The 139,644-nt window shown below is 38.5% G+C and overlaps 1 protein-coding gene and 1 pseudogene across 4 annotated transcripts; both read right to left on the bottom strand.

The window, feature by feature from the left end:
- Positions 1 to 52,545: 52,545 nt before the first annotated feature.
- On the bottom strand, positions 52,546 to 99,215 carry Tsc22d2 (TSC22 domain family member 2). Of its 4 annotated transcripts, XR_013109837.1 has the most exons (5): positions 97,297 to 99,215; positions 87,361 to 87,432; positions 78,402 to 78,560; positions 57,133 to 57,184; positions 56,450 to 56,493 (listed from the first exon to the last, which is right to left on the bottom strand). XR_013109837.1 is itself a non-coding variant. In XM_034500332.2 (4 exons), exons 1-4 carry the CDS (start codon positions 99,213 to 99,215, stop codon positions 56,233 to 56,235), a joined length of 2,304 nt encoding a protein of 767 aa, XP_034356223.1. In that variant the 3' UTR covers positions 52,546 to 56,232. The 4 variants fall into 4 exon arrangements, 2 of the variants coding, with proteins under 2 accessions (XP_034356223.1, XP_034356225.1); XM_034500332.2 differs by lacking the exon at positions 78,402 to 78,560 and having other exon boundaries at positions 52,546 to 56,493; XR_013109838.1 differs by lacking the exon at positions 87,361 to 87,432.
- Positions 99,216 to 99,726: 511 nt separating this feature from the next.
- On the bottom strand, positions 99,727 to 115,565 carry LOC117707317 (small ribosomal subunit protein uS15-like; annotated as a pseudogene).
- Between the last annotated feature and the right edge of the window lie 24,079 nt (positions 115,566 to 139,644).

Here is a 139,644-nt window from a genome sequence, read left to right as displayed (position 1 = left end):
CAGTTCTGAAGCCACTCTGAGTTACAAAGAGTTAACACTTGCATCTCAAACAAAACAAACAAAGTTATCTTGGCAACAATACTTTAACTCCAGACATCACTTGGATCTTACAGGAGTTGGTGTTCCATTTTTTGCTTCAGAGCTCAAAGTTACCAAATTGCAATTTAGCTTTCACTTTTACTTTTTAAAAAATACAATAAATTGCTCCTAATGCTGCTGTATCATTTGCCGGGGGCCAGCTTGTTATGTAATCTGTCTTACGTGTTCTGCCTGCTGTTCTGTGCTTTAAAAAATTAATCTAAGTAATAAGACTTGTCATTACTTCTAAGCTCCTAAGAAGCTTATGACTAATTTTAATATATGTACCTGTGGCTCAACATGGTGGCACATGTCTTTAATCCCAGCAGCTGGGAGGTAGAGGTAGGCAGATCTCTGTGAGATCAAGGTCAGACTGGTCTACTTAAAGTTTCAGATCAGCAAAGTAGTCAAGACAGCACACCTTCAGGACAGAAGTGATTACCAAAGCCACTAAGGCAGACATTCTTGGCTACATCATAGAAACAGCATCTCTCAAATTAAAATAATTAAGCCTGTTTTGTCTCCCCCCCCCAGGGGGGTAATGTATAGATGTGTGTAAATGTGCACACATGAGTAAGTATGTACATATGCATATATAAGATTTTTTCTTTAAATCATAAATATAACTTCTTTTTGACTATACATTTGAATTAACTTATTTCAGTGATCACTCTACATTCTCTGTGTTTCGAAGCCTTAGTTTTTATTTAAAATGGAATTACTTTATTCAAAAGAAGAGGTGTTTTAGGAATTTATACCACTTTAACTCCAATTTCTGTTTTATTTTGTCAGAGAAGCCTCCTCCTGTAGCAGATGGGACCAAATACAGAGACCTATAGCCAAACAATAGGCAGAGAGAGAGAGAAAGAGAGAGAGAGAGAGAGAGAGAGAGAGAGAGAGAGAGAGAGAGAGAGAGAGAGAAGCGCTCAGAACACTCAGCCCTAAGTGGGGATGTCTCCATAAAATGCCTCCTCTCAGGGCTCAGGGAACCCTGAGGAAGAGGAGGTAGAAAGAGTGTTAAGAGTCAGAGGAGATGGAGGACATCAAGAAAACGAAGCCCTTTACATCAACAGGACAGACACACATACGAACTCACAGAGACTGAGCCAGCACAAGCCCTGTGCGGATCTATACAAGATGGGGTCCTAGAGCTGACAGGAGAGGTGGACACATGCCCCATCCCTAACTCAGGAGCAACCTTCAATTGATAACCACTTGCAAATAAAAATTAAGTTTTCTTCAAGGGAGTCTCCCTGGGGGAAACAACTACTCTAAAGGGTAGGCTGCGTGCACTCAGTAGATTCTCAACAGAAAACAAACTCAGTGACATCTATGGAGGTACGGTGTCTCATAATGTCATGTCAGGGCTCTTTTTATCTTATTTTTAAAAATATACACACATATACACACAAACACACACATACACACACATATATATCTCAGTGATATATATGAGTAATATATATATATATATATATATATATATATATATATACATACATATATCTTTTTCCTTCTAATTTGTTTGTTTTGTTTTACCATTTATATTATTTTATGTTACTATCCCTTAGAAGCCTGCTTGTTTTCTAATGAAAGATAGAAAGAGAGGGGATCCAGATGGGGGAGAAGTGGGGGTGAACTGGGAGGAGTAGAGGGAGGGGAACTGTAATCAGGATGTTTTTTTTTTTTTTTTTTTTTTTTTTTTTTTTGGTTTTTCGAGACAGGGTTTCTCTGTGTAGTCCTGGCTGTCCTGGAACTCACTTTGTAGACCAGGCTGGCCTCGAACTCAGAAATCCGCCTGTCTCTGCCTCCCAAGTGCTGGGACTAAAGGCATGTGCCACCACTGCCCGGCCCATCAGGATGTATTATATGAGAAAAAAAAAAATCAAGAATTTCATATGATAAAACTTAAAGGTGGTCTATAGCATGGCTAAAAGTTATTAACATTTTTAAGGTTAAAAACTCAATACAATGTTATCAAGCCTATTTAACACAAGCCTTCTTCTCTGCCCCACCACCATTCCATATAGGGGTTCTCTGTGTAGCCCTGGGTGTTCAAGAACTCCCTTGAACACAGAGGTCTACCTGCCTCTACCCAGTGCTGGCATTAAAGGCATGCACCTCCCCCCCCAACCCCCCAACCCCCAGCCAATGTAGTTTTCTTAAAATGTGGATTTGCTCTACAGCACTGTCTTAAACATTAAGCTCTCTCAAGATAAAACTGCTACTCATGATTCTCCATTAGACAAAGACTCCAACTGCTGGATGGCTACCACCTTCATAGTAGAAGGTATTTAATTTAAAGGGTTATTTCTGGGCCTTGAGCGATAGCTCAGTGGTTAAAAGCCACTCATTGTTCTCAGGAGGACCTGGGTTTCATTCCCAATACCCACATGGTAGCTCACAACGATCTGTAACTACAGTTCCAGGGAATATGATGCCATGTTCTGAAGTCTATGGGCACCAGGCAAGCACACAGTGCAGAAACATACATGCTAGCAAAACACTCATATGCATAAAATAATAAACGTAAACGAAGGTCTTTAAAGTTATCTGTCCCTAAGACATTATAGTTTGGTACTCTATTTTAAACCAGCTCCTCCAATTCAAATCAGAGCACCTGTTTCTTCTGTCTGCTACCTCTGCTTCCGCAGGCTTGATTATTTTAATTTGAGAGATGCTGTTTCTATGATGTAACCAAGAATGTCTGCCTTAGTGGCTTTGGTAATCACTTCTGTCCTGAAGGTGTGCTGTCTTGACTACTTTGACACATGGCACGCCCACACACAAACACACACACAAACACACACACAAACACACACACACACACACACACACACACACACACACTTTTAATTTTAAAAAGAAGCTTTACAGCTCTACTAAAATCTGGTTTTGCTCGCCAATGCCTTCCCCAGTCTTCCCTAACCCCCTTAAATATGAAAAATGTTCCTTAAGAGAGCCAGTGCTCTGGGCACTACTTCCTGTAATGGCGCCTGTGCTGTTCCTAGCTCTTCCGTTCACCCTTGACTCCTTCTTATCAACAAATTTTGAAATTCTTCATGTCTATGTAGCAAAATAGTGGGAATTCGTCCATGTAGCAAAGTAGCGGGAGGATTTTTAGGTAGAGGTGAAAAGCCTAGCGAGCTTGGTGATAGCTGGTTACCAAAAAAAAAAAAAAAAAAAAAAGAATTTCAGTTCAATTTTAAACTTACTATAAGAATATAAAATCTAAATGTAAATTTAAATTATAGCCAAAAGAGGGACAGCGCTTTAGGGATGGAAAAAAACTTTAATAATGAATAAATACTTATTTAATTTAACCATTGTAGGCCTAAAAGCAGCCATCAGTAAAGAAAGTATTCAAGCTCAATATTAAAAACAACTAATCTGACTATTTGTAATAAATTCCTATATTATAAATTAGGTTAATCTATTATTTTATTGATGAAATACTGTTAATATGAGTAACAAGAATAACAATTCTCCAAGCACAAGTGTAAAACATCTCGGATAACCATTGTTAGTTATAGGATTATAGATAATAAACCTCCAATTAAACTACCTAATATTATATCCATTAACCCAACATAGGAGTGCTTTAAGGAAAGATTAAAAAGAATAAAAGGAACTCCGCAAACAAGAACCCCTGTCTCCTGACATACGTGTGATTACTCCTTTAATAGCTGTTTTGATTGCAATAGCTGTAGTACCTCTCTAATTTGCCTTCTGACTCAATAAACCAGATGACTGTTCAACATGCTATACAGACTCTTGATATATGAATCTGGGTACCAGCCTCTGACTCAGGCACCAGCACCTGACCATGCACTACAAGATGAAAGACCTCACCGGATTCCTAGTCTCCATAAACGAAGAAGAAAAAGCCAGAGGCTGGAATTCCGTGACTGTCACTCCATGGGCCACCTCTTACACATCTTCCCTTCTTCTATAAAATCAATCCTGTTTCTTCTATATAAACAAAAAGGCTGGAATGTTAAATTACAGAACCACAAAAACCACGTTTTCTCTCCCACTTAAGTGTCAGACTACACTCTCCTGCGGTCTGTTACTTAGGACAAAGAACTAACAGACACCTCATGAGACTTAGGCCTTGTCCTGGGTGGTTTCTGTTATCTTGAAACTAGCTAGAATCATCAGAGAAGAAGAAAAGTTAATTGAAAAAATGCCTTGGTAAGATTGGCCTGTAAGGCAAATCTTTGGGTTATTATCACTGTAGGCAGGTGGTCCTGGGGTATATAAGAGAAAGAAAGGGAGGAAGGAAGGAAGGAAGGAAGGAAGGAAGGAAGGAAGGAAGGAAGGAAGGAAGGAAGGAAGCTGGCTAAGGAAGCCAGTAAGCAGCACTCCTCTATGGCTTCTACTTCAGTCTCAGCCTCCAGGTCCTTGCCTTGACTTTCTGCCCTGACTTCCATCTATGACAAGAGTCTGATCTGAGAATTGTAAGATGAAAGAAACCATTTTCCCCCAAGTTTATCACAGCAGGAGAACCCCAGCTAAGATAGCCTTGATGGGGGAAAGCAAGCCCAGCTTCCCCATCCTGTTGCCCAGGTTCAGGGCAGCTTTGAAGCCTGGTCCCACCTAGTACCTACCTCCGGGCATGTAGGTTAATCCACAGAACTTGCCCAATGTCCTCCTTTGGAAACCTGTAGGAATCTGAAATCCCTGTGTTCTGGAGATTGAAGGTTCTTTTCTTCAGGACTCTTATCATGTTGCATGTGTCTTCTAACAGCAGCTTCTGCCTGGGATTTGGAAGAACCCCAAGATCTGAAGGGAAGGTTTTCTCTCTTTAAGGCTCTTCATGCTGGCTGCAGTGTGGGTTTTCTCCCTCTTCAAAGCTTGATCATGGCTCTCATGCTGGGTAATCTCCAGTCATCTACTTTCCATGAACTTGTTGGTTTTCTATTTCATTTTATAATGTGACATTGTTGGTAAGGTAACATTGTTTTAACAACAGGATATTGTACATTGAGTTCTAAAATATTTTTAATTAAAAACATCTTCAGGGGCTGGAGAGATGGCTCAGTAGTTAGGAGCACTTGTTGTTCCTACAGAGGATCCAGTTTTGGTTCCTAGAGCCCCCCAGCCCCCATGATGATTTGTAATCATCCATAATTCTGGTTCCAGGAGATCTAATACCTTCTGACTTCTGCAGTCACTAGGCATGTACATGACGGCACACATACATACACACAAGCAAAGCATTCATACACATGAAAATATTTAAAAAATTAATTATGTGTAAAACAATGAGTTCAACTTTTAACACCATCAAATAGCAGGATAAGTACATGGATGCTATATTGATAGATATATGAAAGACAGACAGACATATAGACAAAAGATATATGGTTGCTAAATTAGGATGCAAACACCCCTTTGTCTTCTGATGACAGTGTGAGATGCTCTTACACTTTCACAGAAACATGTGTAACATAAACAATACTTCTTGTACTTTCACAGAAACGTAAATGACACATACCCCCCCCACACACACACATTTTCAAATAGCTAGTATAAATGTATATTTTCCTATGTAGCACTATGTTTTGGTACTGAGGACAGACATACAGCCTGACACTGACCATATCGTAGATCCAGCCCTGGCTCATGCTCTGTAATTTTCACGAGTGCCTCAGGTGTCTGTAGAACCTCCTCCAAGGGATGCTGAAATTCTTTCGATTTACTCTGGAATTTGCAGTATGTGGATTGTAATGTACTCTCTTTCTATACAGATATGGAAGTTTCAGAAATTAAGTATGTAATGATTTAAATGTACTAGTCATAGCAAAATTACATGAAAGAGTTTCTTTTAAAAAAAAAATTAAGTTGAATGTGATGGCATATGTCCTCAATCCCAGCACTCAGGAGGTAGAGGCAAGTGGATCTCTGTGAGTTTGAGGCCAACCTGGTCTACATAGTGAGTTTTAGGGCAACCAAGACTACATAAAGAGACCCTGTCTCAAAAAAAAAAAAAAACAAAAACAAAAACAAAAAAAAAAAAAAAAAAAAAAAAAAAAAAATAAACAAAGAGATTTTTAAAAAAGGGACTGGATTGTTGGAGTGGCAGTTAAAAAATTTTTTTTAGTTGTTGCAGAGGACTAAAGTTCTATTCCCAGCTCCCACATGGCAGCTCACAATTTCCTGTAATTCCAGGTCCCAGGGATTCATATACTAACACACACACACACACACACACACACACACACACACACACCCCATTTCTTAAAAAAATTAAATGAGCAAGAGCTCATCGAAATACATTTAGCATTTTAAAAGGTTTATTTACAGTATGTAAATACATTTAGCATTTTAACAGGTTTATTTACAGTATGTGTTTGAGTGTTTTGCCTGCATGTATGTACACACATATGTATCATGTGTGTGCCTGGTGGGTGCCCTCTTAGGGAGCTGGGTCACCTGAAACAAATGGTTGTAAGCTACCATGTGGGTTCTGAGAAGAACACTATGGGTGTCTTTCTCTTTTATGGGTCCTGGGAACTTGGGTTACTGGTCTTGATGACAAGTAACCTTTATCTGTTGAACTATATTGTCAGTTCTAGCCAACCGTTTTTCAGAATAACCACTCCACCTACATTTATTTTCTTTCCTTGTACATTTGCCAAACACATTTCATATAAATAAAGTAATTTACTATGTGCCTTCTTATGACTGGCTTCATCCATGTTGTAGCATGTGCTCTCTTTGCGGCTAAACAGTATTCCATTGTGTGTATTTGCTATATTTTATGGTTCTGATTATTGATTTGGGCCGGGCCTAATGTCATACACCTTTAATCCCAGCATTCAGGAGACAGAGCCAAGTAGATCGCTGTAAAGTGTAGGGCTAGCCTGGTCTACATAGAGTTCCAAGATGACCAGGACTGGATAAAGAGACCTTGTCTAAAATAAAGAAAAAAAATTGAGTTGTTTTCACCTTTGATAATGATGAAAATGAATAGTTGTGTGTGAACAGTTGTGCACAAACTCTTGTGTGAGCCTACATTTTTATTTCTCTCAGCTATATACCTTTAAGGAGTAGGACATTTACTGGTTAGACAGGACAACTGGATTAACTTTCTAGGACTGCCAGCCAGCAGAGTAAAGTGGTCTTCCTGTCTCCCTGCTAGTACTGTAGGAGTGCCTCAGTCTCTCTGCAGCCTTGTCAGTACTGGATTTGGCTGAACTGTCCCAGTAGCATGAGGTGGCATTTCATCGTGATTCTGGTTTGCATTTGATGCATAATGGTTCTCATGCACACATTGTCCATTTGTTTATCTTTTTTCATTATATATCTATGCAGAGTCCTGCCCTGCTGTTGTTTTTTAAGATTTATTTTTATTTTATGTATGTGGGTACCCTGTAGCTGTCTTCAGATACATCAGAAGAGGGCATCGAATCCCATTACAGATGGTTGTGAGCCACCATGTGGTTGCTGGGAATTGAACTCAGGACCTCTGGAAGAGCAGTCAGTGTTCTTAAGCACAGAGCCATCTCTCCAGCCCCTGTTTTTTGTCGATTACAAAAAAAAATGGGTGGGTCTTCCGCAGTAGTCTCTGCTGAGGTTACCGGCAGGTACCACAGCATCCCAGGCTTACTTGGGTTTTTGGTGGCGTATAGAAAAATCTTTTGCCAAATTCTAAAACATGATGACACACCCTTATTTTTCTTCTGTGGGTTTTATAATTTGAGTTATCATATTGAAATATAGATGTATCTTGAGTGTTTTCAGTGTATGGCTCTAGGACAGAATCTGCTTTTCTTCTGTGCATCAATATCTAGTTTATCCAGTGCAGTTTGTTAAATGATATTTACCTCACACTGAATTGTCTTGGCAATCTTGCCAAACATCAATTGACCACCTATACGTTGGTTTGTTTCTAGATTTACATATCTAATCATTGATCTGTATGTCTGGGCTTATGTTAGTCCATGGTGTCCTGATTGCTATGCTTTGTGGTAGGTTTTGAAATCAGGAAGTATACATAAGTCATGCAACTCTGTTCTCTTTTTCAAGGTTGGTTTAGCTATTTTGGCTCTCTTGAGTTTCCCTGTGAATTTTCAGAACAACTTGTCGCCTTCTATCAGGAAGTTAAGTAGTACAGACACTCTGTGACTTCTGTATATCAATACCGGCTGTGTTGCAATCTTTGCAACATTGTTTCCCAATCTACAACCAAGGCCTTTCTTTTCGTTAATTGAGGTATTCTTTCAACAATGCAGTTTTCCTGAGTCTATGTTTTGCACTTTGATGAAATTTGTTTCTAAGCACTTTATTCTCTTGAACTTTAATTGTAAGTAGTTTTCTTGATCTTGATCTTGGTTTCTGTCTGCTCCGTACTAGTGTACAGCACTGGTATCATTGCTCGTCTCCTGCATCTGTCCGCAGGGTCATAGTGTGCAGATAAACACAGTGTGTTGTCTCCATACTACAGCCTCACTGATTGCTTTATTTGTTTGTTTTAGTAGATTCTTTTTCACATCTAAGATTATGTCATTTACAAACAACCATAACCTGACTTCTTTCACTCCCAATTTGAGTAGCTTTTATTTCATTTCCCTGTCTATTTTCTCCGACCTGTGCAATGTTGGATACTAGTGGCAGCATCAGGCGCCTGTGCCAAGTTCCTCTTCTACATGAGATAAGGCGTCTGCTAGCTGCTTCTCTTCTCTAGCCACCTGAGGACTACCCACTCCCCACCCCTGAGTCCCTAGCAACCACTAATCTACTTTTTCTTTTGCTCATTTTGGCCTTTTCATAGAAACAGAATGATACAATGTGTTGCCTTTTGTGCCCGACCCCTTTTCTTGGAAGAATTATTTCAAGCTTCATTTATTTTACAGCTAGAATCAGCACTGTTTCTTGTTTTTCTACTGTCAGCTGATGCACATTGGGGTTGTTTCTGCTTCAGGCTGTCATGAATAATGGTGCTGCAAGCATTCCAGTACAAGTTTATGTTGAGTGTATGTGCTTCCTTATCCTGAGTGTGCGCCTTGCAGGGGGACTAAAGGGTTATAGAGATGTCAGCAAGTGTTTCTTTCATTCTCTCTTTATGGAATAGATGGGGAGGCAGAGAGATACGGATGTGAGTGCATCACTACTCATTTTAGAGACAAATGGTAGACTTACACATATACTCTTTTTTTAATTTGCTTTTTACCTAAAATACATCCAGATAAAAAAACAAAAACAAAGCATGCATATTCTAGTACTAGCCCACACTGACCACACCAATAGACCACAGATCATCCTCTGGTGGTTTTGTAGCTACATGATCAGGTTATTCCATTTACTAGCTATGAATATTTCAGTGACATTTGAGTGGCATGTATTACAATAAAATTGTAAAAAGTCATCTACATATAAGTCATCTACATATTATAGCTCCACATATATGTACATGTGTTGATATGTATACATGTATACATATGTGTATATATGTGCATGCATATATACTTATGTATGTACATACACTCACGCACATACACACACATATACAGGTCTCACTATGTAGCCCTGAATGACCTGGATCATGATATGTAGACCAGGCTGACCTTGAATTCACAGAGAACAGCCTATCTCTGCCTCCAGAGTGCTGGAATGAAAAGTATACATAGCCATGCCTTTGAGTACATTTCTGCTTCAAATGTTTTCAGGCTCTGGTATATCCAAGTTCCTAGATACCTTTCTGTCAGGTCCAATGTGTGTGCTATTTTTGATTGTCAACCTAACTACATCTGGAATTAACTAAACCCCCCAAATGTAGTGGCACCCCTGTGAAAGATTTCTGCTTAATTCTAAGCGGAAGGATCTGCATCTAATCTAGATCTTTGAGGTAGGAAGACACACTGTTAACTCAGATCTTTGGAGTCGAAAAAAACCCACCTCTAATCTGGGCTACACCTCCTGCATATACTGAAGACTGGCTGAGAAATCCAGCCTCCTGGACTGAACAACTACTGAATGCTAGGACCTTCCATTCAAAGCGGCTGTTGTTATACTAGCTGAATCACAGCCTGTAAATCCTTCTAATAAATCATATTAAATATATATATATATATATACATATATATATATATATGTATATATAAGTACCTATATGAATATATATTCATTCTATAAGTTCTGTTGCTCTAGAGAACTCTGACTAATACACCCAAATTCCAAAATACAGAATAGACAAATGGATAACTGTGGTGACTATTAATACACCAAAGAACCTGTCCTCCAGCCTCCCTCAATATCACAGATACCTGTTCCACATTTCAAAGGCCAGCCTAGCCCTTCTCACCCAAAAGTCCCTCCAGCTCACAAGCTGTTCTCCCCACAGCTACTCAAAACCCTACTGTTTACAATCTGTGCTCTCTCCTTTACCCCTCCCCCTCTCCTTCCCTCAACCTTCTCTTTCCTGCTCCTGCCCCCCCCCCCCCCCGTCTGCGTGGCTTCTTTCTGCTTCTCTTGTTGGCCATGATCAGTCTAGTTCTTCTCTGCTCTGGACTATTCCAGATGCCTCTAGCTCTTCTCTTTCTCATATCTACAGTAAACACCTTCTCCTTAACTCCACTGTTGAGAAGTCATGTTGTCAGTTCATATACACTTTCCCTATATAACATCCATTCCAACCTCTAGCAATTCTTTTTTTACATATATTTTGTTATTATCATTGTTGCTATAATTATGTATTATGGATACATAATTTTAGAAGCATATCCTCAAAGATAAATACTCAAATATATTTATTGAAAGTAGATATTTGAACATATATTCATATGTATTGAAAAATATACAAAAAAAGAAAAATATGTATTCACCTTGTTTTGGATACACTTTGTTAAATATCTTTTTTTTTCTTTATGATCAGTTTTTTTACATCTTTACATTTTAAAAATTCTAGTTGATTTACATATAAATAGTAATGCAATATAGTTGGATTTATTTCTTCTAACATTTTTATTTTTGTATTTATCACAACTTTTAACTACTACTATTGTTACTCTGCTTATCTTAGCTTATTCCCATTGGAATGACTAGGATTTAGAACTTCTAGATTTGGTTTGCTTATTGGTTTTGATTTGTTTCTTGCCATGCTAGGACTTGAGCCCAGGACTTTGCACATGCTAGGCAAGTTTCCTACCACTGGGTAATCCCCATTCTGGTTTGTTTAAGAGTAGATACATCTCAGCAGCATGCCATTTTCTGGATAGCTTCTAGTTCAGGAACTGGAGATCATATTTTTATCACATCTACTTCCTTCCCCATCTGCAGTTGAGGGATAATTTGGGGAAAGCCTAATATATTTTAATTTGTAGAAATAACTATGAAGGTTTTTTTTTTTTGGTTGATTTTAGAGCAGAATTTATGAAAATTTTTTGTTCTTTAAAAGTAGTCTTACAATGGTGGCACATATCTTAATCCCATCCCTTTGGAGGCAGAGGCAGAGGCAGAGGCAGAGGCAGAGGCAGAGGCAGAGGCAGAGGCAGAGGCAGAGGCAGAGGCAGAGGCAGAGGCAGAGGCAGAGGCAGAGGCAGAGGCAGAGGCAGAGGCAGAGGCAGAGGCAGAGGCAGAGGCAGAGGCAGAGGCAGAGAGGCAGGAGAGGCACAGGCAGAGGAGGCAGAGGCAGAGAGGCAGAGGCATCTCTGTGAAATTTAAGGCCAGCTTGTTCTTCCTAAGGAGCTCCTGACACGAGGGGTATGTAGAGAAACCCAGTCTCAGACCACCACTCCAACAAATGAAATAGTTTTATAGTTTTATAATACTATTCTTTCTTTTTTTCTTTTTTCTTTCTTTTTTTTTTTTTTTTTTTTTTCCCGAGACAGGGTTTCTCTGTATAGCCTTGGCTGTCCTGGAACTCACTCTGTAGACCAGGCTGTCCTGGAACTCAGAGACACCTTTAATCCCTGCCTCTGTGCTGGGATTAAAGGCGTGTGCCACCACTGCCCAGTTATACTATTCCTTTTTTAATGTAAGATTTTTATTACTCCTTGGGAATTGTATACATGTGTACTTTGTCATGTCCTTCCACTCCTTTCCCAAGTCCTCCCAGGTCTAACTCCATCCCCTTCGAAGAAGACTTGTATATTAGAATATGTGTTGCTTTATTGGAAAATACTAAGAGGGGACAGTCAAGGCACGAGGCTCCTATTGGTACTATTTTACCTATCATTTAATAAATTTGAAACTGTTTCCAAATAAAAAGCTTTAAGAAGACATTTGTATTACTTGATTCAAAACATAATCTCCTAGCTGGGCACTGGGCCACATGTCTTCAAAACCAGAACATGGGAGTCAGAATTTGCATTACAAATTCTAGGCCAACCTGGTCTACATAGTGAATTCTAATGCCTCCAGAGCTACACAGTGAGACCTTGTCTCAGTTGAAACAAACAAAATTAAAAGATAATCTCTTGTGTGTTTATCCTGTTTCTCAAAAAGTGAATAACTACATTAATATTTATAATAATGGTACATTGCCACCCTGTGTTCAATTTCTGCAACTACTAATCTTACAGAGCCATCTGTTAATTACATCTGGAAATATCAGCAGCAGAAGGAGACACAGATGAGAATATTCTGAGGAGCGCCCACCCTTTGGACTTATTCTCAGGGAAAGACACAGAAAAGAATTTCAGGATAAACCAGTGTACTGGCTGCCTTCGTGAGTCAACCAGACACAAAGTAGTCATCAGAGAGGAGGGAGCCTCAGCTGAGAAAATGCTTTTATGAGATCCAGCTGTAAGGCATTTTCTCAATTAGTAATCAATGGGAAGAGCCCAGCCCATTGTGGGTGGCGCCATTCCTAGGCTGGTGGTCCTATGTTCTATAGAAAGTAAGCTGAGCAAGCCATGAAGAGCAAGCCAATAAGCAGCACCCTTCCATGGCCTCTAGATTCCAGACCTGCTTGAGTTCCTGTTCTGACTTCCTTTGATGATTGTGATGGTTTGGACGTGCTTGGCCCAGGGTTAGGAGGTGTAGCCTTGTTGGAGTAGGTGTGTTACTATGGGTGTGGACTTTAATACCCTTGTCCTAGCTGCCTGGAAGTCAGTATTCTGCTAGCAGCCTTCAGATGAAGATGTAGAACTCTCAGCTCCTCCTGCACCATGCCTTCCTGAAAGCTCTCTCTTTGATGAATGGGCTGAACCTCTGAACCTGTAAGCCAGCCCCTGTAAACAATTAAATGTTGTCCTTGTAAGAGTTGCCTTGGTCATGGTATCCGTTCACAGCAGTAAAACCCTAACTAAGACAATGATAACCTGCAATATGGAAGTATAAACCAAGTAAACCCTTTCCTCCCAACTTGCTTTTTGGTCATGATGTTTTGTTGCACCGATAGAAATCCTGACTAAGACAGCCAGAGTAAAGCAAAGTCCAGCAGTTTATTAAGTAAAAATCAGGGACAGTGTGTATTCCAAATTTAAATATGGAAGTACACACATGTACATATATGGAAGGGGAGGGGAAAGGGAAAAGGAGGGGAAGGGAGAGTTAACTGACTTGTGAAACAGACAACCACACCAGGGCAGGTGCAGACTTCTCAAGAAAATCAGTCTTTGGTGTTGTTGCTATGGTTATATACACAGTGACTCTGGCTCTCTCAGCTCCAGTCCTCAAAGGAGGGAATTTCCACCAATACTAAACGATTAAGAAAAGTACAAGTAAAAATTGAAAATTAAATAAAAATACAAGAACCCATTTACTTATTTTTCTTATCTTACATAATTTATTTTTGTAAATGAACTTCTAACACCTTAGAAGGTTTTGGTTTTCGTTAGGCCACAGAGCCCCTAAGTGCCTTTCTATAACTCCCAAAAATAAAGCCAGACTCCTACATCTCTCCTCTCCTCTGTCCCCTTTCTCCTTTCCTCTTTTCCTCTTTCCCTCTCTCTTTCCTTTCTTCCTCCCCTTCATCTCCCCCTCCGAACTCTCCCTGTTCCTGCCTCCCCACCCTAAGAGCTGATAAGACAGCGTGCAGTGCAATAGCTTTGCAGCCTGGCCTGGCTAGCTCTTGTGGTTTGAAGCTTTATCCACCCCCTGAAACTCAGAAGAGTCAGAAGTGCATTTCCTTCCCTGTACTTAAAGGGAAGTCTCTTTCCCTTCAGTGCCCCACCATGCTGCCTTCAGTAGAAGGGACAACCCTTTCTATTTCTCCAATCTCCCTAATGTTCTCTCCCACCAAGGCCTGGCCCCTGAGGCCCGGGAGACCCTCCTAACAAAGATTGTTCTGAAGGGTAATAGCCAGTCATCTCTTTGTTTTAAGTTGTAACATTTTATGAAGTGCATTGTTTAGATTTAGGTGTGAGGGGGAAGCACTCATACACTTCAACTTAAGACCAGGGAGTCTTCTTGTCCTCGGAAGGCAGAATTTAGTTGTTGCTTGAGATTTATTAATTAAGCAAAAAGAAGCAAAGATTATATCTTAGATAATGATAATGATTTTATCAGTTGTATTATTTCAGGCCTCTCAGCCAGTAGAAAATGCAGACTAGATCCAAGGGGAGAGTTGTCTTTTGCACCCACACACGCCCCCCTTCATTTCTCCTGTCTCTTTATAGTGCCTCAGAAATGGCTTTATTGATTTTTTTGAAGTTACAATATAAGATTATGAGAAGAAAGCATGCTATGTCAAAATTAGTTAAAAATAACTATAAAACAGTAAATGCTGAAAGCAGGCTTGCACACTGTGTATGAAATACATTTTCACCTTCCTTCAATTTCATAAAAATCTTAAAAAGCTGTGGAAGTAGCTGGACCATAGAGAAACAGCTGTCATCAACACCAGATAAGTCAAACTTTGACTTTTTCCTTTTTCTCTAAAATGACTGTGTGTAAGTGTCTGTGTATGTTTATGTGTGTGTTTATGTGTGTGTATGTGTGTGTTTATGTGTGTATGTGTACTTATGTGTATGTGTGTGTTTATGTGTGTATGTGTGTTTATGTGTGTGTTTATGTGTGTGTATATGTATGTATATGTGTGTTTGTGTTTATGTGTGTATATGTATGTGTATGTTTATGTGTGTATATATGTGTGTATATATGTGTGTGTGTTTGTGTTTATGTGTGTTGGTACATATGTGTGTGCTTTAGCCAGTCAACTCCATGACAACAAAAAAAGAAAGTTGGGCTTAACATTTGGCTTAAGATAATTAATCATCAAAAATTTAAAAGACATAATAATTAGAAGCAAATGTCTGGAAGCAATGTCTTTAATATATTTCACTCATTCTGATAATCGTTTAGTGTCCCCACAGATTATAGACATGACCCAAATTGTACAACAATCCTCGAAAAAGTAGAGTGAAAAATGTTGAGTTCATTGGTGACTTACTCAGTCATCTCTAATCCAGTCAGTTCTGGGGTTTGGAATCATCTCCAGGAACAAATGCAACCTGCATCTGTTTGCCCAGATGTTTGGTACTGACCTTAAGCAGGCCAGCTTTGTAAGCAATACAATACTGTATAGAATTATATGAGTGTTGTTTACGAGTCATCTCAAGTTTTAAGCTAAGTCCATTTCCAGTACGTTTTGAATATTTCAAAATATTGTTACTCCTAGTTTTCCATTTCTCAACAAGGAATCATCTGGGATTGACCTTCACACACTAAGAGTGGGCAACTACAATACACCTCTCACCAACAGACAGGCCATCCAACAAAAACAAAACAGCAATGCTGGGGTTAACAGTATAAACCAAATGGACTTAACAGATACTTACAGAACATTGTACCCAAACACAAAATGTTATGCCTGCTGCTCTGCACCTCATGAAACTTTCCCCCAAACCAACCACATATTCAGAACAAAGAAAATCTTAACAGATACAAGAAAATTGAAATAATACTCCACATCCTGTCAGACCCTGGCAGTTTAAAGCTAGATACCAACAACAACAGAAACCTTACAAACTCATGGAAATTGAACAACTCTCTATAGAATGAAAAGTGAGTCAAGACACAAACTAAGGGAAAAAAATTAGACTGTCTAGAATTGAACAAAAATGAACACACACATATCCAACTCATGGGACACAATGAAAGTGACCCGAAGAGGCAAGTTCATAGCACGAAGTGCCTACATAGTGTTTTCCACCGGAGAGACCTCACGCTAGCTGCTTAACATGCAGCACACCTGAAAAGGTCTAGAACAAAAAGAGGAAATCACACCCAGAAGGAGTAGATGGCAAAAAATAATCAAATCTAGGGCTGAAATTGATAAAATAGAAACAAACAAAAATAATACAAAGAATCAATGAAATAAGGAGTTGGTTCTTTGAGAAAAATCAATAGTGATATGCCACAAGTAGACACATCCACATGATTTATTACTATTCATCAATAATTAACCTTATTTATTTTATTTCAATTAGAAATTTCTGCACAAACTTTTCCAGCAGCCCCATCACCAAAAGTTCTAATAACACAAAAAACCCTTGAGAATTAAAATGAATGAAAATCTATTTGCCTCTTTCATTGCTCCAACAGTAATAGGCCTTCCTATTGTCATAACTATTATTACATTCCCATCAGTTCTATTCCCATCATCAGAACGCCTAATTAGCAACCGTCTCCATTCACTTCAACTTTGACTGATTAAACTTATTATTAAGCAAATAATGCTAATCGACACACCAAAGAATGGACTTGAGCTTTCATACTTGTGTCCTTAATTATATTTATTGGGTCGGCAAACTTACTAGAACTTCTACCACACACATTTACCCCTGCCACCCAACTATCTAGAAATGTAAGCATAGCCATTCCATTATGAGTCGGAGTTCTGATTCTAGGTTTTCTACATAAATTAAAAAGCTCACTAGCCCATTTCCTCCCACAAGGAACCCCTATTTCCCTAATCCCTATACTAATTATTATTGAAACAATCAGTCTCTTTATTCAACCTATAGCACTGGCAGTCCGACTAACAGCTAATATCACCGCAGGCCATCTACTAATACACCTAATGAGGGGCTACCTTAGTACTAACATATATCAGCCCACCAACCGCCACCATTACATTTGTTATCTTACATCTGCTCACCATTCTAGAACTCGCTATTCTAGAACTCACCATAGCTTTAATTCAAGCATACATACTTACTCTTTTAGTCAGCCTGTATCTACATGATAACACATAATGACCCACCAAGCCCATGCATATCACATAGTAAACCCAAGCCCATGACCATTAACAGGGGCCTTTTCAGCTCTTTTACTAACATCTGGCTTAGTAATATGATTTCACTATAATTCAACCACTCTTTTAACCCTTATCCAAATTAACTAAAAGGCAGAGAGAGAGAGAAAGAGAAAATCCAAATTAACAAAATTAGAAAAGGGGAACACAATAGACATGGAGGAAATCCAGAGAATCCAAAGGCCACACTTTGAAAATCTATACTCTACCAAACTGGAAAATCTAAAAGAATGGATTATTTTCTAGAGAGGTACCACTTACCAAACCTAAATCAAAATCAGATAACCATTTTTATGCGGACCATAATGCCCCCCAAAATAAAACAGTCATTAGAAGACTCCAAACAACAACAGAAAAGCCCAGGACCGGCTTTAGCATCAAATTCTATTAGACTTTAAAAGAAGAGTTAGTACCAACGCTCAATTATTCTACAAAACAGAGTTAGAAGGAATATTGCCCAGTTCATTTTATGAGGCCATAGTTATCCTGATACCCATTCTTCAGAAAGATTCAACAAAGAGAATTACAGACAAGTTACCCTTGTGAACATAGATGCAAAAATACTCAATAAAACACTTGCAAACCAAATTCCAGAACATATGAAAAAGACCATCCACCATGATCAAGTAGGCTTTATCCCAGAAATATAGGGATGGTTCAAAACACAAAAATCAATACATGTAATCTACCATGTAAACAAACTCAAACACAAAAACCATGTGGTGATATCAGATACAGAAAAGGCCATTGCCAAAATCCAACACCCCTTCATGATAAAAGTCCTGGAGAGAGTAGATATACACTGGACATACCTCAATATAACAAAGGCAGTTTACAGAAAGCCCCTGTTCAGTATCAACTTAAATGGAGAGAAACTCAAAGCAATTCCACTAAAATCAGAAAGAAGACAAGGTTGTTCACCAATTCAATATAGCACTCGAATTCTTAGCTAGAGCAATAAGACAACCTAAGAAGATTAAGGGGATACAAATCAGAAAGGAAGAAATCAAAGTATCTTTATTTGCAGATGATATAATAGTATCATAAATGACCTCAAAAATTCTACCAGGAAACTCATACAACTGATAAAGCCATTCAGCAAAGTAAATGGATGCAAAATTAACTCACAAAAATTAGTAGCTTTCCTAAGTATAAAAAGAAATCAGGGAAACAACACCTTTCACAATAGGATTAAATAATATAAAATATCTTGGGGGTACTGCTAACCGTGGAAACGTAAAGTCTTTGAAGAAGCAAACAAAAGAAAATATCAGAAGATCTAAAGATCTCTCATGTTCAGAAATTGGTGTGATTAACAGAAAAAAATGGCCACCCTACCAAAAGCAGTCTATAGATTTAATAAAATCCCAATCAAAATGCCAATACAATTCTTCCCAGATCTTGAAAGGACAATTCCTGGATTCACATGGAAACACACACGAAAAATTCAGGATAGCTAAAACAATCCTGAACAATAAAAGAAACGTTGGAAGTATCACCATTTTTTTTTTTTTTTCGAGACAGGGTTTCTCTGTATAGCCTTGGCTGTCCTGGAACTCACTCTGTAGACCAGGCTGGCCTCAAAGTATCACCATTTCTTATATCAAGTTGTACTACAAAAGTATAGTAATAAAAAACAGCCAGCATGATATTGGCGTAAAATCAGACATTTTGATCAATGGAATCAAATTGAAGACTCAGATATAAACCAATCTACTCATTGACACCTGATTTTTGATAAAGAAGCCAGAAATGTACACTGGATAAAAGACTAATGTTCAACTAATGTTATTGGTCACACTGGAGGTCTGCATGGAGGAGAATGCAAATAGACACATACTTACCACGCTGTACAAAACTCAGCTCTAAATGGACCAAAGACCAACATAAAACTAGGTACACTCAACTTCACAGAAGAGAAAGCAGGGAAGGCTTGTACTCAATGGCACAGTAAACTACTTTCTGAACAGAACACCATTAGCACAGGCACTGAGACCAATAATAAATGGGACCTTATAAAACTGAGAAGCTTCTATATAGCAAAAGACACAACCACCTAGAAACAGTAGTAGCCTACAAAATGGGAAAAGATTTTTATCACCTACACACCCAATACAGGACCAATATTCAAAACAGATAAAGAGCTCACAAAACTAGATATAAAAAATAATCCAAGTAAAAATGAGGTGTAGGTCTAAACAGAGAATTCTCAGTAGAGGAAACTCAAATGGCTGAGATCACTTAAAGTAATATTTGGCATCCTTAAGTCTCAGCAAACTGAAAATCAAAACCACTTTGGGATTCCATCTTATACCTGTCAGAATGGCTAAGATCAACAACACAAGTAACAGCTCATTCTGGCAAAGATGTGGAATAACAGGAACACTCATCCATTGTTGGTGGGAGTGCAAACTCATAGCACCCCTAAGGAAGTAAGTGTGGTGGTGTCTAAGAGATGAAAATTGTCTACCTTTCCATCCAGCTATACCACTCGTGGGCATACACCTAAAGGATGCTCCATCCTACAGCGAGGACTCTTAGGGAATGATGTTCATTGCTGCTCTACTCATAATAGGCCAGAATTGAAAACAATCTAAATGTCCCTCAAGAGAAGAATGGATAAAGAAAATATGGTACATTTACACAATGGAGTATTACTCAGCTGTTGAAAAAAAATAACATCATGAAATTAACAGCAAATGGATGGAACTAGGAAAGAAGTCATCCCGAGTGAGGTAACACAGACCCAGAAAGATAAATATGGCATATATTCACTTATATGTGGATATTAGCCACTAAGCAGATGATAACACGCTACAATGTGTAGAGTCAGAGAGGTAAGTATAGAGGAAGGCACTAAGAGGAGACACATGGATCTCCCTGGGAGAGGAATTAGAATAGATTTTATGGGTGGACTGGGACTGGGGAGGAAGTAGTCTGAAACAGGAGGATGAAGTGGGAGGGCACAGAGGGCTGAGAAAGGGAATGTGGGGAGAAGCAGCTGGAACTAAAGGGCATTTGAGGGGTGATATGGGACACCTTATACAGCTGAAACTTCCTAAAATACATGAAAGCAATCCTAATGAAGTCTCTAAAATATGAGGGAGACCAAGTCCCAACTGGCCATCTCTTCTCACCCAATGATGCCTCCAGTACAGTGACATCCAATTGAGTTGTAGGCCGGAAAAGTTTCATAGAAATCCCCAAACAACCCAGGTTGTTGCCAAGACAACAGATTGCTCTTCACAAACTGACAACAAGGCCCCATTGCTGAAGAAAGAACCTACACAACTCACTGAACACGGAGAAGTCAAGCTGGTGCCTGCATGGAGCCTTCGTCCCTGTGTTCTAGTGTCTTTGGTACAGGAAGGTACTCTGCACACTACCAAAAGAGAAACATAAACACCAACTCAGCCTTTGATCTACAATGCTGTCCTGCCTGCAAAATATGCTAGGACAATGGTGGCACAGGGAGTGACCAACCAATGTCTGATTTGACTTAAGACCACTAGAGAGATGGAACTCATACTTGGCACTGCTTGGGTGACCAAAAACCAGAGACTAGATAGCCTAGACTAGGGTAACACCAAATACTACTGGTGCTAAAAAAAAGTTGTCATAAAAGACTCCTACTAATAGTCTACTATACTCATAGGTCAGTGCCTTACTCAGCCATCATAAGAAAAGCTTCCTTCTGAAGTAGATGGATAAAATAGAGACCCACAGCCAGACATTTATGCAGAGAAAAAAAAAGACAGAGACACAGAGAGAGTCAAACAGACTGAATGCTCTCCCTTGGAATTCTCAGCTCTAAATGGATGTCTCCATCAAATCTCTTCCCTCAGAGCTCAGGGAACCCCACAGAAGAGGAGACAGAAAGAGTGTAGGAGACAAAGGGGGATGAAAGACACCAAGAGAAAAAGTTCCTCTATAAGCTGAGGAAAGCTCATATGAACTCACAGAGATTAAAGCACCATGCACAGAGCCTACCTACATGGATCTGCACAAGATCGTGGACATATATACTTTGGCTTTCAGCTTAGTGTTTTTGTATGTCTTCTGGGTATATGAATGAGAGGGTCTCTGATTCTTGAGACCTTTCTTGGGTTCTTTTCCTTTTGTTTGTTTTGTTAAATTTTGATATGTAAAACTCTGCCTCATCTTATGATATGACATGATATGATATGACATGACATTATCCCATAGAATACTGGTTTTTTTTTTCTAATGAAAGACAGAAAGGAACTGGACAGAAAGTGGAAGTGAGGGGAGGAGGAGAGAAATGAGAGGAGTATGGTAAGGGAAAAGAATCTATTTTCAACAAGAGGGGGAAACAAATTTACACAGATTTTTAAAAATAATAAATTTCAACTGGGATCCAAAAAATTTTTAATTTATTTATATCATATGTGTATGCATGAGCACCTAGTGTCTGTATGTGTTACACGAAAATGGCTGGTGGCTTCAGAGACCAGAATATGGCATTGGGTTCCCCAGAACTGAACTCACAAATGGTTGTGAGCATCCATGTAGGTTTTGGAAATTGAACCTAGGTCTTCTGCAAGAACTGCAAGTGCTCTTAACCACTAGCCACACTTTCTTATATTCAGGGTGAGACACCAGCCCAAGGAATGGAACTGCCCATAACTAGGCTGGATCTTTCTACCTTGGTCAACCCAGTCTACAACCTCTCTAGACAAGCCAAGAAGCTTGTGTCTAGGTGATTCCAGACCCTGTCAAGTTGACAGCCAACGGTAATTAATTACTACAAGACCTAGCGACGTTTTCCATCCTGACCCAGTTCATCCAAGGGAGCTGTGCTCCCAGCGACCTGCAAAGGCTCTTATTTAAGGAACCATATTTAGAAACCTTACAAAGGGATTCCAGGGAATCCTTGGGTAATTGGTACACATTTGTACGTCATGTCTGAGTAGGTTTCATGCCTTGACTTTTTCCTGCCTCATGGCAGCCTCTGGAATAAGTCTTTGACTTTGTGTTGTCTTTAAAGGATAAACCTTTTCTTCATGTCAGGCCTGCTACTTTCCCCTTATATTTCAAAGTCTAGAACTCACAAGCCAAACAGCTCAAGAACTATTGAAAGCATAAGAACACTGGAGTTTCTACTTGAAGGTCCTAGGTTTGCTACTGATTTTAAAGTCATTTTCATTTTCATGTGGGGATTTTTCAGCTGGGCCTTGTCCATAGCTGGTTTTGCGCTTGTTGTTTCATCATGGCTGAAACCTCTCGATTCTCTTGTTTCTACCTCCCAAATGCTGGGGTCTCGGGCTCGAGCGTCTAGTGACAGGTAGAATTCTAAAACAAATGTCTTGTTGGGGTTGTCCTGCTTGCCTCCTGTGCTGGGGCTACTCACAGCCATCTGTTCATGCCCTGCGTTTGTTTTCTACATTTTTAACCCATGGTCAAGTTTGTTTCTTTTATGGCTCAACAGTTCCATCCCCATTTGATGTTTCAACAAGACTTTTTAATCTGTACCACCACCAGAAGCCCCACTTCTCAAGCCCCTTGGTCCAAAAAACAACAGGCCATTTCCACAAACCACACTGAAGTGTGTCTCTCCTCTCGTGGCACTCCATGGAACATACTCCAGGGAACACATGAAAGTGGCCATATCATCCCTTCTCAGCTCAGAGGAGCTATCGGAGAAGAGACCTCCAGCCTCTCACCCAAGACCGGGTTGTTTCTCTTTCTGGAGGAAGTGTGCAGCAAAAGTTGTGATTCAGACACCAGAAAGAAAACAGGTCCTAAATGCAAGTCTAGTTCAGGGGCATCACCAGACATAACAACAACAACAACAACAATGACGACGACAAATGGCTCTGTTTCTTCAAATTATGAACCAGTACAACAGCAGAAATAGCCCATCATCTCATATCAAACAGAGTTGCCCCAGTGGTAGACATGCCAGGAAATTGAATGCAAAGAAAGTTGCTCTAAATTTCTAAACAAGTCTCCTTTGAAAGACAGACCTCCGACAGCCCATCTCCACACACAAGTGGGTCTCACAGTATTTTCACACCTGCTATGCATCTTGTAGCATACTAAATAAATTGTCTTCCTTCTTCTCTGGTTTAAAAGGTGATTTCTTTCACTGACTTTAGTCTTATTGCCCTAACATCAAATTCCTAAGTTCCAACCCATCCTTCAAATGGTCTTGGCTTCTTGCTATTTCTTTCATAGTTCAACTTCCTCCTTTTAATAAAATGACTAACTGCTTTAAAAAACTAAACAAACAGTCAAAAAACAAAGAACAACAGCAACAAACTTAATGACTACCTAAATACTGTAATCTGCCTTAATTTCTCAGGTGCCCTCCTCCTATGTGCAACCAATGCCCATCACTGTCTTCCAACACCTATGCCACTGCCTTTATTGCTCCCAGTATTCAAGTTGTCCTGACAACCAACCCCTCCATGATACTGCACTCATTTGGACTAGACATCATGATGAACATGGGTACCAAATAAGTGGGCTGAGATTGGATGCTTGTGCTTATTATAACACAATGGTGCTGGCATATCATAAGGTGAATAAGCCTTCATGGGGGTCATCTCCTGGGCAGTGACTGACAGGTTCATTAAATCTTAAGGGATAAGACAACAGTCTGTAATGCTCTAATCTTCGGGACAGGTAAGTGTCAGAGGTAGAAGTCAGGCTTTACTCTTTTCACCAGAGGATGTAGCTTTCCCTTAATGGGCCTCATATCAGCAAAATCCTGATATGTCCATCTTTTTCTCCAGTACTTTAAGTTCTAAGAAAGGACATTTGCAAGTCTCTCTTTCCAGTGTCACCAGGAAAATAGGAGACATTGCCTTAGAATTACTTCACTGAAGGCCCACTGTTGGGCTGGGAAGATGGTTCATGGGTTAAGAACCTATTCTGCTCTTGTAAATAACCAGGCTTCCTCCTATCTCTTCCTCCCATGTTTGGTGACTCACAAGGGCCTATAACTCCAGATCCAAGGAATCTGATGTCCTCATTGGGCAAATGCACATGTCCCCACACAGACCAGTATGCATACATATAATTCAAAATAGAAACAAATCTTCAACCTTCTAGCATTATGTAAAAGCACATCATAATATCTATCTTTCAGAGAGGAAAGGGGCAGGGTATGACATCCCAGGTCTTTCACTTTATACACTTGGATAGCAGAGGCAGGTATATATCTGTGAGTTTGAAGTTGTCCTGCTCCACATTGTGAGTTACAGGACAGTCAGGGCTATGTAGAGTGACTCCGTTTTTTTAAAAAAAATATATCATGCTGCCTGTTACAGTGCTGTAACAATGTCTCAGCTGCAGTCTTTATGCAATAATTGGCTACACTGAGCTCTGATTGCTTTGATAATTTGTTCATCTGTTTTGAGATGTTGGATAATATCTTAAAATTTATTCAGGTGAATTTCTTTGGATGTAATAATCCAGGATTTCTCAAACTTCACAAAGCATACACAATGTCTGGGAATTTTGTTAAAAGTGCAAACTGTGATTCAGTAGGTCTGGGAGAGGCTTGGAGCGCTACATTGTAGTATGTTCCCAGGTGCTGCCGCTGCTGTTTATTGTAAAGCAGCTGGGAGTAGGAGGATGACAGGCAATCCTTTCTATGTGTCTCTGTAACAAAATGTAACTATTTTCTGTACTCTGCCTCCCCATCTTTCCTTATTGGGTCTCTAAAGTACTTTTTTATCCCTTCACAAAACAGCAAGATTGGATGAGTTTATAAACACCCGACTTCCATGTCGACCTTGTGCCGAGCCCTCTTTCATTATGCACTGTTAGTTGTATTGGTGCTGAATGACATGGTAACAAAAATTAAAGACGTTCTGAAGGCTACTAGGTAACAGACCCAATAGAAACAGTACATATAACTCAACAAAAGTAGACAGAGTACAGCCAGCCATTACCAAGTTCCTGAACGCACCATCAGTGAGAGCTGCTGCATGGCCAGTGGTAACTATGGGATGACAACAACTTGTCATTCATTCTGATTTCCTTGCAATGCTAAAATATGAAAGAAAGAAAAAAAAAGAATGGTAAAACATAGTATACATAAGAGATCAAGAACAATGAAAGGGGTAGGGAAGACGATGGAGACAGTTTTCTCAACACCCTGCACATCTTAAATCACTCAATTGTAGATAAAAATGTTGTGCTCTGAGAAGGCAGTAGAGCAGAGCTTTCCCAGATTCTGTCTTCATATAGTTTACAAATCAGCCAGGAGACTGACACTGAGGAGGTGGCACCAATCCTGTTATCTATGGTGTCTACATTTGTAGGCTTGTTAGGTAATAGTGTGCACTGGTTGCCATAACCAACTGTGGCTTACCATCAGCAGAGCATATGCTCATGGTTCCAAATAGGGCCCAGAAAGTCCTGTTTCTTGTAAGGCTTTTTCTTAGCTCACAAATGGCTGCCTCCTGGTTGTACCATACTGACAGGGGAGGAAGAAAGATGGGGAAAGGGGTGTTTTTTGATGTGCTTCCATCTTCGTATTAAGAGGAAGAGACCTCGTACTATGATCTTATCTACTTCTTAGAAATAAGACAAATGTTGGAGTGACAATTTTGGAATTTTGATATTCCTTAAACACAGAAATATAATAATGTTTTCATTTGAATCCCAGGTGTGGGGATATTGGGGCTGGTTCAGACTGTCCACAGCAGCTGACTATGATATGCCTCAAGCTCTAGCAGGGGCCTGGCTTTGCCAGCTGCAGCTAGTTTCTGTGATTGCATGAGGTTTGAAATTCTGGGAACTTTTCAGAGGGTATATGAATGCTAGAGCCTCAATAAGCAGAGTTGGTGGCTGTTTAGGGTGTGTTGGTTGCAGTTTGTTAGTAGCTGTGGTTGAAGAAGAAACAAAAAGAAAGGAATTAGATTCAGGTCTCTCTCTCTCTCTCTCTCTCTCTCTCTCTCTCTCTCTCTCTCTCTCTCTCCCTCCCTCCCTCCCTCCCGCCCTCCTTCCCTCCCTCCTTTTTCTCCTATCTAGTGACAGTGGGTGAAAGTGGAAGGGATAAAGTGTGGGCAAAAGGAGAAGAACCTGCAAAGCAATGAAGACCAGCTATAGGACCTCTGTAATCTCAGAACTCAGAAAGCAGAGACAGATGAATCTGTAAGTTTGAGGCTGATCTGGTCTACATAGCAAGTTCTAGTCCAGTCAGGAATAAGAAGTGAGACTCTGGGGAGAGAGATGGGGGAGATTTGTAGGAAGGACTTAGCATTCAATTTCACTATGATAACATATGGTGGCCTTCCATGGTGGCTCTGGGGCACTGTTTCATTGTTCATGTGCATTTTAAATAGCAGCAGAAATTTTGATAGTATATATTTTCAGTTTCAAGTTGTGAGCGTACATTAAAAGCTATGAACGCTTTTGAAAAGACCTTCCGATGTGCTAAACGACAATGATAGCGCTGGAGAATTTCATACCACGGTGGAAAGTCATCTCAGAACTAAAGGTAAAAGTGAAGACATCTTTTCCGTTCTTAGCTTCCGTACAAGAACAAAAAGAGAAAGGGAAGGTACCGAATACCCTTTTTCTATTCATACTAGTTAACATTTTTTTTTTCCAGTTTGGAAACACTAACCTAAGAGTTTATTAGACATCACAGTACACACCTATGATCCAGGCACTTGGGCCATTTCTAGTCCAGCAGAAGGACTGTTGAGAGCTCGTGAGGCCAGCGAGCCTCCAGAGCAAGACCCGGGTGCAACCCCGCAGCCCTCCCCAACAACAACAAAAACATTGATCTCAAGAGGAACTGAAATGAGGGCTGTGTTCTGATTTGTAACCACCAGGTGGAGACCACACAAAACGAAAGCATTTCCTGCGTTTTGTGTGTGGTGCTGAATTTGAACACCTTAATCGACCTACGGACTTCCTGTAAGTGTCCTCATAGCGCTGACCTCATAGGACAAAATACTTCATAGATTTCAGACCACCTACAATTCAAGGAAGAGAATCATAACATGATCGAGTCAGTGACCTTAAAACTAAAACTAAGCTGGAGGTAACCCACTGCTGTAATCCCTGGGCTTGGGAAGCTGAGTCAGGAGTAGTGATGAGGGTTGATACATACCACGCGCAGGGCGGTGCAGAATCTGTTTCAAAAAGTAAATAAAACCCAACCAAACAACAACAACAACACCCTCTAAAATTAAAATCGAGATACATGTATACTTTGAGCCTAACAAAGTAAGAATCTTTCCATGTTACATTACCATCACTTAGGTGTATGTATATAAAATGAAGCAGACAGGGGTAGCAACAGTGGGAAGAGGGGAGGAAAAAAGTGGTGGAGGATGAAAAGGAAGAAAGAAAAATGGGGCGGGGCAGGGAAAGGAAGGAGGGGGAACTTCTATTTCCACCAAAATTGAAGGATTTCTTTTTTTTCTCATCGGGGTAAGCTGCTTTTTTGTAACTTTAGCCTAGCTGTCTTTTGAAGTGAGATACTCAGTATTCACAGTCAGGTAACCTTCCTTGATTTATTTCTTTAAGGGGGGGGGGTCTTCTTACACAATATGTGGAGCTTATAATAATGAAGTAGCCATATAATCACTCTTAACATTATTACCAGGTATGCTTATTGTCCGTGTGAGGATGCTGGCGTCTCGTGCCGTTGTGTCTAAAGAGCCTTGTGAAGATGCTCTACTGATCATTTCTCTCCACAGAACAGAGAGAATTTCTCCTGCGGGAATCACCAGATAACAGCAGATTCTTCTCTTTACTTCTTAAGGGATCTAAAAGTTCAGTCTCGTTGGCTCATCAAGTGACTGTGTCTGAAGCTCATTTCTCTGTCAGGAATTGGATACCATGAAATTAGCAGCTGGATCTCAGTAATACGTCAAACATCTCTCATTGTTTACATGACCCCTTCCTGTCATCGTAAGTGGAAGTAACTGAGGTATTCCGAGCAACCTGTAGGAAAGCCCCATCTTGTAGGGACTGTGAATTGCTGCCATAGTTGAAATGTCTATGAGCTTGTGTCATATGAAAGTTGGTAGCTTTTTTTGACAGAAATCGTGAGTTTAAAAAGTGCAGAATAACAAGAAGAGGACTACCCACCTACTTACTTTTGAAAAGCACTGAAACAAAACTGTCTTACACACAGTCACTTAGGCAACTGTGGACCACTCCCTCAATCTAAATGTCCAAGTCTCTTAGATACAGCATACATGCTGAGTGTGCCTGTACAGTGATTCTTCAGGGAGCTGGAAGAAATACTAGGAACCTTACTTACATTTTCTATCTGAAATGTTGGGAACTGTACATGGGGCCTGCAAGGAGTGCTCTTAGCCTTTGAGTCACCTTTCTAGCCCCCCAAACAGATTTTTTAAGGGTAAGAAAAATTACTGACTTTCACTAGTGTTTGATACATTACTGACAGAATACGTTTATAATTTATCAGTGTACAGGTGACCCAACTGAAAATCCTTTACTCTTACGGCATATGATGACTGATACACTTAGTTTCCATGCATAGGACAATGCTGTGAACCAGGGACATGCCATTGCTCAGCAGATTTCTAGAACTCACCCACACAACTGAATTTTTCTCCTTCCTTCCTTCCATCCTTCTGTCCTTCCTTCCTTTTGTGGAACTGAGTATAAAATGTGGCTTCACATATGCTAGGTAAAACACGCCCCAGACCTACACACTTAGCTTGCAGAACTGAAATTCTGCAGCACTGATCTGAGGCTCAGTTATTCCCCGTTTGCCCTGATAATTGCCATTTGACTTTGAGATTGGCTTCCTTCCATCCTCCACTTCAGTGGAGTCATGACACATCTTCTTCTTTGGCTGACTTCTTTCTCAGTATGATCTCCTCTAGTTTATTTTATGCTGTCACGTAGGTCAGAAGACACCTTTTTGTTTAAGGCTAAATAAATTTTTCTTCACACATTTGTGGATTGCTGATGAATATTTTGTTTTCATATTGTGAAACACAGAAATAATATTGCACTAAGGATGGGATTTCTGAAATTTCTATGAGATCTTGATTTATTTTGGATTTGTACATGACAGTAAGGTTTATGGTTCATATAATAATTCTATTTTTAATTTTTAAAAATTTATTTACTATGTATATAGTGTTCTGACTATATGTATGCCTGTATACCAGAAGAGGGTACACTAGATCTCATTACAGATGGTTATAAGCCACCATGTGGTTGCTGGGAATTGAACTCAGGACCCCTAGAAGAGCAGTCAGTGCTCTTAACCTCTGAGCCATCTCCCCAGTCCCTCTATTTTTAATTTTTGAGGCATTGCCTTTTTGATTTTATCACAAAGGTTTTATCAATAGTCTCAATAGGTAATATATAAGAGCCCAAAATTTTTGAATCCTTGCCAATATTTAGTATCTTAAAAGTAATAATTTTATTTTAAATTGTGTATAACTGGGTGTGGCTTTGTGCAAACGATGCAGTTGCATGCAGGCACCAGAAGAGGGCGATAAATCCCTTGAAGTTGAAGTTAACAGGCTAAGGGCACCTTTGATTTGAGCACTGGGAACCAGACTGGTCCCCTGCAAGAGCAGTACACAATGTTAACTGCTGAGCCAACTGTCTAGTCCCCTCCAAGTGAATGACACTTTATTTTGACTTGAATTTCCAGTCATCTAAGGTGGTGGTTCTCAAGCTGTGAGTCTCAATACCATTGTGGGTAGAATGGCCCTTTTCAGGGAGTGGCTTAGCAGACATCCCACATATCAGATATTTACATGACAACTTGTAGCACTAACAAAATTACAATTATAAAGTAGCAACAAAATAATTTTGTGTTTGGGGGTGGTCACCACAACACGAGGAAGTGAATTAAAGGGTCTTAGAATTAGGAAGGTTGAGAACCATTGCCTAACGTTTAGTGAAGATGAGCCATCTGTATATCTTCTCTGGAGAAATACCTTTTCAGGTCCTTTGCCTACTTATAGAAATCGTGGTGCCATTCCATAATTTTTCAGAAAAATAGGGAATCCATACATTTCTGTGTTATATATGTAGCCAATTCTTCTAAATACTCTCAGATTTTAGGTATTTAACCTCATGTTTTCAAAATGTATTAAAACACTTAAAATATTTTGGCTGAATATATATGTTTATGTAATATACATACACACACACATATATATATATATATATATATATATATATATATATATCCATAAGGTAGGTATACACTTGCTTAGAAGAAGCAACTAAGAAATGGTAACAGAAAATGTGTAGATTTAACTTATAACTTACAGTAGTTATTTTTGTTAAAATGTATACTTTTATTGTCTTTGGAGTGCTAATTGCAATTCTGTATCTTCAGCATGACCCATCCACAAAGTATTCAAGTTAGAAGATAGATCTTTGCCATTTATTAATATTTCTACTGTGTCTGTCCACTTTCATCTGCCTCAGAGTCCATCCTAACATTGCTGAGAAATTGTAGCCAGCCTCTCATTTTTTTCATTTCTTTGCCTTTTGAATAAGTTGTTATTTCACAGAACCAAATGATGTCACACCACTCCTTGTTAAGTCCTTCAGCCATTACCTTCTGCCAACAGAATCAATTTGGAACTGTTTGGCTTCTTCAAAATCTTTGATAGGAAAGGAGAAGAAGAGAACACTGAAAGTTCCACAGTCTTCCTCAGTGCAGAGTATATTTACTTTACATAAAACTATTAATGTGGCCGGGCAGTGGTGGCGCACGCCTTTAATCCCAGCACTTGGGAGGCAGAGGCAGGCGGATTTCTGAGTTCGAGGCCAGCCTGGTCTACAGAGTGAGTTCCAGGATAGCCAGGGCTACACAGAGAAACACTGTCTCAAAAAACCACACACACACAAAAACCTATTAATGTGGCATAAAATCGCATCCATACAAACCATGTTCTATAGTCACGTATCGCTTTGCCTCATGGCTGCTATCTTGTTTGGGGAGAAAAATTTAAGTATGTTAGTTTTTCAGACTTGTTACATGTTGTCTTCTACATAACAGCACTCTAGAGAAAACTTCCATATATTTATGACTATAAGACCATGGTAAGCAAGGACAGAAGAACATGATAAGCCTATAGGCATTTTAGGGTCTTTATACATTCCTGACTTAAGAGTTCCAAAAATCATTAATTGTATTTGTTTTTAAAGCTCCCGGGTTGATTTTTTTCCTCTAGAAAGCAAAAGCACAACCATTTAAAAAATTATTTATTTACATTCCAGTTGTTGCCTCCTTCCTAATCCCCTCACAGTTCCTCCTCCCATTCCTCCTCCCCTTACCTCCGAGAGGATGCTCTTCCCCACCAGGCCTCCCACTTCTCTGGGGCCTCAAGTCTCTTGAGGATCTTCTCCCACTGAGGCCTGACCAGGGACACCTCTGCTATATACATGCCAGGAGCCTCGGATTGTAACGTGTATGCTCCTGGTTGATAGCTCAGTCTCTGAGAGCTCCCTGGGATCCAGGTTAGTTGAGACTGCTGGTCTTCCTATGGGGTCACCCTCCCCTTCTGCTTCTTCAATCCTTTACCTAATTCAACCACAGGGGTCCCCGACTTCTGTCCAATGGTTGTGTGTAAGTATCTGCATCTGTCTTAGTCAGTTGCTGATAGGGCCTCTAAGAGGACAGCCATACCAGGCTCCCCTCTGTAAGCACATCATAGTGTCAGTAATAGTGTCAGGCCTTGGTGCCTCCTCATGACATGGATCCCAAGTTGGGCTGGTAGTTGGACAGCCTTTCCTCAGTCTCCATTTTTGTCCCTGCAGTTCTTTTAGACAGTAATAATTCCGGGTCAGAAATTTTGACTGTGGGTTAGTAACCCCATCCCTCCACTTGAGGGATCTACTGGAAGTAGGCTCTTTGAGTTCCCTCTCCCCACTGTTGGGCATTTTGGCTAAGGTCACCCCATTGAGTCCTGAGAGTCTCTCACCTCCTAGGTCTTTAATACTTTCTAATACTTTCTAACCCTAACCCCCCTTCACCTTCCACCCCCCCAAGGCTGCTAATTTCCATTTATTTTCCTGGCCCTCTGGGCTTCTCTCCTGCCCACCCCCCCCCATACCTCCCCTTCCCTTCTCCCACCCATGTCTCACTCTCCCTCTGCCTCCCATGATTATTTTCTTCCCCCTTCTAAGTGGGATTGAAGCCTCCTCACCTGTGCCTTTCTGCTTGTTACACTTCTTACAGTCTGTGGGTGGTATCCTAGGTATTCTGTACTTTTTGGCTAATATCCACTTATCAGTGAGTATATACCATGCATGTCCTTTTGGGTCTGAGTTACCTCACTCAGGATGGTATTTTCTAGTTCTGTCCATTTGCCTGCAATTCGTGATGTTCTCGTTTTTCATAGCTGAATAGTATTCCATTGTGTAAAATGAACCACATTTTCTGTATCCATTCTTCAGTTGAGGGACATCTAGGTTGTTTCCAGCTTCTGGCTATCACAAATAAGGCTGCTATGAACATAGTGGAACATGTACCTCTGTGGCATGGTGGGGCATCTTTTGGGTATATGCCCATGAGTGATATAGCTGGGTCTTCAGGTAGATCTATTTCTAATTTTCTGAGGAACTTCAGATTGATTTCCAGAGTGGTTGTACCAGTTTGGAATCCCGCCAGCAATGGAGGAGTGTTCTTCTTTCTCCATATTCTCGCCAACATGTGCTGTCACCTGAGTTTTTGATCTTAGCCATTCTGATTGGTATGAGGTGGAATCTCAGAGTTGTTTTGGTTTGCATTTCTCTGATGACTAAGGATGCTGAACATTTCTTTAGGTGCTTCTTGGCCATTAGAGATTCTTCTGTTGTGAATTATATGTTTAGCTTTATACCCCATTTTAAAAATTGGTTTTTTTTTTTTTGGGGGGGGGTGAGGTTAACTTCTTAAGTTTTTTATATATTTTGAATATTAGTCCTCTACTGGATGTAGGTTTAGCGAAGACTTTTTCCCATCTGTAGGCTGCTGATTTATCCTATCAATGGTGTCTTTTGCCTTACAGAAGCTTTTCAGTTTCATGAAGTCTCATTTATCAATTGTTGATCTTAGAGCCTGTGCCAATGAGTTTGAGGCTCTTTCCCACTTTCTCTTCTATTAGATTCAGTGTATCTGGTTTTATGTTGAGGTCCTTGATCTACTTGGACTTAAGATTTGTGCAACGTGACAAATATGGATCTATTTTCACTCTTCTACATACAGACCTCCAGTTAGAGCAGCACCATTTGCTGAAGATGCTTTCTGTTTTTCCACTGGATGTTCTTGGCTTCTTTGTCAAAGATCAAGTGTCCATAGGTGTGTGGGTTTACTTCTTCAATTCTATTCCAATGATTGACCTTTCTGTCTCTGTACCAATACCATGTGGTTTGTTTGTTTGTTTTTGTTTTTTTATCACTATGGCTTTGTAGAAAGGCTTGAGGTCAGGGATGGTGATTCCCCCAGAAGATCTTTTATTTTTGAGAATTGTTTTGGCTATCATGGTTTTTTTTTTTTTTTTTATTTTTCCATATGAAGTTGAGAATTGCTCTTTCTGAGTCTGTGAATAATTGTATTGGAATTTTGATGGGGATTGCATTGAATCTGTAGATTGCTTTTGTTAAGATGGCTATTTTTCACTATGCTAATCCTACCAATTCGTGAGCATGGGAGATCTTTCCATCTTCTGAGGCCTTCTTCAATTTCTTTTTTTCAGGGATTTGAAGTTCTTATACAGATCTTTCACTTAATTGTTAAGAGTTACATCAAGATATTTTATACTATTTGTGGCTATTGTGAAAAGTGTTGTTTCCCTAATTTCTTTCTCAGACTGTTTACCATTTGTATAAAGGAAGGCTACTGATTTGTTTGAGTTAATTTTATATCCTACCACTTTGCTGAAATTGTTTATCAGCTGTGGGAGTTAGTTCTCTGGTGGAATTTTGGAGGTTGCTTATGTAATATCTGTAATATCATCTGGAAATAGTGATACTTTAACTTTTTTCGTTCCAATTTTTAACCCCTTGACCTCCTTGTTGTCCTTTGTTGTCCAATTGTTCTAGCTAGAACTTCAACTACTATATTGGACAGAGAGGGAGAAAGTGGGCAACCTTGTCCTTGATTTTAGTAGATTTGCTTCTAGTATCTCTCCATGTAATTTGATGTTGGCTGTTGGTTTGTTATATATTACTTTTATTATGTTTAGTTATGTGCCATGAATTCCTGATCTCTCCAAGACTTTTAACATGAAAGGGTGTCGTATTTTGTCAAAGGCTTTTTCAGCATCTAATGAAATGATCATGTAACTTTTTTGCTTGAGTTTGTTTATGTAGTGGATTACATTGATGGATTTTCCTATATTTGAACCATCCCTGCATTACTGGGATGAAGCTTACTTGATCATGGTGAATGATGGTTTTGATGTGTTCTTGGCTTCAGTTTTCAAGAATTTTATGTACTGTTTTTGTACCAATATTCATAAAGTGAAACTGGCCTGAAGTTTTCTTTTTTTGTTGTGTCTTTGTGTGGTTTAGATGTCAGAGTAACTGTAGCTTCATAGAATGAATTAAGTAATATTCCTTCTGTTTCTATTTTGTGGGATAGTTTAAGGAGTATTGGTATTTACTCTTCTTTGGAGGTCGGGTAGAATTCTGCACTAGAACCATCTGGCCCTGGGCTTTCTTTGGTTGAGAGGTTTTTAATGACTGTTTCTATTTCCTTAGGGGTTATGGGACTGTGTAGATAGTTTACCTGATCTTGATTTAACTTTGGTATGTGGTATATGTCTAGAAAATCATCCATTTCATCTAGATTTTCCAGTTTTGTAGAGTATAGGCTTTTGTAGTAGGTTCTGGTGATTTTTAAAATTTTCTTAGTTTCTGTTGTTATGTCTCTTTTTTCATTTCTGATTTTGTTAATTTGGATACTATCTCTGTGCTCTTTAATTAGTTTGGCTAAGGGTTTATCTATTTTGTTGATTTTCTCAAAGAACCAGCTTTTGGTTTTGTTAATTCTTTGTATCATTCCCTTTGTTTCTAACTTGTTGATTTCAGCCCTGAGTTTGATTATTTCCTGCCTTCTACTCCTCTTGGGTGTGTTTGCTTCTTTCTGTTCTAGAGCTTTCAGGTGTGCTGTTAAGTTGCTCATATGAGATCTCTCCAGTTTCTTTATGAAGGCACATGATACTATGAATTTTCCTTTTAACACTGCTTTCATTGTGTCTCATAAGTTTGGGTCTGATGAATTTCACTTGAATTCTATAAATTCTTTGATTTCTTTCTTCATTTCTTCTCTGACCAAGTTATGATTCAGCAGAGAGTTGTTAGGTTTCCATGAGTATGTGGGCTTTCTGTTGTATTTGTTGTTATTGAAGTCTAGCCTTAGTCTGTGGTGATCTGATAGAATGCACGGAATTATTTCAATCTTCTTGTATCTGGTGAGACCTGTTTTGTGTCTTGTCAACATCTAGTGTGTTGGGGTCCCAAAGGCATTAACAGGACACAGGGGGCACACAGCTAAATCAGCCAATACACAGTTTATTCAAAGGTTCAGCTTCTTTTAAAGGCAAAGCAGGATAAAGATTTCCCATAGTTTTCAGTTTACAGTTTCTATTTCCCTAGCAATAGCTTATCTTGGTTCGAAGTGATCCAAACCTCCTAGTAGACTGAGAAATCCGTCAGCAGTCCACATCTTAGATGTGCTGCTTCTTATAATTAAAGTTACTTTCTCATGAGCAAAGGATCATGAAGGCCCCTTCCTCAGGTTTTCAGCTTACTTGGCAGAACACCAGGATTCTCTGCGTGAGAAAGCATGCCTCCTCATTATCTTAGTATGCTAAGATTCACAGGAGTCCTTCGTTGCCCAGGAGAGCAGTCTCCTCATGCCATTTCTCTACAGTGTCTGAGTATATATGGTCAAGTTTGGAGAAGGTTCCATGAGGTGATGAGAAGAAGGTATATTTTTTTGTTTTGGGGTGAAATGTTCTGTAGAGATCTGATAAATCCATTTGGTTCATAACTTCTGTTAGTTTCACTGTGTCTCTGTTTAGTTTCTGTTTCAATAACCTGGCCATCCGTGAGACTGGGGTGTTGATATCTCTCACTATTATTGTGTGAGGTTCAGTGTATGTTTTGAGCTTTAGTAATGTTTCTTTTATAGATGTTCAGAATTGAGACTTCCTCTAGGTGGATTTTTTTTCCCTTTGATTTATATGAAGTGTCCTTCCCCATCTCATTTGATAACTTTTGGTTGAAAGTCTGTTTTATTGGATATTAGAATGACAATGGGACCATTTGCTTGGAATATTTTTTTCCAGCCTTTTACTCTAAAGTAGTATCTGACTTTGTCCCTGAGGTGTGTTCCTTATATGCTCCAAAATGCTGGGTCCTGTTTACATATCTAGTCTGGTAGCCTATGTCTTTTTATTGGGGGAATTGAGTTCACTGATGTCGAGAGATATTAAAGACAGACATTGTTAGATACTTTTATTTTTGTATGGAGATGGCATTGTGTGTGTGTGTGTGATTCTCTTCTTTTGGGTTTGTTGTGAAATGTCTAATTTCTTGTGTTTTCTAGGGTGCAGTTGCCTCTTTGTATTGCAGATTTCCTGCCAGTATCCTCTGTAGAGCTGTGTTAGTAAAAAGAGATTGTTTAAGTTTGGTTTTGTCATGAAATGTCTTGGTTTCTCCATCTATGGTGATTGAGAGTTTCGTTGGGTATAGTGTCCTGGGCTGGCATTTGTGTTTTCTTAGGGTCTGGATGACAACTGTCCAGGATCTTCTGGCTTTTAGAGTCTATGTTGAAAAGTCTGGTGTAATTCTGATAGGTCTGCCTTCATATGTTACTTTCTCCCTTACAGCTTTTAATATTTTTTCTTTGTTCTATGCACTTAGTGTTTTTCTTGTCCAATCAAATTGGTGTTTTGTAGGCTTCTTGTACATTTATGGCTATCTCTTTCTTTAGGTTAGGGACATTTTCTTCTCTGATTTTGTTGAAGATGTTTTCTGGCCCTTTGAGCTGGGATTTTTCTATTCCTGTTATCCTTTGGTTTGATCTTTTCATTGTGTCCTGAATTTCTTGGATGTTTTGGGTTAGGAGCTTTTTACACTTTGCATTTTCTTTGACAGTTGTGTCAATATTTTCCATGGTATCTTCTGCACCTGAGATTCTCTCTTCTATCTCTTGCATTCTGTTGGTGATGCTTGCATCTGTTGCTCCTGATCTCTTTCCTCAGTTGTCCGTGCCCAGGGTCACCTCCATTTGAGTTTTCTTTATTGTTTCTATTTCCATTTTTAGGTCTTGGACCATTTTGTTCAATTCTTTCACCTGCTTGATTGTATTTTCCTGAATTTCTTTAAGAGATTTTTTTTTTCTTTAAGGGCTTCTAACTATTTGCCTGTATTTCTTTAATAGAGTTATTTATACTCTTTTAAAGGCCTTCATGAGATGGGATTTTAGGTCATTATCTTGTTTTTCAGGTGTGTTAGGGTATCCAGGGCTTGCTATGATAGGACAACTGGGTTTTGATGGTGCTGAATTACATTGGGTTCTGTCACGTATGATCTTGCATTTGCCTCTGATCATCTGATTATCTTTGGTGTTAACTGGCCTGGGTCTCTCTGATTAGAGCCAGTCTCTGCGCTGTCTCTGGTTACAGAGCTCCTGGGAGGCACACAGGCTGTAGGGTATGGGAGGGTATCAGGCCAGATGAGCTGGCCCCTGGTGGGGAAGCAGATCAGAAGGAAGATGGAGCTTGGAAGGGTGGGTAGGTCCCGGGTCAGGACAGCTGGGCTCTGGGGGTATTCCAGATGGCATGGGTATTTGGGTGAGATTCTCACCTGTGTCCTTGGTTACTCCAGACCTCCCGGGATGCACACAGGCTGTAGTATGGTTACAATGTTGCTGATCTGGCACAGGTGGTGAAGCAGACCAGCAGGCACAGCCATTTATTTGTAAATGTGTAAATGTGTATAATCATATTGTTTTTAAAATTCTGATACTAATTTTGAACTACAAGATTGTTTTTAATTTAAAGCACTTCTTTCAGCTTTAGATCCTCAGAGGGGGCAGGCTGTGTGAGTGTTTAGTAACACCACAAGCATCCAATGGTCACATCTGCTCTGTGGCAGTTTTAAGATAGGATACCTGGGGAGAATGTAAATTTGTTTTCCCAGGTGTGAGCATTTTCTTACATAGTCCTATAGAAAAGGAGACAAAACAAAACAAAAAAAGCAAGCAACAAAAACAAAACACTTTTTTTTTTCTATTCAGTCCCTGCTCCCAGAATGATGACTCTTGAGGCTAATTATTTATTATTAAGTGACCAGTCGGAAGCCTTGACTGCTTCCCTGACTAGCTTGTAGCTTATTTATCCTATCGTATGTTCCCCACATGGTTAGTTACCTCGCCTTCAGTTCTGAATCACTTCTTCCTTTGGGTCTTCTTTAGTACCTCACTCAAATCTCCTTGGCATCTTTCTCTATTCTAGCCTGGGTTCAGATACCTGCTGGTTTACCTGCCTTTCCTTTTATTCTATTTCCCAGAATCTTCTCTCTTCCTGACAGTGTCCCACCTCCTATTTCCTGCCTCAGCTCATTGGTCATTGGTTTTTTTTTGTTGGCAGGTGATGCTTATAAGAGATTCTCTCTACAGCCCTACATTTTCCCATGAGGAATTTGTCTCCTTCAGCTTTCTGGCATTCTTTGACAAGCTTCCTGTTCTCCAGCTCGATAGTTTAATATACAATTGATCTATGGAACAAGATAACGAACACTAATACAACGAGATAGACTTAACTCTTGAGCTAGATATTTTGACATCAAACTCAAAATTCTTAAATATTAATGTATGTATATTTTGTCTGTGAGACGGTTAGGCCGGCATGTATAATTCAGTGTGTGTGTCTGGAGGTCAGAGGACAGCTCAGTGTTGGGTCTTACCTGACTCCTTGCAGGCCCTGGGGATCTAATTTGTGCTTGCATGCAAATGACTTTTAACTCCTACTCTTGAATCTAGGATAGTCCTCCCAAAAGTTTTGCTTGGGGGAAGATACTTCTTCCCTGAGATATCTGCTCTTAATTCAGTGAATACTAGGGAAAGAAGAGAAGCACTTTCCCATCATTTCAACAACGGTTCTGTGTTTATAGCCTACAGAACCACATTTCTATATACTATTTAACTGAACCCTTAAAATTACCTTGTGAAGCCAATCAATGTTCTAGCATAGAGCAGGAAGGAGTTCAGCAGCCTCATTCCCCACCTGAGGCATCGTGGACGGCTGAGGGCTGTGGGAGGGTGAGGCAGTTTCTTTAAGGATGCGGCTTTTGGTATACTGATCATCCAAGAGGGATAGAATTCTGGTTCTCTACAAGTGCAGAATAGGTTCTTAACCCATGAGCTGTCTTTCTAGCCCTCAGAGGGCCTTCAGTGAAGTAGCTCTAAGGCAACATCTCCTATTTTCCTGGTGACACTGGAAAGAGAGACTTGAAACATGACCTGAGAATTTAAAGTACTGGAGGAAAAGATGGAAACATCAGGATTTTGCTGATATGGGGCCCATTAAGGAGAAGCCACATCCCCCTGGTGAAAAGAATAAAATCTGAATTCTACCTGACACTTACCTATCCCAAAGATTAGAGCATCACAGACTGTTGTCTCATCCCTTAAGATGTAAGGGAGCTGAACTTGTCAGTCATTGGCCAGGAGATGACCCCCATGAAGGTTGATTCACCTTATGATATGCCAGCACCATTGTGTTATAATAAGCACAAGCATCCAATCTCAGCTCGCTTATTTGGTACCCATGTTCATCATAATGTCTAGTCCAAATGAGAGCAGTATCATGGAGGGGTTGGTTGTCAGGGGCAACTTGAATACTGGGAGCAATAAAGGCAGTGGCATAGGTGTTGGAAGACAGTGATGGGCATTGGTTGCACATAGGAGGAGGGCACCTGAGGAATTAAGGCAGATGACAGTATCTAGGTGGTTACAGTTTTTTGTTGTTGCTGCTGTTGTTTAGTTAGTTTTTAAAAATTAGTTATTCATTTTTTTTAAAAAAAGAGGAAGTTGAGTCATGAAAGAAATAGCAAGAAGCCAAGACTGAAGGACTGGTTGATGTTCAGGAATTTAGTATTAGGATGGAAAGCCTATGGTCAGTGAAAGAATTCGCTCTTTAGACCAGAGTAGAAAGATGACAACTGGGGCTGGTGAGATGACTCAGCTGTTAAGAGCACTGACTGCTTTCCCAGAGGTACTGAGTTCAATTCCCAGCAACCACATGGTGGCTCACAACCATTTGTAATGGGGTCTCATATACCCTCCTAGTGTGTGTCTGAAGACAGCTACAGTGTACTCACATAAATAACAACAAATCTTTTAAAAACATATATAAAAAGAAAGATGACAACTTATTTGGTGTGCTGCAAGAAACATAGAAGTGTGAAAACACATAGCAGGTGTAACGGGCTATAGGAGACCTGCTTTTGGAAGGAGGCCTGTTTAGAAGTTTAGAGCAAACTTCTTTGTGTGCTATTTCCTGGCATGCCTCCCTTTTGGATGGAGGCGACTCTTAGTGATGCACAGAGATTGTGGCTATTCCTGCTGTTATGCTGATTCACAGTTTGGAGAAACAGAGCCATTGCTGTTGACCTTGCTCTTGTGTTTTTGTTTTCTTTAGGGCACCTTCTATAAGGCTGGATTTGCAGATATTGCTTAAATTTGGTTCTATCAGGGAGTGTTTTATTTCTCCATCTATGGTGATGAATGTTTTGCAGGGTATAGTAGTCTGGGATGGCCTTTGTTTTCTTAGAGACTACAACACATCTATCTAGGCTCTTCTGGCTTTTTGTGCCTCTACTGAAAAGTCAGGTTTAATCCCAATGGGTCTGCCTTTATATGTTAGTTGGTCTTTTTCTCTCACAGCTTTTACTATTCTTTCTTTGTTCTGTACACTTAGTGTTTTATTATTATGTTCTGAGGGGGCTTTCTTTTCTGGCCTAGTCTATCTGATGTTCTGTATGCTTTTTGTACCTTTATAGACATCTCTGGTAGAAGTTAGGAAATTTTTGTCTATAATTTTGTTGAAATATTTTCTATGCCTTTGGCCTGTGTTTCTCATCCTTTCTCTAACCCTATTTATTAAATTTGATCTTTTCATAGAGGCCCAGATTTTCTGGATGTTTTTGCACCAGGAGTTTTTATTTTAACATTTTCTTTCATTGACATATTCATCTTTCCTATTGTGTCTTCAATGCCTGAGATTCTCTCTTCCGTCTTGTATTTTCCTGGTGAACCTTGTTTCTGTAGTTCCTGTTTGAATTGCGAAAATTTTCATTTCCAGACTTTCCTCAGTTTGTGTTATCTTTAGAGATTCTATTTCCATTTTCAGGTCTTTACCAGTTTTATTCACTTCTGTCCATTCTTCATGTTTTCCTGGATTTCTTTAGCAATTTTCTTCATTTCCTCCCATAGTTTGTGTTTTCATCAATTTCTTTATGGGATTTATTCATTTCCTCTTTAAAGATTTCTATCATGTTCATAAAGCCTGGGTTTGTTGTTGTTGTTGTTGTTTTAAAGATTTATTTATTTTATTTATGTGAGTACATTGTAGCTGTCTTCAGACACACCAGCAGAGGGCAGCAGATCCCATTACAGATGGTTGTGAGCCACCATGTGGTTGCTGGGAATTGAACTCAGGACCTTTCTTTGCAAGAGCAGTTAGTGCTCCTAACCGCTGAGCCATCTCTCCAGCCCATAAAGCCTGTTTTAAGGTCTTTTCTTGTGCTTCCGCTATGTTGGTATATTCAGATCCTGCTCGGAAGGTTTTCTGGGCTCTACTAGAGAAGGCATGCTGTCCTGGCTGTTATTGATTGTGTTTTTATGCTTGTGTGTAAACATCTGGGATTAGGAAAATTACAGTCCTAGGTGCTGATAATCTGGTCTTATCCTGTTGGTTGGGTGTTTTGTTCCCTAGTTTTTGTTTCCTCTCTGGTTTTGAGAAGAGCAATGGGTAACTGGTTGCCTGCTAGGGAATTCTTCTATGGACCAGATAGGTGTGGCCTCTTGCAGTTCCAAATAAAATGTACTTCTGGCTATTGGGAGCTGACACCTGGGAATAGGCATAGGCTGTGGGTCTGAGAGGATTCACAGGAGGGAAGAGAGCAGAGTGTTCAACCAGAAGCTGCTTACTTTGTCTCCTTGGAATTGGGACAGACTGTGAAGAGAGGTCACCCCGGAAGGTCTGCTATAGAGCTTGGGACAAAGCTAAGGACTTAGATCTGGAGGAGCAAAAGTGAAGATCTGCAGCCAACCTACCTGCTTCCCTAGCAGGAGTGGCCTCTGGGTGAGCAGGGAGTGTCTCAGGGAGTTGTGGGCTGGAATAAAGCGATGAGTGGGTAGAGGGAGATTGTGAGGTGACCGTATGCCAGATCCACAGGAGATACCAGCAGAGGGGATAGAAAGGGTGCAGCCGCTAGGGATGTTGCAAAGCTAGTGATGAGACTGGAGGGGAGGTAAGATTTGGAGAGCAGTGAGCAGGGAGTGGTGAAGGTTAGCTTATCTGTTACTCAGGCTTGCTCAGCTGGTGTGTTCCCAGAGAAAATCTGCTGGTATGGGAGCCTGGGATCCTGGGGTGAGTTGGGAGAAGGAAGACTAGAGAAGGTTTTCGTGATTCCTTGGCTGTGAGGTCAGAGAGGAAAGGAAGACCTTAGCAGGAATTCTGCCAGAGAGCTGGAAGGAGCAGGAGAGTTGACTCTCTGGAGTCAGCCTACCTACTTCCTTGGCAGGAGTTGAGATATCTTTTTTAAAAAACAGACTCATCTTTGGTTTCTGTGTTTTACATAAGTGTATTTTCAGAGTTAATTTTATATCTGTGGTATAAAGTGCAAGGACTTTACAAAGCAGCCAGGAAAGCATCCTCTCACACAAACAGCCTTCAGGTCTTCTTGACAGACATCTGCATCAGAGTGTATTCTTCCTTACTCCCCGTCCTGAGCTTACTGTGTAGCCTTGCCCTGAGGTATAAAAATGTTTGGAGCTCAAGCACAAGGATGATGGAAACGCCAGTGTAGGTTAACTGTGTAGGTAAAAAAATCCTTCTCCTCGGCAGATCCCCTGACTTCCATGAGTGCACTGCCGCAACAGCAAGATACTCCCCTTCCCATAGCCACACAAGAGAAATAAAATGTAAAAAAGAAATTGCATTTAATAAGTAAGTAATTTGAAAGGAAGGCCTTATCAGACATGGCTAAACAGCAATCTGATATTGTACGCCTGCTGCTGTGAGGTAGAACGAGGCTCCAAGCCCTGTGTTGGACTCTTCTGGTAGGTGAACTTCGCATTTAAGGAGGTTTCTAGAAGTAACCCCTATTTATAGCTTACCGGGTATGAGTGGGAGAAGAAAAGCTTAAAGAAAGCGGAGTGCTGTGGTCATACCTGTGGTCCTAACACGTGGGAGGCTGAGACAGGGTGCTTGCAGAGAACTGAGGTCAGTCTTGGTTACATAGCAAGACTTTAACTTAAACAAATATGCAAACCAAAACAATACAACACATGGAAGGAAGGAAAGAGGGAGGGAGAGGGAGGGAGGGATGGAGAGGGAGAGAAGGAGAGGAAAAGAGAGAGATTAGGTTAGGGGAAATAATATTTGAGTTGGGAAGCTGGGATTTACTTGACAATAATTAGGTAAATAAATAAATGAAGTAAAACAAATACCTATTGGTTTCCACAGATTACCCATCTCCGTTCTATAAGAGCCAAAGACATCTGTAGACCTGTGTCTCCTCTAAGACTGGAAGCAAAACTCATCTCCTACTTCTTTTAGCTTCCAGTTAGATGTGCCATAGCTCTTGACCAGAAATAGAAAGGAACTTACTTAGCACCCCTCCTCACCCCCCAACTCCCCTGATAAAGGTTTCCTTATTAGAAGCCCATAGCTAACAAGATGCTCAATGGTGAGAGACTATGTAAGGCAATGAGGTGTATCTTTGTTTTATAGTCAACAGTCTACTAAGATTCCTGTCTGAGTCATAAAAAATAATTAATGAATTAGCTAAATACATCTAGATAAGAGATGAAGATGTAAAATAAATTGATAGTTTTTGTATTCCTCCTAATTTCTGAATAGAAATCCTTTCCCAGACTAGACATGTAGGAGCCACCAGAATAATAAATGGACACGGCTTCTACCCCCCTCCAGTCTCTGTGTGTGTGTGTATGTCTGTGTGTGTGTGTGCATGTGTGTGTGTGTGTGTGTGACTAGCAGCTGCTTCAGGCCAAGAAGTAGGCCATTAATAAGCAGTACGTGGCTCACAAGCAAAAGACTCTGAAGTGGAGGCAAGCCAGTCTAGGGGCTGAGATAGAACAGAATTACCTACAGAGGGAGGAAGAGTGCAGCGAAGAAGCCGTGGCTCCGAGACTCCTTGACAGTAGCTCTGAAGTCAAAAAGAGCCCGAGGAGCCCTGCAGACCTACCTCTGTAGAAGAGAGAGGAAGTGCTAGATGACCTCTTAGATTTTTATGTGTGACATCTGGGCAGAGGTCCACAGCATAAATAGAAGAGGAATGTTTGGTGGACCAGTATTATAGAAGTCACCATGTGATTTAAGCAAGTGTGTGTGTGTGTGTGTGTGTGTGAGAGAGAGAGAGAGAGAGAGAGAGAGAGAGAGAGAGAGAGAGAGAGAAAGAGAGAGAGAGAGAGGTAGATCAAGGATAAAAGACAGGAGCTGCTTACTCATGCTGGGCTGTACATCCCAAGGGTTTTGGTTTTTTATCTTGACATCGGGTCTGGCTGAGATGTTCAGGTACGCTTTGTAGCCCAAGCAGACCTTGAAGCTGTGACCCTCTTGTCCTAGGCTCTTCAGTAGCTGGATTACAGACCTATGCCACCAGACCTGGCAAATGTGTCCTTATGAAAGGCATGAGACTCTGTACTGTGTGTCCCTTTCCCTTTGTTGAATAGCAACTCTGTTGGTTTGTTTGTTTTTTTTCACAGCCTTGGTCTTATCCAAAGATGTTATCTTTCTGTCTAAGATTTCCTAGCAACTTAATGAGTATATTTCCTTCTACTTTTCTGTCTTTTAGCTTAGCAGCATGACCCAATTTTCTTTCTTAGATCTAGTATAAAACTGCACATAATTCCTTGGAGGAAAAAATATGAAGTAAAATTGTCCCTTTATACTTTTCTTAAAGGTCAGACTAAGCTGTGTGTAAAAAAGGAGTAAATTGTTATTTGTCACTTATATGAAGCAGCTGCCAGCCTTGCAAGAGGGCAGTTTAGAGCCCTGTGTGGATGACAACATTGATTCTAACCCAAATCACTGACTGGTAGGGCTCAAGAGCCTGTCCTGTGTTGTTTGGCTACTGACGAGTTCTTTACAAGTAGTAAAACTGTCATTTAAAAAAAAAGGAGTATGCATTGCTTGTTAAAAAAAAAATAATAGTCTTTTCTTTTTGAGACAGGGTCTCATTATGTAGCCCAGGCTGGCAAAGATTTACTAGATAGACTAGCCTGGCCTCAACTTGCAATCCTGTCTCAGCATTCTAAATGCTGAGATCATAGGTGTGAGTTTCCACACTTAGCTTGAAAATCCACATTCCTGACAAAGGAGCAATCGCCACTGATTTCAGAGGGCTGAATGAAGGCTGCCTGAGGGGAGGGTGTGCTGTGTGTTATCCGTATTCTGTTCATTCTGTTCAGGATGAACACTAAACTGCTAAACACAGGGCCCAGGGTTTATAGATGTCATGATCTGAACAAGCCAGGTATACGTCTTCAACATGTTCCACAAAATATGCTTTTATCCTTTTGATCCTGAGCCCATGTAAGCACAGTGGGAGAATCATGGAATACCAGGTCTCTTAGACTCTAGCTGTACCTCCAGTCAAATCTGAGATCTTGGGCAGATGACAAGCTCTTAAACATGTCTTCATACTTTTCAAATGAGCAAATCCTTGAATGGGGTAAGTGTGCGGTAAGGGGGGGACTTTTTTTTTTTTTTTTTTTTTTGTCAAAGGGGTTATAAATTTCCCAGTCTTTCTCCAGAGCCTCTGGTCAAAAAATGATTAAAAAAAAATCATGGCTTTAACTAGGTGCCCAGAAAGTGAAAACAAAAACAAAAACAAAAAACCAGAAGCTGGTATGAGGGGCCATGTCCTACAAGAAGCTTGTGTAAGTTATTACCCCTATACTTAATGATCAGAAAACTTAAGAATAAAAAAATGTAGAAGTTTCACATGAATCTTCATTCACTCCTTCACTAATCTGAGTAGTTAGTGCCAGAACATACAACTTTAGCTATGAAAGCAGGATCCCTGCTCTCAGAGACTGTAGCTCTGAGGCCAGTGGATACGGAGGGCTATCAAAGGGCAAAGGGGACTTTTCATTTAACACCATACTGCTCAGCTTCTGCCTGTAAGTACTGATGCTCTCCTGCCCAGAGTTTAAGCTGTTCATTTTAAATTTCTGTAAGCTGCAGACATGGTGTCAAGTCTCCTGTTCCTGTGTTACCCCGACCCCAGGCTGGCAGTCAGGACCCAAGGGGTAGAAGCCTGTTTGAGGGTGTGATTATCTGAGAAGAGAATGCTTCCAGGAAGCTGCATTTCTCGATGAGTCAGCTGGCATCAGAGCCATGACTGAAAGCTGAACTGGGTAGATTCTGGAAGTTAAGTCAGTAGTGAAAAAAGCCAAGACTCACAGGCTTGGAACTCCACTTGTTCGCTCTCTGTAGAGAACAGGACAGGGCGGCGGGTCTTTAAGGGGCCCATTTTCATTCTACAAAGGGACTCCTTTACAAATGTTCTCAGTGATTGTTTTTTTGCAACAGTTGGCTATCAGGGGCAGGATGGGAGAGTTGAGGAAAAGGAAACCAACGACAATTAAGAATGGTGGATGAGAAGAGGACCACACAGACCTACGTTCTTGCACAATCTTGCACAAGATTATTAGGCTCATGCTTCAACACTAAGTCCTTGTCCTGAGTCACTTTCCTTGTGTCTGGAGAAAGTCCAAAAGGATGATAAATTGGTCTTTGTGGAGGCTGAACTAAGGAGGAGAACCCATGGGCACTGATGTTGCTGAGCAAACTATCAGTGTTACTTGTATATGCTGAAGGCCATTCACCCACTTCCATCTTTCTTAGTAAGCATTCTGGCTCATGAGCTTATATGGAAGTATGTTCAGTAACCACATGGTAGAAGTTGAGCATGTATGAGTAAACTTGGCTGTGTAGTGACTTCCTGGGTCCTGGACAGCTTCCACTGCTTTGTTTCTAGCTGCTAATATTACTCTCAAAGTAGCATCAGCTGTGCCTGGATATGGGCTCCCATCCTCTTTTAGTTACTTCTCTCTCACTGTGACAAAACATCAAGGCAAGGCAACTCATAGGAGGAAAAATAGGTTGACTTTGGGATTAAGGTTCCAGAGGAAGGAGAGCCCATCACCATGACAGCAGGAGAATCTGGCAGCAGGTAGGCATAATAGCAGGAATAGTGGAAAGTTCACATCTCAGAGCCACAAGCAACAAGCTAAGATAGCCCCAGTTGGGAATGGTCCACGACTTTTGAAACTTCAAAGTCTGCCCTTAGTGATGCACTTTCTTCAGCAGGGCCATATTTCCTAAACCTCCCAAAATAGTGCCACCAACTGGGAACCAAATATTTCAAACACCAGAGATTATGGGGGACATCTCATTCAAACCACCACACATCCCTACCCCTCAATATAATTTTTTTTCTTTTTTTGAGAGTCCCATTCTGTAATCTGGGCTAGCTTTCAATTTACGGCAATCCTCGTTTCAAAATGCTCTTGACTCAGAAGTCACTCTGTGACTCAGCAATAGAGACAAGTTGTTTTCGATCACCAACTTTTGTCTTTTCTTTAGTTCCTTCCTGGCTCTCCCTACAGAGCACCAGAGGTTTGGTATCCCAAATGAAGTCACTCCATTTTCCCATAAAGCAAGATATTAGTTCATTACATATTTATTTTTATTCATGTGTAGAACTCGGTGTATTAGTTTGAAACTGGAAGTAAAAGGAAGAAATTAAGCCCCCACTTTTCTTAGATGACAAGGTAACAGCAAGGACAAGTTTCTCTTTAGAGGAGGGTCCCACGAGTGTGAGAGAAACTGTAACAGAATTCATGGGCACATGGAATAACGATCACTGATGGCAATATCGCAAGAGAGACGGCAAGCAGACAGAAGCACTCAGCAAACATGGTGTTTGAGTCAAAATGACAAAATAGGTTTGAAACTTCAAGATCTGATTTAGAAATAGAGAACTCTACAAAAATGCAACCAGGGAAACTCAAGCTCCAGGACTAGCCACCAGATAATAGCACAGATTACTAGAGTATTTCAAGGGATGGGGAGAGAGAGACACACGGACCCTTTAAATGAAGAGGTTTCCAGGTATGACAACCATTTAAAATGTGCCATTAGTCCTTCCTTTGGTCCAGATTCAAACAAAATATAAATGTGGCAGAAGAGAGATGTGACTGTCAGTAAATGCTGACTAGATTTCCTGTGTGAATATAAAGTCTAGGACATCTCAGGTTTTCTTCAAAATAATTTAGAAGATCATGGGAGTAGTAGATAGAAATGTTAGTAAGATTGGCCACGAGCAGATATAGTTTAAATTGGTTGGTGAGTACATGGACATTTACTAGACTACTTCTTTTGCACATGATTGGGGATCGCCACAACTTAGTGATAAAGATAATGGTAAAATAACCACTAAGGTGAGTAGACATGGGAATGTATAACTTTCCAACAATAAAAGGGGTAAGAGATGAATAACAGTATCAGCTGATTAATCTGAGAGGGGGAGGGGAACAAGGAAGTTCTCAGAAAGTATTTTAAAGAAAAAGCACAAAATCACATGGCAGAAATAGTCCAGGCAGGCCAGCAATGATGACACATGGAAATGGATTAACTCACGTGTTAAAAGACGGATTGAGTGGGCTTTAAGAGACACTCCTTAATATAGAGAGTTAAGGATGGGGAGGGAAATTGAAAGGGAAGAAGTGGAAAATGGTATCTCATGTCAACGAAATGATAATCAAAACTTAAGCAGATCACTCCAGTATGAACACGGTGGCTGATTAGCACCAAAGGATCATTGGTGGCCTTGACAAGGACAGCTCCAGTAGCTCTGTGGACCAAGGCCAGTTGGCACTACTGTAATAGCCCAGGAGAGCAGGGAACTCAAAGGAGAAAGCTTGGGAGGGGAGAAATGAGACTTTGTTAGGGGAGGATTGTTACATTTTATCATTTATTATATACTTACATAAATAATCCAGAGGAGAGAGGTGATATACAAGAAGTGGGGGTGGGTGCAAGGGAAGGATGGAAAACATTCCTGGGACAGTAGTCAAGTGGGGAGGCTCAAGAAGAGACCTAGGACACTGGAGGAGATATTAGCAGTAGACAAGAAGAAAACAATGTCTATTTCATTTTATTTCTAATTTATTAATGTCACTACAGAAACAGTACATGAATGCAAATTTACAAACATCAAATATTACACTTTAAGCTAACGCACACCACTGAACTACTGTAAACAGCTTGGTTAGTATCCTTCCGAACTCTCTATTTATATTGTACATAGATAGTTATTTGCAGAAGTACACTATACAGTATTGTGTATGGCATGTTTTTTTTTAAACATCAACAGTATCATGTCTATTACATGTATTTCCCCCCAAACTTTTAACAAATTCAACATTGCATCCTAGAGATCTACTGTCAGCATACAGTCCTTCATTCTTTTTCACTGATACCTAATATTTTTATATCATCTAGCATATTCCATTATCTTGGTAGATTTTGGTTTTTTCCAATTTTATATTCTTAGAAGCTGCCTTGTGAATATGTGTGTTTCTTTAGGGTAGATATTAAAAATTGGATCCATTGGGTCACAAGGCATCTAAAATTTCAATTTTACTGGACATTACCCAGCTGCCTTTAAAAGTGGCTGTGCAAACTTTACGACATCAGATTCCTGTTTTTCCACATTTGTCAGCTCTTAATCCTTATGTGTCTAATGTTCACCAACTGGATCTGAGATAGTGTGTGTTTCATGTTTACTTTGCTTTGCTGAGGCTGAACATCTCTTCATAATTTATTTGTAAAACTATTCACTTTCATGTGTTATCAAGGTTTTGAATTTCACAAAGTAGAAGACTCACTTCTAGTGTAGCTAGAATTTTTAATTTTTGTGAGAAAGCTAAGTTTACTTTCTTTACCCTCAAAAGATTCACAGTCTCAGTAATGCCTATTGACTAAGCCATTCTTTCCCCACTGATCTGAACTGTAAGGCTTACCACTTACCCAGCATATAGCCTTGTATTTATCTCAGAATTCTCAGTCCTAGTGGAGATTCATTTTTTGGCATCATGTACCTGAGTTATTAACTTCATTCATTGAATGATAGCTCATTAGGACAGCCAAAATGCATGTTGCTTATGAGACGAGACAATAGAATTCATGACATGTAAATTCTAGTTGTTAGGTTAACTTAGATCAATTATCTACAAACTGAGAGTATTAAAAATGTGTAAACTTCTCTCTCAGATTAGTTCTTTTTGGGGGTGACCTCGCAGGCTCAGGTGTGAAACGTCTTCTTTTGTCTGGTCTCCTCTTTCCAGAAGGATTATTTGATGCTAAAGCTTTTTGGTGATTTAAGTTATTTCCTGGCAATGGCAAAGGATTTCATATGACACAGCAAATTATTACTGACTTAGAGAACCTTCCACCTAACAAACAAGGTCTATAAACTGTATTCATTGTGGATAAACAACATGGTACTTCAGCTTCTAATTTCACATTGGATGATGAGATCCTGGGGTGGGGGCACTGGTCATGTCCTAAACAACTTTCTGTCCTCAAACATTCAGTACAGGGTTAAGCACCTAAGTTAAGATAGAATCAAATTGCTTTTCAACATTTCTAGGAAATAAAAATGCAAATAAAGCCCAAATGATTTCCCCAAACATCAGCATATTTATCTGTGAAGACTGCTACCTTATTAAGGAATTTACTTATTTTTCAGTGACCCAGAACTAGACACTGCCCTAGTATTATATATGCCATGTGTGGGAGATGTTTCCTTGTCTACAGTCTTCTTTGGGTTTTTCTATCGATGTACTAATTGCAAGATGACAAAAACTATGATCTGGAAGACATTTTGAATTGCAGTGGGCAAGAGCACTTTATGGTTATTTTATGGAAATAATGAAAGCATGCTGTCTGTTGACACTACAAATAACCTGAACTTTTATTGTGGGAAAGCTGAAGTGTGTCATTTGGCTTGTCTTAATCTCCAATCATTTTTTTTTTTTTTTAAAGTTATCAATCTCTTTTCCTTCCTTCTTTCAGAGGAACATTATGGCTTCTGTGGGGAGGCCCTAGTCTGTAAACATACGGACTCTGGATCTCTGAAAGGCAGTAAGGAAACACTCCAAACTGCCTAATTTATCAGTTTCCCTGGCAAGAAAAGTAAACATAAAGCTAGCTCAAATCATGTTGAACAAATCTAGTTTCCAAGTAGACTGTGCCATCACAAAATAACAGCTTATCTTGCTGTCACTAATCACCAATTCCTTGAAGACTGCTCATTTTTTAATTCCACTAAAACAGAAAAAGTGCACGTCTGTGAACTTTAACTTGCTTTCTGTAGTACTCACTTAGCAATTCCTCCATTTGAATATGTCAGACCAATATAGATCACTGAGGGAACTCTTGTATAATAACCATTCACATATATAGGAAAGATGCACATGAAAAGAGATTGAAATAGAAAAATTTGTAACCTGTTATGGAAATAGGAGACAGGGATGTACCCTGGAAGATCAAATGGTGGGCTAATTGCTGCGAACATCAGGGATTAGTATTAGAAAACTGAAACATGAATTATTAGGGGGGCTTGAAGCAGGGGACAGGAGAGGTTACTGCATTAGCAGGGCTGATCTATGTTAGAGAATTAAAGGCAAAGTTAAAGGAAATCCTTAGATATCAATCAGTACTTGCACTGGAGTCAGAATCCATACTGTCTCTTCAGGAAGCAAGGGACTGGAAAGGTTGTGGAATTACATGACCACAGTCACCAGAGGAAGATTCAATTGTTTACCACTGGGCTGAGTCTACAGAGGCACAGAGTGACCAAATTTCTGTTTGCCCCACTCTTCAGTCTGAATCTTCCAATTCCTTCAACAGGAAACAAAGACCTTAACTTTATAGATGTATGGCTCCTGGCATGAGGCTGACTAAACTTAAAATTATTGGCTGAGGTGCTTTTTTCTCAAGGAACCAAAGAGAACAAAGTGCTAATTCTAGAAGTGGAATATTCACTGAGAAAGGGTTGAGGAATTCTCAACTTCAATAAATTTCAACTTGCCCCATGGAAATGCTGTCTCACCATTTTTCTGGACTTTTCTAAACTGTCTCCAGTTTCCACCCACCACTCTACCAATGAACTGAACTCAGCTTATCCCACTAGATGTTGTCATCCAGTGAATCATTCTTGTTAATAATGCCAAACTAACAACGCTGGCCGGGCAGTTATTTCTAGTTTCCCTCCCACAAAATTCTGTGTTCTTTAGGAGCCCTGTTTATGCTTCCAGAGCTTTGAGCAGGGCTTTCTTATGTATGAAACACACCTATCCTCTTGTGACCTTCAAGAATTAGATGTCACTGATTCAGGAACCCCGAGAAAGCCATCCTTCACTGTATTTGTCTCACCCTACTGGTTTGTGTAGCCTCAATTCAATTGTGAATCCTGGGGACTGGCCTTTCACTTTTCAACACAATTATTGAAGAGAAATGAAACACATCCATCATAAAGGACATGTCATCAGGGCTGAATAGCTTCATCTAACAGTTAAAACAGCAGAGTGCTTAATTCTCCAACTCCCTATACTGTTTGTTTTGTTGGATAGATCTTAAGATTATATTAGGACAACCTAAAAATAATTTCCTTTGGGCAAAGTTAGTTTTCAACTGCACATGCAGTACTGTATTAGAAAATTAAACATAAAGCTTATGTATTAGCACCTGGTCTATAGGCTAAGACAGAAAATTAAAGGTAGATGACATTCTCCTAAGACTTACTTCACAAATTGAAATTTCAATTAGTTGATAGTCTGGGTATTCAAAGACTCTAACTCCAACAAAGACCTAATCTAAATGAAGATCCTTAACAAACCAAGTAGGAAGAAATTATTCAAATGTTTCCAAATAAAAGCACAATACTGGGCTCACCTTTGTTCCCGACTTTGTTTCCATGAGTCCAGTGTGCCTCATGGAAATGGGAAACAGATTTAGATGTAAACTTCATTACAACTTTAGTTAGGGGACAGGGAGGCAATCAATAAAACTTGTGTCCTAGGGAATGAATATATAGGATAGGCACATGACTGCATTTTTTGAACACTGCTCCTTAGCTTCACACCACTGAGCTTGTTTAATATACACTGCCACATCTCATTCTGGAGAAAAGCCCACCAGTCTACATTAATTCCTACTATTTAAAAGATATAACTGCTTTAAATGATTTGCATTTCTTAGTTTATCAGAAGTCAGTTCTTTTGATTTTTTGTGTTTTTTGTTAACCATAGGATTTTTACTCCTTTCAAAAAGATATGAGTAGTAGCAATTGCTGTCACCATCTTTAGCCTTAGAATGTTAATGATTTCCTTGGTGGATACTATATTTTGCTTGTTTTTCTATCCCTAGAACAAAAACTCATTTCGTGTTTTCACAACAATTACTTTTTTTTCTTTAAATGTGCCAGGCATCAAACAAGATCTTGTGCATTCTTGGGCAGCCATCTGCCATTTAACTGTCTCCTTCTGCAACCCTTTCCTAACATTCTTTGCATGAAGTACCTACCACACTGTTAACAATGAAAGGCATAGAGAGAATCTTTAGGTTTATATTCCAACAGCAGCTTCACATCCTATCTTGCCCACAGTGGCTCTACGAGAATCTCACTCTGAATCCTTAGGGTTATTACATAGCAAGTCTACATACTTACCTAGTTCTTTTAAGTATTTCTAATATTACGAATTAACATGAAAATTTTGTTTACTGAACATTATTTCTTGTAACACAACTAGAATATAAAATATTTGGTAATTTCATGTATATTTCAATTTTATGCCTTTTGTTTGAAGCTAGAACGTTTCAAATAGATAAAGAACATTTAACCTCTTCTAACATGGAAAGCTAACTACTGTTTCTCATTAAGACTTAATTAGCTAGTGGGCTACCCACACAGGACATGTTCATTTCTACAGGCACCGTTCTGAATTCAAGTAAAAGTTTTGGTAGACGAGGATTTCCTATTTATATTGTTAACATAATATGAATATTGAGTACAAATATTGCTCACCATTCTTGTGTTCTTTAAATTTTTTACTTTGAAAATTTAAGAACTATCATTGTCATTAACATAATGGGTGTTCACTTAAGGAATATTTTGAACTGTGAAAATACAAATCTAGTCAAATTCTGAACACATATAGAGCCAAATGTTTGAACAAAACTGTAGTTTAATTTCAGAAAATGTGTTAAAATATATATTTTTACATCAATTTCTGACATACACTTAATGTGTTAGTATACACAAAATGATGCTTTCTCTTGAAACTGTATTTATGAAATGTACATTTTAATTTAAATACTCAGTATACACTGCACTTAATCTGCATGTTGCATTTATTAAATACATTAAAATCTGCAATGTAACAAAACGTTTTCTGCATATGAAATTCAAAACACCATTTTAAATGAACAAAAGATGGCTCACTTCATTTTTGTTTCTGTACAACTGGTGCATTGTACACTAGCTCAGCTCCACCAAACGACCTGTTCGTTCTTTTTTATTTGACATTGTTCACAGACTAGTACACAGTACAATAAGAGTGCTGGATAAAAACATGAGGTACGAAAGTGGTTCAAAGATTACAGGCCATGCAGATCATGCTAGACAGCAAAGAAAATTGTGACCAAGAAAACACTAAATAAAAATACATAAAGAATGTGCATTATAAAACAAAACAAAACTCCATTACACAGCTTTGCTTCTTTGGTTACAAAGTAGGTTGAACAATTTCACAGCTTTTTTATTCCCACCCAAAAAAAAAAAAAAAAAAAAAAAGTCATACGAAATGTTGAAAAGCAGAGGAATCGTGGCAATTTCTATTAGAAAGTAGAAACAAATGAACAAAGTTTTCTTCATGAAAATAGCCCAATTATTTATTATATCACAATAACTGGTGACTACCTGTACAGGTGCACTGTGTTTTTCATACTTACAACTATACAAAATTTACATTCAAGCTGGATCTTTACTATTGAAAATAAATACCAACGGTAAATTGCCTTAGTGTTAGAAATGTGCCAGGATTCTTTTGTTCAATTATTGCCTAAACGTTTTGATTTATTAAATGTAATCCTGTCATTCAATTCCTTTACTGATACTTATAATTATTCAAGAAAATTAAAAAAGTTCTGTGACATTGTTCATGTACAATATGAAAATAGCAGCCCTGTAATAAATAAAACACAAAATAAATGAAAACTTATGTAGGCAAATGTTACTGATATTGAAAGAAAAGTGGCTCTTTAGATGAACTGTTATTTATAATGTGACAGGAAGGCTCAAGGTACATCCATGGGTGGTAAGAAACATGGGAAAGCCACCAAAACTTTTAAAGATCCCACTCATGCGCACATGTAGAATGCAGACTCTGCTTGCTTTAATAAACCCCATCTAGTATTCTCCTCGTGTACTGATGACACACAAGTGGACATCAACAGTGCTGCATGGCATCTGAGAGAGGGAAAGCTCCTGTAGAACGATTGTCTAATACTGAAAAGGCCAAGCACACAGCCGAAGCATGGCTACTTGCTTTCTATAAAGTGGAAAGAACACCAGTGGCACACAAGGAAAGATTGCTTTCAGTTTTTTCCTTAACGAGGCTTAAGAAAGCTTTATGCTGAGGAGACATTCGGCTGCTGTGGAGGTTGCGCTGGCTGAGGAGGCTGTGCTATCATTGCTTGTTGTTGAGAAGTGCTACCAGGATTGGCCTGTTGGGCTGGGAGTTGGGACAACTGATCATTGTTTGAAAGAGATTTTAACAGTGCATTTTCTCGTTCAAGTAAAGAGTTTCTTTCCACTAATTCTTTTATTTGCTCCTTTAGAACTTCCACTTCTTCTCTTACTGCATACATCAAATGGCTTTTCACCAGATCCTGTGAAGAACAAAATTAGGAATGTCAAAAAAAAAAGTTGAGAAGAGTTAAGAGCTACTTAGTTGTAGACTATTTGGGTGCCTTATAAACACTAAGTGGCTTCTATATTTTTGTTTTTTTAAAAGCAGTTTTCTCCTCTTGCTTTTTAATGTTTCTGTGATATCTTAACAGGGTTTGTGGGATGAGGTGAAAAAGGTCTCTTTCCCAGCTAGTACAGAGTGCTCCCAAAGTTTAGAGTGAGCATTTTAAGATGCAGGATAAATACAACAAAGAAGTAATATTCCAATGTAAAGCTGTCTAATAATAAACTAGTTACAGAAGTATTTTAAAGACTGAAGTGCCACACAGCCTCCACTTTAAATGAACAAAAGGCTGAAGCTTTTCAGATGAATACATACTGTACTGAATTACGTGTTTCCCTCTTACCGTCCGGACCCATAGTGTTGCACAAAATATGACATGACTAGATGGAAGGACAACTAGTATGTGTGGATTAGAAATGTTCTAGCATTTTCTAAATTTTGATACAATTAGAGGTAACTTTTGGCTTTAAAAAATTAGGTTTTTGCTATCTGGACCTGGGAGATCCAGTCAGTCTGACAAATAGTGAAGTGAAAGGACAACTGGGAACCTACTTACCATTGCTTGTTCTATTTTGTTGTCAATGGCTACAACACCGCCCCCAGATGCACTGGAAAAAATTAGAATATTTCATTAAATTATTCTCAAAACTTTAACCATTCTTCCAACTCTTAAAAAAATGTAAAAGATATTTGTGTTTACCTAATACCAAATGTAGTAACTTTAAATTTATTAACTTTTTAACATGAGGATCTTGGTACATAGCTGTCTTCTAAAAATCATTTATAGTCCCAATATTTATAATTTGTCTATGACATACATATGCCACTTTAAAACTTACTCCCAATTTTAATTAGGAGTTTTCTATTTCGTGGTCTTAATACATTAAAATTCAGATAATGAATTTGTATCAATTTTATATTTTAACACCTGGTTTTTAAGTGTGTAGGAAGGGCTTCTAAAAAGAATAAGAGGATTTTGGATAAGCTGGTTAAAATGGAATTCAATATTCTGGTATACCTATGTACTTTGATTATAGGTTACTTGCTGGCAGATATCACCTAAGAAAAGCATGTGTTTTTCCTGAAAATAATTCAGCTGTCTAGCTACTAAGTAGATATTCCAAGCTCAAATACTACCTGAGCATTTCTGAGACACAGATGATTAAGTAATTGTTCTTTATGATTTATATTCTCCCACTGTTTAAGTAGTAAAAGTAGCAAGAATCTATACATACACTCATTCTTCTTGGTATTTTTATAGAGTTTTTGAAAGACAGAATTAAACTTTTTGTTTTAAAACAGTCCTGTAAAAGAAGTCTGATACTACTTTGAGTTAACATGAGGTCTTTAAATATAATTTTGGAATAAACCATTATTAAGTACTACTTACAAAGTATACTATAGCTGACAAGAATTTGGGATTTAAAATATCTGAAGACTACTTTACTTTGAATGGTATGGTCTACTAGTATTATGCCAGGTTGAGGTTCAGAACCATTCTTTTCCATGTACCTTTTAGATTACAATTCAAGTAGGCCTAGCTATCATGCCAGGTTTTGCTACTCACTCGTTTATTTAATGTCTCTGGACCTCAGTCTCCCTATTTATAAAATGAATGGGATCAGTCCCTAAGCTTCATTGGACTTGCCTCTTTGGTACTTTCAGCCAACATATAGAAATTTTGAGCACTAACAGTGTAATAACTTTTTGATGCTGCTAAGATGAAAGGGTACTGCATATTTAAGATCTTGAAAGAATATTCACTAACCAACACTGATTTATGTTGGGCTTTAAGTCACTGGAGAAATATGTGCAAAGTAAAATAAGATTGCATGTAACTAAATTACTGACCAACTATATAATCTATAAGGCTTTAGTGTAAAACAAAAATCACCACAAATAAAGATGGTGACAGGCATTTTAAACTAGCACTTGCTTGAGAATCCTAGTGTATCTTTTCTGTATTATTACTTCTACCAAGAAAGACTGTTACTTTAAGTCATTTCATGGTGTGAAACATCCTACTCCTTTGATACATGTGGCTTAAATAGAATACTTTAAAATGTTAACTATAATACCATTTTTATACATTAACAGTTTAAAAATTAAAAAAGGAGTATTATTTCTTTTTCTTGTTAACTAAAACGAGTCTGTAAGTTTCCAAGTCATTACTACAATTAAGGAATAGTAACGGGCATGCTACACTTTGAATGCCACCGACCTAACAAATTCTTGTCCTGACTCTGATCTCATTGCAGCAAGGAAGCATGAATTTAGAAGCTATAGAAAGATCATGTTAAAGAAAAGTAGTCTGTTAGGTCTCAACACTTCATTTTTGTTGAGCACTGTACTCTAATAAAATTAAAATCACAAATACAATTACTATTTTAATAATATTCAACAATTTATATCAATTATAAGTTTCTCAAACTAGCACACACCAGTCATCTAGGGGTCTAGTATAAACAGATTGCTGAGTTCTAAACCGCACTTCTAACAAGTTCCCAGAAAATGCTGATCCTGTTTGTTGCCTGTTGTTGTTTACAGTGAATTAAAAGTTCCAGGAGAAAGAATAAGCAAAAACAAACAAAAACCCCAATCCTAGTTTGGGGGCAGGGGGGAGAACAGGGTTTTACCATGTAACCATGGCTGACCTGAAACTATGTGGACCAGGCTGGCCTCAAACTCAAGAGATTTATCTGTCACTGGCTTCCCAGTGTTGTTATTAAAGGTATAGAACATCACACACAGCAACCAATCCTACTTTTAAAATGACTTAGTTTATGAAATTCTTCATGACTTTGGCCTTTGCTATAGATGGTCTCATCCTTTTCATGTATTCTGGTCTTAATGTAATATTTGTGATCTGATATGTTTTCTCATGTTTCCTTCGCTTTCCAGAAACTGCTCTGGATGGAGATACTGTAGTTCTAATTTATGTGGCTTTCACCCATTCTTTAACGTGCCCAGGGCAATCTCTTTTTGTGATACCTTTTGCTGTCCTATAGTATAGTCAAAATTATTCTATCTCTCTTCTAGTTCAGCAATATGTATACTTTTAATTTTAAATAGTGTTGAAAGATATCATAACACCATACCAAATTCTTGCTCCTTAATATATTCACTGTGAATTCTGGGAAATTAGTTTATAGATTTTTTTTTCCTACCTCAAATAGGCATTTTATGTCTTAATCCTTTGAGGATTAAATGAGTTTAAATACTATTTTGTATAGTTCCTGGAAGGTGATTTTACTCTACTAATAGAACTACAGTTGATTTTATTAGATTGAGGTTCTTGAGGGAAGTTCAATTATCTTTAGAGAAAAAGTAAACAGTGCCTTGACACATAGTAGCTCAAATATATCCTGACAGTAACTAGAGATGACAACAATTTGATTTCAAACACTAATGACTTGTATTAGAAAGCCATGAAAATTCTTTGGATTCAAATAAATTAGTTTTCAAAGTGAAGTTCATTTTAACCAGTATCAACTGGTTAATACTGTATCAACACTATCTGGGAACTTGCTAGAAGTGGATGTATCTGGATCTGCCCTAGAACTACTAAGTCAGACACTCCTGGAACAAGGACAATTAATGTATTTTAGGATTTGGGAACCACCATTTAAATGGCCAGATTTATAATAAAGATACTAACACTGTTGTCTTAAGTGCAGTTTTAAATGAGGTAAATGTTCTCTGTTGTGCTCAGGCCAGAGATTCTGCTTTCTTTCAAATGAGACTGATGAATGAAACAAAATATTTTTCCCTTTGATTTTTCTTCATCTAATGTTGACTTATACCTTGATTTTTTTTTATTACTATATCTACCATATTTTGAACAGTTTCAAATTCTAAGTTCCTCAAGGAAATATTTTGTCTTTCTTTGTTGCAATCTGTTCATATGGTTTATCTACCCATTATACAATTAGGTACCCCTAAATGTAAAATAAACCATGTGATAGCCGGGCAGTGGTGGCGCACACCTTTAACCCCAGCACTTGGGAGGCAGAGGCAGGCGGATCTCTGAGTTCGAGGCCAGCCTGGTCTACAGAGTGAGTTCCAGGACAGCCAGGGCTACACAGAGAAACCCTGTCTCGAAAAAAAAAAAAAAAAAAAAAAAAATCAAACAAAAAAAAAAAAAAAACCACATGTGCTTTAGATTATGGGGTGTGCGTGTATTTCTCCCAAACTGAAGTAAATCCATTTTAAATCAAGTGCTATAATTACTACCAGAAATAGAGAAAAATGACAAGCTCAGAATCTTCTTGCTTTAAGCTATTATTGTAAACTAGAAGTGCAAAATGAAGCCAAAAAGGTTAATTTTCAATTATGGGCAACAACTTTTAGGGAAAAAAAAATCTTGATTAGCATTTATTAACAAGTTAAAAGTTCTAACAGAGGCAATGAACAAAAATACAGGATGCTGAAAGTTAAGAACTACTGGGCTACATGCTTACCCCTGAATTTAATGTTTAAATAAAGCTAATTGCAGATCTAGTTGCAGGAAGAACAGACGTCAGAGTAACCATGCTACATTAGGTAGTGTGCCTTTCCATGCCGATTTCTTTCATCCCAGCTGAGTCCTACCATCTGCTTTTCTTCCCAGGGTTTTTCTTATTCTTTAGCAACTGGTAATGATCAAGTGCACAGCTTTACAGAGAAGACAAGAAGGCAGAAAGAAACCTGGACTTTACAAGTGAAATCAGTGAAGACAAGGTCATCTAATTTGATTTCACTTTTTAAATGACATGACAGGTAACCTTTGCTTAATCTATAATAAAGTAGACTAGCATGGAATAGTTACCTGTTTAAAATTACAACAGAAACAATAAAAAAACAATGCAAACATATTTCTCCAAGTGGACATAGTGCTTTGATATGTAAGAGCTCAAATGCATTCTGATGATAGAGATGACAGTAATTTGATTTCAAGCACTAATGACTTGTATTGAGAAGCCATGAAAGTTCTCTGAATTCAGATAAACTAGTTTTCAAAGTGAAATTCCTTTTAACTAGATGCAGGAACATTACCTGGGAACTTGCTATAAGTGGATATATCTGGATCTGCCCTAGGACTACTGAGTTAAAGACACTCCTGGAATGAGGACAGTTAATGTATCTTAATAACCCCTCCAGTCTCCTGTCTTTTCTCTAAGTGCTAAAAAATACAATGATAAGGCAGAAGAAGTTTATGACAATTCATTTTATGGCAGGCCTATTATTATCAATAAGTCTGGGCAATATTCACACTGTGTAAGTAAGAAAACTAACAATGCTATGGTAGAATCCAAACCTAGACCCAATGTTAAAATCTACGACTTTTCTTCCTGAGAAAGAGTGTGAAAGAAAGCACCTATCTATAGTGACCTAAATAAATCTTGAGATGTGTATGTTAAAGAATGCTTTAAATAAGCACTAAATGTTAGCTGTGAAACAGCATGGATCCAAAGATTAAACAATTTTCATAAAATGTCAATGTTATTTATCTTATCTAGCACATCCCCAGAAGCAGTTCCACTCTCAGAATAAGGGAGGCAACTTCTTAGAAAAGGTATTTATTTGTTCAATGATCTTTGGACAGCCATCATAGTCTGCCTATTTGCTAGAAACTACAATGTTCTTGTCTGTCAGAGTTAATATATTAAAATTCCGTGTCTATAAATCAAAACTATAGAAAAGTTATCTTATTTTTTTTTACTCAAAGATCCTTCAAATTTTCTGTCCAGTCACATTCACAGTGACACAAATACAATAGTAAATGAATTTCTTAAATTACAGAATTAAATCTTCTGTAATAAGAGTCAATTAGTTTGAGTTGGCAATTCTGATCTTTATCCCTAAGATTCCCTTCTGCAAACCAAGTAGCAATCATGATAGCAGCAAAGATCTATAGCCCTCAGAAATCATATGCTGCTTACAGCGAATTATTTATTAATTTTATTCCTATCATTTTTCAATAGAAGAGCTATAATAATAGCATTATTACAAAAACATTAATTGAAACACAGGTAGCATTTTGCCTGTCTTTTAAGAAATGCAGTTATTTAAAAGATAATACAACCATAAGTTGCTGATTGAAGACTAAATCTAATTAACATAAAGTTCTACAAAAGTGAAGATTAGATATATTAAAATACATAAAAATTATTTATTTCTTAAGATTATAATTATACTGTTTCCTCCTTCCTTTTCCTCCCTCTGAAGCCTCCCTTTCCCTCTCTCTTTCCTCTCTTTCAAATTCATGGCCTCTTTTTCTTTATCTCATTTTTGTTGTTGTTGCTGTTGTTTTTCAAGACAGTTTCTCTATTTAGCCCTGGCTGTCCTCCACCTGACTCCTGCCTCTTGAGTGCTGGGATTAAAGGCATGAGCCACCGTGCCTGGCTTAATCATGGCCTTTAAAAAAAAATTAATGTTACATACAAAGATACAGACACACAAACATAATTCGAAGTTCAACCTTTGTAGTCCATATAGTTTTGCTTGGATGAATGTTTTCAAGGCTATTTGGTAGTGGGTAATTAATCCTGTGCTCTTCCCTGGGGAAGACTATTTCTCCAAACTCACAGGGGCCTAAAATAGTTGAACAGTTAAGAGCAATTAATTCTCCCCTCCCCTGAAAGGAGTTCGAAGAAATAAAATTCATATAGAACTAACCTCTAGGCAAATGCAAATCTTAATCTTCTGTCTTTAAGAAGAAAATATTATGGCTAAGTAATTACAGTGCTTGTCTAACCTATGTGAAGTTCTTGGTTTATCCCTAGGAAAACAAGACAGAGCATGCATGTGTGCGCGCGTGTGCACACACACACACACACACACACAGAGGGGGAGGGGGAGGGGGGAGGGGGAGAGGGAGAGGGAGGGGGAGGGGGAGATTGAGATTGATTGAGGTAAACTAAGCTTAGCATTCAAATTTCTATGTATTTTGTACTGACAAGTGATCATAAATTCTAATATTGTGCTTAATTTAATGACTAGATCTCCCAGAGAAAAAAAATTGAAACTTTCATTAGTAGTAACCTAAAATAAAAAACGGGATAAAGGCTTTAATATGGTCTCACTATGCATCCCAAACTGACTTCACACTTATGATCCTCTTCCCTCATCCTTATAAACACTGGAATTACAAACATGAGCTCTCATGCCTGGATCAGAATAATTTTTTTAATAGCTATTATTTATCTTGAACAAGCAGATATGAAGGCTACTGCAAGATTTAGGTATTATTTTTTCAAGTAATCGGAGTTAACAAAGATGTAAAAGCTTTCACAAGGAACCTTTAAAAACTGAGATAAATATTTATGCAAAGATTGATATTCACTGTTAGCATTTTCTATAAAAATTTTGTTCACTAATCTATCACTGTATTTTTTAGAAAATTCATCAGCTAATTTTAGGTCAAATTCCTGGCCGGAAAAGCAAATGTTTAAAAGGAGAAAAGGAAACATATGGATTGTATGTACCTTTGTCAGGTTCCTAGTTTAGATATTATTAAGGACATTCACAGAAGATTATCCATGGAAGACATAAATTCACAAGTTGTCTCTCTACATGTGTGTGTTTATGTGAAATTTCTTATATTAAAAAAATTAGGGCTGGAGAAATGGCTCAGTGGTTAAGAGCACTGACTGCTCTTCCAGAGGTCCTGAGTTCAATTCCCAGCAACCCCATAGTAGCTCACAACCATCTGTAATGGGGTCTGATGCCCTCTTCTGGTGTGTCTGAAGACAGCTACAGTGCACTCACATACGTTAAAAAAAAAAAAAAAAAAAATCTTTAAAAAAAAATTAAAGACATTCACAAGGTAAGAAAATTATATATACATATATATACACACACACACACACACACACACACACACACACACACACACACACACACACATATCATGTTCCTTTCCTAATTTAGTCTCCCTTTGTCTAAAGTCAACTATGTAATTTATATTAAGGGGTTCAAAAAAACTTATTAAGAACAGTTTTAATAAAAGTCTTCTATAATTTTCCTATGTATATAAAGTACTTATAGATATCTAAAAGACTCTGAGCCTAACAGAAAGACAGAATTCACAGACAGCTTACTAGTCTACATGAGACTGTCTCCCAAAACAAAACAAAGAACAAAACATACACACAGAAAAAGACATACAAAAAATCATATAAATTAAAACCATAACATTTTTCAGTTCACTCAACTCCATTTCCCTTTATGTTTTTTCTTTATTTATTCACTCTTTGAACTATTAATCCTATATCATAGAATTTATCTCTTAGGTACATATACAGCATATCTTATTTACAAAGACACTCATTACAGCAGTGTTTTGTTTGAGATTTTACACTTATTTTATGTGTATGAGTATTTTGCCTGAATGTATGTCTGTGCATTGTGTGTGTACAGTGCCCATGGAGGCCAACAGAGGGTGTCAGATCTCTGGGACTGGAGTTACAGATGCTGTGAGCTACCATGTAGGTTCTGGAAATCAAACTGGGGTCCTCTTGAAGAGCAGCCAGTGCTCTTAATGGCGTGCCATTTCTCTAGCCACTAAAGTACTGTTTTAAAAGCAAGAGTTCTATCAGTGGAAAAGTGGTAAATAAAAGCTGAATGGTATGCATCTCTAAAAAAGAAAACACGAAGAGTTTTTTTCTCACAGCATAGCAATATATTTAGCTGAACAGTATACATCTCTGGGCTAGAGGTGCTGTTTATTTACTGAGAAGGGGACAAGGTACAGAACACCTTTAAAATTATTGTGTGCACAATATATTATCACATACACAAAGGAGTAATATATTTTGTATATGCTCTGCAAATGTACAAAGAAACCAAATAAACATATACACACATCAACTAAGAAGGCGCATGTTTAGAAAGGTGGGCAAATGGAGAACAGAGAGATGACTAGTTTCACTATCTGTTGGAAGAATATAGGAAACACATTCAAAAATGACATAAGTTATCCTGTGCAGCATAAACTTAAGACATGAGTCTATGGCTGCAGGAAAAAAAAAAAAAAAAAAAAAACCACAAAAACGGGGAATGAAGGAAGGAAAGGAGGAGCTATTGATTCCATTGTCTCTAGGGATTACTTCATCCTGCAAAATACGGCTTTTCTTTTTTACTTTTCCACTTAAAAACTGTGTGTATATGTGCATATACCACAGTGTTTGTATGCCAGTCAGAGGACAACTCGAGAGAGTACATTCCCTCCTTCTGCTATGGGGTTCCCACAGAACAAATTGAAGTTCTTCAGTTTGGTAGCAGCACTCATATCCACTGAGCCATTGCCATCAAGCATTTAAAACTTCATTTATTATTACTGCTGTATGTGTGAGTGCAGGCACACATGTGTTATACAGCACACATGTGGAGACAAGACAACTGAGAATCTCCTCTTCCTGAGTAGGTTATAGGGATGGAACTCAAGTTTTAGGTTTACAAAGCAAACAATTGTACCCAATGAGCCATCTCACTAGTCCAGAATAAGGCACTTTATTAAATATATAAAACAGAAGTTACTGTGACACCTATGATTGGCAAAACTTAGGTCCTTAGTTTAGAAGAGTTGAACATATTTAAGAATATAGCTTATTACTGTTAGCACTGTCTACCCAGTCTATTTACACAACAAAAATAGCTGATTGTCAAAAAAGATAAACCAAGATTAATAGTGTCTTTTTTGGTTTCTCTCTACAATTCCATATTTGGGGGTGGTGGAGTCATCCCTTGTATCTGTCAGTAAAATTCTTATATAGTTCTTCTGTGGTGTTGCTTTGTCCCAGTGGGTGGAAGGGCAGAACCAACTACAAGTTGTCTGACCTCCACAGGTGTACCATGGCACATGTGCATCCATACACAAAATAAATAAATGTAAACAAACTAGTGGAACTAAATTTTTTTAAATTAAAAATAGAGTATGTATGAATTTTGCCTGGAAAAACTGAAAATGATATAAAGTGATACTTGAGTAACTGTATCCAAATATTTCAAATAAGTGAAAAGGATTAATATCGTATTACTTAAAGTTAAATAATTTAATGTTATTAAGAACATGGGATATCTACAAGATGTGTTATTCACTACCATACTCCCCAACCCCCCTCCTTTCTTTCCACATGTAGTTGAGGATGGCCTTGAATTCCTAATCCTCCTGTTTCCCACTTCCAAGGGCTAGGACTACATGGTATGCACCAGGATGCCAGTTTTATGCTGTACCAGGGGATAAGCTTAGAATTCTAGCAAGCACCCTAACAACTGAACCCTCTACTTGCTGCCTGTTTCACTAACATCAGGCAAGATTTGAGAAGACTTAAAGATTATTTCTTCCTTCTGAGTCAGAATAAAACAAGGAATGGTTTGAGAAAGGGGTAGGAGGAAAGAGGCATTTTCACTAACTCTGGGGTGCTTACATTTAAAACGGCTTTCTTGACTTCATTTTACTGTTTGCACAGCAGCAATTAGGTAATCTGATGATATATTACTAAGAAGTGAATGCTACACACCAAGGGGCTTACATCCAAAATTTAAAAATTGACACCATAGTGATGAGTACTTCTATATTTTAACACCATCCTTTTTTTTTTTTTTTTTACTGGGGTAGAAGTTGGTGATCTAAAAATATCAGTAAATCTTAAAAGTTTAATACTACATAGTTTAATACTTATTTTAAAAGGTTTTCCATTTCCTCAAAGATGCTACTTTTAATTAAAAATGGCATAAGCCCAATAGTAAAAATTTTTATATCAGAAACAACTAAGGAGTTAAAAGATTTCAGCTGGGAAAGGAATAAACAAACATTAAGAGCCAGGCATTTTATAGTATAGATCAATACTCCTCTTTTCATAGGTTTGTTTGTTTTTTCCCCCCTTAACTAAGAGGAAATGATAGTATTTTTTCATTACCTAATGTTCATGGGCAGTTTTCATGGTATACTTCTGTGAAAACAAATACAACCTGAGAGAACCTATGGCAAAAGAGAGTGTAGAAATAAAAACATACAAATGTAAAAGTTTACTCAGATTCCTGTTCCATTTTAGAAACCATGAACAGAATAAAATTCCAAACAGTAGTGGGACATAAAAATAATCTGCAAATAGCCATATCCATTTAACATGAGCTTGGGAATTCTCAGCAATAACAGAGACCCCCTCTCCTTGCAAAAGAAACTAGGCTATTAATGGAAACTCCTTAGATTTATTTCAAAAGGTAACTTGAAAATGTTTTTCTTTTTCTTTTGAAGTAGTAGCTCATTAGTCTAGGCCTCTTTTATGTTCATGCTGAGGTCAAAGGACAACTTGCCAGTGCTGATTCTCTACTATGTAACTGCATATGTAATCTGGCTTGGCCTTTACCTGGTGAGCTGTCTCATCATCCCAACTTTGAACTTTTTATATCTTATACATATGGGTGTTTTGCCTGCATGTATGTTTATGCATCACATCCATGCAATGCCCAAGAAGAACAGAAGAGGGTGCCAGATCCCCCCAAAGCCAGAGTTTACCATGTTGGGGCTGGCAATTGGAGCCTGAAGAGCAACCACTGCTCTTTACCAGAATGCTCACTGCCCAGCTGCAGGCTTGAATTCTCTTGACCCTCCTGCTTCCATATGGAGAGTGCTAGGATCACAAGAATGAACTACCATGCACAGTCCTTATGTTCTTTCCTAAACCCATTTCAAATTTTAAATTGGAAATTGTTCATTTCATTAAACCCTCCAAGGTTCCTTTACTATTTTTTTTTTTTGGGGGGGGGGGGGCCCAGTGTATTCTGCATGCCTGGCAAGTGCTCTACTATTGAGCGTTTTCTCCAGAACTCCTACTCTTTGCTTGTCTCTTTCTCCCCAAGTATTTCTGGGATAATTATTCTTTTTTTTTTTTTTTTTCCCTCAGCCTAAGTTTTGTCTATAAAGGTTTAATTAAAAAAAAAAAAAAACTGTATACTTGAATCCTGTGTCATTTGCTGTGCTTCAATTCTGAGGCCTCTTTCCCTATATATACAATTTTATATCACTTCCCCAAAACTGTTTCCTGCATTTACCGAGTAATTTTTTAATGGTAATTCTTCCTAGATAGTGGACATTGACAATGTTATCATTTTACACTCAGAATAAACAAATATAGAAATAGCTCTGAATCTCATTCCTCAGTTTTAGTTTGAAGCTAAATACTTGCCATTTTAAAATTTTACATTGATTTCATATAAGCATGCATACTAACACTCATACAAACAAAATATAAGTGAATCTTTAAAAAGGGACTGGAAAGATGGCTCAGTAGTTAAGAGCACTTCCTGCTCTTGCAGAGAACCCAGATTTGATTCCCAGCACCCACATGGCAGCTCACAACTGTCTGTAACTCCAGTCCCAGGGATCTGATATCTTCTGACCTCCTTGGTCATCTGGCATGCATACGGTACACATACAGACATGAATGCAAAAACATCCATACATATAACAAGTAAAAATATTTTTAAAATCTTTAATTATATTGATTTGTTTATTTTCTGCCTGTGAGGAGAACACAATGGTTAAGGTGAGATGAGAAGACAACTTTTGGGATAATACATATTCTGCCTTTTCTATACCAAGGATGCTAGCCAAAGAACATTGGTTACAAGAAAAGTGTGGCAGCATCACTAGATATGGAATTAGTAAATACACAGTGTAGTTGGCTTTACCTTGAGTCATTTGTACTTTGGCAAATTACTCTTATTAGATATATATTCCTTTATCAATTAGTTTTAGAGTTTAATGAAATAGTATTACCATGTAGAAATTGGTAATAAGATGAATAGTGAAAAAAAAAAGTTAAAGAAGAGAGAAGCAGAAGCGGATAGGTATGAAACAGTGCTATGTAATTATGATTAAAAAGGGTTTTCATAACTAAAGCAATAGAGACCATGAGAGATCAAACAAAGAGGGAAAGGGACTCTACCGTAAAGAAATACAAGGAGGCAGGGGACAGGGCCTAGGACAATCTGGAATAGAATAATGGCAGTGTCATAATGAAGGCAGCTAGATTTGTAGGTAAAGTAGGAAAAGGATTAAATGAGTTTAGGTTTCACCTGAAATGTGAACCCTGGCAGAGAAATACAGGAAGTCGACATAGGGAGTAGGTACCTGAGCTACAGAGGAGTCTCAGGACAAGAGCTCTAGATCTGAGAGTTACAAGAATGTGGTAGCTAGCTCAACCTGTGGAAGAAAATGAGCATGCTTAAAGTTAAGATAAAATGGGAAGCACACTGCAAACTGTACAGTTTTTAGAAATACTACTTATTCAATAGCCTCAAACTATCTCCTTTCTCAAGAACCTACCATACTGTTTCTTCCAACTTAACAGCCATTTTTGAACAGATTCTCGCAAGGCCATTTCGACATGAGACTTGACTAAAAAGAAAATCAAAACTGTTCCTTAGTAAACTAAAGTGAAACTCAAATAATAGGAACAAATACATAGTTCTTTCCCCATTTTATGGCTATTATTTTCAGTTATGCTCACTTGACAGAAAAGATATTTAAACCTGTGTTCTAGAAAAACTCTAACTCTATGGACAATCAAATGAAAAAAATTAGTTTTACAATTAGCCACTAAGATCCCAAAACTAAATCACATTCAAAGGTTACTAATTTTTTTTCTTTGCTTCTTTATTTCCTTCATTCATAACCTACCCCCATACAAAGTCCAGGGAGGTAATGAAAGTTGTCAAGGGATTGTTTCAAAACTGGATTGACCCAGAAGCATAAAAGACTATCCTGAGGTTTCTGAATGTGTAATTGCTTGCTTCTTGCTTGGATTAAAATAACACCCAACTGTCATTATTCTTTAAGGAAATGAACAATATTCTTTATTGAGGGAAATATCTGCTTGCTTTATTTTGCTTAGGATTTCTTCATGTAGCACAGGTTGATCTAAAACTTGCAATCCTACTCCTTCTTCCTCTGGAGTGCTGTGATTTCTGGTGTGTACCAATATGTTGTGTTTCTTTGGGTTTTAATAAACCAATTTGGCTTTTAATAAACCAATCAATGTTTTACAGTTGAGATGTGTAAAAATTACAGTCTTAACTCTGAATAAACACTCAACAAATAAAAGCACAGATTAAACATAATGCTGTTTAGGCCATCATTTCACTACTACTAAAGTCCCCTTTGCTCTCTGTTTCATGGTGGGGGTAGCCATTCTGGGAGGTAAAACATCTTATCTCTCGTCTGTTGTCTGAGTCAAAAATTAAATTCTCAAAGTATTACATTTTTAAGAGCATAGGCTCTTGAATTAGAAAAGTTGTCTCTTTTTTTTTGTTTGTTTGTTTGTTCAAGACAGGACCTTGCTACATAACCCAGGTTAGCTCCAAACATGGAATTTTCCTGTTTCAGTCTCCAGTTGTTTTTACATCTAAATTCTATCCATTTACTAGAGGAGTGTAACCTAGAGAGTTAACATACTGTGACCAGCCTCATCTGTAAAGTGGGGATCACAGTTGTAGTATGTTAATGGAAGACTGTCAAAAGGTCTTATGAAAATACAAGATTAAATTAGTTCATTCTATTGTTTGAAACAGTTATCTTGTCTTCTGACTCTGTAAGGCCAGCTTTTTAAAATTATCTTTTTTTTTTTTCTTCGAGACAGGGTTTCTCTGTGTAGCCCTGGATGTCCTGGAACTTACTCTGTAGACCAGGCTGGCCTCGAACTCAGAAATCCACCTGCCTCTGCCTCCTCTTAAACTACAAATTAAGAATTAAGGTCCTGAGCCCATGAAATATTAAATTAATTATGCTTAGTTATTAAAAACATGTTTACTGTTATTCCAAAGAATTTTAAACAATCCTAATTATAACCTACTAGATTTACTTTGATTTTTTTTGTATTTTATTAGTCAAATTTTAAGACTTCATATAATCCCAAAATAGATACAATAAAATTAACTTGAGACTGAAATTTATATTAAGGCTTAAGAAACAGCATTTATGTAGACTACACAGTAATAAATCTATCTAATCCTTAGATTGTCAGAATTTAACAGTATACAGTAACATACAGTTACTGTGGGAAAAAAAATCACCAATGGTTACTGGATTGTAACAAAATCAATTTAACAAAATTTGCAAAAAGTATAACTCAAAATACTCCAGGCCTTTTTTTTAGTGTTATGTGAAACTGCAACAATAAATATTACAAAATGACAGTAACAACAAAACAACCCAGCAACATTGGGATACAGTGCTTCTTTGCTTATTATCCTAGTCTTTTACTGCTTTAGACTTTCAGAGTTAAGAGTCTGGTGCAGAACAATAAAGGCACCAAGAAAATAGCACTAGGAAAATATACAAGGGTTTCAAATTTTGTTTTTCCATTAAAGAAGAATGGTACAAAGAGTGGCACATGGTCAGCTTTTAACTACTAACAACCTTTCTTCATTTAAAGCTAAATCATATTTCTGAAATGATAGTGAGGTATACTGTAGCTAACAGTGAAATTTAGATGTGTCACGTGGCAGAATGTCAATAGCTGTTTACATCAGCTTATGTAAAATCTTTAAAAACTTTTTTTAAAAAATTACATGTAATTAATTAATGTATTGTGTGGGGTGTGTCTGTATGGAAGTCAGATGACAACTTGTGAGATTTGGAGTTGATAATTCTCTTTCTATCATGTGGGCCCTAGGAATTGAACTTGGGTTGTCAGGTATGGCGGCAGGTGCCTTTATTTACTGAATCATCCTATGGGCCTGGGCCTCCATTTTGTATAAAGTCTTTATGATGAATTCTAAATTTCTATCATGGCCTGATGTTTGTTATATAATTTAGATAAAAGAGACAAGTCATCTGCGATGGGACCTTTCCTTTCAGGCCTTCATTAGCTGCCTGTCTTGTCAACAGTCTTCTGATTCTTCACCATTCAATTTTGTTCATTCTCTTTATCAAACGTTGCCTTAGTGTAAACCTTGACAGCAGGAACTATCCATCTCAGGGGTCTTATTATATACTCTGTATATAACTAATGTTTAACATATTTCCAAAGAAAACTATGAAACAGCTTATAATATTTAATATATTATCTAATTACACTTGTAAAGATCAGTTTGAAATTGGTGCTATGTTGAGCTTGCCAGGACAAAGATGTAAGAAACGAAGCAGGTGTTTAAAAGATTAGAAACGACTAGAAGAGTCTCACAGGAACAGTTAAAAATGGGCAGCTCTCCCTACTAAGGTTAGTGGAAGTCAATTCAATATTTTTGGTTGTGAGCCTAGTCTTTAATGCATACTCCTTCTAAAATGTTCTTTACATTTGGTTTTATTTATTGAGAAAAGATTATAGCAATTTCTGTATGTTACTGGCTACTGTATGATCTATACACCAGTGAAACTCAGCAGTTCTATCCTGAGCATGGTGGAAATGGAATGGAAGATTTCACAAAAAAACATGGTGACTTTCTAAACTCCTAATCTTTCAGATGATGAAGACTTTTCACACTACAATTATATAGGTTCAAAGGTCAATCTAGTGAAAATATGAATTTCATAATCATATTTCAGAAATACCTATCCATGAATTCCTCTCAACTGACCAATCCCTTTGACAATCTGATCAGAAATGAGTCTAAGAGGAAGCAAAAGAAACCAAGTTATTCTGAAGGTGAGCAGAAGAGGACAAAGATCTGAAGATTTCATTAGATGGGATAAAGATGATTCATAATGCTTTTAAAATGCTTTATAACAAGTAGGTGTTCTTAGTAAATGAAATTTTGAAACATGAAGAAATTCTAAGACACTTTACTCTTTTATTTGTAGACCTGAGCAAAAATAATCCTAAGTCCCTGTACAACCAACAACTACAAAGAAGGCATCCTTGTGACTTCTAAAATTAAAATTGTGATTTCTTTTAAGCAATACCTCCTTACTATTTTGGAACTATGGGTATATTAGTACTATACCTTATATGACCATAAATGGAAGCCTACATTTATAATTAGGATAGCTATTAGAACAGCTATCTAGACCATGTACATTCTTCAGTATTTTATATGTGTCATGTGGTAGTAATCATCTTTTTGGTATCATCTAAGTGATGTTGGCTTTTTTTGCAGAACTTAAACATTGAGAGGCCATAGAAACTTCCACTGATGTCCAAAGAAAGTCTTGGAAGTCAGGTAATGTATGACAAGATTAGAATCCCTGTGGGAAGCTCTGGAAAGGTCAATTATGTGAAGTTGTAAAAGTTATCCTCAAGTTGACATGAAGATTCCAGAAAGTCAGAGATGACAAAAACATGGAATATTTGCCAAGGAAAGCCATAGGCAATGAACAGAGCTAGCCCAGCAGAGAGGTCGTGTGTACTGCAACCAGCAAGGCCAGGAGGGGTAGGGCTGGCTAAGTGTGTAAGAGTACACATCATACCATTGTATGTAGCAGATGCCACACAAGGAGCTAGAGGATTTAATGTCTATTCTCCTGGGGCTTGGTCTTGTTTTGGTTCAATTCTTCATGTCTATGTCTCCTTCACCACTGGAATGGCAATGTTTATACTGTGGGCAAACTGGAAATATATAACCTGTTTTTGTTTTTAATGCAGGCTAATAAGTATGAATTTTCCAGGAGTCTTAGAGAGACTTTCCCTGTGGAACAGTGTTGGAACTTTGATGTTTACTGAATGAATTTTGCATTAAAGTTTTTGGAGGCTGAAGCAGAGTAATGCAGTTTGGATATGAAGTGTCTCTCAAAGGCTTGGCCCCTGATGAGAGGTGACTATATCTTGAGGGTGCTAATGGGCTCTTAGGAGGTAGAACCCTAGTTGGAAGAAGTAGGTCATAGGGATATGCTTTTGATAAGTATGTTTTGTGTACAAGACCCTTCCTTTCAAACTTTTCTTACAGGCTCACTGCTTCCTTGAGGACATAAGATAAGCTACTTTCCTCCACCATGCACTTTCCACTATGATGTTCTACCTCTCTCTATATCCAAAACCAAAACTTGGATTGAGGTCTATGAGCCTCAAATGACTTTCTCAAGTATTTTGTCACAGTAGCAAAATGAAATTTACTATCACACAGAAGTTTTACTTTATATTAGCTTTAAAAGTACTGAAAAGTTATACAATGACCACTATTAGTACACACATTCAAACCTTGTTTATATGTGTGCATGTCCATGTATGTATGTATGTATGTATGTATGTATGTATGTATGTATGCTTGTGTGGGTATTTATGCATATAACTCAAAAGTATAAAAGGGAATATATAATGACTAAGACAGTAATTGTGCTAGAAAGTTAGATTAGGTGTAACTTTTTCTTCTTTCTTTTGTCTAAATTTTCCATAGTTTTATTTTTGAAAACATAAATGTATTACTACTAAAGAAGATGAGGCATAAATGTATTCTCAAAAATAATACTTTAAAGATTTTCATATTCTGATTAGATATCAAGTTGTTTATATATCGTGGCATTGAATAGAGTTTCTTTTTCTGTAAACAATGTCAATGTAACTGCAAACTCTTATGATTTTTAACTTGAACTTGTTTTAAACCGTATCATTTAGGATTAAACTTTACCTTCCTTCTGTCTCCCATTTATTATGTGGTGATGTAGACTGAACCCAAAACTTGGTAGATTTAAGGCAGTCAATATACCATGAAGCTGTATCAATAGCTCTACTGTTTTTAGACAGGGTCTCATCAAATTTGACTATCTTCAAACTCTTCAATTCTCCTGCCTCGAATTTGTAAATTCTAGGATTAGAGGTGTGTGTCAGCATACCTGGTTTTAAGTCATATTCAGCACATAGAATTTAAAAATGTTTAATAGTTCTCTATATTTAAAATATAAACAAAATATTTTAAGGCTTAGAGCTCAATGTGATGTAAAATTAAAACCAAAAAAAGATATGTGCAAATCACATACACTGATTAAAGGCTTATGTACCTAAAAGAAACTTTGCTTAATAAACGTTTCAAAAGTAAAAATAAAAGATTTCTCCATGGAATTATTTACAATAAAGTAAAAATTCACAAATTCTTACAACGAATTTAGTAGTTTTACATATATTTCAATTCACACTATTCCAGAAAATACATGCAATTAGAGCTTTTAAAATAGCCTCCATATTGTTTGCTATTTATAAAATTTGATTAAAGGTTAAGTTTTATAATAATTTCATTTAATACTATTCTAATATGTACTAAGACCTTAATGTTTTGCATTATTTATTTATTTTAGTGTGTGATGTGTGTTTGTGTATGTGCACACACATGCACATACCATGATACCATACATGTTTGTGTATGTGCACATGGAGATCAGCAACTTGTAGAGTTGGTTTTCTCCTTTCCACCCTTACATAAATCATGATGATTGAACTCAAGTCATTGGGTTTGGTGCCAAACACCTTCAACCTCTCTATCTTGCGGGCTTAAGACTTTTTTTTGAAAAAAAGTATTACAATAGACATTTATCTGCTTATAATCTTAAGCATTAAACCTGAACAGAATGTTTCCTAATGCAAAAAATTTTGGATACTATACAATTCATGACAATATTTTGGAAATACCTTATGGATTAAAGGATGATTTTCTAATAGAGAATGACACATTAAACTCAAGTTCAATGTAAATTAAAATTATGTATTCATGTTTTTATATAATATACTTATCTACCAAGTTATCTAGGGTTACTCTCCATGCCAGCATACTGAGAGCATATATATATATTTCAATGAAAACTAAATGTGACTCCTAGTACCACCATTTTATGGCTATATAATAAATTATTTAATCTATGTTTCAATTTCTTTCTCTGCAAAATAAGAAAATTTGATAGGAATGGTAGTATATATTTTTAATAATAGCATTTTGGAGGCAGTAAGAATGACTTCAAGACTACTCTGTCTACACAAGTTCCAGGAACCCTGCCAAAAACCAAACTTAAAAAAAAAAAAAAAATCAGTGATACTGATAGATGATATCTATATAATTATGATTTCGAAAAACTAAGTGAGATGTCTATCTAACAGTAACACAATTAGTTTGTAGAGAAACTGAATCAAAACTTAAACAAGGATCAACAGTGTAAGAATTCCTACACCTCCATCCCTACATCCCCACCACCAAACAAAAAGATAGGATTTCTCTGTGTCATCCTGGCTTTCCTGGAGCTTGATCCTTGGAGCAGACTGGTCTTGAACTCAAGAGATCTGCCTCTGTCTCCCAAGTGCTGGGATTAGGCATGTACTACCACACCTAGCAGTGTGAAAATTTAAAAACTAGAGCAGCTAGGCTCTGATTTGTCTGTCGAGGTCAATTATTAGTAAAAATCAGTAGGATCAATGCACTTGTTAAAAAATTCCTCTTGTAAATCATACACTTGGGTGACTAACAAGGCTTGCCTTTTTAAACAAAACAAATTCACTTTGCTTGTTATTTTTCAGAGAAGATCTTACTACCTAGTCCCAGCTGTCCTAGAACTTGCTGCGTAGACCAGGATGAACTCCAGAGATCCTCCTACCTTACTCTGGAGTGCTAGGATTAAAGGCACATGCTACCAAGCAAAGCCAAACATTCAATATTGATATTAACTATTCTTGAAGATCTGATGATGCTCTTAACTTTTTACATATGACTGTGCACAATTCTATCTTAAATTCCTAAAATTTGCAACTTTTTGAAGCCTTTAACTATTAAACATATACTAGACAAATTAGACATTCTCTTGAATGAGTTATGCATATTTGTTATTGGAAAATGAAGAAACAAGAAGTACATAGAATAATAAAGAATTTACTGTTTTGTTTTATTTTTTCCCACACTCACAATTACTACTTGAAGGAATTTAAGTTTATAGAGTAGTTATAAAAACCACACTAGAAACAACTGAAGATATTATTGAGAAGACAGTGTGGGCATGAATGTGGGCTAAGGGGATAGTGAACAAAGACCTATGTCTGCTTGAGTATGAAGTTGAAACATCTACAGTGGCTTGCTTAGTATCAACTCATACCTTTTAGCTTTCTTAGAAACTCCAAATAATTATTGATAGCTTTGTAGTGTTTGTGTACCATACCTTAATAACAACATTAGTTCTTAATTATTATTATAGACATACAACTTAGCCCATACTTTTTCCCCTTCATTTTCAAACTATAAACTTCAGATTTAAAAAAATAAAGATCTTATTTATCCTGACCTAAATCCTAATAAGAGTCCACTTCATTAAAACACAGCTTTAAAACAAGGAAGGTACATAAACAAGTTGTTTTCTAAGCAGTATATTCTGAAAGAAATTAATTTTCAGGATATAAAAAAAAGTATACTGACATCTAATATACTGTTTTCATACAACACTGGCATTGTAAGTATTCTCAACATTAAAATTGGAAAAAACTGGCTGTGTTTAGAAACAAAGATGGCCTTTATGAAGAAAGTAAAATCCTCCAAAGAAGTTAAATTAATTTATACAATATTTTATGAAGAAAATGGACATTTTATTAAAAAAAAAAATTACTTCTCAAATTATTTCCTGGAAAAATACCTGCCAAGTATTTTGGGCTTTCACTACACTATAAGCATCTATAACAGATGCAACAGAAGTATTTAATGTCACTATCATACAGGATTTCACTTTCTTTTTTTAAACTGCTTTATTTATTAAATACTACATAGGCAGGGGCTTGTGCTTTGTGAGACTTTGAAATGATTACATAATCCAAGTATTTAAAATTCTAAGTTTAACTTATATTTTACACTATTAATTACACAACGTGCTCATTTTGTTCATATAGTCATCTCAATACAATAACATCAGGTATAATACATAAAATCTAATCCATTAAGTCTTACCAATTTATGACCTGATGAGACACTCTTGTGGACAACATTCAGTCCTTAGAAGCTAGAATAACCCTCCAACCATGTGAGGGCATCACAACTTTTAAACTTTCGGCTTTCGATCATTATTATGTCACATTCCTCCTCCGATGCTGAATTCTAAAAAAAATTCTAGCAAAGAGTTTAAGTAAATAAGTGCTTTAAATAGCCTTTAAAATAGCATCAAATAGCCTTTAAAATCGTTTATAGCAAAGGTTCATGTTTTACCATGATTACACAACTGATATTTTTAGATGGAAAATAATTTGAAATACTTGATTTGATTAAAACTTAAAATTCCAACATGGAGTTCCAGGCCACCAGAATACTTGTCAGTGAAGAGTCAAATAGAAATGGAACCAATTAAAAGTTTAAGATCATGATCCAGAAATTCTGACTTAACACCATACAACCTGATATAGACAGTTTTTAACACTACAGAATGCACCGGAACACTACTCTCTGGCCCAAATCCATGGATGTTTCTAATCCAGTACAGTTGGCAAGAACACAACAACCTGCATGGATCACTTAAGACAGTCCATGTTTATCCCGACATCTCTGTCTATACCCCCAATTTTTAAAGTAGACATGTTGGTAAGAACAAACTTCATCATGTGCTTTATGTACAAAAATAGTATATCCTGAATTATTCAACAGTGGTCTTGGAAATATCTGGGTAGAGGAGGCAAAGAAAACTGGGGAAATATTTTAAAATGGCCAAAACTACTTTGTTAAGACTATCTTCTTAAATTATTATTATTTGCCAGAAAGTTTCCTAATGGGGCATCTATTTCAATCCCTAAAGAATGACATCATTAAAAACATTTCTTGTCTTATATTTTTAGTTGTCAATGATCCACACAAAGGTAAAAGTTGTGGATACAATTTTACCTACTCTAAATAGAATTATTTAATGGGTGGATTGGGGGGGGGCAAAAGAGGAGGGAGAAAGAAAGAGACCCACTATTGAGGAAGATCAGTGTGTTCAAAACTCCAGACAGTCTTGGAAAGGAAACTCTGCAGCTATCTAAGATATCTGACTTAAACGTATGAGGTGCATTATGCTGCCACAGATTTTACCTTTGAATGAAACTTTTCTATCATACATGGCTATTTACAAATACAATTTTTCCAAATGTAATCTTACAACACATTTGACTTCATTAAAATTATGTGAATTGGATTTTTTTCCCCTGAACACATAAGCTTAGAAAGAAATCACCTGGTGAAGGCAAAAATCCATATTTATCCAAAGCTGTGATTGCTTTATCAACTATCACCAAATGTCTCTGAAAATTCTTATAGTCCTAGCAATCAAAACACTCAATATTTTAAGTCTCTAATTTTGATGATTTACTCTGCTATGGGAAAAATCTCACAAGAAGATAAAATATATAGTCCTATTTAATAAACTAAATGCTTCTTGAAATGTGTATTGATGGCATTGGTAATTTGCTTGTCTAGAATGCTTGAATGAATGGTCATTTAATGAGCAATCTGTTTGACTTTTAGTTAAAAGGCCTGCTAACTAACACACAGTATTACAGTAAGTGCCTTGGAAGGCTTTGGAAGACTGAATTAAACTAGCCTTATATAAAGCAAATTCTGTTATTTTACTGATAAATTTACAGAAAAATACATACACATTATGCAAATATCATCCCAGAGTTTAAAAACTGTAAGAAATACAAAACTTCTATTTCATTTTCTTTTCCTTTAGCACACATGTTAAAGAATTAGTTATTATATAGAATAGGGTAATATTTGAAGAGTTACTTCAAATCATTAAGTTCCAAATGGTAGAAAAGTCTTATTCTAAAATAAATCAGCTGAAGTACTTATAGATGAATAAAGATTAACCAGATGATCTTTAAATTTTAACATGAGAATTCCATTTATGTGTGGTTACCTACAAGACTTTATCAACCATGATCTAACAATATTTCTATTGTTAGGTAGAAAAATTCCACTTAACTAACAATGTGCTTTTGAAAGTTTCAAGTTAAGACCTAAGTTTATGTTTACCATCGCTTGGCTCACTTTTCTTTATGAAAAACAAACAAAATAGAAAAAAAAAAACAGAACAAAACAATGAGTAGGAAGGCACAGATGAATGGCTTTAAATTTCCAAATATTAATTTGAAAAGTGATAGACACTGAAGAATAAGCTTTTTAAGATTTCCCAAATAACTTTGTGAAAAATCGCTTGAAATACTAGGTGTTAAAGCCAGGACATTGAGTAGGTGAATGCTCTACCAATGACAGCCAACTCCCTAACCATTTGTCACTTGAATGAGTATCTTTAGAGTCATACACAATTCCATGTTCAAGTATAAACCGTATTTCTTTTAAAGTATTCTAAAAATTCTATACGACTACCCATAAATATGTAGATATAATTTCATCGCTGTTCAAAGTTCCCTATACTTTTACACATAGCTTTTCCATAGATGAACTTAAATATCTAAGATAAGCAATTAATCTAAATAGTCCTGATAGAATAAAAGCATGAGAAAACCACATGTTCCCAGAAATTAACACAGAAACTACAACAAATATTAGAACTGATCTAATATATTATGACACAGTGAAAAAAGCCTCTACATGCTGACATTTTTTTTTAATTTTTTGTGTCAACATGTATGTATGTGTTATATATATCAAGGAATAGATATGGAGACCAGAAGTTGACATCAAGTGTCTTCCTTCAATCAGTTCTCCACCTTAGATTCTGAATGAGGGCCTTCTAATTGGTTGACCTTTAAGCCCCATGAATCCTCTCCAGTGCTAGAATTAAATAGGTGCATGTCACTGTTCCTGGGTTTTTCTCCACCCCTTTCAAAATGTGTGTACTGAGAATAAAACTAAGATCCTCAAGCTCGTGTGGTAAGCATTACCCACTGAGTCATTTCCCTTGTTCATCCTCCTTTTATTTCTTTTTCAGTGATAAGGCTTGTGTTCAGAGCCTCACATATAGACACAAACTCATCATTAACACTAAGTCACATCCCCCAGCCCTATATACATTTATAAATTTACAAAAGGTATAATGACAAAATAAAAAATTGAAATTGGATAAAATGGAATAACAAAGTAAACAGAGGCCAGTTATATGTAAAGACATCTACATACTTTCTTAATGGGAAACCATATATTTAACTTTGAGCTGTTCATTTTCTTTGAAGCAGGGTTCCTCTGTTTGGCTCTGGTGGTCCTGGAAGTTACTGGCCACAGACTCAGAACCATCAGCTGTTGCCTCCTGAATGCTGTTAGTAAAGGTTCACATCACCATGCCTGATACAATATACCCTTAAGAGTATATTATAAACTGTCATAATGAAAATAGTATCTTAAGGATATTTAGCAAAGGATAATAAACACTGTAATTCTCTTTTTCTATTAAAATGTATTTCTTCTAAATAAGTATTTTAGAAGTAGCCAACTAAAAGTCCAAACATAGAAGCTAATTTTTAGTAATCCACAGCATTTTTAAAAAAGTTTTATCGATCACCAAAACCAAAATATTCAATGATTTATTTGTAATATTAGTATGAACATGTATGTGTAGGCACATAAAGAACAGCTACAGTTTAAATCTGTCCCACTGCTCCAAATCTTAAAAGAGATTACAATTTCATCTGATATTCCTTCTCAAAAGGCTTACAAACTATACACGAGTTTAAATATATTTAAGTATGAACCTAAATTTTAAATTGCTGATGAATATAATGGAAAACAAAACAACAAAAGAAAAGACACCCTGTTTGTTCTACTTTAGTAATTTTAGGGTGCATTTAAATTTTCTTTTATACTGCACCAAGACTCATAAAAGGTTTCTCCTAACAAATTATAGCAAAGTTCTAGATTTTGCAGAATAGGTTAGTGAATTAATTTACAGTTTTCTGCTATTTAAAGCTTTGGTATATATATATCTATCTCCATCCTTAATTCATTTAAAATTTCACCCTGAACATAATTACCACCATCTCTGTAAGGAGGATGATTTAGGTAGAGTAATTTAAACAACAAAGACAGGTGGTAAAGGAAGAAACAAAACTATTTAGCCTGGTAAGTTGCTGAACAATTTCTGATTGTCAATTCTCAAGTCTATCGATATATGCAGAAAACAGATATCAGTGTATCAAGTGTTTTAAATGAAGTATAGAAAAACTAAAGGAAGAAATATCTAGGAACCAACAAAACAACATTGAAAGAGTAAGCTTAAGGTTATGGTTAAAACTCCAGCAAGCAGACAATCTGCCTAAGAGCAGATGCAAACATTTTTTTTTCCTTTTTGTTAGGAAGCTATTCCCAGAATGTTCCCATTTCTAAAACACCATTTTATACTATCTCTGTTCTGATCTCTAGGTGTTAGGTGCTGCTGCTTATGGTTCTGGCTTAATCCTCATTCTACTTATGTTACTTGTTACTCTTATCCTACTCTGTTCCTTGGCATCCTGGCCTCTAAAGTTTGGACTTTAAATGCAGAAGAAGGAAAAAAAACTTCCATACCTGGATCATTTATTTTTAATGATCTGTCAACTAATCCATAAAACAGCTAAAACCATAAACCTCATTTATATATGTAAGCCTTTCTAAACTAATTATTTTGCTACTGCAACCTATAATATAGGCATTTCCTTAGTCAACTGGGTTTTTGACAGTCCTCTCTCTGGGTGCTTAAAATGCATGAGCTGTAAGATCTTACTGATTGAGTCCTACTTACAGACAATCATATTTTTTTCTCTGTTCAATCAAGCTCTTCTTCTCTGTTGCTTTTATATGTGTAAGTCAAACTTAACCATTCTTGTCATACTAACCCACACATATATGTAAGCTCTATATCTCCACAATGACACACAGCACTGTTTCTCTAACTGGAATGCTCCTTTCCCTCAGTTCTCTAATATTAAACTATATCTACTTTTCAACTTTTCAACTAAGAAAGCTACTTTCTGAAGTAGCTTTGACCAATGACTCCAACTCTCCTTATGAAGTTGAAACTACTTGCATATTACAAAAGAGCCATCGTTTTCAATTATGTGGGTTATGTATTTGGTTATCTTTTCCCAGTGTTTTAACCAATTTCTTCATGAAGACAAAGCATTCCAAGTGCTTATTCCTAAGGCAAATGTTTACAAGCAGTCTTAGGTCCTCCCTTTAGTCTAAATGCTCTTTTCTTTAGTACTCCTTTATCTTCCTAATATGCCATTAATAGATGGTAAAACTGTCGGCTCTAATTCTTACACTAAACTTTCATAGATAAAACCTCTTAATGTTTTTGATTCCCAATGATTATTGAGACAGGTTTCTAAACTAATTTTGAAGACAAAACAAAACAACCAGGTAGATTTAAGAAATCTAAGAATGAGCACAAATTTTAAAAGGTAATCAAACTTTAGCATCACTAAAATGCTGGTATGTGAGGATATCACAGAAAATTGACTTCACAAGGATATAACCTCCAAGAAAGCTAATTATATAAGCTACACTAATTATTTTAATGAACAGAGCTTAAGAAAGGGCTGGATTATTTTGTGGCTATAGTATCACTCTCTTGTAGATACTTTCAACAACTGGCCTTTAGGACTCTGCAAAACTGACAATATGAGGAACACAAACTATGATGGTACCTAAAAAATGATGAAAAGGCAGGCTTCAATTTCAGTACATACGAAAGGAAAACACTAGACACCTCAGAAAAGATGATCTGAATTGAATATAGACAGAGGCAATCTGACTATTTTAAAAGTCTCTCAAATTGTTAATTCTAACTTAAATACAGGAAAAAAACCAAAGAACTGGTAAGTTAATATGTAATAGCATACTAGTTATTCCTATTTTGATTGTAAAGACTTGATAAATTCAAAGTATCCTGGCAGGAGAAAAAAGTTTCAATCTTTAACATTAGGTGCAAGCATGGACCTTCAGATATTCTGGGATGATTATTGAAAACTGGCTTGAAAGTTGGCTTTAAAAGCTATCCCCAGGACTAGAGAAATGGCTCAATGGAGTAAACAAACTTGGGTCCTCTGGAATTGCTGGAAGAGCTCTTAACCAAGTTTGTTTACTACCATCTATGATAGCTCACAACCACCTTTACTCCAGATCCAAATTTGATGTCGTTTTCTGGCCTCCATAGGTACCTACACACAAGTAGCATACCTCTCCCCAATAAAAATGAATCTTAAAAAGGTTACCTCTACTGGATATCATTCCAAGATTTCAGAAACAGAAGCCTGAAATATGGTATCAGGCAACATTGATATGAAAATTTATGGTTTTAAATATGTAAATAACATAGATTATATAAAGAACTTATGGCCCCCTAAATCAGTGGTTCTCAATGGGTGTGATCCCTTTGGGAAAAGGGTCATATATCAGATATTTATAGTTATGATTCAGAACAGTAGTAAAATTAGTTATGAGTTAGCAACAAAATAGTTTTATGGTTGGGGGTCTCCATAATAGAATGAATTGTATTAAAGGGTCACAGTATTAGGAAGGTTAAGAACAACTGTCCAAAAATCTTTGAATGGTTCTACTTAACAACAGAATCAATTACTTTTGTAAAACATTTAACTGGCAAATTGTTAAAAAAAAAAAAGAAAAGAAAAGAAAAAAAATACAAACTCCTTAATTTACAGTAGTCCAAAATTAGGCTTTTTGGTGAGATCCAAAACAAAGTCAAAAGTTATAATTACCATTTTAAGTCTGGTATTACAAAAATCTTTAACCCATCTGTTATGAATAAATAGAATCACAAGGCTTTTTCAACATCCCTTAACAAGCCTGTAGGGATGTGCCAAATACAATTGTATAAACTGTTCTCTATTTTTGTTTAGAACTAATAAAGCTAGTCACTTTCCACTTTGGCTTGTGTGTGGATGTGTGCATGCATGTGTATAATTACTCCATTACTGAGCCATATCACATTTAATTTCTTTTTTCATATAAAAACTTAAAACTATTTTCCAGTGTTTTTGGTTTGTTACCTTGGTACCAATCAGGCCAACTTACAGAGAATAATATCTACAATATTAAGCTGATTATATTGGCAAAGCACAAATATCCACTAAACATCTTTAGTTCTAGATAACAGGCTCCAAAAAGAGAAAATACATATGTGTTTGTGTGTGTGTGTGTGCGTGTGCGTGTGCGTGTGTAGACTAGAGGCCAACATCAGGTGTCTCTCTATCCCATCTTATATTTTAAGACAAGGCCTCTCACTGAATCTGTACCTTACTAATTGGCTATACTCGGTAGACCAGCAGGCCAGTAAGAACCTGGTAGTGTTCTGTTGTCACAATTCTAGTGTATGGACGTAATAGGGTCCACTGACGTCTCCCCAGCTCAGAAATAAATTTTAACCAATAGGAAACAATACAGATGCAGCAACTTGCCTTATTTCTGATATGTTAAAAGAATTTGGTGTCTATTAAAGAGAACAAGTATTTCATTGTAACAACAAATTATGAGCAAGTAACTTCTATGGTTGTCTTATAATGAAACCTAAAGGACCATTTTGATATTAGATCCAAATTATAGGAAATAAAGATCAAACTTCTCCCAAAAATAATACAGCATTCATACTGACATGACAGCTAAGAGGTAGATACTACAAAAAAATTAAATTGCATTTAAAGCTTCTTTTATTACATTCAAACAGCATACTATATTTCCTTTGTAATCAGAAAAAGTATAAGGTTCAACTCAGGTACTATTTGAGTGACTAAAACTTTAAGTATTTTATACTCCAATCTACTTATCTATTTATAATACTTTATACTGTTAGGGAAAACTAATTAAACCTGATTATACATAAACACAGTATTACAAATTTTAAAACTTCCTCTTCAAAAGTATTTAAAATGATTTTTGGTTAAGAAAGGAACAAACCATCTACAAGATACTTTGTTTAGAAAATAGCTTTAGAGTTATACACACAAATAAATCAAGTCTAAAAATTAAAAGAAAGGTTTCCCATTTCCCATTAAGCCAATGCAGACCATGTCTTAATATGACATGTACATGCATTTAGCAACTCTCTTTTCTAATGAAAGAGATAGAGTTGAGTTTATGAGTGTTATCCAAAAATATGCCAGAAGACACAAATGCGTTGCCAGGCAAGAATTAAAAGAATCTAACAAGCTTTGTGGGGAGAAAAAAAAAATAAACCCACTGTGCTCACTCAACTCCTATTAATTAAACACTGAATGATGGATAGCTAATAAATATTCAGCCAAATAAATGAACAAAGCATAAACTATTTAAAAATGTGTTAAGCAGAAAGATAAACCAAAGTATCTTTTGCCAAAAGCGAAATCAAGTTTTTTGTTTGTTTGTTTTGTTCTGTTAAGTGGAAAATAAGACCTAAACAGTATCTCTGAGGAAAAACAAAACAACAACAACAACAAAAACCAAAACCAAAACAAAAAACCAACCTGTTTTGAGGACTTACAAATTGTACGAAGCTATGAAATTCTAGTAAGTAAACTTGGTGACAATTTCTTGTCAAAATTAATGGCAATTTTGTTATCCAGGTCTTGTCCTTCTTCCAGTTTTTTTGTTTGAAGTAGTATTGTGTGTGTGTGTGTGTGTGTGTGTGTGTGTGTTATAAATCCTATAAAAGCACAAAATTAAGATTGATTTAACAGAAAAAAATGTTTTGTATTAAGTTATATGAAATGTCTATTTCAAGACAAATATGTAAATCCTTTAAAAAGAAAGATATAATATGGACAGAATGCAGTAAAATATAAAGCACATTTACATTCTATAAAAACAGTCTTTTGGTTTATTTTGCTGCTTTGTCCCATGCTAGATATCATGTAATCCACCCCCATCTAAAATAGCAAAGATCAGTTTTATGCAAAGCAATCCATGCATACACTTTTGCATGTATGCATTCCATATCAAGTAATCATACCTATCCCAGAGGCTCTTTGATTCCTGAAACGTGTTCAAATGGAACGCTTGGTAGAAAGCAGTTGAAGGATTCCTGTGAGATCCAAGAATCAAATGGAAATGAAGTTGAGAATGTACAGTATAATCAGAACTTACAAAAATGGAAGATTTTAGATTCCTACACAGTGTAACCACTTAAACTTGAAAAAGGAAAAGGAAAATGATATTGTTTAAAACAATACTTTGGAGACACACATACACCTGCGCGTGCGTGCGCGACACACACACACACACACACACACACACACACACACACACACACACACTCACTCCAGAACCCACAGTAATTCAGGATCAAAGTTCTAAAAGAAAGAATAACAGATAAAGTTAAATACTAATATTCAATTGTGTGCATATATACATAGATGTGACCAGTTCAGAGCCTATCAACACCAAGTTGTATCAGATGCCTCAACAATTATCTATGGTTTTAGCTGTTAAGTTGTTCTCCAGTAGAGCATACATGTACAACACTAAGCTACAGTTTCCTATGATTTGTTAAAAGTAAGAACAGTTAATGACAAATAATGTAAAATCCTTCCTGGTTTGTTTATGATACATTTCCACTTTAAGTTTATTTGTGTGCAGTTTCTCTGGGCTAGTATGTATGCGGGGGGGGGGGGCAATTGTAGGGGAGTGTTCTAATTTCTAGCATTAGTTTACTGTCCCTTTAAAGGGTAAAATAGCTATTAACTATATCATTTATTTCTACTATCCTTAGGGCCAACATCACAGAATTGTAAGTAGCTGATGAGCTAATGTAAGCAAACTCCAATATGTACACTGATTCTCTATGTCAGGAATAATTTCAAGGAGCTAAACTTTCAAGAAACTTGGTTCCTAATAGTTTTCAGTCATTAAGCATAATTCTAACGTCTTCTTCACCTGTGTACTTTATGGGAATTAACAAGTACCTGTTACATCACTTTAAAAATCCATGACTTGGAGCTAAAAATGGCCACTCTGGTTGAGAGCACATTAAGTGCTGTTGTTAAGGGCCCAAGTTTAGCTACCAGGATCCTCTCTTATAACTGCATGAACTCCAACTCCATAGAATCTTATGGTCAATCACCCACCCACTCAGTCACTCACTCATTCAATCAATCAATCTTTCTTCTCTGAGTCCACAAGGAAAGACAAAAAACCAAATCTTTGATCTATGCTTTAGTATAATAGCAGCTAAAACATGCTTGCTATAATACCAGACGTTATTCATACGACTTTATACTTATTGACTCAATTTCCACAACAACCCTACCTAACAGGGCTAAGATTTACTATTTCTATCTCACTGATCAGAAATGGATTACTTCCCAAATATTAGAGTAGGTGGCAATAGATCTGGCTTTCAGTTCCTATCACAGATGTCAGTTGGGTCACAACAGTTTACTTTAACCCCAGTTCTAGAAGATCCAATACCCTCTTGTGGTCAGCCTACATGGGCACTGTCAGGCACATAGTATACATTCACACACACACATTCACATCCACATAAATTAAAATTTAAAACAAAACAAAAAAACGTTAAAACTATTTACAAAGTTGTCTGCAATAGCAATCAAATATCAATGATCATCAAACTAAAAACAACAGAATGACTTCAAAACCAGAATTGTGTCAAACTGTATGCTGTATACACCATCACTTTTTATAAACAGTTTAGATTTTAACCAACAAGTACCCCTTTCAATAAATCAATAAACCAGAAAAGGCACACTGATACTGTATAACAGAGAATAACCAAAGTAGTTGTTGGATTCATTAGGACTCTTAAACAATGTAGTTCTTAATGCTTTCCCTACTCTATTATTTTCTTTTTATTGAACCCTTTAATTTGAAGCACAGATTAGATCTACCAACAACAAAATTTAAAAGGATTCCAACACTTTCTAACCTTTGTTAAGCTACTTCCTCCAGCACCCTCCCCCCCCACTGTGCTTCAAAATCAAGTGAGCTAAGTAAGATAGGAAGCAAATGACATTTGTAGGTATAGAAGGAAAAAGAAACACACATGTGCATATCCCACATCTCAAAGCCATAAAGTTGGTGAAGCTTAAAAAGTATGTCAGAGCTCAACTTTCAAGATATTTTAGAAACCAAAGAAAATTTTAAAAAAAATCAATAAGGGCTATTCCGATCTTACATGTGGATTAAGCACTTATAAGTATCCTTCAGGTCAAAACATAACCATTTATTAGTGGTTACTGTAATTTTCCTTTCTTCCCATTGTTTGCTAAGTAATAAAGCAAAGGAATACTGGGTACTGAGTGTCAGACCTAAGTGTTTATGTTTTCTTAATCCATAAAAGAGAATAAAATACTTGTTTACAGGTTGTTGAAAAGACCAAATGAGATTATGTTTATATAGGGCTTGACACAATTAAGCGTAACTTTATGTTATACAAAATGCAACTTTTGGTAGAGAATCTTAACATGCATCAAGTGTTTCATCATCATCAAGGCTGAAGAAAAGAGAATAATTTAAAATTTAGAGTTAGGTACATGAAAACTATTTAGTATATTTGTCAAGTAACAGCTCTGACTTTTGGGCTTCAGTGCAACGACCCTACCCCAAACCCCCACAAGTTTATCACATTTTAACATATACTACAATAATCACTGAAATAAATATTGAAGTAAGCTGTAAGATAAACACTAATTTAGCAATAAAAGCTTCAAAAAATACTTTTAAATAGCAACTGGAAAGTAAGAATCTAAATTTACGATTGTATTAAGCCTTTCACTCTTCTTCCTGTCAAATTAATCAAGTAATTTCCCCAAGTATGACAGTCTCACTTTTCAATTTCATTTCACAAGTTGCTACTTCTCTGAGCTTAGCAAATCACCTTTTATCAGTGATCAATGTGAATGGCCTTTTAAATTAAAATTCAGTTCAAGAGTTAGCCTCAGAGAATGTACAAATATTGGGTTGATTCTGAAGACAGAAAACTGGGTGGCTGGAGAACAAACATAAGTTTTCAATTTATCCTGGTTTAGATATTTTAAATTCTAAGCATACATACGTATGTACATACATATATATGCAAAAACAATGTCTAAACAGAAGTCAGTCTATATTAAGACATCACATTTCTTAAACTGTTTCCCACTAGCACTTACTATTTACTCCATCAACACCTAACACATGTATCATAGATAATCTAATCATATAGGATGCCACCTTAAAAGAAATAGAATCTTATTTCTGTACCCTAATGTTTACAACCTAGAGAATACTACAAAAACTGAATGACTGGTATATTGTTCCTTTAACTATTTATTTACATTCAATTTACTTCTGGAGTATTTGGGTAAAGAAGCTTCATTTTCTTCCAATCAATCAATCAACCAACCAATCAATTATAAAATGGTAATAGCAAAAAAACTGTTGGAGGATTTTGACAAAAGGTTCTTCCCAATCTCATCTTTTATGAGCTCAATAGGACTAGATAGAACTTTAAAATATGACTAAGACTCAAATTCTAAACTTTATAAATGAAGGGGGATAAAAGTTGAGGGGAATTAAATGACTTGAACAATTAAATCAGCAAAGTAGTTGAAGAATCAAGATTAGAACACAATTTGCTCTAACCCTTACTACATCACAACTAAAGCAGTATTCTCCTTTTCCATGGGCACCAGCAGGCACACACACATGCAGGTAAAACATCTTTCCATATCAGTCTTAGACTTGTATATCAAAACTGAAGAGTCTGAAAAACTTATACCATTTCAAGGGATAATCTGTAGTGGAGATGGGAATATTTACTCCATAGATTACACAAATAAAATTTAATGTTAGGCCAGCAATTCTCAACCTGTGGGCTGTCAAATAACCCTTTTACTGGGTCACATATCAGATATCCTGCATATCAAATATTTATATTACAGCTATGAAGTAGCAAAATAATTTCATGGTTGAAGGTCATCATAACATGAGGAACTGTATTAAGGAGTCCCAGCATTAAGACTGAGATCTCCAAGGCAGGTGTCCTCATTTTTTACACAAAGAAGCAGAAATTTTACAAGGCTAAATAACTAGCTTAAAGTCCAATATCCCAAATATACAGTAACAGATTTTAATTCAATTGTCTGGTGTCATGGTCATTCATGATAATACAAACAAATTATTAATTGTACTTAATCAAAAGAATATCCTTTTTCATTTTTGCCTGTTTCCATGGCAGAGGTAAACTATACAAAGGATTTATTTGGTGTAATACACATAACCTCCCAAATGGTAAAATTGTAACTCTATTTTAGAAACTAATGGGCCTTAAAATTTGCTTTTAAAATCCTTTATTACATATTGAACCTTTTACCTGTTATATAGGCTGTTAATAAAAAGTAACAACCTAAAACATTCAAAATAGATTTAAAATACTCCAACGTTCTTTATAATTGATATATTTGCCAGAAAAAGCTTATCTTCTATAGAGTAAAACTCCAGCCAAATTTTAGTGAATGCTTATGAAAAAAGAGACTGAGCTAATTTAAACTAGCAATCAGATTTTGCTTGCTTGCCTTGCCTAGTCTAACAAATAGTAAATATCCTAAGTGGATAGCAATAAAATTAGTAACTTAATTAACTGCAAAAGTTTTACTTTACCAATACGTATGTATTAATTCATACAATTACAATTAATTCACAGAAACAAACACACACAGACACACAGTTTGTCTGATTTGGAGTTTTGAATTTGAAATTTGAAATTGAATTTGAAAGGGGAGGGGACTGGAGAAATGGCTCAATGGTTTAGAGCAAATGTTGCTCTTATAGAGGAGTGAGTTTGACTCCCAGCACCCACAAGGCAGCTCACACCATCTGTTACTCCAGTTCCAGGGGACTTAATATCTTCTGTTCTCCACTGGTATCAAACACATGACACACTTGCAGTCAAAACACTCATATATAAAATAAAACGAAGTTAATTTAATTTGAAAAATTCAGAGCAACATATATGAAACCAATTTATGTATCTTCAATATTATCATTCAAGTTTGAACTATACACATTAAAGTGTATTTCATTAATGCCATGGTATGAGAAGGCAAGCTGGTAAATCTTTATGGGAGGCACAGAATTTTGATTTTTGAGATGGTGTCTCATTACATAACCCTGGCTAGCCTGGAACTTACTAAGTAAACCAGGCTGGCCTTGAAATTACAGAGTCTGCCTCTGCCTCCCAAAAAGGCAACTATTTTTTTTTTTAAAGCAATTCCAGACTAAGAATATACAAATATTGAATAATTGGTATGTCTTTAATTTGCTATATAAATGATATAAATGATTTATGTATCTTCTTTGTAGATATACCCATCAGTATTGTGCTATCTAAAATAATAATTTAAACCATTAGTTGAGTATTAAAAAAAAGCCCTACAAGCCTAAAGGTTTTTCTAATCATGACTTTTGCTGAGTAACACTCCACAAGCAATACTAATAATTAAAATTTCTTATTAAAAAATCTGGTATTCTTTTGCATAAGCATCTACTAAGAAATCAACATTTAGGCTACACTAAACAAGACAGACTGGCTTTAAGCCCCTTCTTATATTAAGGAGTAATTAGTAAATAGTATCTAACCAATCTAAAACAATTATCCAAAAGTAAAAAGTTATAAAAACCAGACTATTAGTTAATCCTCATTATTGACAAGTTCATTTCTTCTAAGACCAAATTGGATGTTATTCTATTTTCTTTCATCTTAGTTATTTGCCATCATTCAATATAATACTTTTCTAACCCTAAGTTCAGGCCGTCGTCATGGGGAATGAAAAATCAAAACCTCATTTTTACTTTTCTCACATCCATTTCCTCTATTAAGAAGACTGAGGGTGAGAGCATTTGTTTAATGGATCAGAGGATATTTGCATCTAACCTCTCCTTGTGCAAAAAAAAGATATTCCACTCCAAAGTATTACATACCACATGCATAATCCCAGTGTCATACCAATTCCAAATGAATGCTGTCAGAGCCTCAAAGAATAGACTGATGGTGTATTTATTCTGAGGGGTACATATTATCTCTGTTTCTAATACTATGTAAAATGACTTCTCACAAAGTGATTTATGATTCCATACCCTTCTTTCACCTACCTGAAAAGAACTGGTACTAAAATAGTTACTTGGAATGTGTTTCATCCAAATACACATAAGTGTGTATTTTCTTTAAAATAATAAACATTTGGCCCATAGTAACTATTTCTCAATATAAATATAAAAGGCCAAGATCCTACTGATAAAGCCATAGGAATTTCAGCTTCTTTGGAAAATCTGTAAATTCAGATTTATCTTATTTACATCCATGTTTACAACTAATGTATATTTTAGCAATATATATTTCTAATGACTGTACTATTATCAGTTTTTATACTAAATATAATGTTATGTATACATCTAATTTTATACTTTGACTACCAACCAACTCCTGGGTAGGAATACATTCCCAAAGTCGTAGCTTGGCATAAGACAGTATCTTGCTGGTGATTTACTCTTTAATTGAAAAGCTGGAAAAAAAAAAATTACCTCCATGATGCAACAGATTTAAAAAAAAAAAAAAAAAAAAAAAGAAGAAGTTAAAGTCCAAAGAAACAGATTCAAATAAGGAGTGCTCATATTTTTAAATTTATATGCAGGAAGATCAAGGAGACCTTTCTGCAACATAGCTCTTAAAAGGGGGACAATACATTTTACACCAAAACAAGGACAGTATTGTTCCTGGTATATATCTAAATAAATCCTCACTTAAACTTCAAGTTAAAAAAGACAGAGGTCCATTAAATGTATGTGAAATCCATTAAATAATGAAATCCATTATATATGGCCAAATTTGTTATAGCATATACCAACACATGCCAGTTAATATTCCTAGACATCAGCAAACTATTCAAATTACACTAACAAGACTAAGTAACATGCCACTAAGGGAGCCGTATAAAAATCAGGTTTTCAACTGTCAGTTAGACAGTTGACAGTTCACAATTATAGCCATTCATGAGTTCCTGGAATGCTACCTTTTGAGTTCACACTCGTCAGTTATTTATGGAAAACAATCTATACTGTGTTCCATTTAGGGCCAGTGATAATTTACATCTCTCATTTACAGTAAAGGGGTCTGTTAAATGTACAGGTAGTTTTAAGCAAAGTTTGTGATGTTCACTATAAAAGTGGCTATATAATTCTGTATCAGTTATCATTATAACCAAGAGTTTATACAAATTCAATGTGAGAAGTCTTAATGTGTAACCATAAATTTTTCTAATCAAAATGGCTGGAAAAAATCTTACAACTTGATTACTTAATAATGTAGGGTAGGCTGACAATGATAAGGACTCTCTGCCTCAGTAGCTGTTTAATAATCTCAAAATAGATTCAATATAGGCCTTTATAAGGAACCAAACCATGATACTTTCAATTAAGGAACCTAAAACCCACCTTTTGTTAACCTACTATCTCCCTTCCTTTGTTTAAAAACAAAAGAACTAAAACCTGTTTATGAAATTTGGAATTTAAACAAAAAAAATTAATACTTACAAGTATTTTCTTAGGATCTAAGTGTGTTAACCTATTCAGAAAGTTTAAGACATTATTTCCTCAACTCTCCAACTTATATTTTATTTGAAGTATTATAAATGATACAGCAGATTTTAAAGAAAGTGACCTCAAATTATATTAAAAGTAATGTTTCTAGTTAGTACTGTTTAAGTTATTCATCTGGGTAATTTAAACATGTGCCTGGAAAACTGTTATCCCCATGTGTAAACTTTAGGATGCCCTCTTTTACACAGATTTTTTTTTTAAACAGACAAACAAAACCAAACCCTATTTCTAATTAATGGATTCATTCCTTCACCAGGTGTATTGGACTAGTGACAAAACATCAAGTGTGTAAGATTACATCTTGGAAACTAGCATGTTAAAAAACAACGGAAAAACTGATAATGTGCAATGAAGAATTTAAGACTAGGGTAAAGTGGCACATTTAAAATGGGAATACACACAATCAAACCTTTAAAAGGATCAACTGATGCAAGAACAATGACATAGCACTATCTGTAGTCAAAACATTCATTGTATTTAGAAATAAGATTTCTGAGATTACTAACTTTTCCTACAGTGAGGTAAAATATACATGTCTGTATAGAAATACTCAACAGGAATATGTTTCAGAGTTTCCATTTGTCAATAGATTTCTGTTTCAATAATATATTATTATCCTTTTAAGTTCTGAAGACTATAACTGCAGATATTGTAAACTGTAAAGTGCGTGAAGAAGAAAGATGTACTTTTCATTTATAGGTTTTATGTGTAAAAGAGATTGGGAAAAAGTCATTAATTGAAGAGATACAGACAAGATAGTGTATAGATCAGAGAGGGTAAGTAAAAGATAATTTACTAACTTAGAAAATATAGGTTGCTGGTAGCTAGAAAAGATAAGGTAATATTCACCACCATCAAAGGCGAAAGGTAAACTCCACCTGCCTGTCATATGTGGCCCTACCCTTGAAAATAGAAGCAACTAGAGAATAGAGGGGGTTTTGTTGTTGTTGTTTTGAGTTCCTTATTAATTTAGTTTTCTTTCTTTTTTTTTAAACTCTGTAATCCTACTTATATTAAATGTGTCAGTGACTGACTAGTTGACTAGCACACTTATGAACACTGAGCTCTCAAGTGCAACAGATTTCCCACAACTTGACTACAAACTCCATGAATCCTGAATCACAAAAACAGTGATGAATGAATTCCAGTAAGAATTTTTAAACTAGCAGAAAAAAAAAAAAAACCAAACAAGGATAACTGGAAGTCAAAAGTTAAGGCTGTGAGAGACTGAAAATATAGAAGAGAAAATTATTTCATGGTGGTCCTCTACATAACTAATGATTCTAGATCATACCAAATTTTTATCTTTTTACCTCCTAAAATTAACCTCTCTCAAAAACCTACGATGTAAGAAGATACCCAACTCTTTCCCTATAATTTTTAATGTAGTGTTAATATTGTAATTAAGTTTTTTTAACAAGGTTGGAATTATGTAATGTCAAATGTCTGTGACAGCTCCTAAAAAAAACAAACAAAAAAACCCCTACAAGTAGGCCACAACCAAACGTAACTGCTATTGAATAGTGTAGCAACACACTCATTTTTACCTAAACTATTAAAGCATTCCTTACAATCTAGGTAGAGGGAGTTGGTTACAGACATTTCAAAGCTATAGTGTTTACTGCTGCTTAAGCACTTCACACCTCCCTTCTCTAAAGACTGATACAACATCCATTTTCCCAGTATTTTTTCTTTTCTCTTTGTTTTTCCTATTTTGCTTAAACAGAAATAGTATCTTTGAGAAATTACTGGGAATTCTCATGACCCCCTTCTATTAAAAGACTGACTTAGGGATAGTCAAAGCTAGACTTCACATTTTATCATTCTTTCCAGTCTTCTCAATTCGCTGATGGAGATTGCTTCTATTCCATCACTTCCCTGCCCCCAGGGAAGGCTTTCTGGTTTTCGGTCTTAGAGTTCAAAACTAACTTAGGCAAAATTCTGCCATAAACACTCAGAAGTAATTACTACCTTAGAAAGGGACCTTCTTACTTAAGGTTGGGGGCAATACCAGCTCTCATCTTTAAACTGTTAAGCTGAAATATATCAACGGCGTTGCTTAAATTGCTTAAATTGCTTAAAAAGAAAACAAAAACAAAACAACAACAACAACAAAAATCCCATAACTTTTGTCTCCTTACTTCAAAACTTTGAATTGATTTTTATCAATTTTTTAAAAAGAAAGACCTTAAGTGGAAACAAACAAGCAAACAAACAAACAAACCTCCCAGAACTGCATCCTAAGCTATTTGGACCAAGCAACTCTACCAGATATTCAAAATAAAAATTGACATACCTGTCTTCATCACCATCAACAGGAATAGCTATGCTGAATACAGAGGTGGCCAGACTGTTCATAGGTGTTAACTGAAGAGGGTTTGCCAGGGCATCTGCAACTGGAGGCTTCACAACAGGCTTATTTTCAGCAATGAGAGAAAGTGGTGCTTGAGGTAGGGGTTCTGATTTTCTTCTAGTATCGTCAACTTGCCCGACTAAAGGCTGGGTCTGAGTCTGAAACTGGCTTAGGTCAGACTGTGGTAGACTTGTTGGTGCACTATGTGTGCCTTGCGCTAAGGGTGGACCAACTTGCTGGATGACGCTGCTGCTCCGGCTGACTGGCGTATGGCTGCTCAGCTGCTGAGATTGGCCCAGGGGCGCGGGTACATTTGGCATAGTAACAGAAGTGGTGGGCACACTAGGCACGCTTGGAACGGGTACCGCTGCAGGCACGTTTGGAACTCCGGGCACCACGGTGTGAGGGCCACCAGGCACGGCTGGCAGCTGACCACTGCCACCCATCTGCTGTGTAGGCTGCACGGGCTGGGGCTGCCCAACCCCGGTAAGCCCGGAGCCTGGCTGCACCACGCCTCCTATAGCAGCTGAGGCCACTCCGGCCGGCTGACACGGAGCGACCTGGCCCACAGGAACCGGACCCGGGGCCACAGCTTCACTGGGCTGGGCAGAGGCGCCCATCATCTGGGCACCCAGGGAGGAAACGCTCTGGCCAGACGCCAGAGGAAAGCTGGCCGCAGAAGCAGAGGTCGCACTAGCGCTGGTAGACAGGGGCTGCGCAGGGCTTGGCGGCTGCAGGGCCACGTGCGGCGGCAGGTACTCACTCTGGCCGGATGGCTGGACCGGTAACAAATGCCCGGGTGGGATCTGAGGCTGGGGGTAGGCGAACTGCTGCGACAACGAAGAGCCGACCGCCGGGCCGGGCTGAGCTGCCAGGGCCACAGGCTGCGCCAGGTTGACATTCGGCGGCGGCAGCCCCTGGCCGACAGGCCCGGGGAAGGCACCGCCGGCCACGGCTCCCTGGAGCTGGGTTGGCTGAGCGGCTGCCGTCATTGGCTGCGGCCCGGTCGCCGCTCCGGGGAACGGCGGTAGCGACGCCGAACTTGGAGCCACAGCCCCACCTACGGGCGGTGGAGGCTGTGGCTGCCCAACGCTAAAACTCTGCGGCTGGGCGAGAGTGGGCTGGCTCATTTTCTCCGACGGGGGTAGCTGTGACACAGCAGTCAAGGAGCTGTCAGTTCCCGAGTCCAGCCCGTGCGCCCCCTGCATGGAGGCCACCACCACCACCACCGACCCTCCAGTGGCGCCCAAGCCGCTGTCCCGCTCCGCGGTCTGCTCCAAAGTATTGCTGTGCCTAATGCAATCCCCGGACCTCGTGAGGACGCTGCTATCGGAATCCCGCTCGTAGTACTCCATACACGTCCATCGGCCGCGCCGAAACGGCTCTCCGCTCCCGTGGTCCAGTTTGATCACGCGGAAACGAGAACTACAAGTGGCAGGGGGCTGAGATGGAGTTGCACTACTCGGCCCAGGAGCGGACACCGAAGTGGCGGCCGCCGCCAGGGTCTGGGCGAGTGCCCCCGCCACGCTCCGGGCCGACACCCCGCCGCCTCCGTTGGCCGGCGCAGCTGAGGCGGCTGCCAGCTGCCCATCTAGGATGAGGTTCGGGGACACGGTCCCGGGAGTTTCCGCATCCCCGACATTGTTGAGCGTCTCTTCCGAGGAGCTGCGCTCGCACACCTCCTCGGGGCCGTAATCCGTGGCCCGAGAAACGTCGAAGATCTCGGAGGACACGTCCTCCGTGCGCGATTCGTCCGGGTCGTCCAGGCTCTCGGTGTCCTCAGTGATGCTAGTGGCCACCTGGGCCGTGGTGACACTGGTGATCTGGAAGCAGCTCTTCTTCTTGGCCGGCATCTTGGACATGGTGGAAAAGGCTGGAGGACAGAGGCTCCCTCTGGGACCCCACCGGAAACCGAGAAGGGCCGAGCACGGGCCCCCAAAGACAAAGTCCGAGTTCGCGCCTGGGTGTACGGCCCACGCCGCAAGTCACGGGCTACTCTGGGCGCCGGCGTCTCGGCGCGACATCCTCCTCACCTCCCGCGGCAGCGGTGCCTCGATTCAAGCCGTCAGTGACGGCCGGAGCGTGGTTCAGGGGCGGGCCGGCTGCTCGCACAGCTCAGCCGCCGCGGTCAGTCCAGCCCGGCGCTCGGCGCGGTCAGCAGGCCCGGCTGGGGGTGGAGCGCAGGGCGCAGGAGGCGGCGGCGGCGGCGGCGGCGTGAGGGGCGGTTCTGCCCCGCTCGGGCTCTTCTGGCCGGGTCCCGCGGCTGCTCCCGCGCGGCGACGCGGAGGAAGAAGGCGGAGCGGCGAGGCCGGGACCGGCGCTTCCTGACGGGGCTGGAGGTCCGCGGCGTGAGGCAGCCCTCCGTCCCGGGCTCTAGCCCGAGCGCAGTCCGGGGGCCATGCCGGCGGAAGCCCGCTCGGGGGCGGGGAAGGCCGGCAGTCTGGCCTCCCTCAGGGAGCCACCCGCGGCGGCGGGCCCGGCCTCCTCGCGGCTCCGAGGCGCGTGAGGGGCGGCGGCGGCTGAAGGAACGGCAAGCGAGCGGAGGCGCTCGGCGGCGTGAAGAGACCGGTGGCGGCGTCTTCCGCTCTTCCTCGTCGCGGTCGGCTCGGAGACTCCGGAAAAACTGAAATTCAAACTGCTGAAGCAGCGGCTGCAGCTCCCTCCACTCGGCCAAGATGGGGCTGAAATGGCCGCGCCAGGGATGCTGGGAGGAGCAGCAGCCCCGCAGCCGCTGCCGCCGCAGACTAAAATGCCGCCGCTGCCGCAGCCACCGCCAGCGCCGCAGCCGCCGCCGTTCCGTGACGCGCCGGCGTCGTGACGTCACCGCCCCGCCCCCTCCGGTTTCCTGCAGCTTGGCGTGGAGGCTTTAGTGGGTTCGTGGGCGGGGCCAAGGGGTAGAGAAAAGGGAGCGGGTTCTTTATTTAAAAATTTTTCAAATTTAAATTTCACGCTGCAGGTTCATTAGGAGTTGAGAAGCCAGAGGACGGTTTTAATTTGCAAGCCTGGAACGTCGCACTGTTTAGTGCGGGCGTGTAGAGATCCTGGGTGACTGGAGGTCATGTGCTACGTCTAACGTTTAGCATAGTCTTAGTGGAACCTGGGCGATAGGAGAGAAAAGTAGGGCGATCCAGCTCCAGAAGAGGTGTTTTGCTGGAGAAAGCGAATCGCGATAAAAGACCTGAAAATATATGTGGACTACGATAATCGGAGAAATGAGATTTAAGAGAAACGAGGGTGACTAACACAGAACAGCAAGCCAGACTGAGTTAGAAAGATGATCTTTTCAGACAGAAATTCTGTCTGCCAACAACGGAGTCTGGAGTGGCTACTTGTCCAGAGTAAAGTCAGTTTTCGAAAAAGATTAGGAGTTAATAACATATTCCAAATATTCCCGGATTTGCTGTGGTTCAAGGCTGGAAGAGTTCATTTAAACTTTTGAGACATTTGAACATGAAATCTGCTTCTAGGTTCTAAAGTTGAAAAGCCTACTGTGTTAAATAAGTGTAGCACTTTTGATTGTTCTAAGGCTCTTGTTAGAGCCCTGTTGTTACTCGGTTTGCTTTGAATCATGCACAATAAGAGAATACCTCTTTCTTCCAGTACTAAGACAAGCAGCTCTGAAAGTGCCACTGAATTTTCCATTTTGTAGCTACTTCCCAATCAAAATCATTAGTCCCGTCCCTCCCTCCCTCCCTCCCTCCCTCCCTCCCTCCCTTCCTTCCTTCCTTCCTTCCTTCCTTTTTGTCTTTTTTTTTTTTTTTTTTTTTATGAAACCAGTAGTAGCCTAGGCTACTTACTTAAACCAAAGTGATCTTGAACTTGTAGTGAGCTTCCTGCCTCTGCCTCCCAACTGCTGGCAGGTGTCTCCACACTGGGAGGGTGAAGATGTTATTTTAAACACTGGCCACTCTTGAGCTCTTGACATATGAGAACATCTCTCATTTAGCTAAAATCTGAGAAGTTTTGCTGGAAATCAAAATGTCAGATTTATTGCAGCTTTTAGAGATCATATCAGGCTGACTTATTTAGTTTACTCAGCTCTCTCATCTTTAAAGAACTCTTTTATCCAAAAATGGATTGAGAATTAAAATTTACACGGAATTTTTTTTTAGGTACTTAGCTGTAATTTATGGAGATAGATATTTTAAACTCAATAAAAGCTGTCCTTCAAGCCCAAGTGACAGAGGTCAGTCTATAAACCAATACCTCATAGTAACATCCCTTTTTCTTGAAGGGACAGAAGAAAAAAGAAACTTAGTGTTACAATGCTGGTATTATTGTGGCTGAGATAGCTGATGCTTCATTTCTAAATCTATAATTTCAGTAATTTCTCAAGATACTAAGGTAGAAATAGTTGGCTTGTTAAATTCAATGTGAATTTATAGGAGATTATTATTATTATTTTGGTTTTTCGAGACAGGGTTTCTCTGTGTAGCCCTGGCTGTCCTGGAACTCACTCTGTAGAGGCTGGCCTTGAACTCAGAAATCCGCCTGGCTCTGCCTCCTAAATGCTGGGATTAAAGGCATGCGCCACCACCGCCCTGCTATAGGAAATTATTTTAATGTTGATGTTAAAATTGGTTATCAGTGGGTATTGTTGACTATATGAGTTTCAGAAAAATAAATATAATATGCCTGATCACAGCATTACATTATCTTACTATATTAACTTCCCTTCCTGATTATTAGTGTGATATTCTTCAACCACACACTTAAAGGGGGAAGAATAATCTGTAAGCATTCATCCTTAAACAACAGGTGGGATCTACTATGACATGAAAGTAAACATTAAACTAATTTGAAGAAATGAGAACATTTTTGCTACAAAGGGAGTAGAAAATGTTTAAAAGACATTTTAGGATTATAAAGTTAAAATTTAGATGTTTCGTGAAGTGTGTGTGTATGTGTGTGTGTGTGTGTGTGTGTGTGTTTGTGTGTGTGTTTAACTGTTTTCTTGAAAATAGCATTTTTCAAACATTTAAAGACCTTCCTTTTGTATATTTTCCCTTTAAAAAAATTTTAGAAATCATGAAGCTGAGACAGATGAATCACTTGAGCCCAGGAGTTTCAGGCCAGTCACCTCCCTACCTCATTAATACCCTGTTTCTTAGCAAGCAAGCACACCATAGGTTAAAAAAAAAAATGAAGAGAATTTTATACTTTAGATTTGGAAGAAATGAAAAGAATTCTAAATGTAAGAATTTTGAAATCTATGCACAAAGGAAAAACTAAACTATTCCCAAACTACAAAAAGTATATAATTCATAGTTGTCCACAAGGAATTAAATGTCTACAAATAACAACAAAAATGACAATAAATAATAAATAAATAATAAAATCAATAAAAAAAATAAACCAATAAATAGACTGCAGACTATTCACCTAAGTACCTTTGCTATTGTGCAGAGTTGTTAATAAGTAACATGGCAGCCCTGATTGGAATTGGAGAGGTCCCTGGAGAGCCAGACTTAAAGGCTTTAATGCAGTTATCCTGGCTCCATGCCTGTACCCACAAACCATGCAGTGGAGGCCATGGGAGCCCTTGATTACTGCTCTCTTAGCCTCCAACTTGACCACCTGACTTACATCTGGTACTTCCCCAAAGACTTCAGTTTTCATCAGGGTATGGGAAGTACATTTAGAAAGAACAATGTAGTGGAGAAAAACAACCCCAAGAACTAAGGCCCCATTTTACTGATGAAAAAAACTATGCTGCAACGTGAACTTTTCATTATTTGTAAACAGCATACTTCTGCTAGGCCATGGTCGTACAGATCAGTGCACCGATGGATCACTTCATAGTCGTCAGATGGTAGATTGTGAGCCACCGGTTCTCAAGAAAGTCTGCGGGGTGGTGGTGGCGCACGCCTTTAGTCCCGGCACTTGGGAGGCAGAGGCAGGCGGATTTCGGAGTTCGAGGCCAGCCTGGTCTACAGAGTGAGTTCCAGGACAGCCAGGGCTACAAAGAGAAACCCTGTCTTAAAAAAAAAAAAGAAAGAAGTTACTCCATCTCCCAGTGAATAATGATATGTGAAAGACTCAGAAGAAATAGTTTTCAGTAGAAATCAAGCAACTGTCTACATTAAGGAAAATAACTTCAGTAGTGATACTAAACCCAGTGATATTTACTGTACATGGGACAGCCTATATTCCAGCCATCAAGTTGATTCTGGGATTTAGAAGAAGTTCATGTTTGTTTTCTATGTTTCGAATCACCAAAGTATATGAAAAACACAAAATGAAGGAGTGTTTTTCAGCTTTTAGAAGGAATTGATAAAAAAAAAATACACAGTCATATAAGCAAACACTCAATGGATTTTTACTAAGGTTTTCTGCACTCCATTTCTGAAGCAGTATCACATTAATAGATCCTTAGAGTGAGACTATTGTACAATATTATCCAAGCAGGAAGGAAAAATAGACAGTGCAGAAGGACTAAGCTAATGGAAGTCCCTGGCTAGTTTAGTAACAGAAAACTCAATCTTACTGAAGTATAGACATCTTACTTGAGAATCGATGCTTAAATATCTTCACCTTTAAGAAAGTTACTATTTGATAGGCCTAGGATTTGATACATTGTGAAATAATAATGATCTCTCCTCATTTTGTAATGGTGAAAATCTCCCTGAGTCCCAAATACCTTTGAAGTTAAGGTATAATGTAGGCAGTTTGCGTTTTGAAGTAATGACTGTAGCATGCTGTATTTCATTATGGAATTTAGGGTGTAATCTCAGTGAACTAAAATGTTCACTGAGAACATTGAGTGCTCCAGTGTAGCAGCACGAGGAGAAAGCTGTTAATGACTATATTACTTTATTCTTCTGTGTTTCATGTTACTGGCAATAACATGAATAACATGTGCATTGTTGGATTGGAAAGACCAAGAATCAGTTCCGTTTTGCTATAAAATTGTTTTATAACTGCTGATAAGCCTCTTCAATCTCTCAGTTTCCCTCTTCTGGGAAGCAATGTCTAGCAGCAAGAAAAGACATCTTACACTACAGAAAGCAATGTAAGAGTGTCTAAAATAAGATACCGGGGCAATGCTTTGACACGTTGGAGAAATGACAGCACCTCAGGGGGCTGCTATTGGCGGTAGCATTTCCAATACCATTAATTAAAAAGTAATAAAAAGAAAGGAAGTATTGGGGCCAGGGAGGTGGCTCAGTGGTTTAGAGTACTTACTGCTTTTCCAGATGACTCAAGTTCAATTCCCAGCACCCACATGGTGACTCACAACCTTTCATAGCTCCAGTCCCACTGTATCTGGCCTCTACTTCTGGCCTGCATGGACACTGCATGTATGTGGTGCCCAAACTTACATACATTCACACAAATAAAGAAAGAGAGAGAAGGAAAGCAATTACTAGATATACATGATTTTTTTCAAAGGAGTCACATTCTGTCATAGATGAGCTAGCTTATTTGGTAACATTTAATAGCTATTTTTTAATAAATTGAAACATTTATTGATTCATATATGTGTGTGTGTGTGAAGTAGGTGTATGTATAAGTACAATTATGTGTTGCTTAAAATAATAATTTTAAATCGTAACTTCAACACTCATAAAACATTGGAAGATATTGCTAGTTTCTAGGCTACTAGCTTATCTCCCTGCATTAAATTACTATTGTCAGCTTATAATATTTTTTCCTTTAAAAAATATGTTTGAATGTACAAACTTGTATAAATTAGATTTTAATATAAAAGGTGTTTCAGCTGTTGTTCTTAGACTTTTTACAGAGTGCTTTCATGCCATGCAGTGGTAGCACATGCCTTTAATCCCAGCACTTGGGAGGCAGAGGCAGGCAGATTTCTGAGTTCGAGGCCAGCCTGGTCTATAGAGTGAGTTCCAGGACAGCCAGGGCTACACAGAGAAACCCTGTCTCAGAAAACAAAACAAAACAACAAAAAAAAAAAAGTGCTTTCACAGAGTGCTGAGACAGAGTCCAGTCGTTGCACATGGTAAGCAAGTACTCTATCCCTAGCCAAGCCTCCAGCCCCAGATGTTATTCATGAGGGATATTCTGAAGCTCATTCTAGATGGACTGATTGTGCCACCTTTAGCAGGTACAAGCCAGAGGCTGAGAAACACAGGGCAGAGCTTGAGTACCTTGTACTCCCAGTTGTGATTTAATTAAAAATAATTGGATCTTCAGTCACCAGAAGCAAAGCATTTTTAACATTTAGCATTAGAATGCTTAAAATCCTACTTTGAAAATATTACTTACCGAAATTGTAATTCATGATCCATGATCACATAAAACTTGATTGTTACTTAAAATGGCCATGTAATGAACTGCTTGTTGGCAAATTAACATCTGTTCCTTTACCTGCCTCTAACTTGGGATCTTTAGAAGACAAATTACAAAACGGAAGATATTGGAGGCAAACACAAAATCAAAGTGAAAACTGACTAGGAAATCAGTCCAATTTGGGCCATTAAGTCCCTGGATACAAATAATAAATATATTTTCTTCTTCAAATGATGCAATGTTTTTTACCTTTCCTCTAGATTTTACTAGTGATCGTTTTTGGATCTTCTTTATTTACTCAACAACTTATCTAATTCTAGGTTTTAAACTAAAAACATTATTTTTTTATTGGAACTTCATCAATACAATGGTTCTACCTTCTGTGATTGTTAATGTTGTCAACCTGACAGAATCCAGAATCACCTAGGAGACAAACCCCTGTGTATATCTGAGAAGGAGTTTCCATATTAAGTTGGTGAGGCAGGAAACCCTACACAGAATGGGAGCCACACCTGATCCACGGACTGGGGTTCCAGACTGAGAAGAGAAAGGCAGCTGAGCATAGTCATTAATCCCACGCTGCCTCCTGAATGCAGATGTGTCTGTCTCCCCTCTGGTGGACCAGGCCTTCTGATTAGTTTTCCACCTTAGTTGCTTTTTGTCAGACAATCTCTCACAGCAAAAAGGAAATTAAATAATACACCCTCTGAAAGAAAAAATATCAAACTCTCCCAGAAAATGTGTTTTCTTAAAAAGATAAATTATGTGGTAATTATTTATTTATATTATTAAAATACTTACCAATATTTTTTAAATGTTAGCTAATTACTCTGTTTAAAATAATTTTAAGTATTAGTATTTCTCTTCTTCTTTTTTTTTTTCCCCCGTGATGGGCTCACTATGTAGACCAGGCTGGCCTTGAACTCCCAGACATCTGCCAGGCTCTGCTTCCCGAGTGTTGGGATTAAAGGCATGTACCACCAAAGATATAAATAAATGTAGTAATTCAGATATCAATGTCACATTCAGGCTCTGATGGAGCCATCTGGCCCAGGTATTTCCTTTACTTTTTATGTTCTTCCAGTTTCAGTCCTACATGGATGAAAGTTAAATCTCTCTCACACTTTCCCTCCCCCACTGCCATGGGTAAATCTCTCCCTCCCCCACTGCCTGGTGTTGTCTAGTCTGGCTCTGACCTTGCAATATTCCTGCCTTAGTCTCTTTACATTTGTTCTTACAGAAGACAAAACCCAAAGAAGAGGAACTATAATTGGGTAGAGTTGACTCACAGACTGTGGTACTTTCCCTAGAACACATAGGTAATCCTTTTTTCAAGTAGAATATATGAGAAAAATCATTTGTTTTGTCACAGTATGCAATATAAATGCAAACAGATTGGTATAAATTCCAAAAAAAAATGAGAAATTTATTAAATCTCTTCAATTCTTTTGAAATATGATAACTGTTTGATAAATTCAGTGTTTCATAGATACTTTTATAAAGCACTGAGATTTTAAAAAATGAAAAAGATAAACCACACCTTTAACCCCAGAACTAATAAAGCACAAGCAGGAGCGTCTCTGAGCTCAGGACCAGCCTGGTGTATAGAACAAGTTCCAGAACATCCAGGGCTATATACAGAGAAACCTTGAAACAACAACAATAAAAACTAAAGCCAACCAACCAAACAACCCCCCCCCCCCAAATAAACTTTATAAAATGGACAAAACACAGTAAAATGGATTACCCCAGGATTACCCCAGGATTACCCCAGGATGGCAAGGAGTTTGATTTGTCTTATTTATCCTGTATGTCACTAGTGTCTATCATTGAGACTGACACATTAGACTCTATGGAAGTATTTTGGAGTACACTGGCCTTCCATTTATAACAGCCTAATATTTTCATTCAGCATTATGAAAGTGAGAAAGTAAGGGTGGCCAGAATCATAGAACATGAATACGCTGGGGGATGTCTGCAAAGATGATGGAGTGATGTCTGCAAAGATGATGGAGTGATGTCTGCAAAGATGATGGAGTGATGTCTGCAAAGATGATGGAGTGATGTCTGCAAAGATGATGGAGTGATGTCTGCAAAGATGGACCTTTGTTTTTTTTTTTTTCCAAGAAAACAGAAACCAGTCTCAAACTAGACAAGAGATGTTACTTTATCTTTTTATTGAAGCATTTCATTCTCTTGAAAAATTTAAAAAAATATACAGGTGTATATTGGAGTCTGTTGAAATCTGAGAATATAGCATGTTTAGTATTTTACAGAAAACACAAGATAAAATTTTGATCAGGAAAATACTCTGACAGCCATTTATTTTATTTTTTAATTAAATATAGACTTTTTTCATAAAATTAATCTGATTATCATTTTCCCTCCCCTGATTCCTCCCAGATCCTCTCCACTTCCTCACCCACTCAAATCCACACCCTTTCTCTCATTAGAACACATGCAACTAAATAATAATAATAACAATAAATAAGTTAAAATAAAAACAAACAAACCAGAGTAGGACAAAACAAAGAAGCAGAAAACAAAAGGGCCAAAGAAAAAGCACAAGACAGGCATAAAATCCCCGAGAAACACAGAAAACTTATAATAATAAAATCAGTAACCATAATATAAAAGGAAAAGATAGAAGGAGGTAGAAGAGGAGGAGGAAGCAGTGGCCCAGACAAAGACTATGAGACAAAAAAAAAAAAAAAAAAAAAATCTCCCCAAATACCATTCAGTTCATTTTTGTGTTGGCCATCGACTATTGGACATAGAACCTGCTCTTAAGTATGGTTTGAGACTGCATTGGAGAAAATAAAGTGTTTCTCTGTGGGCAGTTACCAACTGGAGATAACCTCAGGGTTAGACACAGGGTTTGTGTCCACTTCTCCACTCATCCTTTGGCTTAGCCCCAATGTAAGCTCTGTACATGCTGCCCCCAGTCTTTGTGAGTTCTTATGTTGTTCAGTCCTAAACAAGGTCTAGAAGGCCTTGTTTCCTTACATCTTTCATCCCCTCTGACTCTTAAATCTTCCTGCCTCCTGCGGAGTTCCTTGAACCCTGAGACAAGGAAGTTGATGAGGATGCCTCGTTTTGGACTGAGTTTCACTCTCTGCAAAATATCTGGATGTGTGTCCCAGTATCTGTTCCCATAAGAAAGATACTCCTCTGATGATGGCTGAGCAAGGCACTGATCTATGAGTATAGAAGAATGTCATTAGAGTTATTTTATTGCTACAGTCCTTCAGCAGAACAGTAGTACTTTTGCCTTCCCTGAAGTCCATCGCCTATCTAGTCTCAGGTCTTTGGCTCTTGGCGTTATGGGACATAGGTTCCATGTTATGAACTGGGCCTTGATTCCAATCAGTTAGTAGTTGGTGACTCCCACAACTTTTATGCCATTATTGCACCTGCGCATCTTGCAGGCAGGTCATCATTGTTGATTTCAGGGTTTGTAATTAGCCTGGTGTTTACCTTTCTCCTCTGGTAGTGAGCAGAGTACCTTCCAATACCATGGACACTAGTCAATAGGGGTGAAGGCTTTAGGTAGTTACCACCAGATCAACTTCTCTATGTTCAGCGGGTTAATGTAGGCATTGCCTTAAGCAATGGAGCTTTATTATCGGTGTATGAAGAACAATCAATAGCCTTGGTGATACATATTGCTTGGGGATTTCCATGGGGCCCTTTGCCCAACAACTCAATTAGATGTAACCCATTGCTAGCACTAGAGGTTTCATCTGGTGGTGAAAGATGTCTAGTTGGAACTTTGGCAACCCTGTTATTTGGTGGTTCCAATTTAGATTTCTGTCATGATTTGAATATGGTTTCTTAGGAGCCACGTGAGCGTGACAACATTCGCCATTACAAGATGGCATGGGCATCCTGTCCTCCCACTAGTAAACAACTGACTGCGCAGGTGCAAAAGGCAAAAAGCGCGCCAAAGTCACTGCCCATCCCGAGGCGTATTATGGGTAATGAGTGAACAGCCAATCAGAAGTGAACACGTCACTCTAGGGTGTATATAAGCAGTACCTTTTCCGGGCTTTGGGTCTTTCCGCTTCTGCTTATACAAGAATAAAGCCTTGTTGTGGTAACCACCCGAACACTGCCTCATGTGTCTCTTTCACGGGCGAAGGGGACACGGAGGGGCTCGGAACATCTGGCATTGAAACCCGGGATCTTCAAAGCACCGCGGAGACCCCCCCCCCCCCCCGAGACTCGGGGCGGGTTAAAAGACTACAGGAACAAGGTACGTCTCTGAGAGATATGCCTGGGGTGGAAGCCTTTGTTGTGAGCGGACTTTCACTCACCACCACCACTCTACTAGCTAGCCTCTTGCTTGTGTTGTTTTTGCTTTCAGCTATTAGTGCAAGTCAAGAGGTTTCAGGAGAGGGCCATCCTAGCATACCAGAACCAGAGCGTGTTAGCCGGCATCAGGCCAAAGAGCCTGGAGATCAGGCCAAGGAGCCTGGGGATCAGGCCAAAGAGCCTAGAGAAAGAAAAGAGTACTCAAAAGAAGCAAGGGCTACTGCAGAGCCTATTAAGGTTAAGGACCCTCCACCGGTTGGTGGAGAGAGAGTGGAGGACAAAAGGAACCCCCCCCCCCCCCTTTATGGCAGAATCTTTGGGGAACCAGAGCAAGCAATGCCAGGGATAGAACAGATGACCTTTGAAAATGCCACAGCTGAATGCTGTGCAGCCATTGTCCCTTGTAGGAACAAGGGGCTACAAGACTGGTTGAGAGCCTGTTGCGGCCTGGGAGGCCTCCTCACTAAGGCAGGACTTGCAGCAGCAAACTTAGAAATGGCTGCGGCCCTTCTCCAAGGTCAGGGACAAGATAGGCCCCCCGCCATGGCCGGGGAGGGGAGCTGTTTGTGTTTATTCCACAGGTGAAGACAATCCAATTTGGGTCCCTATGCGGCTGGTGCAGATTGTGAACAATGAAGCTAGATTGCAAGATGACGGCTCTGATTCTCCTGATACTGATGTTCGATTTGGGGATAAGTATACCACTATGGGCTATAGTTAGATCTTGGCCTGTTCCCATGCCAGTACATTCAAATTCTGCAGTGCTGGCGTTGTTTACAGCTATTGAGTGTTACTTGGTTGCCCCGTCCTCAGGGCGCACCCGCCAGCAGCCAGAGTTATATAATGCTACAAGTTTTCCATTAAATTTTACACTTTGTTTTGTGGCAGCAAAACTTTATAGCATAAAGGTAATCTACTTGGTGTTGATTTTAGAGAAAATAGATTGCTTACATCGTTAAAGATTGGTTTTGTTTCTCAAAAATATGGTTATACTCTAATATTACAAAAGAGGCTTAAAAACATAGTTAAACTGCCAATATTCCATTGGCTACAGTTGGTAGTTCAACCGAGAGTTTGAAAATTTTTGATTTGCCTATGTTTATAGAGAAAAGATACAACACGTGTCTTTTAAAGTTTACAGTTTAAATTTAAGGTTTAAAGTTAAAGTTAAAGTCAAAATCTTACAGTTCAGGCCTAGCCAAGCCTCAGAGAACAGGCCGGAGGGAGGTTAAGCGCATTTACACTTGAATTAAGACAATGCAGACTGAGCTCTGCAGCTCAGGTGCCAAAAGTTTCTTTTGTCCTGGGTCTTCACAACCAGGTCCTAGAAATGTGTTTACCAGAATTCGTCTTTTGTCTTCATTGTTTCTTGTGAGAAGAGGGATAAATCTAAGACCCAAAGACTTTACAACAGTCTGTGGGCTAAAAGTTATGATTATGCTGGAGACATTAAAATTATGCATACTTCCCTCCATGAGTATAACTGTACCTGCTGATAAAATATTGTTCAAATTGTTTTAATTTCTTTATATTCAAAGTTGTTAAAAATGAGATGCTTTGGATTCCTCTAATATATGTAACAATTATTAGAGAATAAGGTTGGCTTTTATCTGATATTCTCACTCAGCTAAAAAAGATTGGTTATTAAATAAATCCAAAATAAAGTTCAAATTTAAGATTTATACAGCCTAACTTGCCTACTCCAGCTGTCATTTCAGTAAATGCTTATAGAATTATTACAGATATAAAAGATGTTTTTATACCATCCCTTTACATTTCTGGTCAGTAAATTTATTCATAATTTTTAAGAGCCCATGAAACGATATTTGTTAGAAATAATTGCTTCAGAAAATGGTTAATTGTTTTACATTTTATATATATAAATATTGTTGTTGCTTTAATACAAAAAAATTAAGAGGTTAAATCTTTTAGTGTATATTATTCATTGTGTGATACTTTATTAGTGGATTTCTCTAAAGAAGTTTCCCCCCCCCCCCCCCCCCCCGCAAGCCTTTGCTCCAATATAACGAGCTTTAAAAAAAATTTTTTAGAGTACTTGTTGCTCCAAAAAAGATTCAAAGACAGTGTCTTTCAATATTTGAGACCTCAGTTATATCCTAATCAGATTGTGACACAGAAAATTCTAATAAAAATAGATAGTAGGGGCTGGAGAGATGGCTTAGCGGTTAAGAGCACTGACTGCTCTTCCAGAGGTCCTGAGTTCAATTCCCAGCAACCACATGGTGGCTCACAACCATTTGTGGTGGGGATCTAACGCCATCTTCTGGCTTGTGAGTGTACATGCAAAAAGAAAATGGTTTACTTTTAATCTTGGTTTGCTCTTAGTGATTTTTTAAAAGTTGTTTAGAGATATTAATTGGCTAAAACCTCATCTTAAGCTTACCATAGGAGGATTTAAACCTCTGTTTGATATTTTCAAAGGGATGCAAGTCCTAATTCCCCTTGACAATTAACTAATAAAAGATAGATAGCTTTGCTGAAAATAAAGTAAGCTGTTAGTTATCAACAGATAAATTATATAGACTATAATAAATTGTTGGCTGTTTGTGTTATTACTACTCATATGTCCACAACAGCCCTTTGACAAAAGAAACCATTAATATGGATTTGTCTTTCTTCATTTACAAATAAAGTTTATATGATAAAATCCTAAAAACATTTTAGATAAAAGGTTTATTCTTTATTCCACATAACAATTAAATTAGTTATTGAATTATTAAATTTGGCCTATTACATGACAAACATTTTAGACAAATTAGATAATCATATGTTACAGTTTTTCTCTATATATGCTTTTATATTTCCTAAAATTTACTATGCATGCAGACCATAGAAAAGATGTTTGCTATATTTACTATATTTACAGATGCCTCATCTATTGAGAAGACAGTATATGTAATTAAATCATATGTGTATTTTCTTGAGTTTACCCTGCTTCAACACAATTAAATTATGTGTTGTAGCCACTGTTTAGAATGTTAAAAAGGGTGTATCTGCCTTTGTCTTGTTGAATGGTATATTTCATGAAGTACAAAATGTTTCAGCTACACGATCTAATATCTCTAGCCATTTGAATAACATTAAAATTAATAAGGTGTTTAGGAATGCATTTGCACAACCGGTGTCGGTGTGTGTGGATCCTCCATTTTTCTTTATGTTATCCAACTTTCAGAATAATTCTGATTGTAAGAATGTTACATGCTTTTTAGCACAATGCTGGAATGGATCACTAGACCTAGCCTTGGTTGTTCACGTGCCTACCTTTGTGCCCATCCCAGTAGAAGCTGATCTTTCATCCTGAAACTTTCCCTACTACATCATTATTGAGACATAAAAGAGACTTTGGCATTACTGCAGCCATTATCATTGCTATTACCATCTCTGCAGCTACAGCTGTGACAACCGGCACAGCCTTGGCTGATCAGGTTACAGCAGCTACTGTTGTTAATCAAATTTCAGAAAAGACCTCTGAGGCTTTTACCATTCTACAGAAAGTGGATGCATACCTGGCATCAGGCATCTTGTTGGTCAATCAGAGAGTTGATTTGCTCCAAGCCCATGTGGAGCAGCTCACGGATGTGGTTCAAATGAGCTGCGTGTCAGCAATCCCACATCTTGTATTACACCTCTGAGATTTGTGAATGATGCATTTGTTCAAAGCCATAATCTTTCTGCTTATTTACAAGGGAAGTGGACTAGGGAGCTGGACCAGATGCAGCAGCAATTGCAGATCCAGATTTCGAGCCTTAATGGAACACGAGTGGACCCCGTTACCCCTGGCGATTTTACTTCTTGGCTTACCTCTGCCTTTTCTTTCTTTCTTAAAGGGTGGGGATAGGCCTGTTTGGTGCAGCCCTATGTTGTGAATTAGTGTTCATGTTATGATTGGTCTGCAAGCTCAGAGCCCAACAAAAACGTGACAAGGTCGCTATCGCCCAAGCACTCGTAGCCTTGAGCAAGCATCTCCCCCTGAAATTTAGCTATCTAGGCTAAGAAAGTAACTGATGACTGAGACCCTCAGTCGATGCACCCCAAGGGTTCAGCCCATTGCACTGGGTTGATGAGAGGTCTAAATCTAGCCAGCCCTTGCCTGAATAACTGTGGTACCTGAATATCTAGAGGTGTTGAGAGTGGGTACTCGACAGGGAATGTTCCACGAGTGTGGATAGATTTCCCGAAAGTATGCCTGATTGCACAAAGGTTTGATGCCAAGAAACCTCCCCTGGTGGCGCCCCAGGGTGGAGGCTCCCTTTCCCCGCCAAAAGGCATCGAGATGGGTATGGGAAGTATTCCTCATTGCACGATTACGAGAGAAGAAACCCATTACAATATCTCATTTTGCACAGGGGATCAGGCCTCTGCTTTCCCTCACTGAGTTGGTGCCGAGTTTGATAGGCAATAGGCTGTTCCATCTTAAATATATAGATAGGGGGAGATGTTAGGAGTTGTGTGAGCGTGACAGCATTCGCCATTACAAGATGGCGTGGGCATCCTGTCCTCCCACTAGTAAACAACTGACTGCGCAGGTGCAAAAGGCAAAAAGCGCGCCAAAGTCACTGCCCATCCCGGGGTGTATTATGGGCAATGAGCAAACAGCCAATCAGAAGTGAACACGTCACTCTAGGGTGTATATAAGCAGTACCTTTTCCGGGCTTTGGGTCTTTCCGCTTCTGCTGATACAAGAATAAAGCCTCGCTGTGGTAACCACCTGAACACTGCCTCATGTGTCTCTTTCTCGGGCGAAGGGGACACGGAGGGGCTCGGAATAATGGTTGGCCAAGGGAGTGGCACTATTTGGAGGTGTGGCTTTGTTGGAATAGGTGTGTCACTGTGGGCGTGGGCTTTAACAGATTAAGGGATTTTGGGGCGAGATTTTACCCAGCTAAATTTAGATCCAAGCATGGTGGTGTATAGCTTTTTCTTTTCTTTTCGCTTCTTTTTTTATTGCTTGTGTATACAACATTTATATGCCACTAGAGCAGAGGCTATGGACGACTCATATTTCCAATTGGGCAGGAGCACTTGCTTAGACTTATAGTATCCAGCCAACTGGTGAATTCTGCTATCAGAATCAGGCGAATTTAGCATCCTTATCTTTTCTGTTCCTCTCAAGGTGCTTTCAGACAGCAACTGCTTTCTTAATCCAATGGTAGAGCTCCTCAGGGAGATCAGGGGCGAGGCCTTTGGACTGAAGGATTCTCTCTCTCTCTCTGTCTCTCTCTCTTTCTCTCTCTCGTTTTTCGAGACAGAGTTTCTCTGTGTAGCCCTGGCTGTTCTGGAACTCACCCTGTAGACCAGGCTGGCTTCAAACTCAGAAATCCGCCTGCCTCTGTGTCCCAAGTGCTGGGACTAAAGGCTAAAGGCAGGCGCCACCACTGCTCGGCTAGACTGAAGGATTCTCAAGATTTTATTTCCAGTCACAAAATGGACCTGTGTCACAACAAGTGAGTCCCTCAGGACCACACCTATCTGGGAGGGAGTCAGGTCTTTCTTGGTCAGTTTGTAAATCTGTTCCTTCACATTGTCAGATGTTAACTTGAGGCACGTGTGCTGCCCTAGCTATGTCTGTAGGGCAGCACCAACTGGAACAGGCCCTTCCCTGAAGGGTGCATGTGACCCATGATAGCGGAGGTCTGGCAGCAAAGAGAGAATGAGGTAGAAAAACACCTTTAATATCTCTGAGTTCAAGGGACAAAGCACATTCTAAGTGAAGAAAAGCTTAAATCCAGGCATGGTTGTACATGCCTTTAATCCTCGAATTACAGGAGACAGAGCCATGCAGATCTCTGGAGTTCAAGGTCAATCTACAGAACAAATTCCAGGAAAGCCAAGTTTAGGCAGAGAGAGTTGGAAAATAGAAAGCTGGTAATAGAATAAGGGGGCCCATGTTCCAGCCTTAGCAAGCAGCAGAACAGCTTCGACCATGTGACTCTGGCGTTAGAGTGAAAAATAGAAGGGACTACTGGGACAATTGATGCCAGTTAGCTGGAGCTAAGAAATTAGTAGTGATTAAAAAGAAGAGACCAGCATCACTGAGGTGAAATCTCCTGGGAAGTGTTTTCTGAGAACACAAAGAAGCTGCGTTCCAGAGATAGCCAAAGTTGTACCTAGTGCTGCAGCTGTACTTAGTAATGTGTAAGAATCACCCAGGTGGTACTGGTTTTGAAGGCATGAAGGGGTCATGAAGAGCAGCTGAGGCTTGGCACTGTGAGAGGCCATGGAAGGTCATTGAAGGAGGTGCAGCCTCAGTTGTAGTTGATGGCCCAGGACTGAAGGGGTCATGCAAAGGGTTTGAGGCTTGGCAACATGAAGAGAGCCTATGAGAGGCTATTGGTGAAGCCTGGTTGCAGGGGAAGACCCCAGCGTATTGGAGATGCCAGTACCAGGGGATGATCACCAAAAATAGCAGCAGCAGTGGAGTAGAATCAACCAGAGTCTAAAATGCTACAGAGGGCAGAGTGGAGAAGTAATGCCAGCTCATTGGAGGAGTCCAGAAGATCATGTGTGGATCCCAGACATAGAGACAAGGAGCTGTGAAGCTGAAGTTGACTTGGAGACCCCATGTTGTTAGAGATGTCAGAGCTGTGGGATACCTGCTGAAGAAAGCTGTTAACAGGGAATGGAACCAGCCAGGAGAAAGAACTTTGTTGCAGTCAACAAAGATGAAAAAGGAGTGGAGCTATGAACACCATTTTGACATCAGACATAGAGATGTTTAGAGTTTGTCTGGCTGGTTTCCTGTCTTGTGTTGGGGATTACAGTTAAGTGATTGGATGAGTCTCAGAAAAGACTTTGAATTATGCACTTTTAACACTGTTGAGACTGCTATAGACTGTGGGGACTTTGGAAGTTGGACTAAATGTACTTTTTTATTATGCTATGGCTAGATATGACCCCACCCCCCATAGACTCATGTGTTTGAACAAGACTATGGGAGCCGGGGAGTGGAATGTCATAGTTTGAATATGCTTGGCCAAGGGAATGGCACTATTTGGAGGTGTGGCCTTGTTGGAATAGGTGTGCCATTATGGTTGTGGGCTTTAAGACCTTAGCTGTCTGTAAGTCAGTCTTCCACTAGCAGCCTTCAGATAAAGATGTAGAACTCTCAGTTCTGCCTGCACCATGCCTGCCTAGATGCTGCCCTGCTCCCACCTTGATGATGATGGACTGAACCTCTGAACCTGTAAGCCAGCCCCAGTTAAATGTTGTCCTTTATAAAACTTGGCCTTGGTCATGATGTCTATTCACAGATGTAAAACCCTAACTAAGACAGTCTCTTTCACATATGTATATATTTTAAGAAAACTTTACTGTTTTAGGTTTCCATACAGCCCCTTAAATAGTCTGTAGTATTAGTGGAACTCCCTCCCTCTCTGCATTCTTTCCTCCCCTTCCTGTTTGATTTTCCGGTTCTAGCCACTCCCCCACTCCAGCCTTGCCCACCCATTACCATCTGTTCTATTTCTTATTCCTAGGGCAATCCTTCCTCCCCATTTCCAGTGTGGTTATATAGATTGTAGCACCCTCATATAAGCAAATACATGGCATACTTTTGACAGCCATTTTTAATTGTATTTGGTTCAAAGAGCGCTGAACTATTTAAAATATTTGGTAGAATTGAAAGTTTAAAAAAATGTTTCCTTTGCACAGAAAAAAAAATTCAAACAAATGTAATTACTGTAAGGGTAAAAAGTTCTTAGTTATGTGCTAGAACAACTAACTATTGGTAAAATTTTCTGAATTCACAGATTAGTAAATACCTAGGTTTTATTAAAAGAAAATTGGAAGACTTCTTGGGAGTCTTTTTCTTCATCTGTTTCGTTTGGTCGTCCCTATTTAAATACTAGTTCTCAACTAGTTTAAATTAGGGTTTGAATTTAGTGCTGGCCTTGATCTGCAGCAAGAGCAAGTGTCTTGCCACGTGATGCTAACTTTACATTACGTCCCAAATCATTTGTAGTCCCAGAGGCAAAATGGATGGTTGCTACAGAAGAGGTAGAACCATCACATAAATGAAGCCAAATCTGAAAATATTCTTCCTTGGTGCTAGTGCAGTTTCAGTATAAATAAGGACTCAGAATCATCAGCTAATGACCGAAGATGAATCATAGTTAAAACACTTTTTTTTGGCATAAAATAACCAATGTTTCTAGTTGGTTGATAATTTTCATAGCAACCATGAAATTTTGGCATGTCTTAAACACCTTTTATTAGATACAGACCCCTTTGAAGCTGCTTATTATGTTCCGAAGTTGTCATGAGTATCGGGGAGGATGATGCATGGGCTCTGCTGAGCTGTAGCTCTACAGAGCAGCGAGTAGTGATGTTTAAAGTGTGCCCCAGAATTCCTCTGTGCTTCTCCAGCCACATAGGAAGCTGGGTAGATGCAGCAGGAGAGGTTTAGAAACACTGAACCAACCCAAAGTTAGAGTTTGGTCAGAACTATGAACAATTTATTCGTAAGCTTACTTAGTCTTTGGAAAGGCAGTGAAGAAGTATATAATAGTAATAGGAATAGGAAAAATTAATAATAGAGTTAGTCCCATGAGTTATGAATTCTTTAAAAGAGATATTACATCTACAAAGCTTTGTAAATACGTAATAACATTGATCTCAAGAAACATACAACTGTCTTACAAGGTTGACATATAGTCGAGCTAAGAAATGTGAGAATCTTTACAAAGGGCAAAATGCTACCTCACTAGTACAAGATAGTGGTCTCTTATTTTACATTTTATTTCTTTGGAAGCTTCATACATGACTGCTGCATTTATATCATTCCTGATTATTATTCCACCCCAGAATGAAACTTTTTTTTTTAAAGAATATGAGCAGATATTTATTTTGAACCATGGACTCACTAAATCTTATTTCGTGAGTCCAACTATAATGTTTACAAGTGGCTGAACATATCAGGCTGCCTATGACAACCAAAAACAAGAAATCTGTTTAAAAACCAGTTTGGAGATGACTAAATCCAAAGTTATTATGCATTATCTAAACTAGAGAAAGAAAGTACGTAATAGTTTGCTAATTTTTTTAAAATATCTGCACTCAGAGTGTAACATAAGTCAAAGTTAAGATATTAGCCTTGCCATTAATATTATTTCTGGTAGCATCTGTATTAAAAGAAAACCTCCTGAAGATGTTAGATATTTTTATAAAATACCTCAATTTGAATAAAATAATCTTCCCTGGCTTTGGAGTTACTGTGACTTATTTTTTCATCCGAATAGACATGATTTTATTTATATGTTTATTTACATAAACGTATAAATAAAATGTGAGTTTGTTTGTTTGACTGTACTGGGCCTTACAAATGCTATGCATGGACTCTGCAACCAAGCTATGTTACAAGCATCTCTTAAGTTTGTATTCATTTTGGGACAGAGCCTTACTCAGTCATCAGGCTGGGTTTGTCCTCACTCTATAGCAGGCTGGCTTGAGCTTAGCATTCTTCTGAGCCAGTTTCCCAAGAAGTTAGGCTTATAGGCCTTTACTGTCAAACCGAGCACTAAACTTTGTTTGTTCGTTTGTTTTAAAAACTGCTCATTTTAAGATGTTAAGGAAATGTTTAAATACAAATAAAAGTAGAGACAGTTGCATAGTGAATTATGATACTGATAAGTTTAACCAAACTTTTGGGGTTTTGAAGGCTAGTCTTGAATTCACAATCCTCCTGCCTCAGCTTCTGGTGAATCCTCACACTTAGCATAGTCTACCACACTTCTTATTTAATGTGTGGGGAGTGTCCACATGCCACTGCACATTCGTGAGGGTCAGGAGACAACTTGCTGGACAACTTCATTCCTTTGACCAAATGGGTCCCAGGGATTTAACTCAGATTATCAGTTTTAGCAGGAAGCACCTTCCCCCACTGAGCCGCCTCACCAGCCCTGTAACTGTGCTGTTTGTTTTTAAGGAGAGAAGGTGAGCAGCAAGGAGAGATGGGAATGAACTGAGTCTGATGGAGATGAGTATGCATCAGGAGGTACTTTAGAAGTATGTTTTAATTTGGTGTTTGCTACATCAACACAGAGAAGTGTTATTATCTACAAACAGTTTAGAGCACTGGTTCTCAACCTGTGGGTCGCAACCCCTTGATAATTCTCTATCTCCAAAAATATTCACATTATGATTCATAGTAACAGCATCAAAACTACAGCTATGAAATAGAATGGAAATAATTTTATGGTCAGGGGTCACCACAACATGAGGAACTGTGTTAAAGGGTCACAGTGTTAGGAAGGTTGAGAACTACTAGTTTAGAGATAAAGAACTTAAGCCTCAGGATTTGAGGCCTTCCACAGTATTTAGCATGAGAGCTACACTTGAAGTGGATCTAAACAATATCCAGCTCTATGTCCCCTATATGACTCCAGTTCGTAGTTGATAAAGCCCTAAATCACATGATCTGTGAAGAGGAACATATTTCTTCCCTGGTTTTGTTTCTTTGAAACTTTGTGCTAGGGTACCCTGTAGGGACTCAACCAGGTGTGGATGGATGTAAGAAAATGGGCCACTAGAAGGGAGGTTTCTGATCTTGATCAGAAATGAATGGGCAGGAGGCAGCTTCTCTCGTGAGAAAAAGAAATGGACCAGTGCAGGCTTTGGGGCACACCATCTAAACAAGCCAACTGTGTTGGGCATCAGTGCTGTGTTGGATACAGTTCCTCAAAGATGTTGTGCCTTTATACAAAGGACTGGAGACTTTGTAATACTAGATTAGGAACTTTATTCTTCTGTCCTTAAGAACAGTGGGCATGGTGCAGGTCTGTCACTCAGTTTCTATTCCAATGAAGATGGGTATTAATCTGGAATGTATGTGTAACTGTCTTGGAATTAGATTCTCTAGGTCAGACTATTTCCACACAGCAGACGAGCAAATTCCCGGGATACCAGGCAGTATTTCTGTGAACCGCTGCTGCTTCCTGTCTGGGAGAAGAGGACACTTTGCTTCTAGCCTCCGTTGTAAAATGGTTGGATACCTCACCTCTCTGGGCCCCTGTTTTCCTTTCTCTGATGGTAAAAATGCCGGACTGGAAAGTCCTAGACCACTTTCGTATAGTTCAGAGGGGGAGATAATGATCACGGGCCCTTTAGGAAAGAGAAGAACTGTGTGGTGGGGAGACAGTCATCTTCAGTGGTCCAAATATGAATGTCCATCAGCTCTGTAGACTTTTCCAGAAGTGACCTCCTAACCTCTCCATTCGCCCTTCTGACTGTGTTTTAGAATTGTTAAAATTTTTATTTAGGGCTGAAAGTTTACTAGACATTTGGTTGAAACTGTTGTTGCCTTTACCTCTTTTTGAAATTTTAGGTGTTCTGTGTAGGTGCGTTGTAAACCACAAATAACTTTGTCTAACAGTCAAAAAGTTTAACACCACTTTCAAAAGTTATTCTAGAGACAAATGCTATATGGAATGGAACAGATAAATTTTTTTTAGTTTGTTTTGGGGTGCTGGGATGAAACCCAGTGTTCAGGGAGCAAATGCTCCACTGTGCTACCACCAGATATGGAGTAAGGTTATAATAATTATTAACCTATGTATACTTGAATGAAAAAGGGAGGCCAAATGGAACTACTTTATTACCGCACTGCATTAAGCTTTTCTAAGAGTAAATTCATAAGTGGGTGCATTATCATAAGAAAGGTCAAAAATTTTTATTTATATAAAAAGATTTATCTTATTTTGGCGTGTTCTTGCTAGTATAAATCCTGCATGTGTCAAGGTTGCCAAGATAAGTTGCATATACTCTGTGGTTCTAGGAAACTCAATGCTAATAGAAGATGCTTACATCCTATCTAGAAACAAAAGAGAGCTGACAAAGGCTTTTCTAATGTATGATTTCATTTGAAGTCTTTCTTGTCTTTCTCACATTGAAGTACCTGCAACATGACAGGTACTTCATACATATGTTATATATTGGGTTGGTAGTAGATTAAAGAAATATTGGCTTGCCGGGTGGTGGTGGCGCACGCCTTTAATCCCAGCACTTGGGAGGCAGAGGCAGGCGGATTTCTGAGTTCGAGGCCAGCCTGGTCTACAGAGTGAGTTCCAGGACAGCCAGGGCTACACAGAGAAACCCTGTCTCAAAAAACAAACAAAAAAAAACCAAACAAACAAACAAAAAAAAAACAAAAAAGAAAAAAAAAAGAAAAGAAATATTGGCTTGCATATATACATTTATAACATTAATCATCTTATGTTATATCCTTCTACTTCTTTTATTATACCTGTTTGGTATTAGCTGATGGATACTTGAGATATGGAAAAGTAATTATGCACTGCCCAACTTGTAGAATAAGATAAAACTAAAACTGTGCCTTTGAAAAAGCAGAAGCTCAGAGCTGTGCCAAAACATCAGAACACTGCACCAAACTCAGACACCCTGAAACACATTTTCAGAAGCGTTATTTTCATCATGAAGAACAGTCACATCACACATACTATCCTTATCACAATTTAATATTTAGAATGATTTTTGAATAGGCCACTAGAAGTGATGGCAGCAACTCTGAAGGTCTAGAAATGTATTTTAAGTTTTATCAGAATTGTGGGTTATATTTGTGAAGCCCACAGAATGACTAATGCTACAAGAAGAATTATTAGCACTCAAGATGTAAGAATGGAATCTAAAATGACCTTGGAAAATTTGAGTTGTAACTTCTAAATAGGAGCACATGTAGACATAGGAGACACATGTGTGAGGACTGTTGCGTGCAACCGTGGCACAAAGAATTTATAGCACGCGTGGTGCAATTCAGGAATTGCAAGCTAACTCTTGCCTTACTCTCCTCTGACCATAGTAAAATACTCTGGTCAGTCTTGAGCCTACCAGTTTTAGATATTTGTAACAAAGGAAATGAGACTCAGATTACATACAGAAAAAAAAAAATGAGGGAGGGTGGCAAGAAAGAGGAAGAGCACATATGTTCAGACAAGGGGACATGAAGGAGACATCACTCTGAGAATAAGTGTGACCACAGCCACCTGCCTACTCTGAGGCATGCAGGGATTTTTTTTTTTTATTTTAATTTTTATTTTTTTTTAAGATAAGAAAGGGCAGACACAAACAAAGCAGAGTACTGCCTGGTCTGGCCTCAGGGAGAGAAGAGAAGGAGGAGACTTGAGGCCCTAGGGGGTCGGGAAGCCTGGTGGGGTGGGGGTGGGGAGGAGGAATGGGATGAGGATAAGTACTGGACTATAAGAAAAGATTAAAGATGAGAGAGAGAGAGAGAGAGAGAGAGAGAGAGAGAGAGAGAGAGAGAGAGAGAGAGAGAGATTTGGAAGTGAAAACTGGTGATAGGTAATGGCATAGGGATTGGAGGGGAGGAACGGAGGATTGAATTTATCCAAACACATTATATGTACGTGTGGATATTAAGTAAAATATTTTTGATCCACTGTTGTGTTCTGCTGAGGCCAACTCTAAAGGAGTTCCTAAGCATACATTGTATTTCCTTTCTTGGAGCTTTGTGGAGCTGGTCATACATACTCAACAGGCTGGCACGGTTTATGAGAAGTACAGAGAAGTCTCATGCGCACTATGTTGGCTCACCTGGGTTTCTTATGACTCTGTGGGCCTCTGGCAAAGTTGTGATGGGAGGACCGGACACTGGATTTGCAGACAGACAACCTAAGATTAATTTCTAGCTCAATCGCATGCTATGTATGTGACCTCAGAGAAGTTACCTCACCCTGAATCTTAATTTCCTCATCTGTAAATATGGGCCTACGTGCTATTCACCCCATAGCAGTGCTGAGTGATTAATAAAGCTATGCTTATAAAACACTTGACATATGCTCAAAATATGTCAGTTTCTTCATCTCTGAGGTGGCAATCTCCCCTCAGGTATAGATCAGGAATTATTTGTATAAGCTTGTAGGGAATTAAAATATGTGTTTAGTGTTCTTATTTGTATGTCTGCTTTTTCTGAGGCAGGATCTCACTATTTAGCTCTGGCTGTCCTGGAATTCACTATATAACCACACTGGCCATGAACTCACAGATGCAACTGCCTCTGCCTCTTAAGTGCTGGGTTTAAAGGTGTGTGCCACCCTGCCTGGCTTTAAAATACATGTTTAAATATTCACCTGTTTTTACCTTTGTGTGTTGGAAAATAATCAGATATGGAAATGTTTTTTAAAGTGTATTTGTTCAGATTTATAGCTATTTGATGTCCCATAGATACAGCTTAAGAGTTTATTAGTTATACGTGGCCTAGAACTGTGAGAAGACTTCAGAAGTACTCAGTGGAACAGAATAGGTAATGGAACAGTCAAAACATGCCCTAGCCAACCAGGTCTCTCAAATTGCTACATAAACCTTTGGGATCCTGTGAATCAGAGTTTATAAACAACTATTTCATAGATGCAGGCATTTCCCCTAGGGCATTGTTTATGTGAAGCTTTGAAAACTCAACATTTCTTTTTTCAACTATTGACTCCAGCACCTGGCTCAGAAAGGTGGGGGAAGGAAAGAGAAGAATGCTTCTTAGGGAAGTGATGGGGCCTTGCTGGGGAGGGCAGCCAAGCAAAGGCAAGTGTTGAAGGAAAGCCTTCCTGAGCCGCCACTTCCCAGTTTTGTCACACACAGCACTGTCTAAAGTGCCTCTCAGCTCGCCAAGGCGCAAATCCTCTTGAGTACAGTTTAGTGCCTTTAACAGGAAGTATATATTTTCACTTTGAAACCCTTTAAATAAAGCAATCTTCATAATCTATACATATTTTAAATGCAACAAGTAAATAATTTTTCAGTGATAATCATCTACTGTACAGTAGATTTCTCACTTTGATCCAGGGGAAGGAACATGAAATAGCTATTCCGTAATCCATCCCTCTCTTCCTTCAGCAGGAGGAACATCCTTTCAGTAATCCAACAGTTGTGTTCATCAGGCTCTTGCACTCCACACCCTCTGGACACCAAGCTGACCTGACCAAGACAGTAACCCTGAGAGATACTACTAGTCTGGTAAGAGCGGTGGAGGAAACCTAGATTAAGACAGATTCGATGGCTGTAAGCAGGGCACCACCAACACAGAGGAAGGTAAGTAACTTCAAAGCTGGAACATGAAGAAAGGCCTCTATGGGAGAAGTAAGATCTTAATCTCAAAGTCAAGAGAATTGTTAAGTCCTATGGAAGATAGTACAAGGCAGAGCTTAGAACCAAATGCATGCTTGGGCAACGGGATACAGATCCATGTGGCTGGTATGAGGCGTGGGTATGAGAAGGGAGTAGGAGCTGAGGAACAGGGAACTAGAGAATACCCCATAATTAGCAAGGGTGACGAGCTCCCAGATAAACTGGGCAGAGAAACACTGGTGGGGATGGGCAGCATCGAGCAGAGAGACGAGAGAGTCATCTGGAGGATGGATAACAGGATTTTAAATTGTAGAAATGAGCATGCCAATCAAGGCTGGTAAGTTACTATGAATCTCTTTAATATCTAAGTACCATGTGAAACTGTAACCGTACTATCTGCCCTAGCTTTGAGCCTATTGTGATAGCCCACCTGCAGCTGAATGAACATTCTTGTGGCCATCCTGAGTCTACAGTAGGTACATGTTGGCCATCGCCAAGTCCTCTCATGACTTCCCAGAATTTATTATGAAAGCTATTTTTAGAACAAGCTCTTTTTAGTCTCTTTAAACATCATAAAATAAACTTAGCTAGCCCATTCTGTTCCCTGTATGTACCCTCAAAAGACTATTAACTCTGCTTCCAGCACAAAAGTAAAGGTCGACATGGTGTTGGTAGAGTGGGGACTACAAACACCTTTTACTTTATAGACATTTAATGTAGAAGAGTGAATTGCTGGCTTTGTCCCAGCATTTTTGACATTCCTGATCTGGGATACAATGGAATCTAGTACACATTTCTTTCAATTTTTTATCTTCAGGGATGTCTGATTAGATGTATAAACATTCAGTACTGATTTAACATTTTTACTAAATACTTAACACTAAACCCATCAACGAAACAGCTAAGGAAACAGTTTCTGGAAGAAATTTTACTGTTCCATGGTGATTCTCAGGCAGGAAGTGGTAGGAAACAATGCGTTGTGCTGCATCCCCTTCCCCTCCCCTCACACTGTCCCCGCAGGATTTGGTGTGTCCTTCATTGTGTTTAGTTTTGCTTTCCAGCTGCCTGTAGTCCACATTTTTATTCTTGCTTCTCCCTTCAGTGTAATTTGATGAATTAGTTTCTCAGACACAGTCTTTTTATTCTCTCAAGATCACTTTTCTCCCAATTGAGCGAGAAATTAGATTTGAAGGGGGGAAAAATTAAGTAGCAGAAAGTATTCTGACATATGATATAGTCATGCTCGCAATGTGAAATAGTCATTAATTTCAACAATACCGTAGGATAAGTCCTGTTGGTTCAATAAAAATAAGGTCTGTCAAAACTTTGTTTCATGCCAGGCAGTGGTGGCGAATGCCTTTAATCCCAGCACTTGGGAGGCAGAGGCAGGCGGATTTCTGAGTTCGAGGCCAGCCTGGTCTACAGAGTGAGTTCTAGGACAGCCAGGGCTACACAGAGAAACCCTGTCTTGAAAAACCAAAAAAAAAAAAAAAAAAAAAGAATAAAAAAAACTTTGTTTCACTTTAAGATGTAGTTAAGTTACAACCTGAAAAGAAAATACTATTTACAGAAGATATTATTATGTATGATTTATGATTTTTTATTCTTTTCTCCTTGCCCTCCTCTTTCTTCTCCACATCCTTTCATCATTTGAATCATATTTTCCTCACTCCTGGTAGAATAAAATACTTTTTGGTTAGACTTAGTAGTTTCATATTAAATAACTGAGTATTACAACAACAAAACAACAACAACAAAAAAAAACCCCACTGATGTAAAGGGTTATCCAACCCCGTCTGCATATCAGAGATCAACTAAAGGAATTGTAATGAAATATCAATGCACAAACCCCATCCTTAGAATTACCGAGCTGGGCGGTGGTGGCGCACGCCTTTAATCCCAGCACTTGGGAGGCAGAGGCAGGAGGATTTCTGAGTTCGAGGACAGCCTGGTCTACAGAGTGAGTTCCAGGACAGCCAGGGCTACACAGAGAAACCCTGTCTTGAAAAACAAAAACAAAAACAAAAACAAAAACAAAAAAAAAAAAAAAAGAATTACCGATTTGACTGGTATGCAGCAACTTGAATGTTCACATTCATAAACCCCTCCGGGCTGAGTCAAATGGATAGCAGAGGTAAGTCCCCTATCTCTAGAGTTCTCTGCAAATATACACTAGACTTCTTTTCAGCCTCAGACCAAACCTCTCTCTGCCCCACTCAAAAGATTTCTCTTGGGGTAACTGCCAGTCAAGTACTATTGTTTTCAAAGCCAGGAAACCAAATGATCTATTAGCATAGAGAAACTAAAATCTCTGTCTTTGTCTCTGTCTCTGTCTCTGTCTCTGTCTCTGTCTCTGTCTCTGTCTCTCTGTCTCTCTCTCTCTCCCTCCCTCCTTTCTTCCCCTCCCCTCCTCTATTCCTCTCCTCACTCTCTCTCCTCTCTCTCCCCTTACCTTGGTGCTAAACATATGTGCTTTATCACTGAGCATACTTCCAGTTCCAACCTTCATTTTAAAATCTCATTTTGCCAGGCAATGGTGGTGCAGGCCTTTAATCCCAGCACTTGTGGGGCAGAGGCAGGCGGATTTCTTAGTTCAAGGCCAGCCTGGTCTACAGAGTGAGTTACAGGACAGCCAGGGCTACACAGAAACCCTGTCTCAAAAAAAACAAAAACAAAACAAAACAAAAACCCCCAAAATTCTCACTGTATTTTTAAAAGCTGTGGTTATGGTACATGCAGTCCATTCAGACAACAAATTCATAGGTTGGGTACAGAACAGAACTCTTCCTATTACAAAAATCCCCAGATTCTCTGCTTTCAATAAGAACAAGTCAAACATTGGCTTTCTGGTTTGTGCTGGTTACTGCAGGCTTATCTAGAGCCAAGTGTGAGGTCTTCCAAAATGAGTATCTCCCACTACACAGCTGTTCTTCATGTAACAGTTAATCTTAGAGTACACTCTCTCTATTTGCTTCTGTGTTCTTTCCAGGCTTCCTGATACAGCTTTGTCTCCTAGTCCTTTCTCTTAGTAAAGGTTCTCAACATCTTTCTAAGAGATCTGCCTCTGTCTCACAAGTGTTGGGATTAAAGGTGTGCTTCATCGTGCCTAGCTACTACAGTTATTTTTTTAAGTACATATAGTATTTACAAATTCATGACCTACTGTCTGAATATACTTTAAACTAGCCTGAAGGCAGGCCTGGTGGTACAGGCCTATAATATTAGCTGTCCAAGAGGCCAAGGAATAGAAGTCGGAGGCCAATCTGGTCAATTTATGAAGACCCTGATTCAAAATAAAAAGAAAAAGGATGGCTGGGGCTATAGCTTAGTGGCAGAGTGCTTGCCTAGCAAGTACAAGGCCCTAGGTTCAGTTCCCAAGTTGTTAAAAACAAATGAAGATAAAACAAAAACCTGACTCCATGTATTTAGTTACAAATATTAAACAAACAAAAACCCAACCAACAATGCACACAGAGAGACAGAAGCAGAGACAGACTGAGGGACAGAGGGACAGATAGAGGGACAGAGAAAGGAAATGGATGGAGATTAAACATGATGCTTGGCTAGGATCCAACAATTGTTGGATTAGAATCCTGGATACATGAAGGTAAATACTTTTTTCCTTTGTATATTTGCACTTTTTTGAAAAGTAATTTATTTTTATTGTATTTCTTTATGCGTGTGTATATGTACGTATGTGCAGGTGGAGGCCAAAGGCATTGGGTATTGGCTCTGCTAGAGCTGAAGTTATAAACGGTTGTGAGCCACCTGATATGGGAGCTGTGAACTGAACTCAGGTCTCTGGAAGAGCAGTAAGTGCTCTTATCAGGTAAGCCATCTCTTTGGTTTCTTATGTTTGATTGTTTTTTTTTTCCATACTAAAATGTTTTAAAAATACTTCGGATCATTTATGGCTCAAGTATTTAAACAATAAAAAAAAAAATTAAACATGTAGTTCAACGTAATCGGGATATCCTATACCACAACTCTTGAGGCTGAACACTCTGTGAATCCATTTCAGGAAAGGACTCTCCAGCTCCTTAGGCCCATACCTCTGTGCTCTGCATATCATCCACTTTCCTCCCTCCCTCCCCTGTCGCCCCCTCTCCCCATGTTTATCTCTCAACTGCCAAGGATTATGTTCCTAGAGTTAGCATCCCCTCTTCTATCCTGTGGCTTGCATTTCTTGTCATTTCCCAAAGCTTCCCTGACAGCAAATAGTCAAAGCTATTTCACACCCTAGGCTGCCTGCTAATTTAGAACCTGCCCAACAGTCCAGCTCTGCTATGCCGGAAGGGCCAGGAAAAAGAGTTTACTGCACACTTGCTTGATTGGCCTCTGATAGTGACTCTGGCCTGAGGCTGCATCCTGGATGCTTCTGCTCTGTCACTATCTTCCATGAGGGAATTTCAGACACTGCAGATGGGAGGAGGCGAGCTTTCTTCTTAGTTCAGCTAGGCCCAGTGAAAACACCACCCCATCTCTTAAGCCTCTTTGCTCATCCTGAGAAATGGAGAGTCTACATGTAGGTGTCGGGGCCTTTGTTAACAGGAGTTTCTAAAGTACATGCTTGTTTTTTGAGCTCTGTATCCTTTTGAAGTAAGTAAGCTTCTCTGAAAGTCCCCGAAGCAGTCAATCATGGTTGTAATCTTCAGCTGACTTGGTGGTTGTACAGTCTTTTACTCCTCTTTGTAACAGGCCCAGCACCTGGTTTACACTGCAGCACAGGTGAGAAAGGCCATTCTTCACTACTGTGATACACACTCCATTCCACTGGACATGTTTTGGATATTTGTTTCCCCAAACAGCTTTCTGGACTCCCATCCTCAGCAGAGCTAGATATTACATCCACACTCCCCTTTTCTCTAGTGCTCTTGACCTACATGTCAGCCTGTGGAGAACAGTGGTCAGTGTGGATAGCGAGTGCTATGGTGTCAGCAGCTGCACTATTTTGACCTATAGTCAGGTGTGGGTTCGATACTGAAGAACAAGTTCTGGAGCCCTGGGCTGAGAGAAGAAATGGACAATGGCTCCTTGTGTCTTCTCTCTCTGTACTTCCAGCTTTAGAGGAGATGAGGAGCAAGTCTCTCAACATTCACGGGCCTCTACTGCAGAAGAATTAAGCCTAGAACTGTCACTCCCAGGACTGGGGCTTAGTACAGTGACAGAGGGAGAGTAGAATAAGAGGGAGAAGATCTGGGGCGAGAGGCTGGTGGAGACAGAGGCCAGGAAAGAGAATATATAGAGAGAGCAGTTACTGTCTCATCTGCTTTATGAGAAAGATGGGTTATCGTCTGATTCATTTTATTAGAAAGCAGGCACCAAACTGTCAATGGAGTATTTTAAATGTCTAGCTGGTAGGTAAACTATGAATACACTAAGATTTTTTTTTTTTTTTTTTTTTTTTTTTGAGAAGCTCCTGAAGCTGCAGAGACCACCGTTTTTGGTGTTCTTACCTGAGCTTGTCACCGGAGCACCTTGGCAATGTATTTCGTGGACGATGTGTTTGCTCTGGTTGATATTCTGGCTTAGCTTTCCATGCCATTCCTGATGTTTGTTCAAACCTTTCCCTGTGCTAGGAGACAACAGCTGTGTGTTGGAAAGTCAGATTTGCTGTTTCTGTATGAATGCTGGCAGAAACATGGATAATACTAATTTTCTACAGTGATTATATGCTTATTCAAGAAAATCCAAGAAACACAGAGAAAGTACAAATAAAACAATAGAAAGCGTATTTGTCAGGATTTTCTAGAGTAATTAGACTCACAGAACGAATCTGTATCTATAGACAAAGGACTTATTAGAATGACTTTCAGACTGTGGTCCAGATAATCCAACAATGGCTGTGTATGAACAGAAGGTCCAAGAATCCAGTACTTGCTCAGTCATGAGGCTAGATATCTCAACCGGTCTTCAGTTACCAGGATCCTGAAGAAGTAGGCTCTAATGTCAATGAAGGACTGGACTTGTCAGTGAGGGCAGAACAAGCAGGCAAAGACAGCAAGTTTCCTTCTTCCATGAGCTGTATATAGATTGCCAACAAAAGAAGTGGTCCAAATTAAAAATGGATCATCCCACCTCAAGAGATCTGGATTAAAGCTTTATCTTCCCATCTCAAATATCCAGATCGAAAGTGGGTCTTCCCACTTCAAATGATTAAACTAAGAAAAAAAAAAAAAAAAAAGCCCATACAGATGTGCCCAGTCATTCGGGTTTTAGTTAATTCCAGATGTAGTCAAGCTGACAACCAAAAGTAGCCACCACAGAAGACTTTCCCCTGAGGATCACTAGCCACCTTTGGATGTGTGCTTCCCAGTCAGCCTCCCATGCAGATTCTCATTCTCCCTTTGTTAGGATCATGATGATTTCCCAGCTCTCTTCTCATTTGACACTGTCCTGTGGGCGTAGTCCTAGGTGTTCGGGGAATGACAAAGTGAACGCAGCCACATCATGTTTGTATCCCAAAAGAGGACCTCAAACACCTCCTCCACCCATCTCTAGACCCCAGTTTTGCACTTCATAGAAACAATATCACTCAGTACCCACTATTTTATTTGTCTTCCTTCCCTTTGCTTTATTTAGCTCGCTCGCTCGCTCACCCTCCCTCCCTTCCCCCTTCCTTTCCTCCCTCCCTTCCCCACCTCCTTTCCTCCCTCCCTCCCTTTGTGTGGTACTCCTGTCATACATTTGTGAGACTAATTCAGGGTTTTTGTGTGGTGATAATATGCTTGTTATCATCATTATATGCCACATCCGTTCTATGAAACACAGCATAATCTAATTAGTTATTCCACTTTGGATGCCCTTTGCATTGCTTGTGACAATGTATCAGGATTCCACTTGTTTCATTTTCAAACCTGTAGTCCAGGCTGGCCTTGAACATACTTCGTAGCTGGGGAGGAGTTTGAACCCTTCCTAATCTTCCTCCTCCCATATATTGGGTATAGGCATCGCTGACAGTATACCTGGCTGGGAGTTCTATTTATTTTACTTTCTTGGCAACATTTGATATTTTCCATATAAACAGCCCAGGCCATTAAAGGGAATTGCTTGCAGTTCTCTTGTCTGTGCAGATAAGGTCTCTGTGCTAATTCTTTTTATGTAGCATCTCTGGGAACCTGTGAATTTTATTTCCATCACACTGTTGATATGCTCACTTAAAGAAGTGCAGAAAACCCTTTTTACTTCAGTGAGTGGTTACTTAGTCTTTCGTTGGGGCTATAATTTTAGTGTATGTGTCGACCAGTCCTTTGGAAAGACTACTGTGTGAAATGCTCATTGAAATCTTCTTTTTTTTTTTTTTCTCTATTGGCTGGTCTAGTTTTTATATTGATGTATAGGAGTTTTAGAATACATTCAGATGAATCATTGACCAGATATGTGATGGAAACATCTTCTATTCCCTTGCTTTTTCACTCTTAAGGTGGACTTCTCATGGATAGATGCTCTCAATGTGATCTGATTTATCAATAGTTTTCTTTTCCTTCTATTATTTTGTGCATTGTAGTTGAAGAATTTATGACAAACCTTTAAAATGGGTCATGAAGATACTTTACATTTGAGCACACAATAAATCTACAACTTTCTTTCTTTCTTTCTTTCTTTCTTTCTTTCTTTCTTTTGCAAAGTTTCTTCATGTAGCCCAGCTAGTCTTAAACTAAAGATCCTCCTGCCTCAGCCAATCTTCCAGTACTGGGATTATAGGTGTACATCATACCTGGATTCCCAATTCACTTTTATGTATAGTGTGAAATGCAGAATCAAAGTTCTTTCTTTAGTTGTGTTTGAGAAAGGGTCTCAAGTAGCTCAGGCTGCCTCTGATCATCTATTTTCTTTAAAAATGTTTATTACACATACCTCAGAATGTGGTGTGTGTATGTGTGTATGATCACTAGAAGACAACTTTTGAAGGAAATCAGATTTTTTTCTTCTTTCTTTCTTTTTTCTTTTCTTTTCTTTTTTTTTCTTTTTCTTTTCTTTTTTTTTTTCTTTCTTTCTTTTTTTTTTTTTTTTTGAGACAAGGTTTCTGTGTGTAGCCCTAGCTGTCTTGGAACTCACGCTGTAGAACAGGCTGGCCTTGAACTCAGAAATCCACCTGCCTCTGCCTCCCAAGTGCTGGGCAGCCACCACTGCCCGGCTGGAAGTCAGTTTTCTACTTCCACCATATGGGTTTCAGGAATGGAACGCAGGTCACCAGGCTTGGTGGCAAGCACTTTTCCCTGCTGGTCCATTCTGCCAGCCTATTGAACTTCAAGTTTTTATGTAGTCTGAATCTGTCCTTAAATTCTTGATGCTCCTGCCTTGACCCCCATATTACTGGGATTATAAGCATTAAACCTGGCTCAAAATTCTTTTTCCTCTGGGTATCTAGTTGATCCACCATCATTAGTTAAAAAGAGCATGTTTTCCATGTTCTGGGTTTTAATGTGCCCATGATACTCTATTATGAATGTGACATTTAAACAGTTAGGAGATTGTAGTTAATTCATTCTTTAAATGTATTCTTCCTTGACATTTGGCTTCAAATGACTTAAAATAAAAGATATTGACAGAGTTAGTGTTAAAGTACTTTACATTATACAAAAAAGGGTATCAAGATGCTAAAAACATGCAAGCATTTGCTAAATTTGATGAAATTCTGCTGTAATTCCAAGGTTGCTGTTATAAGTCAAATGAAAGGTAAACTTAGAAAGTGAATGTTGCCTAAAGGCCTTGTGTACTTTCTGTTACTGCTGTGGTTTGAATGTGAAATGCATCCCACAGGCTCATGTGTTTGAACACTGGATCCTCACCTATTGGTGCTACTCTGGGGGGTTGTGGGAACTTTGGTACTGGCTTCTAGCTGGCACATGTTGGTCTCTAGGGAGGGACCTCTAAAGGTGACACCTGGTTCTTGGCCAAACTCTTTCTATTTCCTGATCCACTAAAATAGGAAGAAACTGCACTGAAAGCTCCAGCAGCCTCTGCTGCTGTCCCTTCCTTACTGTGGTTTTGAACCCTGGGCCAAAATAAGTTCTTTCTTCCTATAAGTTATTCCTGTCAAGCCTTTCAGCACTCAGGCTGGAAAGGCAACTCAGACAGGTGACTTAGGTTAATTCTCTCTCAATTAATAATAGCGCTGATTCTATTATATTAGATATAAATTAATCTGTTGACTGGCTGAACTGCTCTTCTATATACGCTTCTGAAGATGATTTTAGGGGTGTGATGAGTTAATTCATTTTTTCAGAGGAAACCTGCTTTGCAAACCACCTTACGCGGTTAGCATTTATTACTATGCTGTTTGTAACCATGCAGTGACTTAGTTTAGACAACTGAATTTGAGAAGATCTAATTTCAAAGGCATTAGAGAACAGCAACTTTTGAAGATGGCTATAATCAAAACTTAGCCAGGAAATGTGTCCTGCATGTTCTAATGATACAGACAGATGTTTATTATGATTTAAATTTACAAATTTATATAAATATAAAATATTTAGGTATATAAAAATACATAACATATATATAAGTAGTATATAATTTATATTAATAGCAAATTTATATAAATTTATTGTATAGTTAGGATAACTATTCTGTCTAATCGGATTTATTTTGATAAAATATGCACAAAATCAATTTTTCCAGTGGATTTTAATATAGTGATAGACTGGGATTGGAGGAATTGGTTATTCTTATTTGTTAGCTACATGAAAGTATTCATCATAGTGATTAGCATTTGACAAGGAGCTTTGTTCTCTATTTAGTTTCAAGAGTGTAGTGAAATCTAATGTGTCTGCCATTTAATGATTGTTGTCTAAATGAGCTATTTGTAGTAAGTAAACTTATTTGAATTTAGTTGTACATTATTATTATTAATTATTACATGCTTTGTGCTCACATGTTCATGTGTGTATGATTGGGTGTTCATAAATAGGCCAGAGGTCAACCTCCAGTGTTGTGTCTTGGGACTCTGTCCACCTTATTCTTTGAGATAAGGTCTCCCTCACTGGCCTGGAACTCACTGATTATACACAGAAGGAGAGATCTCTTTGACCCCACTCCCCTAGCCCTGGGGTTACAAGCATGAATCACCATATAGGTTCTAAGAATTAAATTTAGGTCCTTGTGCTTGCATAACAAACGCTTTATTAGCCCTGAGATATTCTTTTTAATTTAAAAAGTTGAACTAAAAAGTTAGGAGACAAAGGCAGGAGGAATTCAGAGTTCAAGGTTGTCTTTAGCTTTTGTTTGTTTGTTTGGTTGGTTGGTTTTCTTTTTTGGTTTTTTGAGACAGGGTTTCTCTGTGTAGCCCTGGCTGTCCTGGAACTCACTCTGTAGATCAGGCTGGCCTCGAACTCAGAAATACACCTGCCTCTGCCTTCCAAGTGCTGGGACTAAAGGCGTGCGCCACCACCGCCCAGCCTGTCTTTAGCTTTTTAATGAGTTTGAGGTAGGCTGGGCAACATGAGACTGTACAGAAAACCCCCAAATCGTAACTGATCTATGATGCATAGAATTGTATTTGAAATAAGTTTAAATTTAACGACTAGATTTCCCCCATACTCTTTATATTAGTATTGGTATATACATGTTTGCTTTTACATGTATTAACTATTTTCAGTTCTGTCAAAATTACTTTAAGGTGAACTAACATGGTGAAATTGGGGTTTAGATTTATTAGATTTATTGCATCTTCTATTTTAATAGGTGAAAACTGAAGTCTGTGTTTTTCTAAAACTCCTACCACATTATTTACTGCTTGCACTAAACAAAACAACATCAAAAGCTAGAAATCACCGCAGCAAGGTTGTGGAGAGTGGTTTATGTTGGAGGTTCCTAAAATGTGTTTCAGAAATTGCTAGTTCACAGGATCAAAGCAGTGTTCAGACAAAAACAACCAGACCAATAAACAGAAAACAAAACCCCAAAACCAACCAAACAAAAAACAGTACTAAAATTAGAGCTAACCAGGTTTTCCAAATCCTGAGACACTCAGAATTTCTAATATGCTCATGTTCACTGTGGGTGACTGACTGCTGGAAGTTGGGAGTGTGGTAAAGTGGTTCCAAAACTGAGACTCCGGGGCAAGCCAAATGTCTAGCCTAGTTGTTACTGGAACATTCTTTGAAAAATGTTTGCCTGGCGAAGCATGCTTCTCTCCCTAAGGTTACCAGTTCAGCTTAGCTTCCCACGTGTCCCTCCCAAAGCAGTATCTAAAACAGACTTGATAATTTTGATACTTTTCTCTGCCTTATGTCCCTGAACTGACATGTTACAATATTCCTGATTTCTCCCTGGGAGTTCACTTCCTTGAACTAGATCTCAAATGATCTCTTTCTTCTTTCAACAAATACTGATGAGTTCTTACACTTCTCCTAGTGTGGAATACTCTTGGGATTCTCTGATTAGATGGCTTGTGATTTTTCCCCCCTTCTTTTACCAGGTTGTACTTAAACTCACCCTATAACCTTGGTTCCATAATCTGTTACTCTGTTACCTTTACATCCTCATAGTCTACATGGTGCTAGGGATAGAACCCAGGACTTCATGTGTGATAGGCAAGGATTCTATCGGCAGAGTTGCGTTACAATTTTATTATCATCATCTGAAAATATTTATTTATGAATATAGCCATCTGTTAATTGATTCTCTCTAGCTCAGAGATGACAGAGTCCTTATCATAGGTCTTCCAAGAAAGTCACCTACTGACAAGGTCTTTTAAAGATAAACTAGATCCTGGAACTGTGAGCCCCAATAAACCCTGTTCTAGTTTGCTTTCTGTGGCTGTGACAGAAACATTGACCAAAACCAACCTGAGAAGGAAAAGGCTTGTTTGGTTTACACATCCTGATCACAATCCATCACTGAGCAGAGTCAGGGTGGGAACCTAGAGGCAGGAACTGAAACACAGACCACAGAGGAATGATGCTTACTGACTTGCTCTCAATGTTTCTTATATGACCCAGGACCACCTGCCCAGGGGTGGCACCATCCATCATGAGCTGGGCTCTCCCACAGCAGTTATAAATAAAGAAAATGACCCGCCTGGCTTGTGGTGGTGCATGCCTTTAATCCCAGCACTTGGGAGGCAGAGGCAGGTGAATTTCTGAGTTCAAGGCCAGCCTGGTCTACAGAGTGAGTTCTAGGACAGCCAGGGCTACACAGAGAAACCCTGTCTCAAAAAAACAAAACAAAACAAAACAAAACAAAACAAACAAACAAATGACCCATAGATTTTCCTGCAGGCAATTCCTTAATTAAACTCCCCTCTTCCCAGGTAACTCTACTAGTGTCAAGTTCACAAAAAAAACTAACCACACAAAACCTTTTTTTCCTTTTCCTTTAAGTTGCTTCCATTACAGTATTTCAGCCCCACCCCCCAGTCCCCCAGGAAAAGTAACCAGGACAGAAGGGTAAGGGACCGGAAGGTGGAATCCCATTTGTTACCAGACACGCCTGAGGGCAGCAGGATGTTATGAGATCTCCAGGGAGCACTCTGCTCTTGGTCAGAAGTGGTTAAGGGCAAGAGGGTCAAGAAAGACTTCCTCTAGGCAATCTTTGAGCGAAGGGTTGAAAAAAAAGAAAGGTCAAGTGACTGAGGCAGGCACCATAGGCTCAGGAAAGCAGGTGGCAGAGCAGGGAGTGGACTTGTGGAGGTGAGCTCAAGGCTGGCTGAAAACCTGTGTTAAGGAACTGAGAGCTTATTCTATGACGGGAAGAAGTAAAATTGGAAAGGATGTAACTGTTTTTTTACATTAGCGTTCTGCTTCAGATATAAGAGGGCAAGGAGATTACAAGGGCAGAGGCCAAGGCCAAGCTTTAAAACCAAATGGATTTTTTTTTTTTTATCATGTAGGAGTAGTCTTTACCCTTTCCCAGCCCTTACACCAAGCCCTGTGAACACTCCTCTTTTCTCTCTTTTCTCTGCTCAAAGCTGTTGTTTTGGTAGAAAACATATTTTCTTCGACTTCCATATGCTCTTTTGCTTTGCTTTCTGTTCCTACCCCTAACCCCTGTACTGGTTTTTGTGAGCTTGTGTTTTGTTTTGTACTATGGTGCCTCATGGAGCTTACACAGGCTTTAGACTCATGGTACAGCAAACAACAGCCTGGAACTACGGATCCTCCCTGCCTCTCCCTTCCATGTGTTACGATTACAGGTGTATGCCATTGTGCTTGACTGACAACATGTTTAAGGCCCAGTTTGACTGAATGAGTGTAGGCACCGTGGGCTAATATCAACTGTACAATCCTGCATCTGTTTCTGTGAGTACATGAAAGGAGAGGATCCTGTTCTTTTATGCAATTGTTCTGAGCAGTTGGGAGGGACCAGATGGAGTCATTCAGTGTTTTGTTGTTTCCTAAATGTCAGACACTATAAAAATGCTGTGTTTCAAAGATGTAATGGCTACTCCTAGTTGTCAACTTGACTATATCTGGAATGAACTACAGTCCAGAATTGGAGGGCTCACCTGTGATCAAGATCTTGAGGCTGGAAGATACAAGTTTCTGACCTGGATCTTGGCATGGAGAGCTTGAGGCATAATGGCTATGGAAAGCTTAGGCCTAAGCAAGGTAGTACACACCTTTAATCCAGGAGACTAAGGCAAGCAGATCTCTGAGTTCAAGGTCAGCCTGGAACAAAGCAAGTCCCAGATCCAGGTGTGGTACTACACATTTTTAATCTGGGCCACACCTTCTGCTGGAGACCTACATAAGGACTTTGGAAGATTCACTTTTCTTCACCTGCTTGCATTTACTTGCCAGCACATCTGTTGGAACCTACTTCTACAGAAGACCATCTGAAACAACTAGCCTCATGGGACTGAGCGACTACTAGATTTTTGGGCTTCCCATTCACCGCTGCCCATTGTTGGCTTAGTTTGACTATAGCCAGTGAGTCATCACAATAAATTCCCTCAATATAGAGAGACATTCCATAAGTTCTGTGACTCTAGAGAACCCTAACTGATACAAAAGATAAGCTACTCATCCCTTACAGCTACAGTCATGTGGTATTAGTGATGAGTTCTGAGTAACATGGTGCTAGGAGATTGATTCATTGTTGTACGAACACCATAGCCTGTCATTACACAAACACAAGTAAGTCACTGGAGGTGGCCACTACATGTAATCATGGGACAGTAAACATGAGATTCATAAAGCTCCTACTGATGTGTCACGGCATACTCTATTGCAATAAACATTTCTTATGTAATTAAGAGACATGCACTTTAAAATAAAGATTAAAAAATAAACATACAAGCCAGGAACACAGTTGTTTATCATCAGCGAGAGCTGTGTGCTGTAATTGTGTGGGCTACAATTTTCTATGACTGACCATGTAGTAGGTTTGTTTACACCAACATTATACAAGTATGTGACTGTTTGGTTGTGTCAGAGTGCATGGCAGCTATGGCATCATTGGGCGATGGATATTTTGACTTTCATTCTGATCCTTAGGAACCACATACACATCATCTATCCTTAATGCTTATATGGTATATAGATGCACCTATATACTAAGTATGGTTGTTGTTGATAGTGATGGTTGTTTTCAGGATGGATGTAGTACTGTTGCTCTGCAGGTACAGTGAGGCTGCCAGTGGGCCCTCCACAGAGTAGACTATGGCAG

The sequence above is a fragment of the Arvicanthis niloticus genome, chromosome 4, assembly GCF_011762505.2.
Source record: "Arvicanthis niloticus isolate mArvNil1 chromosome 4, mArvNil1.pat.X, whole genome shotgun sequence".
Taxonomy (NCBI): domain Eukaryota; kingdom Metazoa; phylum Chordata; class Mammalia; order Rodentia; family Muridae; genus Arvicanthis; species Arvicanthis niloticus.
The sequence above is the reverse complement of the archived record's forward strand: the minus strand, read 5'-3'. Positions and strand labels throughout refer to the sequence as shown.

Bases quoted from the DNA above. Each gene is read 5' to 3' on its own strand.
- Tsc22d2 (XM_034500332.2), bottom strand. From the start codon at position 99,215: ATGTCCAAGATGCCGGCCAAGAAGAAGAGCTGCTTCCAGATCACCAGT. The intron at 57,185-87,360 runs GTATGATTACTT...AATTTTTTCCAG, and splicing joins TCAAAGAGCCTCTGGGATAG to TGCATCTGGGGGCGGTGTTG. The intron at 56,494-57,132 runs GTAAGTAGGTTC...TGTTCTTCACAG, and splicing joins ACAAAATAGAACAAGCAATG to GATCTGGTGAAAAGCCATTT.